This window comes from Amblyomma mixtum, chromosome 3, assembly GCF_055824585.1.
Source record: "Amblyomma mixtum isolate Tamu chromosome 3, ASM5582458v1, whole genome shotgun sequence".
Taxonomy (NCBI): domain Eukaryota; kingdom Metazoa; phylum Arthropoda; class Arachnida; order Ixodida; family Ixodidae; genus Amblyomma; species Amblyomma mixtum.
In genome coordinates this window covers 208,105,740-208,227,635 of record NC_143014.1, presented here as the reverse complement: position 1 = coordinate 208,227,635, position 121,896 = coordinate 208,105,740, and the positions used below count along the sequence as shown (strand labels likewise).

General features: G+C 47.3%; 2 protein-coding genes and 1 pseudogene across 9 annotated transcripts; 2 read left to right on the top strand and 1 right to left on the bottom strand.

Annotated features, from left to right (window-relative positions):
* Nucleotides 1-5,605: 5,605 nt before the first annotated feature.
* LOC149353471 (uncharacterized) lies at nt 5,606-111,824 on the top strand. Of its 8 annotated transcripts, none has more exons than XM_089582581.1 (14): nt 5,606-5,873; nt 6,848-6,906; nt 8,493-8,549; nt 8,618-8,650; nt 10,963-11,097; nt 13,041-13,113; nt 87,446-87,570; nt 87,936-88,000; nt 88,536-88,594; nt 90,030-90,062; nt 96,169-96,303; nt 98,737-98,809; nt 107,765-107,899; nt 108,606-111,824. In XM_089582581.1, exons 11-13 carry the CDS (start codon nt 96,229-96,231, stop codon nt 107,896-107,898), a joined length of 282 nt encoding a protein of 93 aa, XP_089438707.1. In that variant the 5' UTR covers nt 5,606-5,873; nt 6,848-6,906; nt 8,493-8,549; nt 8,618-8,650; nt 10,963-11,097; nt 13,041-13,113; nt 87,446-87,570; nt 87,936-88,000; nt 88,536-88,594; nt 90,030-90,062; nt 96,169-96,228; the 3' UTR covers nt 107,899; nt 108,606-111,824. The 8 variants fall into 8 exon arrangements, with proteins under 8 accessions (XP_089438707.1, XP_089438710.1, XP_089438711.1 ...); XM_089582584.1 differs by lacking the exon at nt 108,606-111,824 and adding an exon at nt 89,905-89,921 and having other exon boundaries at nt 107,765-107,828; XM_089582585.1 differs by lacking the exons at nt 87,936-88,000; nt 108,606-111,824 and adding an exon at nt 89,905-89,921 and having other exon boundaries at nt 107,765-107,828.
* On the bottom strand, nt 19,935-68,771 carry LOC149353473 (uncharacterized). Its single transcript, XM_089585134.1, has 6 exons — nt 68,712-68,771; nt 67,968-68,348; nt 62,267-62,482; nt 59,619-59,768; nt 45,043-45,278; nt 19,935-21,113 (listed from the first exon to the last, which is right to left on the bottom strand). Exons 1-6 carry the CDS (start codon nt 68,769-68,771, stop codon nt 20,738-20,740), a joined length of 1,419 nt encoding a protein of 472 aa, XP_089441260.1. The 3' UTR covers nt 19,935-20,737.
* Nucleotides 73,929-74,625, top strand: LOC149353472 (uncharacterized; annotated as a pseudogene).
* Nucleotides 111,825-121,896: the final 10,072 nt, after the last annotated feature.

Genomic DNA, 121,896 nt, shown 5'->3' with positions numbered 1-121,896 from the left:
AGCGAATTCGGAAAAATGGGAAGCAAAAGAAAAAGTCAGCGCGAAAAGATAGGAAGCAAAAAAAATCGAGCACGAAATTGTGTGCTGCTCAACGGGAAAAGGTCGAAAAGAAAACAAAAAGTAGAAATAGAAAAGTTAATGTGCTGTGAAGGAGCCTTGCCGCATTGTCCTCTCAATTGTAGGCTCGCTCCTCATAGCCCATTGGCCGCTTGAGTACTGGAGTCGATCTAATCAATGAGTAAAGTTTCTCGCTCTCTTGCCATGTGTGTCTCTGCACATCCCTGATCGCGGTTCCACACCATCCCGTAATCCTGGCACTCATTATTGTCCAAGGTCTTAGAAAAAAAAAAGGAAATATCTCTCTCTCTCGTTGCCAGGCGCACTAGGCGCAGTTCCTGCTCCATGCTTGCTCTCGAAAAATGTTCCACTCCGCCAGAATGAAAACCCGCCGCCACATTTCATCGATGATGATGAGAGATCCGCTCTGGTTCTGGCAGCTTCGCTGAAGCCGCTCTGCGCTGCATTCCGTCGATGATGAGAAATAGACCTTGTTTTCGGCAGTCTCGCTGAAACCGCTCTGCGTGGCATTAGACCTCTCCGTGGAGTGCACAGTCGCAGCTTCTTAACCGGCAGCTGCGGCCTCTTCAGTTCCCCACTCGCCACCACCATGAACCACCTCGGGGCTCCCGGCTCGCGGCTGGTTGCTTGACTTCTGGTAACTCCTGCACTGCATGCCGCCGCAGAGAACGCCTCGCTGGCAGCCATGCCTACGGAGAAGTCGCTCCTGCCTTGTCCTCCTGCCCACCCGTCTACTCAAGCCCGAGGACGCTAGCACCAGGGCCGTCGTGGTCGCGACGAGCGGGCGTCGGCAGGCGCTTGGGGGGAGAGCGCTGCCGCCGCTGTGCTGGTCCGCCAACCTGGTCCTCTGGATGCGTGGTGGCTGCGTTCTTCCTCGTCGTCACGCTTAAGCCTCCTGGTGTTGGCGCCCAGAGGAGGCGAAGACCGGCATGCGCCGTCCAGGACGAGCGCGATGGTCACCTGCAGGCTCTTGATGGGGTTGACCTGCGCCTCGGTCTTCAGCGTGCCCTTCTCGCCGATGCCGGGGACCCGAGGCGCGCCGCGGCGCCATGGCGCCGGGCCGAACGGCAGCTGCAGCAGGAGGTGCGACCATCACCACCACCACCCAGGCTTGGAATGCCGCGTCAGCGTTCCGGGCCTGCAGGGGTTAGGCGGTGCGCGGGCCCTCCATCTGCTCCAGCTTCGTAGTCGTCGCCTCAGAATACGTACCCAAAGTTAAATCATTAGTTTGGCAACAAAAGGTAATCCATTAGCTTGGCACCAATTTACCTTCTCTGGGCTCTCCTCACTGAACCCTGGCCAATCCCCCGTCGTGGGTATGTGCCATGCCATCAAGGCAACAACAAGAAAAACAACAACGATGAAGGCCCAAGAACGGCATTTTCGCGTCTCGAAGGTCGCTGTGCCACGCTGAGGGGCTTGAATTGTTACTTACGAATCACCAAAGCTGTGGAGATCTCAATGCTATTTGCGCTCACGGGTCGGGCAGGCTCCACTTTTCAGCTCGTAGATTTTTTTGTTTCACAGATGCCAGCGCCGCGTACTGGCAGAAGTTGTTGTTGTTGTTCACCTCATAGAATGGCGCATACCCACAGAGGGGGATCGGCCAAGAAGAGGGGTGCATAGAGAGTTTTTGAGATTTTTTTTGTTTGTTTGTTTGGTTTTGTTTTCTGGGGAAAAATAAATAGATCAATTAAGTAATAACTAGAAATAGCAGAATGCTGGGGAAGAGAATCTTTAAGAGAAAGCAGAAAGAATAAAAAGAAACAGGACAAGTATAACGCACGCAGGAGCTGGACTCAGCCAGATCTCTAGCAGAGGGAGTTGATTAATAAATGAATGAATGAAAATAATAATAAAAGTAACGGGGGATAGAAAAAAATGTAATGATGTGTAAAAATTAAATAAATAAATAAAGAATAAAATATTAACAAGGTAACCGTTTAGATTCCAGTAAAAAATTTTGAATGGCGATAAAAACAGACCTGTGGCTGTAACCGAGAATGGTGTCCCCAAATGGCAATATGATCGGGCTGCTCAAACTATAAGGCCAAGCTTTTGCAGTGGTTGCTCTAAATATCGTCGTCTACTCATGGTGAAGCGTCGACAAAACAACAAAAAATGGTCTATTGATTCTTGTTCGCCACAGAATGCGCAGACTGGAGAAAGCGCCAAACTAGACCTGTGCAAATAAAAATTTAAGGGGGGAATCCGGCAGCGCAGCCTAGTTAGAGAGACTTCAAGCTGTCGCGAATGGCATGATTTCCTGCTCCACGGATACTGAAGATGCAGGAAATATCAGATCTTAAAATTGATCCAGATGTCATGCCTAACAAAATGCTTCTCCGAAACCTCGCTGCTGTGATGTACGCTGTAGCCGGGAGAATAGGTAACACGGGGCCATTGAGGGACGCTTTTGCCAGGCTATCAGCCACTTCATTGACTGTCACACTGCTATGACCTGGTACCCATATCATATGTAAAAGGCTCAAATAAGGAGGAAGTAATGATAAGAAGGTGTTGAGGATTGGAGAATCCGTAGCTGAGGCAAGGATCAAGCACAAAGAAAAGGAGTCTGTAATGACAGCCACTGCGGAGAAAGAAGGGTCTAGTTTGCGAAGAGCAAGCACCACCGCCAGAAACTCCGCTTGGAAAATTGGGGTGAAATCCGGAAGACGCACAGAAAAAGACCAATCCAGAAGCGGGCAATATATTCCCACTCCTGCCTTTTCATCACACTGGGAGGCGTCAGTAGCAATCATGCTGGAAACAGGTAGGCTTTGTAAATGGTCTTCTAGTAATCCATTTAAAATGCTTGATGGTACATGCTTTGCATTCTTCGGGAAAATGTAATCATAGACAATTTTCACGGAGGGCCCACTGTTTTGTGTCGGAAGTATGTCAGACAGGAGTACATTTAACGGGTGAAGTAAAGTTTGTACCAGTACTACCTGCGGTGTATGAAATCGAGGCCAGTGGATTCCAAAAAAGAAGGTCGGCTGGCAACAAAACACAGACGAGGAACGGTAGAAACTTGAGTCATATATCGTGAGATTCGTCTGAACAGTGAGAAACTTTAGATACTAAAGGTGGAATTCGAGCTTCAAGGTAAAGCACGTCGTTAGCTGCAAATTTAGGGAGGCCAAGGCACAACCGTAGAGCTTCCCCCTCTAAAAGAACAAGCGGGCGAATTTTTATAAGTTATCGCAGCGCGAACTAATGCTCACTTCATTTTTCTCGTCTATGTTCCACGAAGGATCGAGAACAGTGACACGCGTCCGTACACGATTCGTCCCAAACTAATCACTGTACGTCATTTGCCGGTTGTGCGCTTGGATATGCGAGAACGGCAGTCTCGCAGCAATCGGCTCATCCTACTCCCACGTATGCCTGTACCCTTATCTGCAGTCCTGGCTGCTCCTCGGAAAACGGGTAGCCACCGACCGTGGGTCGGCTGCTTGCCGCGATTCTGTTCGCGCAGCAACTGTGGCGTCACCATGATTACGCTGGGGCCCCTTCGGAGCACAACTGTCACCGTGCTGTCGGCGCTAAAAGCCACACAGGAACACTAGTGTGTTGTGTAGGAGCGCAGAGAAAGGAGCCCCGTCCGCTATAAATAAAGTTTCTGTTTCTGGTATATGTGGACATGTGTTCCTTCTCTGCTCTTATCGTCTCTATGGACATTCAGTTGTTCGTCTTCTCTCTCATCGTTGTTACCAACCCTGCTGTTTCCCTGACAGTTATTTTCCACTTTCAACACATCAACGCCACGCGCACACCGACAAAGGATTTTCACTTCAGACCTGTGCTTCAGGTCGTTAACAGCGAGTGATCGCCTCGTCATTCATCGGCATATTTTGCGTCGATGCAGGCCATCTCACTCCTTTCTCGACTGCAGGGGGCGCCTGTGCGCTCGCTCTTGAGCCCCTTCACACGCGCTGCCACGTACTAGCTCCGCCGAAGAAGAAGCCTTGCCTCCGAAGAGGAAGGACGTGTTTCCCATGGCAGCGTCCTCCGAGGCCAAATTTGCGCTGGCCTCGTTTTTCTTCACTTGGCAACGGACCAGCTGGAGCCGCCTGGTTAAATCCATCGACGCTGTCTTCCACCGTCCCGACGCCAGGATGTCCAGGCGGCACTCTAGCAGGCTGGCCTGTGCGGTGCCTCCTCCGTGCTGCGGTGCCTTCGCCACAGTGATGGCGGCCATCCGGGCATCCGACACAGCCAATGGACCCTGTGGCGGTATGTACGACGGCAGCGGGCTGCCCGCCACGATGTTTACCGACCGCACTCTGCCCACGGTGGCCCCCGCACCGTCGACCACACCTGTCCACTGTAACAGCAGGGCACCTTCCAACGAAACTCCACAAGACGGCAAGGCGCAGAACCAGGAGGTCAAGGGGAGTCCCGCTTCGGCGTTGCAAGCTGGATAGCCTCAACATAACAAATGCAAACTGTTTGCGATCAAAAGAAAAATAGAAGCACAATGCTAGCTCTTTAAAGGAAGCAGAATGGTGTCGGCCTATATTATCACTCCACGCGACATGCTTCGACTATAAGAGTTCGGCTCCCATTGATGTCGTGTTTCGTTTTGTATTCGCTACACAGTGGCTCTATTTCTTAGGCTTGCTGAATCAGATTATATCCGCGGCTTCGCATATTAGTCTGCGTACTGTGCATACGCGCAGCCTCGGCTCGCCCTCGTGCTGGTGACCACACCGCGGACGTCGCCCGTGCCTCGGGCTAACTTCGTCGTCATCGGGTGGAGCGCGCAGCACAACAAAATGCCGCCAGGCGCCCCGAAACCGCACTCGGGAAAGCATTCTCAACTTCGTCGTCGTCTCTCGCCAGTTTCCATCACACTTCGCCAGTCGCCCTCTGCGACGTCATGAGCCGCAAGCAACTTGTGGTCGATAAAGCACGAAGAAGGCGGAGAAGACTTTTTGTGCTGTTGTGCTGACACTTTAAACTCGATCACCAGATAATTTGCCCTGATATTGTGGTTTTGCAACTGTTGGGTTTGTGAAAGTTAGCACCAGGCAACCACGGATATTCGAAGTAGGTACAAATAATTAAGATCCGAATCTCCAGTGCCAGGTGGGGATGCCCGTAGGCCATCCCTATGGTCTGAGGGACATTCGTTATCGAATGGCTGGCGGATATCCGCGGTGGATGTCGGACGGGTATCCGTGAATATGCCTCTAGGAATATGAACTTACGACATCATATACATATTTTGTTTTTCCACACAAAAAAATTCTATTTTCGAAGGGGCAAAATTCAGCCGACCAAATTTCTATCTCAGTAATTAGTTTAATATTAGGATTAATCACTTAAAATAATTCGAATATGGTGCTGATATGTAGGGAACTGAATTAATTGAGTGATTTCCTGGCACCAGTGCCCGTTTCTCCTCCAGCAATCCGCCAAGCAAACCGAGGCATGCTGCCTTCCATGAAAACAAAACTCCTACCAGGGGCCGCGGCAGAGCGACAGGCCTAAAAATCGATCCAATCCAATCCGTGAGCCACCAGTTCCGGCGCGGTGTTTGCGTAGTTTTTCGTCGCGTCGTGCTTCTTTCGACCTTTATTTTTGCTACAGTATGCGGTTTGTTTGTTCTATGGTTGCCGGGCTCTGCTATAAATGGGATGTATCAACTATGCGCTCGACAAAGCCTTCTTCTGCACCTGACGCTTTCGTGAAAAAGCTCCGGTGTCGTGTTGCGCCTGACTCCTTGCTGAGATGCCGACGCTTTGTTGCTTCGGATCAAAGGAGCGACCTGGTGCTATAACTTTCATGTAAGTTACTGTGCTTGAAGATTACTTTGAGGGTGTTACTGTGGGATGAGGAAAGCGCTGTAGCATATTATACTCTTCCACAACTTGTTTGCACTGGAGTAGAAGTTATAAGTACGATGCGGTAGGTGCCGCAAACGCTCTTGCCTGCGTTCGCGAACCTATCACGAAGCTCCATAAGCCAGTGCAGCGCGCCTGTCTCTTGCTCTACACTACGAAAAAGTTGAGACGAGGTGTACATGTATGGCGTGAATTTAAGGCAGTTAGTTGTACGTAGGTTCATAACTGCGATAAAACAGAACGCACGGAAAGGATAATGTCAGGGCTGTATGTGTTTGGAGCAATTTGCGACTGATTTTTTATTATTTTGTTGCGGCCTTTTCAGTGTGGATTTAGCCCGCCTGCAGAGTGTGTTGATGCCTAAATTATGCCATGTCATGGAAAGCGCAGATAGGTTGTAATTTATGAAAAATTTGTCTACCTTCACAGCTTATCTATTTGTTTCAATGTTAGGCCTGCCAAATGGATGTTTCCAACCATCTACTGCACAGTAATTTGCCCTGTGCAGTAGCATTGTTTGGAAAGCTGAAGTGTTCTGTTGAATTTGTGAACTTTAGTCACACATTATTGACCTATTTCCCTATCGCTGCGTACTGACTGCAATGAGACCATGCAGTGCATTGGTGCAGCTTTGTCAAACATGGTTATGCCCACAGTGCTGAGCAAGGTAGCAGGCTCATATGTGGCACCCTTAGAGATACATGTCCCTGGATTGTGAGCAGACCTCTATCCCTTACTCTGTGGAGCTGTAGATCATAAAATATGTTGTTAGTGCCGGCTGTGGGCTTCATCAGGGAACCTTGTGAGCTGAGTTGTTTCGAGAAAGGCCATGTTTTGCTGCATCATGATGTCCAATGATATGTTGACAAAGTGCTGTACAGGTTGCTCTCTCATATTTTATTTCCTTGGCCATGCAGTGTGGTTATGACTGACGCATGACGTATATAGTACCTGAGAGTACAGCAGCAGCCTACAGGTAAGTTTGTACTACAGTGAAAGTTTCTTCCTCTCATATAATCTGTACTTTCTTTCTCTTTGCTGTGTGCAATGGAGGGTATCTGGCTGTAGTGCAGTGTACTTGCACAGTGATGGATAGAAGTTTGTGGGATGTGAGTTCTTGGGAAAAATTTCTTTCTGTACTGTGCTGCTAACCAAAGCAGTTTAATCAATACTAGAATCATGAGAGGAAATGGATGCTCGAACCTATTCAACAAGTTTCAGCTGACTGCCTAGCGACGCAGTGCAAAAACAAATATTTTTCTTGAAATCCACATCCCGCAAACTTTTCTCTATGACTCAGCCTTGTGCCCAACCATTGAGTATACAGGTAGCTTGCAGCTGTGTGTTAAGGATTCCTACTCTCACAGTTTAATTTTTTAGACCTTCAGTATGCATGTGATTGCCTGTGGGAGTAGTTGTAGCATCTTACACTGTAAACACATTTTTCATGCACTGGCACAAAACTGTTTCCAGTGGATATCTTGCCTTTTCTTTTTGTACTGTTTTTAAGCAAAATATATTGCATTTCAAGAAATATTTTCACCTCCATTGGCTACTGCTTAAGAGTTATTCAATGTGTATACTTGCTCTCATAGCCACAGATGCGTAACCTTGAACTATTCGTTGCAGAAACCATTGTAGTGAAATATATGTACAGTCTAAGAAGCATTGCACACCTTACGCTCCTGCCCATCACCTCTGAATACATGAACGGCTTTATAGTTTGATACAACTCTAGAATGCAGTGGTGAATTCCCCTCAAATGAGGCCTTCCAGCGAGTGGCATTGACCAGTTCTCAGATGTCGTGGTTATTTCGGTGACGCGAAATCGCAGGCGTCTGGCATGTACCTCCATGAAATGTGATTAACCGCCATGTCATGAAAACCAGTCAACGCCATTGGCTGGAGGGCCTCCGTTAATGGGCATTTGCTGCATTCTAGAGTTGCATCCTACTACAGAGCCAACAGTTCATATTAGATGTAGAGAACATACTAACCTGTTATGTTCCACTAATTCTTAACAAGCTTCTATTGAAATGTTCTTTCTTAATACGTGCAAAGCTGTTAAGCTGGCTATTTTCAAATTCTTCCAGCCCTAATGCCCCTGTTTGCAAATTGTCCCGGGCCAATTTTCTTCATCCCTTTACAAGAGTCTTTTTTTTTATCTTTCATTGGGTGTCATTTGAAAATATATCTTCATTATTACTATTTCAGTAATATATGGTTTGGTTTTGGTTTTATGGGGTTTAACGTCCCAAAGCGACTAAGGCTATGAGAGACGCCGTAGTGGAGGGCTCCGGAAATTTCGACCACCTGGGGTTCTTTAACGTGCACTGACATCGCACAGTACATGGGCCTCGAATTTCTCCTCCAAAGAAATTCAGCCGCCGCGGCCGGGATCGAACCCGCGTCTTTCGGGCCAGCAGCCGAGCACCATAGCCACTGAGCCACCGCGGCGGCGTTTTCAGTAATATATAGGGAAACATAAGTGTGGTGTTATCTTTTCTCATGGAACCGATCAAAAAAATTGCCTGCTCACAATTTTGTGTCTTTTTTTTTCAGACCTTTGCAGCCCAAAGGTAACATACCTCTGCAAGCTGTGGTTGGCACTGTGACATTGTAGGTTACTAGCTTAATTTTGATTTGTGTGCTATATGCATCGTAAACACTTCTGTACCTCTTTTCAGACCATCTCTTTTTGGAATACCAAGTTCAAGCATGTGAGTACTGCATGTTCACAGTAACCCTTCCTATTGCATGAAACTTCTGCCACTATGACCAGCTTGAAGAATTTCTCTATTGTCTTCAGTCTTATACATACATGTCTGCCTTGTGTTGATCACTGCCTATTGTGAACCATTGTAGGCTTGTGTGACATAGTGTGCATGTAGAACCTTTGTTGTGTTCTATTCAGGGCAGTATGCCCTAAGTGGCAGTACCTGGAACGCTGCCTGCAACACATAACACGCTTCACCATTGTGCTACTGCCTGAGTAGAAATGATGCTGCAGACTCCAACTTATGCACCATAGTCACATTTATCATGTAGGCCTGTTCACAGCCACCTGATTTTTGGATTGTGGGGAGTGCCTGCAGAAGCTTCTTACCTAAGCTCTCTCTAGCTCTATGAGCAGGTGGTGGTCGGTGCCTCGCAGTCAGATATTGAATATATAGCAGTATTCTGCCTCATTTGGGAAAAGGTCTATAGCTAAAGGTGAAACGAGCTGTTTAGACAACTGGATAATATCTGCGTCTTTAGTGTTTGATCAGGCAGATGTGTGACAGAAGACGTTGGCAAAAAGTAAGTTTGAAATGATCAAGCACAGCATTTTTGGATGCGTGATCATATGCACCAGATTGACGGAACATTGGGCCTTTTTGTGTAGCATGTGGAAATGTAGCTTTGCAGAATGGTGCAGTGACATTTAGCACTATCTACTGCATTCAATTCACGATGCTTGTCGGCAAACATATTTTCTTAGATGTCTAGTCCTTCCAGTTTTGCCACTTATGGGTGTCAGTGTGTGTGCAGCACATTTATTGTGCTGCACTTGATGATTACATTTCACTTCAATTGTTCAATTGCACCGTCTTCTCTTGCATTGTATATTGGTTCATTACATTCTCAGTGTGGGATGCATGAAGGCAAAAATCTCTGGGCATCTGATAAGTGCCTCACTTCTTACTGCTGGTAAACATGACACAGCCATTGCATGTTTCCTTAGAGTTTAGTGTAGTAAGTGCAGTAAAGTGCAGTGTAGTAAATTATGAAAGAAGCCAACAGCCACAGAAACCAAGGGGCACAGGGGATGTTTAATTTTATTTTTTTATTTTGTGGTGTTGATCAATTTAGATATTACTGAACACGTTATCGCTTAAAGCTAATTGATTAGAAAAGCAGAAGAAAAAACAACCACTGCCGCCGGTGGGATACGAACCCACGAGCTCCGAATTCGGATTCGGAGGTCGTGGGTTCGTATCCCACCGGCGGCAGTGGTTGTTTTTTCTTCCGCTTTTCTAATCAATTAGCTTTAAGCGATAACATGTTCAGTAATATCTAAATTGATCAACACCACAAAATAAAAAAATAAAATTAAACATCCCCTGTGCCCCTTGGTTTCTGTGGCTGTTGGCTTCTTTCATATTTATAACGAGCCCCTCAATCCCCTTCCCTTGTTTGCTTATTTGTAGTAAATTATGTTTCACACGGTTAATATATTGTGTAAGTGCCCTGCAAGATCATCTAATTAGCAAGCTTTTTGTTCTATTTGACAGCACTTGCTTAAAGGGCAACTGAAGAGGTTTTAGAATTCGATGAACTTAAGGTGTTTGAATGTGTGAATATTGCAGTTAAAGCGTGGGAAGTCTTTCTTTGCTAGCATTTGAAATGGTGACTTAATTTCTGTACAAAGTCGTGTTGGCGTTCAAGCTTCTCTGCAGTTCAGTGTACCTGGCTTAGGTGGCAATGATGACATTATGTTCGGCGGTGCTACGTTTTCAGCGAAGAAAAGATTGCACAAACAAAGAAGACCACTGTTACCGAAAGAAGCTTGTAACACGTTGTTTGGTGGCATCGGGCGACGCACACCAGCATTTGGGCAAGGGTGACAGAAATCTCAAATTTCAGCAACAAAGATGTCATCACCAAGCTTCTTCACACTTCTTCGACTCTGTGAGGAAATGTCCGAGATTTAATCGATGGTTACATCACAGTTTTAAATGCTAGCACAAAACTACTTGCCACACTTTACCTAGAACCTTCCTACTTTAGAAGCACTGCATCTTGTCGATCAAAAACTACTTCACCTTCCCTTTAAAGTAAGCAGTTGACCTCAGAGTTGAGTCTAAGTACAGTCAGGTTTCACCAGCTTGTTTCAAAGGATCGCACTGCTGTCTGTCAGGAGCGTCTGCTCCCATTAGTTGTATGTGTGCAAGGAACTCGTTACTTATTTTTCTGTTAGAGCAACCCATTTTCTGTTGTCTCCGCACTTGTAGAAAAAGAACCTTTCGTTTATTTTACCATTTGTCCACAGGAGGCAACAGCTACATCAGTGACTACCCAACTGACCGGCTGCTGCGAGGTGCTAAGCTCTATGAGATCGGTGCTGGAACTAGTGAAATTCGTCGACTCATTATTGGGCGTACCATCAACCACGAGCACAAGTGAGGTCTGTTTCCCCTTGACTTGTTCACCTTGATGTCTCAAATACGTCTAGTGTGTCATGTTGAGGTAACTGAGAGCACTGTTATAGTCTTTCACAGTCGTTACTGATACAAATGAACAGATAGTGGAAGTATGTGTATATATCTGAGGTTCTCTTTTTTTCACGTCTTGAATTGCTTTTGTAATGCAGATTTTAAAGCAATTTAAGCTTTTGATGGGCCACTTTTTTAAAATGCATTGCTTGCCTGTCGATGTGACTTGTTTGGCATGCAGTTTTAGAGAATTATTTGTGAACACTAGTGTGTGCATGGTGCAAACAAGACTTCTCATTCTGCAGTCTTGTGTTTGGCCAATACTACCAGTGTTCATGGTGCTTTGCATACTGACTTTCCAAGGCCATGATTACATGCAAAAAGCAAACACTGCTTTTTGTTTGGGCACATTTTATGTGAATGCTGTCTCTGTTTATTTTTTTTGTTTTGGTATCTGTCATAAAGTGCGTGCATGCCATGTCTTTCTTTTTCTTTTGTGGGCGAGGTGGCCACGGCGCCTGTCGTTTGCAGGCATGTCGCAATGCGGCGGCGACGATTTTGCACCGCTCGCGGGGGGCAGTTGACCGCTTGCGACGCTGGAGGGTCAAGGCTAATCTGCCCCGTCCCCAGGATTATCGCCGGGAAGCGAGCGATTGCACGAGGTGGGGACGGGAAGTGGCCGGTTGAATGCTCTAGCACCCTTCCTGACCTTGGCAAGTTAGCATCGCTCCTCGTGAGGACCGTGGCTTGCACATCTACACATTGCATTTAACTCTTCAGACCTGATATGAGCATTTTTTCCTTGGTGCACTTTAATACAGTGTTCACTTTTTCTGTGTCTTTGAGTTCACCTGCACTTGTATTTAAAGTTCACAACTATGTAATGGTTTTCCACAATACATTCAGTGGAGGTTTTATCCATAATGCGCTGGTAATTGTAATCTGTGAGCTCTGTAAGTGTGATATTGTGATTTCCTTGCGGTGAAGTGAACTAGATGCTGTGAGGGGCAAAAGTTTGCAAACTAAATGAGCACCTGCCAAATTTTATTGCTGCATCACCTGGTGGCCTGGCATTCTGCTGTTAAGACTGTGCATGGCACCCATTTCCTCAACATTCAGTGTTTTCCATCGTGCACTGGCATTCCCAGAGTTTGCAAACTACAGTGGCGTTTTACTAGCGAAAGAAAAAGAAATGTTTTTATCCGAAAGCAAGAGCCGTTCTGAAAATTTTAGAAGAGCTGTGAATGTTTTGTTGCATGCGAGCTTGTTGATGATTGCTCTAATAGTTTATGCTTCGCCTCTTGCTAGAAACCTATAGAGGGGAGAATGTTAAGCAGATGCTATCAGATGAATATTCCGGGAAGCACGAAATAGATGCACCAGCTGATGATGCAGGAGTTCAAATTTGGTGATGCTTGCGTGGCCCACAAACGTTTGTTGATAACTTGTTGATAAGAAGGCACGGCATGCGAATGACCGCATTAGATTCGGGGGGATATCCTCAGATATCTGGATCAGACATCCATGGGAGATAGTTGTGGTTACACATGCACCTCCGTCGGACGTCTGTGGGAGATCTGTTGGAGATGGCGGATCTTCCACGGATATCCGTATATCTGAACAGTGGTTGATTGGGATAGCATTCAGTCGCTTCCAAATATTCAGAAATTCCCGAATATCAATTTCTTGAATCAAATATCAACCGAATAACAAATATATTCGATTTGTATTTGGCATTTCGAATATTTTCACACCTATAGTAAGGTGTGAACTTGCAGTATCATGAAATGCCATCTTTTCCTTCATGCACAACCTGTTCTCTCCTTATTGCCACTTTTGCACACCCTGGAAACTATGCTAAGTGTTGTTGCTTCAGTCGCCTTTATTTTTTTCTGTTTCTTTTTTGCACATACAGGACTGTGCTGGTGTCATCCTGTTCTGCGCAGAGAAGGGAACACAACTGGCCCTAGATGCTGTTCAATGCTTGGGTGAGTACTGTGGCAGATCAGAATGCTGGGGCTTGTACTGAGGGGCTAGCCAGACTGTTTTGGATGCAAGTAATAGAATCAGCATGTTGCAGGTGCAAAAAGAACGAATTTTTTTCACAAAGGCTGCATTCTATAACCTTTTGAGAGTGGATGCAGAGTTAACCAAATCTTTAGCTATTGCGCCTGACGGCCACCTTTTCGCAGACACAGCGAAAGAATTATAAAAGAAAAAGCTTCTACAAAGTTACAGCGTAAACCACTATTACAAATACAAATGTTTGAATCAAGAATTCCAAGCTTAGGGATGCATCTACACAGAGAAGCCTACACCCTTTTTATAAGTTGAGCGTGTGGCTCATGCGCCGAGCGACCACAACCCCCTGAAAGCAGGGGTTGCCGCATCTGCAACCTTGAACTGACACACCCAGTGGAGAAGTGGTAACACAAGCGTCTAGAAATATACTACACATGATGGCACCACCCCAGCACGTTAGCTTTGTGTTCTGACGCACATTTTTGAATGCAGAGTAGTGAAAATTACACTGGTACGTCAGTGACAGGGAAAGGGTTAATGACTGGGCACACTGAAGGCAGTGCTTGAGAAGTTTTACCACTGGGTAGCAGTGTGAAATTATCAGTTGCGAAGAACATGCTAGGTGACAGGGGTGCTTGTTCCTTCATTCATGTGACCACGTACGATCCACATGTCAGTGTTTGTGGAGTAATTGTAGCTCTGCATGTGTTATTGTTCCTGTTTCACAAAGCAGTGACCGCATAGCAGCATATCCTCGAGTATTCACCACAGCACAGTGCATTTAATGCAATGATGGAGAAAACATGGACCTTTATTTTCAGCAGTGCTTAAACGATGGCAGTGAATGGTGACACTAACAAACTGCATATTTCAACAGCCCCAGAGCACAGTTCGTAAAATGAAACTGGTGCACCTGGCAGACTCATTTTTGTTGTGGAGAAAAGAAGCCCGTTTTTTTAACAGCTGAGGACTGTACACTTTGATTATCGTCATAGTTATTGACCTGTAAGACTTAACATTATGCCATTTGGCTTCTGGGGATCGAACTGCACTGAGCCGTGCTGCATGCCAAGAATGTCAATTAATGGTTCCCTCTCAGTTAAGCATATGGCATGGTGGCACAATGGCTTTTTTGTCGGCTCCTGAGCGCAATACCATGGGATTGAATCCCAACCGCAGTAGCCGCATTTCGATGGAGGCAGAAATACAAAAACACCCGTGTGCTGTGCTTTGTCAGTGCGTGGTGAATGTCGGGTGGTTGAAATTAATCCGGAGCCCTCCACTGCACCATTCCTCACAGGCTGTGTGCAGCTTTGGAGCATTAAAACCACATCGAAACAGGAAACCACCACCACCACCACCTGACAAGCGATGATGTGATGCTTAGCTCTCAGAATGAAGTGAGATATATGTAAAAGCAGGCTCTGTTATGTGATGCACTTGCCGAGTATTTGAAAAAGAATCTGTATGTGCTATATGAGTATTTTGATTTTTGTAATAAAGCAGTGGAATGGTGAAGGTAGTGATTTTGATTAATTGGGTCTGCTGTGAGCAAACCGATTCGCAGTTCCTGTGAACACAGGCTATATTATCAGACTCCGCCTGATGTACGACTTGTGCCTTACTTGTGTGCTGCACATAAGGATTCAAGTATGACAAGCAAAGGCCTCCTGTTGTTATTGTAGGTGTTTCAAGCCTCACAGGCAGTTGTCTTCCTTTTGTGAGTTGCGTGTGAACACTCTTTGTACTTGTAAAATGCCCAAAGACAAACATAACTATTGGCACTTAAGCTTATGTGCTCTGCTATAGAGTCATCATATTTTCATAGTGCATCGTGACAAAAGCACAAGTGGAAAGGAGGAAGGAAGAAAACAGACACGGTGCTGCTACAGTTAAACCTCGATATAATGAAGTCAGTAAAATCCGCGCCTTACTTTTTTACATTAAAATGTCGCTACTGTGAAATTCATCTTCCATTATGTAAAGAACTCTTAAAAATGTATTGCAGCTCACTTGCAGGAAACACTTTAATTTGCATTTAAATCGGTCTTCTACTATACTTGTGTGCGTTCTTCGCTGTCGATATTGGCGTTACGTGTCGTTTGTGTGCCCATAGAGATTTCACAGCATTTTACTTGTGTTGCAAGCTCGCGAATCACCTCACCATATCTATTAAGTCGAGTGCCTGGTGTGCGATGCACCTGTAATAAGTTATGGTTTAGCGGTCATCATCGTCCTTCTCAACATTGCCGACATGACAGCATGTTGCATGGTCGCCTTGTGGGCAGGGAAACAAAGGAGGGAAGGCTGCCAGCGGCTAACGAGGCTGGCTCCTCTCCACTCTTTCTCCACGTCAGTGAGAGTGAGAGGTGTCTGTCAGTTAGCACCTCGTGAAATAAAATTTGGGCCGACCTGCACCTCATCGCTTGTTGCACTGGAAGCGCAAGCGCACGCAGCCTGAGTAGGAAGCGAGGTGTCAGTCGTGAAGCATACGACTGCCTTGCAGCTGACTTGTGTAGCGATGGCCCTGGCTCTTCCGGTCTTTTTACAGAGCTGATAAACGTTATAAACACTGCGCGCTGCCTCTGAGCGCAGGTAGCACTCTGCATTTGACACTGATTTTAGGCAAGATTAAAGGTAGCGAGAGTTGCAGCTGGCCTGGCTTGCTGCGCTGACACTTGTGCCTTCTAGTGGATTTGCTTGACATTATGTTCACCAAGCTCACCCATGCTACCCGAATTGGCACTGCAGTCGGTGCGCTTGCCACTATATCATCATTTATTGCACTTCCATGTGCCTATGTGGTCTTCTACATCTGTCAGCTGGGCGGCGTCTTCTTTCATGCAAATGCCACTTTGCACGCTTTCGTGTGCGCTCTGCTCAGCCACTTGAGCTCGAGGTAAAAGTTTTTCTCGTGTTAATTTTGAGCAAGCAGTGAAATTTCGTTGCGTTAAAACTGTGGAAAATTTAGTTTGTATTGAGGATAGAAATTTATGGTATTCTATGAACACAAAGTTGTAAATACTGTGTTACATTGAGGATTTTGTTACCCTAACGGTCGTTACATCGAGGTTTAACTGTATTATTAGTATGTTACTAGTGTGCTGTTAATGTGCCATTAGTATTGCTGTGTCTGTCTCGTGCCTTCCCCTATTGCTTTTGCCTTGGTGCACGATATAAATATGACGACATCATTCCGACGGCCCCTAGTGTTCTGTGTTTCTTTGGAAATTTGCACAGTTAACCTTTTTTCATAGAACTGTGTGTTAGGAGCCATCAGTGGGAATGAGGGAATGATAGGAATGTGATTAATTTTGTCTGAATTCTCGTGTAACGAATCTACGTACAAGCACAAAGTTCTCCTGATGCCTTGACCCGTTTGCTGCCTCCATCCGTGCGAGCAAGTGAGCATGTCCAGCATGGTGGCTGTGGTGATGACACATTCGCACCAGCCTACAAGAAGAGCTACTGTACTGCATGGCCCCCTTTGTAGCAAATATTAAAAGTAGTGGCGAAAACAATCTTTAATTTCAAGTGACACCAAGCATCAGTTCTGGGAGGTTTTTCTTGTGGCAGCATCTGGTCCTCCTGGAAAGAAAGTGAGCAGCAGGCAGGTGTCAGAATTTTGTAGAGCTGGCTCCCGCTCGTCGACTCAGTCTCCACAGCAGGTGCAGAATGATGCATCAGTGCCTCATCAGAGAGATAATTCAGTTTCTGTGGGGCATTGTGTTAAACAAGCAGCATTCATCATGTGAAGAAAGTACCATGCACTGCCCGAGTCTGCATTGCAGTAGCCACCCTCGATTTTAGTGAAAGCATGTTTCAAAAATAAACTCGCATATTTATTTTATATACGTTATGTTCCTATGGAATTCCATGAATTCTGTTTTCTGACTTTTCGGAATTCAAAATTTTCCACTGCAAATGGTTGGGGGCCCTAACCATACTAGCCATCCCAAGTGTCTGTTCTGTTGCTTAACCGAGAAGTTTTATACTGCCAAAAGATTTGCTCTTCAAACGGAAATGCAGAACACTCTGCAGTTGTTATAAAAAGAAACTCAGTGTGTGAATGAAAATGGTGGTGATAGATTGGCGGAAAGGAAAATTTACTTGACTGCAGGCAGACTACAGTGGCATGTCTGCCTTGTGTTGATCGCTGCCTGTCGTGAACCATTGTAGGCTTCTGTGACATAGTGTGCATGTCAAACCTTTGTTGTGTTCTATCCAGGGCAGTATGCCCTAAAATTGCCCCATTATGGGCTTAATAGCAGGAACTGCAACGCTGCCGGCAACACACAACAAGCTTCACCATTGTGCTGCTGTCTGACAAGAAATGATGCTGCAGACTCCAGCTTATGCACCATAGTCACATTTATCATGTAGGCCTGTTCACATCGACCTGATTTTTGGACTGTGGGGAGTGTCTGCAGAAGCTTCTTACCTAAGCTCTCTCCAGCTCTATGAGCAGGTGTTGGTTGGTGCCTCACGCAGTCAGATATTGAATATATAGCAGTGTTCTGCCTCATTTGGGAAAAGGTCTATAGCTAAAGGTGAAACGAGCTATTTAGACAAGTAAACAATATCTCCGTCTTCAATTTTTGATCAGGCAGACGTGTATGACAGAAGACGTGGCCAAAAAAATGGCTGTGGCTCAACTTGGTTAAGCCGGGAAATCGCGTAAGCAATACCCATGGCTACGCCCTCGCTTACATGATAGTAGTGCTGCCACGGAGTGCAAAGAACGCCACCACCTGTTCGGCGCGGTGCGTTGCCCTTCAAACGCAACGCTTTTTGAGGAAAGGAAATGGTCTGTAATTCTCTGTCATCTCTGTGGACACCTGAGCCGCACCGTACAGGAAGGGAGGAAGTGTGAGTGAAAGAAGAGAGAGTAAAGAAAATGGCAATTTCATGTCCTGTATTTACTCTAATCTAGGCTGGCCTTGATTGTGAGCAGACACCGTAAGTTTAAGGCCAGAGAGCTAAAAAAAAAACCTTTTGTGAATGTAAGCTGGCTGAAAAAAAAAATTGAGAACGAGAAGGCCCTTCTCATTGAAGTGCATGCAAAAAGCTGGTCGCGCTGCCCCCTCCAATGAAAAACATTCTTTGCATTCTCACCAAAGTCTCACCCAGTTTGGACAAAGGCAGCACTGTTTGCTTGGTGCCATTACGTTGGTGCTTGGCTGGCAGAAAACTTGGACAATCGCTGGAAGTTCACATGTTCCTTAAGCTAGACATCTTATGGATGGTAAACGTGGTCAGAATGGCAGCCAGTCTCCTGTTTCTCCGTTGTCTTCAGCTACAGACAGTAATGGCTACAGTGCTGCCTTCTGGTGGAGGCTGGTGGTGGTGCTGCTTGCATGCAACATTTTAAGTTTGAAGGAGTTTTTGTCGTGTTTTGTGGTTTATTTATAAATCCTCGAACCTAAGCCTACCGAAGAATATCGTACCTCGTATTCTTTGAAACTGTCGGCCTAGACTCAAATAAATGCAGTAAACAGCTGAGAGAAATATATTTCCTCCACACCTTTCATAATAGGAAATGATAAACAAGACTGCATCACTGCATGAATGTGAATGGCTGGTATATTCAAAATGATAAGCACTCGAACACTGGAATTGTGATGCATGTAGATGATGAGTAACAGGGTTTGTCTTGTTATATAACAGTCAGACCAGATATAAATGAATAAGTATTACATTGTTGAGCAAGGTAATGGAAAAGCCTGGTTGCAAAGGTACTGTGTACCTTTTACAGCAGCACAACAACGAAATGTTGCGGGTTTATAGGAGATTTATTTCAATAAGTTACTGTACAGTGACAAATCAACCTCCGTACAGCAGAACATTCCATTGCTGTGTGTACTTAAAGTTCTACTGGACAGTTTCATGGCTAATAAATAGTTTTCTTTGTTTTCTTTCAGTTGAAGCAGCATGTCAAACCTGAGCAGCATTGCTATCACACTTGCTTTTTTCTCTCAACAATGCGTTATGTATACATGCTTTGCTATGCACTGAACGATTTGTTTGTCTGACATTTTTTACTGCTGAACAGATTGTGTCAATGAAACGTAGGTTACAGCAACTCCATTCTGAGAAAGTCTTTGTGTGGATTTGATCTGGCAACAGAGAAGTTGAATAGCATGTTTGCAGGAAAAAAAAATGACAAGTGCCATAAAAGACATAAATAAATTTTAAAAAATTACATCTCTACTGATGTGCCTTACTGCAGCTACATATTGCAATGCAGTGCATAAGGCTCACCAGAAGGGACAACATTTCACTCAAAAAAAAGGAATGAACAAAGTGAAAAAGGCATCTCCTTGTAATCTACCCAGCTATCAGACACCCAGAGCATGACAAAAGCACTGAACTCTTCATATGGCACTCCTTCCAAAGCAGGAAAACACTAATACATCCAAAGTCACCAATAAGCACAACTGTTTGGGAGCGAGGTACAAGTGATTGTAGCAATAGAGCAAATAGGTGGTCATTCACCTTTCAAGCTTCAAGCCTTCGTGTATTACATAAACCGTATCTTTTGGCTCTGCTGTTATGATTGTACAGCCTCTGTCAAAAGTTTAGAGCCCAAGGGGTCTGCTTCTGGGTCACATTGCTTTGCTCGTGATGCGTCCTCAGCGTCCCAAATCTCCTGAAGGTGAGAAGATTTTTGGTTCTGCTCCCTCTAATGCGTAGGACTTCCATTAGTGCTACAGGAGCGCCACAATAATGCTTACAAGCAAACCACCTGGGCTCTAAACTTTTGACAAAGGCTGTACATATTGCAGGTCACACGCTGAGGGCCACAAGATGTGCTATGTCTTCCAAAAGAACATGAGTGAAATTTTTTGCTAGCACAGAGCATCACACTGCCTGGATTAGGCGTTTCACAAATTTTTTTCTTGCCAGACAGGGTTCATGGATATATGTAATAAGAAAAGTTGCATTCTGGTGTGAGTCACAAGTTCTGGCCATTGCCATACCTTTTGTCTGCAATTTTTTTCGAATTCTCATGTTCACAAATCATTATTAGTTCAGCAACATGTTGAGGTAGTTGTCATGGCACTCATTTTGTTATGCTATGTTTTGTGGGGATCCAGGGTGTCCAGAATAACATAGTTTATTCATATTTATTCATTTGTGCACAGGAAAGAATAGTTTGCTTTTCATGGCACAATATGTCGCAAAGCTGCAAGTTGAGAACATTTTTGTGTCAGGACCACAGGTCACAAACATCTCCTTTTGGTACCATTGAATATGGGTCGGAAGTGAATGACCTGTGCTTCCTCTATTGGTTGAGTAGACCTGTGCATCATTCATGTAGACAGCCTTCCTCTGGCAGGAAGTGATGTTAGCACCAGTGTGGGCTGCCAAGGGATGGCGCATCACAAACTTGTATTCTTGAGGAGCCGCTGTTTTTTGTACGGGTACAGAGGTTTAGAGACAGCGTCATCAGCAACGAGGAAATTCTATAGGCAAAATCACGTTTATCAGCAGTCACCTTACTCACGCGATGCATTCTGGGATGAAACGCATTTAAGCGGCTGCATTCTGCAACTTGCTATTCGTTCAGCCTCACAAACACAAGTTTGCCTACAAGTGCTTATTTCTGCATTCGTGAGCAGGGTCTTTAGAGCAGCTTTGGGTCATGACAGTGGACATGATATTCTCGAAGCTGTTCGACTGCTGGATGCGTCCTTTCGGTGCACCAAACACGTTGATGGCATTGCCGTAGTCTGGCTGCACGGCCAAAAGCTGGTTTTGGACAGGCCGGTGCTCCTGGAGGTCGCTCTTGCGAATGTCGCGCCACTCCTTGCCGTGGATCATCTGGTAGGTGGGCAGCAAACTGATATCGGCAGCGCTGGCCAGTTTGGTGCCGGGTCGAGCCATTCCCACACCACTACCCACACTGCCTATGCTGTGCGGTGAGTGCGGCTGCTGCTGCTGCTGAAGGCTGGCACTCCCCAACCTAGTGGTGTTTGCGGCCGAGGAAGGACAGGTCAATAAAAGCAGTTCGCGATTGGTTAGTTGCTCGGGACATCCAGTGGCACAGCTGGCATGGCATGGCATGGCAGGCAGGCAAGCAGGACCTGTGCCTTGCTTAAGACAGGTTGTATGTACTTTGTGAACTCTGCTCCGATGTCAGCAGAGAATGCTAACAGCCGTAGACAAACTGATGATCATGACATCCTTGACGCTTTGGCCATGGTGCCTTAGCTAAACAAGTCCGAAACGTGGGCCACACTGTTGTCTTTATTGCAGCGGAGCATTGCAAACACTGAGCACAGTTTGGTTTCGCGTGTGCTTGGTGCCCACAGGAAGCATGGATGGTTGTAAGCATGAAATGGACCTGCATCACACAGCAAGTACTGCTTCTACTCATTCTGAATACATCGCCTTTTGGGATGGCGCTAATTATTTGATGGTCACCAAGAGTACGGAAATGAGAACTGATTTTCCTATGGAGTGTGCATGTGATTCCTTTCCGTTTTTCTTTTATATAGTGATTCACACCAAAGCTTTGCCTAGTGGTGCCAGCAGCATAAATTGCCAGCAGAGTTGATTAACATGGCGAAGTTTAGTAACAGACCATTTGCATGTGTTGGCTTCTCTGCAAAGCTTTTTTTTCGGCCAAGAGACCTCATTCACTGATGGCACTGTCGCTTTCATTCTTCGAGATGGAAAAGAGGAGACACCCCCTTGATCTGCGTAAACTACGGACGGTCACCAGCTGCTGTCCTTACCCGTTTTTGTCTGTACATGGCCCTCAGTGTTGGAATGGAAAAAAATTGCAGTTTCCATGAATGCTGGAAGAGGCTACTGCATGAATGCTGGAATGTATGTGTTTTTGCTCTCTTTGCAGTGGTAAGTACGACCGAGCTTGAGTCATACTTTTTCTATGCTTGAGTACCCAAAAGTGCACTGTTTTTGCGCTCCGCGCAACATTTCCCGTGCCTTTCCTCTGCTCATGACCACAACCTCTTCGTAAGGCTAACCGAGGCTGAGCTCAGTTTTGCTAGTGCGTTTTGCTAGCTCATGGAAACAAAAGGTTTTGTTCGGAAAAATCTTGCGAAGAAGCCAACTTGAAAGGTCCTATAAATTGTCAATTATCATATATTAGCGGAAAATGCTGCTTGCGACTGATGTTCAGAGCTACCTTTGATGTGAATTAAAGGGGTTCATATGGCGCTGCTTTTTTTTTCTTCTTAAAGAGCTGCTTAATTCTCTTCTGACAGTTTCAAACTGATATAGTATATATTTGCCAAACGCTCTTGATGACCATCAACTTTAGCTGCATACTCAGGGCTCAATGTCTTCCTCGAGTGAGAGGACCTCTCATGCGTGCAGTATCTCTCTCTGTCTCAGTATATATACATATGAACACTGGCCGTTTTGAATTACGGCTCGCAATAACGAGCTGGCGACCATCCTGCAAGTAAGACTGCTGCAAGTGGAATTTGTTCTGTCAGTTGTTCACCCGTGGTGGTCTTGTCTCAACGCAAGAACTATTGGAACAAACCTCGTCACACTGTTGAGTTCTGCATTTGACTTTCAAGAGGCCCTGCTCAGACTTCGAGCCCTGCGTGTATATCGATGTGTAGGCAGGTGAGCGTGCGTCTGCACTGTGTGACAACGTGGTGAAACACCCAGTTCTTTCAGCACGTTCTGGACTTTCCTCTCCGCTCTACGCTCAAGCATTTGCATACTGGAAATAATAATTGTCACCAAGAAGTCGCTCCTAGCAGTTGTTTATTCAAGGCAGCCTTCCTAGGACTCTCTCTCTCTCTATGTGTGTGTGTGTACACACACGCACACACATACATACATTCACACTGCATACTACACACACACACACACTATAATTGAACAGGCTAGTTGGTTACAAATTTTTAGGGGCAATAATGCTGAAGACGGGGATGAAAAAGTATTTTTTTTACCATTCATGAAGAGCTTGGAATGAGCGAAAGCAAGCCAGGCACTTTCTTTGCACCAAGTGCAGCGTGCAAGGCTGTCACCAAGTGCAGCGTATACATGAGATACGCAACACAGGAAGCGCGTAGCATGGCGCGTACACATTTTCCGCTACGGTAGCAGCTACTAGCGGCGACACCATCAAGCTGCAGAACCATGCAAAGATTTATTTATTTATTTTATTTGGAATACTGCCAACCCCAGAGGGGTCATTACAGGAGTGGGATGAAAAAAAGAGAAAAAAGGAGAAAAAAATAGAATACAAATATGATGAAACATGATGAAACAGGGTCAACAATGCGTATAAGAAAGAGCTGCCTGTTCAGCGAGCGCAATAAATTTTTCCAATGCTGGCTGCGCGGTAATGCATGGTTGCAAAGCGTTCCATTCGCGTACGGACATCGGAAAATAAGAATACCAGAACGAGTTATTGCAAGAAAATTCCTGTATCATATTTGAGTGTATGTGTCTGGTTTGGCGCGTATGTCTTAGATCTAAAAAGTCTGAAAAATTTAGTTGGAATGAGTTGTGAAGAAGAAGATAGAGAAATTTCAAATGCTGCAGTTTTGCTCTACTTCCCAGAGTATGAAGACCAGCGCGCTGTAAAAGCTCTGTGGCTGAATCGAAACGACCGTAGCGGTTAAATAAGAAACGTGCAGCTTTTCTTTGGACCATTTCCAGTGAGTAGATATTGTCTTTTGTGTGTGGGAACCATATAATATTTGCATATTCTAAGGTAGGTCTGATAAGTGTGACGTAAGTAAGGCGTTTGGTTTCAGTAGTCGCTTGTCTCAGAACTCTCTTGATAAAGAACAATTTCTGCATCGCCTTGTTAGTTACCTTTCGCACATGCGCTGTCCAGGTAAGGTCAGAGTAGATTAGAACACCAAGATATTGATGTGAAGTGACACGGGATAGTGTGGTCCTGTTTAGGGAGTATGGAAAATCTAGTTTCTTTTTTTTTCTTCGTAACACACAATGACACTGTTTTATCTGCATTAATACACATATTGCATGTGTCGCACCATTGTATAACTTTCTTCAGAGCACTATGTTGAGTTAAGTGGGACGGCGAGCTATATGCATTGGCTCATGCGGCAAATCTTAGATTGAGCGTTGGCTGGACGTATGCAGTCAGCGGTGAATGTCTATGTCCGTCTTATCGTATCGGGAGGAGAGCACAGTATCATTCGGCAGCTTGCAGCTGTGCTTGGATTGTTGTCTCGTCATTCGTATCCGAAATGTCGGTGAAAAAAACGGAGCTTGCGCACGAGCGCTATTTCCTTGCAGTACAACTCTGACTATCTACTGTGGCACTCTAGCTAGTTCAAGTCTGTGCGCTTCTTGCACAGACAAGTATTTTCTTTGCGCTAACGTCGGCGGCGAAGCTAACGTTTAGCCACGTCTTCATGCACACGTCCACACGCGTTACCACGCCCCTCCGCGTCTGTACAATCATACGTTCTTGGCGGAACAACTCGACACTTACGTTGCGCAGCGTAGCCAGACAGTCGTGGTCGAAAGAGTCAGCCAGTATCGCCTCGCTTTAGTCGTTATCGATAGCTGCTCACATGTTTTCTTTCTTTTTTATTTATTTGAGTGCACTAACTCATCGCTCCCAAAGACTGAGGTAGGCCTTCCAGACTGCCTTCATATAGCAGTACAATAGCAGTACACACCTCGAATGTGCTGAGAGTGAAAATATTGGGGAGCAACGCATCATCGTCGGTCTATGCACCTTTTCGTCAGCAGGATGCGGCGTGCGCTGGTGGCGCATGTAGACGCGAGCCCTGCACTGGCACTTTGGAGTCCGCATCTACTGGTGGGGACAAAGCGGCCTGTAAAGCTGTCTTCTCCTGAAGCTAGTGTGTATGGCAGGAGAGCAGCGCGGTGTGCGCGAGCTGTGCCGGTTAGTCCCTGCCCCATTAGTGGGTGCACCCTGTGCCTGCCCGTCTTAGCATCTGCTGGCGGTGACGGGCGCGAAACGCCGATGTCCGACATATATCGTTACCGCAACCGCGTCATGTTTAAATGTTATAGATGAACGCGGGCTGTCTAGCTAGCAGGAATAAAGAACAACTCCGGCAGATATTAGGACATTTTTAGTTAGTAATCATCTCTCTCTCTCTCTTTATATATATATATACAGGGTGTCCCAGCTAAATGTAACCAAACTTTTAAAAAATGCGAAGTGTCCTAGTCCAGTAAAACCAACTCAGAGTTGTTCATAGTCGCGTGGCCTAGTCTTGAGTATTTTTTTCGCTCTTCAAAGTTCATTAATTAGTTAAGTTTAATTAGCTAGCTTTTTAATTATTCACTTCAGGAAGAAAGTGTCAATGCAAAAGTTTTAGATCAGCTCAAAAAACCGCTAGTAGTGCTATTTCCGTAAAGTTACGATTTACGTAGCTTCATTTATTGGCCTTAGAAGAAAGTTGTCACGTGACCAGCTGCTCGCTCACTTCTCTGCCCCGATGTGCACCCAAAGTCTCATCGAGGAGAGGACTTCAGAAAAAATGGATTTTATTCTTTAAGGCGCGTCTTGGGACGTTGAAGTGGCACAGTTGTCATGTGGAAGCTTTTTCTTATTGTGCGGGTTATGGTTAAAGGTCGGTAACAAAACTACTATACGTAAGTACTACTTTGCTGGAAATGTCTCAGTAAGCTGTTTCTCAAAGCGATCTACAACTTTTCGATTGACACTTTGTTCCTCAAGTCAATAATTAAAAAGTTAGTTAATTAAGCTTCACTAATTATTCAACCTTGAAGAACGAAAAAAGTACTACAGACTAGGTCACGCGACTCTAAACAACCCTCATTTGGTTTCACACGGCTAGGACACCCCGTGTTTTTTAAAAGCGTGGTTACATTTAGCTGGGACACCCTGTATATATACGTATATATATATATATATATATATATATTGAGAGGCATGTAGCCCACCGTAAGTGATGTCCATATCCGTTTTTAGAATTTCGAGAATGCGATTATCCTCGGCGCTGTGGCCGAACAAATTTTGGCTATTTCGACGAGTTACGTGCACTGGAGAGGTTGCTTTGCCTGCAAGCTTCTCAAACCGCATGTATTTTGGCGCGATTTAGGCGAAATTTGTTGAGCCACAGCGCCGACGATAATCGCGTTCTCGAAATTCTAAAAACGGATATGGACATTACTTACGGTGGGCTGCATGCCTCTCAATAATTAAGGGGCCCAACGGCAATAGTTTAAAAGTTAACTATTAAATATTGGTTAACAAGCCTGCTAGTTAGCACGGCTTAGCTGCATTATGATGTACTACACCGCTGACAATGCTATGCCAGAAAAAGCGCGCATCTAATTCAAATAGCTTATTTTTAAAAATTGCAGAAAGTCTTAGGTGAAACACCCTGTATACCTAAACAGGCGAGTTGCTTATACATTTTTAGGGGCAACAACGCTAAAGACGGAGATGAAAAATTAGTTTTTTACCATTCATGAAATGCCTGGAATGGTTGAAAGGAAGCCCGGTACTTTCTCGTTCAGCGAGGTCAAAGCGAGCATATGCGTGCGGGTATTTTCGGGCGCCACTATTTCTGAGTCGCTCATATAAATCGCCTTAACCGAGATCCCGAAATGAAAAGCTGTAAACTTTACCTGCGCCGAAATAGAACGCTGCATGGTTGCGACATTTGGCACAAAAGAAGAGGTTCAAGAAATCGTACAGTAAATGTTTCGGCAAATGTGTGAATAGAGAACAAAACAAAAACGCAGCCCGTCACTTTTGTGCACCACGCTTCGCATAAAGCATCTTCAAGGGCGGTGCGCGCAATAAAGTCTAGAGCTGCATGTCCTGATGAGCTTCTCGCGCTTATTCATGAGCTCGCCTGCCTTCGGTTCGAGCTTTTCGTTTACATGATTTCTCGCTAAGGTAAAAACAAAGGGACAACACAGCGGACAAGACGTCCGGCGCCGCTGCTGTTTTTCCTCGGTGGACAGTTATCAACGATCCGTCTACCTACACATATATACTTGCAGCTCGTACGGCGCCAGTAACACTTGCCGGGGGTAAGCAGGGCCGTTTGAAGGGGTGCGCTCGCCATTTGAAAGATGTGGGAGTTGGAGACTGGTGCTTTGATTAGTAGCCGAAAGTGCTCTAACCTTGGCGAGAGCATCGGGATGTTGAGGCTGTCGACGAGCATCTTCGTGGTGGTGAAGTAAAGCTCCTTCACGTGCCGCAGGTACGACCCGATGGTGATATCACGCCTTGACTTCGCGGAGGGTGTGATCAGGGGCGTAGTCCTGTAGGTCTGCGAGACCACGCGGTGCGAAAAGGAAAATAAAAAAAAAACGACAGCATAGAAATTATGTAGCGTATTAGATGGGGCCTTAAGAAAAATTTTAAAGCTCACGAGATAAAACTGGACTATATGATCTGCACCAGTTTCGCAAACTGCGCGGAAGTATCTTTTGCTGTGCACGTCGCGAGACAAGGGTGACATTGTGGTCTGCGAAGGCGGTCTTGAAGACCGACGAAAAAGAAATTTTGACTACCATCGTTGTCGACGAGCTTTCTACCCCTTCACGTCTCGAAATACCAGCCGCTTCGAACCAGATGGTTGGCGACCAAAGCAGCTTTGTTTGCCGATGCCTTATAGCGTATTCCAATCGGCTATCCGGAGCAAGTCTCTTTGCTCCACGAAACCGAAGAACGTGTTTCAATGGGCGATTTAAATTGAGCTACAATGTTTTGATGGGCCTCGACGGTAAGGTCTTTAAACTCCCTAGACCCCTTACTCCAATCGGGTCGCCGACTCGAGTACGCCAATACGCCACTCGGCAATCGCGGCAGCATCTCATGCTGCAAGCTATGACTGGTACTTTATTGGTTGGTTGGCCTCAAGTAGAATGGCACATACCCACTACGGGGGAGTGGCCAAGACACAGGCGGTGAACTGTTTGAATGATTAAGAGTTTTAGAGGTAAAGGAGAATTAATAGGGTATAGGCTGACAGATTGGACAACGCAACGAAAGGGGACCTGTTATCAGGGAGATCGAAGATGGGAGGACGGCATTATGTGCAAATTTGAATGCAACATATGGAATGATTCAATTTTGTATTGACTGAAAGAGAGGCATAAAAAATAATAATAATAATAAATTAAAAGTTTGAGAATCAGAAAAATGAAAACAAATAGAAAAAATAAAAAATAAATAAATAATATTAGCATGGGAGTCGCTGTGTTTCTAAAAGAAATTTTTGAACTGCACAGCGCGCACTCCTGTTGCTTCGTCCAAGCGAAGTAGCGCCAAAGGAAAGAACAACCTCAGATGACACAGGCAGACCCAGCTGGTGAAACGGATTTTCTAATAGGCGCCTCCTCAAAGAAGAGAATCGGCGGCAGAACAGCAGGAAGTGATCCACTGTCTCAGGCTCGGCACAAAATGGACACAGTGGAGAAACCGCCAGACCAGATCTGTGAAGGTAGAAATTAAGCAGAGGAACTCGGCATCGCAAACGCGTGAAAGAGACCTCCAGTCTGCGCGAACTCCAGTCTTTGCTGTTCCAAGGGTGCAGAAGATGCTTGTATTCGGGGGATGAAGTAAGCGCCGAGGCTGAAAATTCCTAAAATATTGTGTAACTGCGAAACCTCACCGCAGCTGTATATGCGCAGGTTGGCAGAACAGCAATTATTGGGCCACAGAGAGAGGCCCTTGCTAATGAATCAGCAACCTCATTTAACTGAATGCCCACGTGACCCGGGACCCAAAGCAACCTCACCGAATTTAGATGAAGCGGGATCAGCTGCTTAAAGAGGCGTAATGCCCGAGACTCAGAGGGTGATGATAATGAAAAGCAAATAGATAGAGAGTCCGTCATAACCATGACTTTGGAAACGGCAGGATCTAATTTACGTAAGGCTAGAATGACAGCTAATAATTCGGCCAGATAAATTGGAGTGAAGTCAGGGAGACGGAGAGAAAAGGACCATCCCAATGCAGGTGAAAAAATGCCCACACCTGCCTTTTCACGATCCTGCGAGGCATCGGTAGCAATGAGAATATGAAAAGGAAAGGATCTTAGGTGGTCCTGTAACAAACCGAGAAGGAGAGGAAAGGGCTGGAGCTTGGCATTCGATGGGAAAATGTTATCAAATGCAATCTCGACTGAAGGCGAGATGTTATGCAGTGGATGGATATCTGTGAGCTTAATGTTTAAGGGATCGAGGAGAGACTGCACGAAACATATCTGCGGAGTATGCAAACGAGACCAGGTGGCATTTAAAAAGACTGCGGGCTGACTAAGAAATATTACATTGGATGTGTGGAGAGGAGAGTCGTACAAATTTAAAAAGGTTTGGACTGTTAAAAGGCGAAACTTAGGTAATAAAGATGAAATTCGCGCCTCAAGGTGCAGGACAACATTAGCTACATACTTTGGAAGTCCCAAGCAGAGGCGCAACGCCTCACGCTCCAAGAGCACAAGCGGTCGAAGTTTATAGGCAGGAGCTCCTGAGAATAAAACACATCCGAACTCCAAAATTGGGCGGACATACATTTTATAGATCAGCAGAAGTGTGTGCCTTCTCATCCCTGACCTAGTGCTGCAAAGCCGACGCAGGATGCCAATGGCCCGAGCTCCTTTTAAAGAAACTTGCTCAATGTGAGGCCGCCAGGAAAGAGTAGAGTCATAGATCACTCCAAGATACTTCACTGTTTGAACCTGAGGAATTATATGATTTCTATAAGAAACGCAGATATGTACAGGATGAGAAACCGGGAAGACCAACAAGGCGCATTTGTTCACATTGAGGGACAGATGAATACTTCCTAACCAGTTGTCAAGAATATTGAGGTAATCCTGCAAGATCTGATACAGAGAGTGAATATCTTTTGCAGAAGCAAAAAATGCGATGTCGTCAGCGTACACGTAAGTTGACACATTATGGATGCATGGAATGGAGCTTAGAAAGATGTTAAAAAGAACAGGGGAAAGAACTGAGCCTTGCGGAACACCTCTTGTTTGTCGAAATTTCTTTGAAGAAACACCATTTCGGCAGCAATAAGATTCTCTGTTTTCCAGGAAAGCAAAGATCCAGGTTACGAAATAGCTTGGGAAATTAAGGACCTGTAATCTGTGTAACAGCATCGAGTACTCGACGCTGTCGTAGGCTTTACTGATATCCAGAGTGACAAGCGCGGCAAACTGTTTAGTGCTGCGAGCTAATTTAATACGGCTCTCAAGGTCAGTATGAGCACACCAAATCGAACAGCCCGGCCTGAAACCAATTTGACAAGGATTCAAGATATCATTTGCAGAAATGAAATACATGATACGACGAAGCAGGACCCGTTCCACCAATTTCACTAAATTCGATGTTAATGAAATCGGGCGTATGTTGTCAGAAGTGAAACCCTCCCCTTGTTTTTTAAGTATTGGAACTATTTCCGCAAGACGCCACTCATGGGGAATCCATGGACCTTTAAGGGAATGGTTAACCAGAGCCAACAGATCTTCAGGAGATTCGGTAAACAAAATTTTAATCATAGATGTAGTGACCTTATCGGGGCCAGGAGCCGCTGGAGATAGGCGCAAAACAATTTGCGAAAGCTCAGGCATAGTGACCGCAATGAAATCACTTGAGATGCATGAGAATGTAGGTGGATAATGAAGTGCAGATGTGAATCGACGTTCTAGGCCACCCGCAATTCCCTCTAAGGCCTTAGCGATGTCAGCAGGGGATTGAACGAGGGATTCAATATTGACAGCCGGAGGAATCACTTTCCTTCTCCTCATAAAATTAAACAAGGCCCGTTTATTTCCTGACTGAGAAAGAAAATCATAATGACTTGTAATATACTCCTCCTTCGCGCGGGAGATAGTGCGCTTAAATGTTGCTGCGACATACTTATAATCCAACCAATTTTTGGGGCATTGATTTAGGAGGAGTTTCTTCCAGACTGCTTTCCGCCGTCTATAGGCACGCGTGCACTCTGCATTCCACCAATTATTGGTGATAGCATCCTTAGATCCTGTGACAATGAATTCAGACTTTTGCCTTGCGCGTTCCAACACTGTGCATATATGTGTAGCTTTACATTCGGAACTCGTAGTGGTGTTTCGGTCCGAATCGATTGTGAGAGCTGATTTGAGAGTGTCTTTAAAGCGAACGTAATTTATGAAGGTGCGCTGTTGTCGTTCGGGAAGAGTTAAGTTACACGCAACCCTGAAACTAATCGGTAGATGGTCACTGTTTGTCGCGCAGTCAACAGGCGCCCAAGACGAGACAGAGACTCCTGGGGAGGAAAAAGTTAAGTCTAAAACAGAGCGGCATAGACCACGTACAAATTTAGGCATTCCTGAATTGTTGCAGACTATGTTGTTGTCGCAAATCCAATCAAGTAGTCTAGAGCCGAAACAATCTGTTTTAAACCCCCACGTCACGTGGTGCGAATTAAAATCCCCAACTAATAAAACCTGAGATCTGCTGCTAGACATCAATGAGTCAAGGGGCCGAGTGTCATGCACACCTGAAGGGAAATATGCGTTAGCTACAGTAAAGAGCTGTTGACCTGGGATACTGAGATCAACCGCAAGTATTTCGCACTGACTGTCCGCATACTGAAAAGAAATGAAGGCCCTGTGACAAAACTTTAAGGAAATCAGCAGCAACAACCCTCCCCCTCGTGAAGACCTGTCTAGCCGGAACGAACGGTAATGTTTGAGATGATAATTAATATCTGAAGAAAGCCATGTTTCCTGTAATGCAATTACATCCGGTTGAAGTTGATTACATAGGCAAATTAAATCTGTTGAAGCTGAGGATATAGATCGGCAATTCCATTGAAGAACACTTAACGACCCTATCTTGGCGGGAGAGCTGCAGCGGCAACTGCCGCTTCGAGAATCCTGGTCTTAGGATTTTGATTTGCATGACTTTTCTGGGACTTGGACTGGTGACAAGATGGATCCGGGATACTCAAAGGAGACCCACTTCGTTTTTGGGCGCGGGTATCGAATTCCATCTCAACACATTCATCAGAGGATGCGTCCTTAACGCTGTTCGGGAGAGATTTTTCAGGAGTCGTTTGTCGCTCATGCTGACTTTGGCCCTGTGGAGCGCTATTGATGTCCACAGATGGTGGAGGAGCAGCCGAAACCATAGAGGACAAGAGCGGAGCGGCGTGCGCTTGCAGCAGATTAGTCATCTGGGTAGCTACTACCTGTGAGATGCACGTGGATACCGTTTCCATAATACGTTCCATTGCATTCGCCACTGCTTTTTCAACCGCAGCGGTAATTGCTTGTGTCCACGAGGCGTCCATTGCAGGTGGGCATTTTGCAGCCACACTAGAATAGCATGAGGCTCTTTCTTTGACTGCGGCAAAGGCCTCTCGTCGCGTGCATCGACGTTTATCTATTATCTCTAGAACTTGCACTTCTTGAGCTCGTGCAGAACAATCAGGACAGTTGGCAGAGTGGGCACCACCACACAGGCAACATTTTTCTTGCTGTTCAGGGCCATGGGCGTCCGGAGGGGGGGGGGGGGGGGGGGCAAGGGGGGGCGGCTGCACCCCCCTGGAAAATCACTCCCTCGAACCGTGAGTGATGGCCGCACGCCAGGGGCCGTGGTGGGCTCAGCCAAAAGGGTAAAAGCAGCCCCGCTTCCACGCTTTCGGTCACATCTGCGAAATGCCGCGTCCGGGCACGCGTCTTTATGCCGTTTTCAAACCACGCCATCGTTAGCTCTGTTGAAGGCCGACCTGTTGCAGACATACAGCGGCACCGGCGAGCATGTGTTTCAAGCCGTCTTGAAATGGGTGCCTGTTTCTTTGATCTCTAGACAGATAGCGACACGGAGGCAGACAGTGCACAGTGCATCTTGTTTTCGCCTTCGTTATGCCGGCCACCGATGAATTCTTCAGGAGGGAAAGACAAATCAGCCGTGTCCACCCCCGCTTTGTCGGGCTGCTCATGGGCAAGCGGGCGATCAGTTGGCGCCGCCGCCGCTTGCTGTGCCTCCGATCCACGGTAGAGCGCAGTGCGGTAGAAGCGCCGCTATCAGAATCTTCGGCAAAGGAGATTAGCATCTTTTGTTCACGGCGACGCAGTCTCCAGAGGCGCCCCCACACCAGCGTCCCTTGCGTCTTCTCCGAAAACCAGCGCCTTTGGTCAACGCAGCCCCATGGCGCCTGCCTGGCTCGCCTGTCACCTCTGGCTGGGCCTCAAATGACAACAGCGCCCGTGTACTGTGCGAGGTCAGTGCCCGGTAAAGAGACCCAGGTGGTCGACATTATCCGGAGCTCTGTACTACTCCGTTCCTCATAACCTGAGTCGTTTTGGGGCTCTGAACCCCATAAAAACACACAAAACAAATTTTCCTACCGGAGTGGCGAGTGTCCCTTCCCCTTGGAAGTCGCACGGAAGTAAGCCCTTGCACGTGTGCGCGCCTCTGACTCTGTATTTGTGCTTCGGTGTTTTTAGTGGCCGTTTGTCAACGAAGCTGAGAACAACCAAGACAGTGGACGAGAAAACTACGAGCGGCGAGCAGTGTGCGTGCGGTTGCTCGACTGTGCGGATGCGCGAGCAAGATGGAGCGAGGTGTATGAAGCTGCGAGCGTGCATTTATCTCGTAAATAAGTTTTCGTTGTATGTATAGACATCTTTTGTTTTCAACGTGCGCGTTCAACCGTTTTTCCAATCAATGTGTGTGACGAGTGTGCACCGAGAGCGTGTAATGAAGCACAGAAATGAATTTATCACCCGTGTAATCACGCAATTCGCCCAGAAAAATCCGTGGAGTCTACAGTTGCTGTTCAAGGAAGACTGACTGAGTGACTGTAGTTGCGTGTTTGTGACCATATTGTGCTGTGTGCTGGTCATCAATCCGGGTGAGTCGAGAACCCGTATGCAGCAATACTGAGCACTCTTCTCCACGAAGTGACAGTATATTTTTGGATTTTTTATTAATTTTAATTGTTTCTTCGTTGATAAACTGCAATGTATCTCTCCTAGCCACACTTTAATTTTCTGTTTGTAATTTTTATTTCATGTGTGTATTTCACTTATTTTTTATTTATATATAAATAAATAAATTCATACCGCAAATAGTGCCTTTTTGCTACGAACATGCCCCCCCCCCTTCCGGCGCCAACAACCAATGGGGCCCCCCCTCCAAAAAATTCTGCGGACGCCCTTGTTCAGGGCATTCTTCTCTAGCATGGCTTTCGCCGCATGCACAGCACCGTGAGCCCGATTTGCACGCTTTGGCGCTGTGGCCAAATCTCCAACAGTTCTGACAATGAAGGGGACGAGAGTTAAATGCGTCAACTCGAAACACTAGTGGCCACACTTTGATCTCTGAAGGGCACACTACTCCTGCGAATGTGGCTATGACGGACTCTGTAGGTATTTTCACCCCCTCTACCATTCTGCTGCAACGATGGACCGCAATGACGCCCGCAGACGAGAGGTTCTCCAGCGTTTCTGAAGGGCTCAATCGAGAGTCAACACCTCGGACTAAGCCCTTGGAACATGCTAGATGAGGCGGAATAAATGCGCTCACCGGGTGGTTGGCGAAGGAGGTACACCTCAAAAGGTCGGCGACACAATCCTTGTCCGGTGACCTGCACAATATCCCACCCTTGCCGAACTGCCGCACATCTGTGATTCGCATGAAATGAGGCGATGTAGACTGAAGGGCCACCTGCACCGCTTCCGGGTTGTTCAAACGAATGGCGCCTCCATCAGCTGGAACTAAAGCCACAGGAATGCTGGTGACTCCACTGCGAAAAAAGACATCGATTGGGAGCTGGTCCTGTGGAAGAGAGGCCGACCAAGGGGAAAACCCTTGGCCGGGAGAAGAGGTAGACATTAAGCCGTCGTCCCGCGCCCTATCACCCTATAACAGGAGCAGGCACAGAAAACAAGAAGGACAAATTGGGCAAGCTAGCAAAACACCGCCAGGTACTCAGCCGCTTAACCCTGGCTGTTCCGACTGCCGCGAATGTTTGCCAAGGCCGCTGAAGAACGGCCGAATGCTATGGCTCTTCAAACAGTGAAAGGGACGTTGCGAATGCAGTGAGAGCCGTTGAACTACCTGACCAGTACAAAAAGAGCAGAAATGAACGCGTCTGTAGCGACCCTCGCGACAGTGCCGGCCACGTGCAGTAGAAGAGGAAGTGGTGCCAGGATGTGCTATGGGTGAAGTCGACGGAAGGAAGCGGCGGCGCCCGCGAATGTTAATGGCGCATTCCAACGATCTGTGTAGCGCGTGATGGTGCCACCTCTTCTTCCTCGGCACGTTATCGGTGCTGGTCACGCGGGTCCCTGCATACCGAAAGTGGCGAACCAAGTCGAGTGCATTGTGCAGCCAAAAATACTGGCTGATCACGGAAGCTCCTCAAAACTCGAGTGGCAGCTACCCCAATCTTTGAGCCATCTTAGGATGCGCTATGCATTTCTCTCATTCGAATCCAAAATGGCGGCGATGTTGACGTCAGCCGCCGCGGTGGCTCAGCGGTTATGGTGCTCGGCTGCTGACCGAAAAGACGCGGGTTCGATCCCGGCCGCGGCGGCTAGAATTTCTTTGGAGGAGAAATTCTAGAGGCCCGTGTACTGTGCGATGTCAGTGCACGTTAAAGAACCTCAGGTGGTCGAAATTTCCGGAGCCCTCCACTACGGCGTCTCTCATAGCCTTAGTCGCTTTGGGACGTTAAACCCCATAAACCAAACTAAACCAAACCGATGTTGACGTCGAAACCAGCGCGGCTTTACACGGCTACGGGCGAAAGCGAGATAGTGGGCCACGCGTCGCTGAGACCAAAGAAAAGCAGGCGGTTTGCCTTCTAAAAAATTTACATATCGTGACAGACAGATACGTAGTGTACGGCTAGTAGCACCTGTGACTCGACCCGGAAATGTGCCACGCCTTGTTAATCATTCCATACTCTCACCTGCTATAGTACGAGATACACTTAATTTTTTTGTACCTTTATTGACACAGCACACAGAAGTTACAAAAAAAGCACACACAAAAGCGTTACTGTTCACTCGAGAAATGAAGGTGTGCTGGTAAACGCGAAAAGATACAAACCAAAGAAAAAGTGAGAGCGAAAAGATAGAAAGCGAAAGAAAAGGTGAGCGCAAAAAGATAGAAAGCAAAAGAAAAAAGGAGCGCGAAAAGACAAAAAGCAAAAGAAAAAGTGAGCGCAAAAAGATAGAAAGCAAAAGAAAAAGCAAAAAGGTCGAAAACAAAAGAACCAGCAGAAATAGAAAAGTTAATGCGCTGTGAAGGAGCCTTGCCGCATTGTCCTCTCAATTGTAGGCTCGCTCCTCACAACCGCTATTCATGTCGACACCAGCCCATTGGCCGCCTGGGTACTGGAGTCGCTCTCATCAATCAGTAAAGTTCCTCGCTCTCTCGCCATGTGTGTCCCTGCACATCCCTCATCGCGGTTCCACGCGATCCCTTACTCCTGGCACTCAGTAGTGTCCGAGGCCATAGAAAAAAAAAGAAAGCTCTCTCTCTCTCGCGGTGTCAGGCGCACTAGGCGCAGTCCTCGCTCCATGCCTCCTCTCGAAAAATGTTCCACTCCGGCAGAATGAAAACCCGCCGCCGCGTTCCATCGATGATGATGATGAGATCCGCGCTGGTTCTGGCAGCTTCGTTGAAGCCGCTCTGCGCTGCATTCCGTCGATGAGGAGAAATCAATATTGGCTTCGGTAGTCTCGCTGAAACCGCTCTGCGTGGCATTAGATCTCTCCGTGGAGTGTTGCGCAGTCGAAGCACCTTTAGTGGCAGTTGCGGCGTCTGCAGCTCTTGAGTCGCTACCTTCATGAACCACCTCGGGGCATACGGCTCGCGGCTGCTTGCTTGGCTTCTGGTAACTCCTGCATTGCCGCCGTAGAGAACACCTCGATGGTAGCCAGACTTACGAAGAAGTCGCTTCTGCCTTGAACTCCTGCACACCCGTCTACTCACGCCCGAGGACGCTAGCACCAGGGCCGTCGTGGTCGCAACGAGCGGGCGTCGGCAGGCGCTTGGGGGGAGAGCGCTGCCGCCGCTCTGCTGGTCCGCCAACCTGGTCCTCTGGATGCGGGGTTGCTGCGTTCTTCCTCGTCGTCACGCTTAAGCCTCCTGGTGTTGGCGCCCGGAGGAGGCGAAGACCGGCATGCGCCGTCCAGGACGAGCACGGTGGTCGCCTGCAGGCTCTCGATGGGGTTGACCTGCGCCTCGGTCTTCAGCGTGCCCTTCTCGCCGATGCCGGGAACCCGAGGCGCGCCGCGGCGCCATGGCGCCGGGCCGAACGGCAGCTGCAGCAGGAGGTGCGGCCGTCACCACCACCACCCAGGCTTAGAATGCCGCGTCAGCGTTCCGGGCCTGCAGGGGTTAGGCGGTGCGCTGGCCCTTCCTCTGCTTCAGCTTCGTCGTCGTCGTCGCCTCCTCTACTGCTGGCGATCAAGGCCCAAGAACGGAATTTTCACGTCTCGAAGCATGCAGTCCCACGCTGAGTGGCTTCACTTGTTCCTTACGAGTCATCAAAGCCGTGGAGAGCATAATGCGATTTCCGCGTACGGGCCGGGGAGGCACTACTTTTCAGCTCGTAGATTTTTTATTTTTTGTTTGAGAGATGCCAGCGCCCCGTACTGGCAGAAGTTATCGCAGCGCGGACTAATACTCACTTCGTTTTCTCGTCTATGTTCCAGGAAAGATCGAGAACAGTAACACGTGTCCGTACACGATTCGTCCCAACCTCTTCGTTGTTTCTTCTTTGATTAAAATAAGCATTATTATTGCTTGCGCGAGACTTTTGGGAGAAAACACCTACGCGGAAGGTTTGCATGGAAGATTTGAAAATCTCCCAAGAAAAGGAATTTCTTTGTGTTCGAGGCGGCCCCTCCCAAAACACTCGCAGAGCTGCGAAGCATTTCATGCTCAGAGCTTTACACGACCTCTCTCACTTCGTCCTGATAGGTTCGCAGATATATTGCACATAAAACGCGAAGCTTAGGAACAGGGGAACAGCTATAGTGTATCCTCCATTCTTATGTGTTACCTTGAGCTATCTGTGCTAAAGGTATGCCACAACATACATCACAGAGCGATGTGATTTTGCAATCAGTTAGTCAATGCACCCGCCACGAAGGTGAGTTTGATCCTTCCCTTCAGATGCAACAAATTTTGTAGAAATCATTTCAGTGGTTGCCGAAGAAAATGCATTTCGCGGTTTTCATTTGTTTAGGCATGGCTGCCCGGGCTAGACTGATTCGTCTCGAAGACGGTTCGTGAACATGTTCCAGGTATCGCATCCTGAAAACAACGACTTGGATGCTGTGCAAGTGAAAGAGAAAGTGAGCCCTTGAAACAGCAGTCGGAATGCGGACATACGGAACAGCGGCATGATCGCCCTCGAAGACGAAGAAAGAGAGGGTAGAACAGGACAACGTGTAGTGCTCAGGCTGCGCTGTGGCTGTTCCAGTATACAAGAAAAACTGTCGTCAAACAATATTGATTAGTGCAGGTATGTAAGAAGCTTTAGACAAACACCGTCGTGCAAAACTGCGGGTTGGGGGCCGTTTTGACGCCTAGCACACCCCTCGACACCTGCCAGTGAAATTCGAAGTGAAATGAGATTACCCCGGTGCTTTTTGAATAACGTTCACCAGTGCCCTTTTGCGGGGATGTTCCCTGTAAAAAACATGAGCGATGCGTCAATAAAACAATTTTTGTTCAACTAATCGCTAATGCTCTTTTCGGAGCACGAGCCAAGGAGCGAGACGACGACAACGAGGTAAAAGTTGCAGCCACCCGTTGACGTAACGTGTCATTTTTCTCAATGTTTCTCCGCTCCGCTGAGCTGACATCCTCTCAGTTAATGAAAAAGAAACATCAATAAAGTCCCAAACGTATACCCATCTAGAGAATTTACTGATCAATGTGCTGTATTGGAATCACGACCCAAGCACCTAGACGACGAAACCTCTTTCTTCTCCTCTTCCCCATTGCGGAGTAGCTGGCCAGATATTCGTCTTTTCAGCCAACCTCTCTGCCCTTGCAATCAATAAACTGTTCTATATATACCACTTGGAGAATCTCACGCGAGTTCCAAGCCTAGCAGCATTCGAAAATACATTGGGAAGGGAAATCAGTCATCGTGATAAACCACTAAGAAAGCGGAGAATACATTTTGTGCTATTTTGCTGACACTGTAAACTCGATCACCAGATAATTTGCCCTGAAAATAGCGTCTCTCGAGACACGTGTCCAGACTTCTCGCTAGTCCGAAAAAAGATTATGAATGGCACAGTACAGAAGAAACTCTCGGCAGTGACCACTGCGTCCTACAAATCGCATTAGATTCCAATTAATTACGGAAAGCGAGGGGAGAGGCTTTCCTGATCGAGGGGACCAAGTTCATGGAAGTGGAATCCCCGGCACTGGGTGTCGACGTGGCAAGCTATGAGAATTGGGCCAAAACGCTAATTCAATCCGAAAATCGCTTCACGCGCAAACTTCAGACCACTGACGGCACCCCCGCAGTAGACAACCACCTCTTACACTTGTAGGAAGCCAGCAGATGTCTAACTAAGAGATGGAAAAAACATTTAACCGTAGGCTTAAAATTAGAATTTCCCAGCTCACCAGAGAATCGGAAGACTACCTGTGGTCTCTAGCCAAAACCAACTGGATATCTAAATGCGATTCCCTACAAGGTGCCCTCAGCACGAAAGGTACATGGAGCTTCCTCAGGTGCCTCATTGAGCCTAATGAAACTAAAGGCGAACAGAACAGAAATTTAAGGAGGGCATTTCACGACTTTCAAGACACAGACGAACAACTCGCCGACAAAGGCAGAGCAAGGTACTTATGTAATACTGTAGACGATGATGCGGAGATGAGGACATACACCGGAGAGGAAAATTCAAAGTTGCACGCAAAATTTACCGTCGAGGAAATCAAAGCCGCACTGATGAAGATGAGGCGAGGGACGGCACCGAGAGATGACAAGAGAACGGTCGGCCTTGTGGCCAATCTCGACGATCCAGCTCTAGAAGATTTTACGCACTACATCAACGACTGCTGGGACTTGGCGGAGTTACCGAACGACTGTAAAATATCTGTAGTGACGTTCATCCCCAATCCCGGTAAAAAGATAAACATACAACATTTGAGAACAATATCTCTCACGTCCTGCGCCGGTAAGCTGGTGGAGGCAGCAGTGAGGCAAAGGCTTTCCAATTATTTGGAATAGCATGAGCTGCTGCCGCCCTCCATGTTCGGCTTGCGGCCACATTTATCAGCGTAGGACGTGCTGCTCCAGATCAATAGCAAAGTCATCGACCCCCCCCCCCCCCCCCCCCCCCCTGGGAATCCGGCGGACAGGGCTATTTTGGCCCTGGACATGAAGGGGGCTTTTGACAACGTTAAACATAGCAAAATTCTTGAGAATTTGAGCGTCACCGATTGCGGCGACAAAACATTCAGATATGTACAAAACTCTTTAGAAAATAGGAAACCTTATATCAGACTTGACAATGAAAAATTCGGGCCAATTGCCATGACTCAGCTTGCGATCCGCTTTTGACCAGACCCCAAAGAAGGATGCCGCGCTGAGAAAGTGTCTGCGGTATTTTCTCACGCTCCGCTGGTTGGGGATAGCCTGTCGGCGAAGGACGCCCGGGGCAGCGACCGACGACGGACGGAACCAAGGGCGCCCGTTCGGGGAAATAAAGGGACGGAGCCGAAGCGATTACCCGCTTCCGTCCGGAGCCGACGACACCGTAGACACCTCGTCGCCGCGGTTGACGCCCGCGGGCGGCGCAAGATCCACATGTGTTTTCGGTGAGACGGAGCCGCTTGCACCCCTGTTGCTGCACTGCAGGAATTCGCAGCGGACTCGCGATTTCTCCTCTCCCGTTCCCACGGGTTTACTCTGCAACGAGTGACTCCGCGTGCTACAGTGCTGTGCAAACTTGATTGGTGCCCATCTCGGGGAAATGTGCCTCGTGTTGGATTGGCCTCCGCCTGATGGAGGGGCGGAACCCTAGAGGATTTAAGGACGGTGCTAAGTGCGAAAGGGCGCTCTGGGCCTCGTCGAAAAGGCTCATCCAGACGCTCGACGTTATGAACTCTTAATTTTCGATTCTTTGCTCTTCTAATCTTCAGTATGTAAATGAGTTTTTTAAAAGTGTCATTAAACCTCTTGTTTTTCGTTTTCCCAATCTTCGAAGCTTCAGTCTTTCCTCAGCCCAAAGACTCAACACGCTACCAAACGGAAGCCCTGGTTCGAGTTAGCCTGTGCGCCACGACACCATCGAGATGGGAACCCGAGGGACGCCTCAGTTCGCAGTTATCTCTCCGCTGCGTTATAACGGTGCCCTCATGGGCCTCCCCGAGAGGCTCAATGCTGTGGATGGCGTACGCCACGCCATCTACGCAGACGACATTACTATCTGGTCGTCCCGGGGCAGCGCGGGGCAGATGGAGGGGCCCTCCAAGAGGCCGCCTCGGTAGCGAAAAATTACGCTCGGGAGTGTGGTCTGGAATGCGCGGCGAACAAATCAGAACTACACATTAAAAGGCACAAAAATTTAGGTGAGAACATGCAAATTTACGTTAACATCACCCAGATGCCAGTGGTGGAGACGCTTTGGGTATTGCGATTACAAATTAATAACCGGGGTAACAAGGCGGTGGCCTTGCAAAAAATGAAGTCCACATGCGAACAAATTAGTAGGATGATTGTCAGGATATCCGGCAAGCATGGCGGACTTCTCAGAAAAGAAACCATTCGCCTGGCTCAGGCGTTCATCGTCAGTCGCGTGGTGTAAGCGGCACCCTACCTCAAGCTGAGGAAGAGTGACCGCGAAAACCTCAACACGATGATTCGGGTGCCGGTTAAAAAGCCACTAGGGCTGCCTGGCAAAGCGTCCACTGAGCGCCTGCTCGAACTTGGTGTCCACATCTCGGTAGAGGAGCTGATTGACGCCCACACAACAAGCCAAATTGCCAGGCTGTCGGTGTCCAGCGCCGGCAGCCAAGTCCTTCAAGACCTCGATGTCGCGCAGCTCCTCACCACCTAACGCAGAGTCGACATCCCGGAGGCATGGAAAAACACTTCGTCTGTTAAGCCGCTCCCCCCAAAACTGATTTGGGAGTATAATCAGGGGAGGCGTGAAGCAAGGGCAAAATTTATTCAAAATTATTACGGAAATAAGACAGGCGTATACTGCGTGGATGCAGCGGGTCCAACCGAGGAGGGCATCTGCACCATTGCGGCGGTGCACGAGGGAAAGGAGGTGAACGGGCTCCCGGTGAAAAGTAGCGACGCGCTAATGTTAATGGAAGTGGCGAATGCACTGGACGCCGCAACTCCGACGCGCCGTACATGATGTCGGACTCGCATCAGGCCTGCCGAAATGACGTGATGGGTAGGATAGCGCCATTCGCCGGCATTGGTATCGGAAGTGTCGGTGATAAAACCGGAGTATGCACACGAGCGCTATTTCCTTGCAGTGCAACGGTGACTTTCTACTGTGGCACTATAGCTAGTTCCACTGCGTTCGAGTTTGCGCGCTTCTTGCACAGACAAGTATGTTCTTTGCGCCAGCGTCGGCGGCGAAGATTACGTTTAGCGATGTCTTCAGGCACACGTACACACGCGTTACCACGCCCCTCCGTGTCTCTACAATCATACGTTCGTGGCGGAACAACTAGACGCTTACGTTGCGCAGCGTTGCCAGAAAATCGAGGTCAAAAGGGTCCAGCAGTATCGTTTCGAATTAGTCGCTATCGATAGCTGCTGACAGGTTTTCTTTCTTTTTTTTTATGGGTGGAAAAACACATCGCTCCCGAAGACTGAGGTAGGTCTTCCATATTGCCTTCATATAGCAACAGACACCTCGAAAGCACTGAGAGTGAAAATACGGGGGAGCAACGCGTCAGCGTCTGTCTACGCACCTTTTCATCCGTAGGAAGCGGCGTGCGGCTAATATGGTGGCGCGTGTAGAAGCGAGCGGTGCACTGGCATTTGGAGACCGCATCTACTGGTGGGGGAAAAGCGGCCTGCAAAGCAGTCTTTTTTCGCAAACGTGTATGGCAGGAGAGTGCCACTGTGTGAGCGAGCTGTGCCGGGTAGTCCCTGCCCAATTCGCGGGTGCACCCTGTGCCTGCCCGTCTTAGCATCTGCGGGCGGTGACGTGCGCGAAACGCCGATGTCCGACATATATCGGTGCCGCAACCGCCTCAGGCTTGCACGGGGCGCATCTGATCGTGTAGTCGAGGTTTAAATGTTATAAATGAATGCGGACTGTCGAGCTAGCAGGAATAAAGAACAAGTTCGGTGGACATTAGGACATTTTTGTTAGTAACCATATGTTTCCGAGGACTCTTTCTCTCTCTGTCTCTCTATATATATATAAATGTGTGTGCGTGCGTGCGTGCGTGCGTGTGTTTGTGTGTGTGTGTGTGTGCGGGCGTGTGCGGGCGGGCGACGTGCGTGCGTGTGTGTGTGCGTGCGTGTGTGCGTGCGTGCGTGCGTTTGTGTGTGTGTGTGTGTGTGTGTGTGTGTGTGTGTGTGTGTGTGTGTGTGTGTGTGTGTGTGTGTGTGTGTGTGTGTGTGTGTGTGTGTGTGTGTGTGTGTGTGTGTGTGTGTGTTTTATGGGGTTTAACGTCCCAAAGCGACTGAGGCTATGAGAGACGCCGTAGTGGAGGGCTCCGGAAATTTCGACCACCTGGGGTTCTTTAACGTGCACTGACATTGCACAGTACACGGGCCTCGAATTTCTCCTCCAAAGAAATTCAACCGCCGCGGCCGGGATCGAACCCGCGTCTTTCGGGCCAGCAGCCGAGAACCATAGTCACTGAGCCACCCGCGGCGGCGGGTGTGTGTGTGTGTGTGTGTGTGTGTGTGTGTGTGTGTGTGTGTGTGTGTGTGTGTGTGTGTGTGTGTGTGTGAGAGAGAGAGAGAGAGAGAGAGAGGGCGGGGGGGAAGGAGAGAGAGCGCGGGCGCGCACTGAAGCTGAACTGGCAAGTTGGTTATACATAGTTAGGGGCAACCACGCTAAAGACTGGGATGGAAAAGTAGTTTTTACCATTGAGGAAGTGCTAGGAACTCCGGCACTTTCTCGTTTAGCGAGCGCAAAGCGAGCGTCTACGAGCGGGTATTTTGTGGCGCCAGTAACGCTGGGTCGTTCATATAAATCGCCTTAACCGAGATCCCGAAATGAAAAGCTCTAAACTTTATCTGCGCCGAAACAAAACGCTGCAAGTTTGCGAGATTTGCAATATAATAAGAGGAGGTTCAAGAAAACGTGCAGTATATGTCGGCAAATGTGTGAATAGAGAACAAAACGAAAACGCTGCCAGTTTTCGCCGGTGCCGCCCTCGCACCTCTGGTCGCGTTAACTGCCGCGCGGCGGTTCCGGCAGACGGATAGGCGCGGGGTAGACTCTGGGGAGTAGATTAGAGACGGCTTAAGTGAGCAGGGAGCGGTGGGGGTACGAAAAGGACGCTTTGCATTGCCTGTCAGGCAGAAAGTGGTCCTTATCAGCTCTCGTTAGTGTTTTCCCAGGAGCCTTCCTCATATTACCAGCACTGCTCTAACTGCCTAACATACAAGAGCACACCTAAACGCAGGCAGATGTCGGTACGTCACTGCGTGACGCCCAAGAAGACACCGTCTAGTCATTGTAGGACATGGCGGACAAGCGGCCTCGAGTAGGATGAAAAAGCCAATCTTGACATGACCCTTTTTGCGCCTCTTATACATTATTGTAAATTGCTAGCATGAACTAAAGCTTCTCGTAGCTGATTGGGTGAGCGAAACACGCCGTTTACTTCGACCTCAGTACATTCTTCAGCAGTCGGGACGAAGAGAAGCGTCTTTGGCCCAGTATGTGTTTATCAAGGTGACGATTGCGTTTCCCACCACTGGGCCGCGTATTTACGGCTGGAGGCTGCCCTGGCCGAGCTTGACGCCTGCCTGCGCGGCCAGAATGTCGGCGCTGTTTTGGGTCGAGTAGAGGCGGATGGGCAAGTTGTACACGTTGTGCACAATCTTTGGGCCATCAGCGCCCGGTGTGCTGCGACCACCGCTGCCTCCGCTGTCAGCCATCGACGCCGGCAGGCCGAAGCACGGCGAGTTGCTGCCGGACCCCACCTGGTTCACCGTGTCTTGCACCTTCTGCAGGCGCGCGGTAAGACATGGGTGAATCGGGTGCACACCGCGAGTATCATCTTAAACTGTCAACGTCGACTGCGGATAATCTGAGCCTAGTGCTGCTCTACCGGCCGCGATTCCGCAGTCCAACGGCCTAAGGGTGCTTCTTTTTCAAAACAACACACATCATTCGCGTGTTTCCTAACGCAGGCCGTCACTTTTTGTGCACCGTGCTTCGCATAAAGCGTCTTCAAGAGCGGTGCGTGAAATAAGTCAAGAGCTGCATGTCCTGACGAGCTATTTTCTCGCGCTTATTCATGAGCTCCCCTGTCTTCGGTTCGAGCTTTCCGTTTACATGATTTCTTGCTAAGGTAAAAACAAAGGGACATCACAGCGGACAAGACGTCAGGCGCCACTGCTGCTTTTCCTCGGCGGACAGTTATCAACGATCTGTATACCTACAGATATATACTTGCAGCTGGTACTGCGCCAGTAACACTTGCCGTGGGTAAGCAGCGCCGTTTGAAAGGGAGCGCTCGCCATTTGAAAGATGTGGGAGTTGGAGACTGGTGTTTAGATTAGTAGTAGCCGAAAGTGCTCTAACCTTGGCGAGAGCATCGGATTGTTGAGGCTGTCGACGGGCATCTTCATGGTGGTGAATTAGGGCTCCTTCATGTGCCGCAGGTACGACCCGATGGTGACGTCACGCGTTGGCTTCGCGGTCGGTGTGATCAGGGGCGTAGCCCTGTTGGTCTTCGAGCGCACGCATTGCGAAAACAAAACAAAAAACAGGAACAAAGAAATGTGTATAGCGTAGTATTATTATTATTTTAGATAAGATAAGAATTTATCGGGTACATATTGATTGCATAAATTCAGTGTACAGGCGAGGGTCCCAAAGTCAAGCGACTGTAACGGGACCCCCGGTAGATTAATACTAACTTGAATAAAAAACAAGCAGCATCACAGACAGGTACAATTAGCAGTATTAACAATGGTCATTTAAATAAGGTTTGGTTTATTGGGGTTTAACGTCCCGAAGCAACTCAGGCTACGAGGGACGCCGTAGTGAAGGGCTCCGGAAATTTCGACCATCTGGGGTTCTTTAACGTGCACTGACATCGCACAGCACACGAGGCTCTAGAATTTCGCCTTCATCGAAATTCAGCCGCCGCGGCCGGGAACGAACCCGCGTCTTTCGCGTCAGCAGCCGAACGCCATAACCACAGACCCACCACGGCGGGGCGGTCATTTAAATAAGGAATATTTATATAATGGAAATGAAATATAAGATTAGCAGGGCGAAAAACAAACAGACAAGCAAAACAAAAAATAACAAACCGCTATAAATAATATTGTACAAAATACAGCGTTGTTCTTTATATATATAAAATACAAAATACAGCGTTGTTCTTTATATATATAAAGAAACAATTTAGAATACAACGATACAGCCGTCAAACCACAAAAAAGAAAGTCAAAATTTCTAGCACATAATTAAGGACAAGAATTTTCTAAAGTGAACGGGGCTAAACGTGCCATGTTTAGGAAGCTGTTGTTGTTGTAGCCTACGACAGAATGGCACACACCCACTCTGGGGGATATGTGCCATTCTGTCGTAGGCTACAACAACTTCTCGCGTCATACGTAGAATGTCGTCGTCTTCATCATCTTTCATCCGTTCTTTCTGCGCCGCGAAGCGTCTGTAGCGACGCTCGCGACCATTGCCGGCCACGTGCAGTAGAAGAGGAAGTGTTGCCAGGATGTGCAATAGGTGTGGTCGACGGAAGGAAACGGCGGCGCCCGCGAATGTTAATGGCGCATTCCAGCGATCTGTGTAGCGCGTGCTGGTGCCACCTCTTCTTCCTCGGCACGTTATCGGTGCTGGTCACGCGGGTCCCTACATACCGAAAGTGGCGAACCAAGTCGAGCGCATCGTGCAGCCAAAAATAGTGGCTGATCACGGAAGCTCCTCAAGACTCGAGTGGCAGCTACCGCAATCTTTGAGCGATCTTAGGATGCGCTATGCATTTCTCTCATTCGAATCCAAAATGGCGGCAAAGTTGACGTCAAAACGAACGTGGCTTTACACGGCTACGTTCCAAAGCGAGAAAGAGGGAGTTGATATCCTGTCATCATCTACGCCAGTTGAGAGCCTGTCTCGACTGCGCCGGTTGTGTTTCCCCTTCAGGTGGTGACGAGAGGAAACGCTTGATGGTGCTGAATTGATGGTTCGGAGTCGCAAACAGTCACGTTATTCGATGGCGGGACAAGAAGGTTAACTATTTATTTACACAAAATAAACGAGAAGAAGCAAGCAAGGAGAAAACTACAACATGACTGACACGTTATTACACGAAATCAGCCCCACTTCACCGGGAGCGTTCCGTTTTAAACCTTCTATCTCCGCCTTTGGCGGGAACAACCACCAATAAAATACTGGGGAAAGGATGCGAGCCAATCAAATACCTAGGAAAGGAGAGGTTCCGAGCATGCACACAAAATGCGCTCAACTCTCCGCGTCCCGAACCTCCGCCTTCCTCTTCGTTTCCCCTCTCGCACAGTGCATACGAGACGCACGTATGCCACAGGAACAATCACTGGCTATTCCTTATTATAAAAAGAAAAGGAAAGGCTGTCGCCGAGGGGTCCAGCGTCCAGTGGCAACAGACACGAGAGCCAGCGTTCTAGCGACGGCGCCGCCAGCAACAACAGAGCAGCCACCAACGCGCGTCGCGCCGTGCGTCCGCGGTTCCATGCACTATGCTTGAGGCTGGAAGGCACCGCAGAAAGTTCACCGAACTTAACAGAGGGCCACGTGTCGCTGAGTCCAAAGAAAAGCGGGCGCTCGCCTTCTAAAAAACTAACATATCCTGGGAGACACAGATTCATAGTGTACGCCTAGTAGCATCTGTGACCAGACCCGGAAATGTGCCACGCCTTGTTAATCATTTCATACTCTCACGTCCTGTAGTACGAGATACACTTAATTTTTCTTTTTTGCCTTTATTGACACCGCACACAGAAGTTACAAAAAAAGCACACAGAAAAGCGTTACTGTTCACTCAACAAAATGAAGGTGTGCTGGTAAACGCGAGAAGATAGAAAGCAAAAGAAAAAGTGTGCGCGAAAAGATGGAAAGCAAACGAAAAAATGAGCGCGAAAAAATAGAAAGAAGAAAAAGTGAGCGCAAAAAGATAGAAAGCAAAACAAAAAGCGAGCGCGAAAAAATGGAAAGCAAGAGAAAAACTGAGCGAGAAAAGATAAAAAGCAAAAAAAAAACAAGCACGAAATTGTGTGCTGCTAAACGCCAAAAGGTCGAAAAGAAAAGAAAAAGTAGAAATACAAAAGTTAATGCGCTGTGAAGGAGCTTTGCCGCATTGTCCGTCTCAATTTCAGGCTCGCTCCTCACAACCGCTATTCATGTCGACACCAGCCCATTGGCCGCCTGGGTACTGGAGTCGCTCTCATCAGTCAGTAAAGTTCCTCTCTCTCTCGCCATGTGTGTCTCTGCACATCCCTGATCGCGGGTGCACACGATCACGTAATCCTGGCACTCAGTAGTCTCCAAGGTCATAGAAAAAAAAAGGAAAGCTCTCTCTCTCTCGGTGTCAGGCGCACTAGGCGCAGTCCTCGCTCCATGCCTGCTCTCGAAAAATGTTCCCCTCCGGCAGAATGAAAACCCGCCGCCGCGTTCCATCGATGATGATAATGAGATCCTCTCTGGTTCTGGCAGCTGCGTTGAAGCCGCTCTTAGCTGCATTCCGTCGATGAGGAGATATGCACCTTGGCTTCGGTAGACTCGCTGAAACTGCTATGCGTGGCATTACTTCTCTCCGTGGAGTGAACAGTCGCAGCACCTTTACCGGCAGCTGCGGCCTCCTCAGCTCCCCACTCGCGACCACCACGAACCACCTCGGGGCACCCGGCTCGCGGATGGTAACTCCTCCATTGCCGCCGTAGAGAACGCCTGGCCGGCAGCCAGGCTTACGACGAAGTCGCTTCTGCCTTGTCCTCCTGCACACCCGTCTACTCACGCCCGAGGACGCTAGCACCAGGGCCGTCGTGGTCGCGACGAGCGGGCGTCGGCAGGCGCTTGGGGGGAGAGCGCTGCCGCCGCTCTGCTCGTCCGCCAACCTGGTCCTCTGGATGCGGGGTGGCTGCGTTCTTCCTCGTCGTCACGCTTAAGCCTCCTGGTGTTGGCGCCCGGAGGAGGCGAAGACCGGCATGCGCCATCCAGGACGAGCGCGATGGTCGCCTGCAGGCTCTCGATGGGGTTGACCTGCGCCTTGGTCTTCAGCGTGCCCTTCTCGCCGATGTCGGGGACCCGAGGCGCGCCGCGGCGCCATGGCGCCGGGCCGAACGGCAGCTGCAGCAGGAGGTGCGACCGTCACCACCACCACCCAGGCCTGGAATGCCGCGTCAGCGTTCTGGGCCTGCAGGGGTTAGGCGGTGCGCGGGCCCTTCCTCTGCTTCAGCTTCGTCGTCGTCGTCGCCTCCTGTGCTGCTGGCGATCAAGGCCCAAGAACGGAATTTTCACGTCTCGAAGGATGCTGTCCCACGCTGAGTGGCTTGAATTGTTCCCTACGAATCACCAAAGCTGTGGAGAGCATAATGCGGTTTCCGCGTACGGGCCGGGGAGGCACTACTTTTCAGCTCGTAATTTTTTTTTTGTTTTCATAGATGCCAGCGCCGCCTACTGGCAGAAGTTATCGCAGCGCGGAGTAATACTCACCTCGTTTTTCTCGTCTGCGTTCCGGCAAGAATCGAGAACAATGACACGTGTCCGTGCACGATTCGTCCGAACTTCGTTGCTTCTTCCTTGATTCAAATAAGCTTTATAATTGCGTGTACGAGACTTTTAGCAGAAAACACCTACGCGGAAGGTTTGCATGGAAGATTTGAAAATCTCCCAAGAAAAGGAATTTCTTTGTGTTCGAGATGGCCCCTCCCAAATCACTCGAAGAGTTGCGAAGCATTTCACTCTCAGAACGTTAAGAGACTTCCCTGACTTCGTCCTGATAGGTTCGCGCATATATTGCATATAAAACGCGACGCTTGGGAACAGGGGAACAGCTATAGTCTTTCCTCCATTTTTAAGTGTTACGTTGAGCTATCTGTGCTAAGGGTATGCCACCACATACATCACAGAGCGATGTGATTTCGCAATGCACCCACCACGAAGGTGACTTTGATCCTTCCTTTCGTATGCAACAAATTTTGTAGAAATCGCTTCAGCGGTTGCCGAAGAAAATATATTTCGCTGTTTTCATTTGTTTAGGCATGGCTGCCCGGGCTAGACTCATTCGTCTCGAAGACGGTTCGTGCACATGTACCAGGTATCGCATCCTCAAAACCTCGACATGGATGCTGAACAAGTGGAAGAGTAAGTGAGCCCTTGAAACAGCAGTCGGAATGCGGACATACGCAACAGCGGCATGATCGTCCTCGAAGACAAAAAAAAGAGAGGGTAGAACAGGACAACATGAAGTGCTCAGGCTGGGCTGTGGCTGTTCCACTATGCCAGAAAAACTGTCGTCAAAACAAAATATATTTCTGCAGGTATCCAAAAGGCTCTAGTCAGGCCCCATCGTGCAAGACTGCGGGTTCGGGGGCGCTTTGACGCGTTCCACACCCCTCGACACCTGCCATTTAAATTCGATATGAAATGAGATTACTCCGGTTCTTTTTGAATAACGTTCACCAGTGGCATTTGCGCGGACGTCCCCTTCAAATAACATGAGCTATGCGTCAATAAAAGAATTTTTATTAAATTAATCACTAATGCTCTTTTCGGAGCACGAGCCAAGGAGCGAGACGATGAGAAAGAGGAAAGAGTTGCAGCCACCCGTTGACGTACACCTGTCATTTTTCTCAATGTTTCTCCGCTACGCTGAGGTGACATCCTCTCATTTAATGAAGAAGAAACATTAATTAAGTCCCAAAGCTGTACCCATTTAGAGACTTTACTAATCAATGTGCTGTATTGGAATCACGACCGAAGTACCTAGACGACGAAACCTCTTTCTTCTCCTCTTCCTCTTCCCCATTGCAGAGTAGCTGGCCAGATATTCATCTTTTCAGCCAACCTATCTGCCTTTGCAATAAATAGACTCGTCTACATATCCCACTTCTAGAATTTCACGCGGGGTCCAAGCCTAGCAGCATTCGAAAATACACTCGGAACGAAAATCGGTCAATGGTATAAACCACGAAGAAAGCGGAGAAGACATTTTGTGCTATTTTGCTGACACTGTAAACTCGATCACCACATATTTGCCCTCGAAATACCCTCTCTCGAGAAACGTGTCTAGACCTGTCGCTAGCGGAACGCTAAAGATAACGAATGGCACAATACAGAATAAACTCGCGGCAGTGACCACTGCATCCTACAAACCGCATTAGAATTAAATAAATTACGGAAAAAGAGGGGAGAGGCTTTCCTGACCGATTGTACCAAGTTCAGGGAAGTGGAATCCCCGGCACTGGGTGTCGACACGGCAAGCCATGAGGATTGAGCCAAAACGCTAATTGAAACCAAAATTCGCTTCACGCGCAAGTTTCATACCACCGACGGCACCCCGGTAGTAGACAACCACTTCTTGCACTTGTGGGAGGCCACGAGATCTCTAACTAAGAGGTCGAAAGAACGTAACCGTAAGCTTAAAATTATAATTGCCCAGCTAACTAAACAAGCGGAAGAGTACGCGTGGTCTCTAGCCAAAACCAACTGGATATCTAAATGCGATTCCCTACAAGGTACCCTCAGCACGAAAGGTACATGGAGCTTCCTCACGTTCCTCATTGAGCCTAATAATACCAAAGGTGAACAGAGCAGAAATTTAAGGAGGGGACTCCACGACTTTCAAGGCACAGATGAACAACTCACTGACAAACTGAGAGCGAGGTACTTATGTACGACTGTAGACGATGATGCGGAGATAAGGACATACACTGGAGAGGAAAATTCAAAGTTGGACGCGAAATTTACCGTCGAGGAAATCAAAGCCGCACTATTGAAGATGAGGCGAGGGACGGCACCGGGAGATGACAAGAGAACGGTCGACCTTGTGGCCAATCTGAACGATCCAGCTCTAGAAGATTTCACGCACTACATCAACGAATGCTGGGACTTGGCGGAGTTACCGAACGACTGGAAAACATCCGTAGTGACCTTCGTCCCCTGTCCCGGTAAAAAGATATACACTGAAAATTTGAGAGCGGTATCTCTCACGTCCTGCGCCGGTAACCTCATGGAGGCGGCAGTGAGGCAAAGGCTTTCCAATTATTTGGAACAGCATGAGCTGCTGCCGCCCTCCATGTTCTGCTTCCGGCCACATTTATCAGCGTAGGACGTGCTGCTCCAGATCAACAAGCAAGTCATCAACCCCTCTGCTAAGCTAGAAGCCTACGGCGCCAGTAGCTCATTTCCCCCCTACCGTATCCGTCTGAGGCCGGGAGGGGTTGACAATGATGACAGCGCGTCGCGCGCTTCGGACGCTGTCCAAGGCCGCGGGAAACGGGGACCAAGGGGCTGACGACCGTTTCCTATTGAAAATAGCTCTCAAGGGGGGGGGGGGGGCGGTCAGTGGGGTCGGCGACTTCTGAAACGAACAGGCGGTGGACTTTACTGGCGCCTCGTGAGAGTGCATATTGCAGGAAAAGTGCGCGGTCGGCCGAGTCGGGCTCTCGCGAGCACTGGGCTCCGCCCACTTGTATGTACAGTGCCATTGCAGCAGTATTAGTTGAAATTGGGCGAGAGTAGATTTAATAAAGCTCCGCCCATTTATCGAAGGTATTAAAACCCGCTGCAAATAAAGAGCGGGAGGAGCACGCCGACCCAGTCTCGGCCGCTTTTAGACAGCCTTTCTTTAAACCGCCTTTTTTTCCTGTTGCCTTTATTTTTCGTCTCGTCTTGAATAAACTAGTTTTGCTTCTAGAGAAGTTTGGAGTTGCTGCCCCAAACGTCAACATGTCGCCGGACGAGTGGACGAAGGCGCGAAGTGCCCTTCGAACTGCTAACCACGAACGATCATACACGAGCCAGCCATTCGACCCTTTACGAAGAAGAAACTTAACCCCTCCCCCCCCTTCGGCAATCCGGCGGACAGGGCTATTTTGGCCCTGGACATGAAGGAGCTTTTGATAACGTTAAACAAAGCAAAATTCTTGAGAATTTGAACGGCACCAATTACGGCGAGAAAACATTCAGATACATACAAAATTTCTTAGAAAATAGGAAAGCTTATATCAGACATGGTAATGAAAAATTCGGGCCCATCAATATGGGAACCCGACGGACGCCTCAAGGAGCAGTTATCTCTCCACTGCTTTATAACGTTGCCCTCGTGCCCTCATGGCGTACGCCACGCCATCTAAGCAGACGACATTATTATCTGGTCGTCCCGGGGCAGCGTGGGGCAGATGGAAGGGGCCCTCCGAGAGGCCGCCTCGGTAGTGCAAGATTACATTCGGGAGTGGGGTCTGGAATGCGCTCCGAAGAAGTCACAACTCCACATTAATAGGTATAAAAACCAAGGTGAGAACATGCAAATTTACTTTAACGACACCCAGATGCCAGTGGTGGAGATACTTCGGGTATTGGGATTGCAAATTAATAACCGAGGTAACAATGCGACGGCCTTGCAAAAAATAAAGCCCACCTGCGAACATATATTAGTAGGATGATTGGCAGGATATCCGGCAAGCATTACAGACTTCTCGAAACCATTCGCCTGGTTCAAGGGCTCATCGTCACTCGCGTGGTGTATGCGGCGCCCTACCGCAAGCTGAGGAAGAGCGACGGCGGGAACCGCAACGCGATGATTTGGGCGGCGGTTAAAAAGGAGCTAATGCTCCCTACCAAAGCGTCCACTTAGCGCCTGCTCCAACTTGGTGTCCACAAATCGGTAGAGGAGCTGATTGACGCCCACAGAACAAGCCAAACTGCCAGGCTTTCGGTGTCCAGCGCCGGCAGACAAGTCCTTTGGGACCTCAATCTCGCGCTCCTCCCCACCACCGAACGCAGAGTCGACATCCCGGAGGCGTGGAGAAATACTTTGTCTGTTAAGCCGCTCCCCAAGAATATCAATTGGGAGTATAATCAGGGACGGCGTGAAGCAAGGGCAAAATTTATTCAAAATTATTACGGAAGTAAGACAGGCGTATACTACGTGGATGCAGCGGGTCCAACAGAGGAGGGCATTTGCACCATCGCGGTGGTGCACGAGGGAAAGCTGATGAACGGGCTCTCGGTAGAGAGTAGCGACGCGCTAATCTTGGAGGAAGTGGCGAATGCACTGGGCGCCACCCACTCCGACGCAGCGTACATAATGTCGGACTCGCAGCAGGCCTGCCGAAATTACATGCGGGGTAGGATAGCGCCACTCGCCGGCGTTCGTATCGGTGATAAAACCGGAGGATGCACAAGAACGCTATTTCTTTGCAGTGCAACGGTGACTTTCTACTGTGGCACTATAGCTAGTTCCACTGCGTTCGAGTTTGCGCGCTTCTTGCACAGACAAGTATGTTCTTTGCGCCAATGTCGGCGGCGAAGCTTACGTTTAGCGATGTCTTCAGGCACACGTACACACGCGTTACCACAGCCCTCCGCGTCTCTACAATCATACGTTCGTGGCGGAACAACTAGACGCTTACGTTGCGCAGCGTTGCCAGAAAATCGTGGTCAAGAGAGTCCGGCAGTATCGTTTCGAATTAGTCGCTATCGATAGCTGCTGACAGGTTTTCTTTCTTTTTTTTATTTGGGTGCAAAAATACATCGGTCCTGAAGACTGAGGTAGGTCTTCCAGGTTGCCTTCATATAGCAACAGACACCTCGAAAGCGCTCAGAGTGACAATACGGGGGAGCAACGCGTCAGCGACTGTCTACGCGTCTTTTTGTCCGCAGGACGCGGCGTGCGGCTGGTGGCGCGTGTAGACGCGAGCGCAGCGCTGGCATTTCGAGTCCGCATCTACTGGTGGGGGCAAAGCGGCCTGTAAAGCAGTCTTCTTCTTTCGCAGACATGTATAACAGGAGAGTGCCACTGTGTGAGCGAGCCGTGCCGGGTAGTCCCTCCCCAATTAGCGGGCGCACCCTGTGCCTATATATATATATATATATATATATATATATATATATATATATATATATATATATATATATATATATATATGACAGAAGCCAACAGCCACAGAAACCAAGGGGCACAGGGGATTTTTTTTCTTTTTTTTAAATTAGTTTATTTATTTTGTGGTGTTGATCAATTTAGAATATTACTGAATATGTTATCGCTTAAAGTAATTGATTAGAAACGCAGAAGAAAAAACAACCACGTGCCGCCGGTGGGATCCGAACCCACGACCTCCGAATTACGCGTCCGGTGCTCTACCTCTGAGCTACGGCGACGGCTGTCAAACCTTCTACTTTCGGGGGTATTTATGTTTGCAAGTAACCTAACCTTGAGAGTGTTCATCAGCGCCACCCACCTTCATAAGCGCCGGAAGTAGAACGTCCTGAGTTACCGCAGGTGTGACGTAGAACGTCATCGAACGGAGAGGGTGGGAGCTGCGTGAGAACCCTCTTATGCTTCCTATGGCATCAAGGCTGCCAGAACCGAGACCCTCGCTAAGCAATTAAGCAAACAAGGGAAGGGGAATGAGGGGCTCGTTATAAATATGACAGAAGCCAACAGCCACATAAACCAAGGGGCACAGGGGATTTTTTTTTCTTTTTTTTAAATTAATTTATTTATTTTGTGGTGTTGATCAATTTAGAATATTACTGAATATGTTATCGCTTAAAGTAATTGATTAGAAACGCAGAAGAAAAAACAACCACGTGCCGCCGGTGGGATCCGAACCCACGACCTCCGAATTACGCGTCCGGTGCTCTACCTCTGAGCTACGGCGACGGCTGTCAAACCTTCTACTTTCGGGGGTATTTATGTTTGCAAGTAACCTAACCTTGAGAGTGTTCATCAGCGCCACCCACCTTCATAAGCGCCGGAAGTAGAACGTCCTGAGTTACCGCAGGTGTGACGTAGAACGTCATCGAACGGAGAGGGTGGGAGCTGCGTGAGAACCCTCTTATGCTTCCTATGGCATCAAGGCTGCCAGAACCGAGACCCTCGCTAAGCAATTAAGCAAACAAGGGAAGGGGAATGAGGGGCTCGTTATAAATATGACAGAAGCCAACAGCCACATAAACCAAGGGGCACAGGGGATTTTTTTTTCTTTTTTTTAAATTAATTTATTTATTTTGTGGTGTTGATCAATTTAGAATATTACTGAATATGTTATCGCTTAAAGTAATTGATTAGAAACGCAGAAGAAAAAACAACCACGTGCCGCCGGTGGGATCCGAACCCACGACCTCCGAATTACGCGTCCGGTGCTCTACCTCTGAGCTACGGCGACGGCTGTCAAACCTTCTGCTTTCGGGGGTATTTATGTTTGCAAGTAACCTAACCTTGAGAGTGTTCATCAGCGCCACCCACCTTCATAAGCGGCGGACGTAGAACGTCCTGAGTTACCTCAGGTGTGACGTAGAACGTCATCGAACGGAGAGGGTGGAAGCTGCGTGAGAACCCTCTTATGCTTCCTATGGCATCAGGGCTGCCAGAACCGAGGCCCTCGCTAAGCAATTAAGCAAACAAGGGAAGGGGAATGAGGGGCTCGTTATAAATATGACAGAAGCCAACAGCCACAGAAACCAAGGGGCACAGGGGATTTTTTTTCTTTTTTTTTAAATTAATTTATTTATTTTGTGGTGTTGATCAATTTAGAATATTACTGAATATGTTATCGCTTAAAGTAATTGATTAGAAAAGCAGAAGAAAAAACAACCACGTGCCGCCGGTGGGATCCGAACCCACGACCTGCGAATTACGCGTCCGGTGCTCTACCTCTGAGCTACGGCGACGACTGTCAAACCTTCTGCTTTCGGGGGTATTTATGTTTACAAGTAACCTAACCTTGAGAGTGTTCATCAGCGCCACCTACCTTCATAAGCGGCGGACGTAGAACGTCCTGAGTTACCTCAGGTGTGACGTAGAACGTCATCGAACGGAGAGGGTGGAAGCTGCGTGAGAACCCTCTTATGCTTCCTATGGCATCAAGGCTGCCAGAACCGAGGCCCTCGCTAAGCAATTAAGCATTAAGCATATATATATATATATATATATATATATATATATATATATATATATATATACATACTAAAGCTATACAGGCTAGGTGGATATACATGTAAAGGGGCAACAACGCTAAAGACTGCGATGGAAAAGTAGTTTTTACCATTCATGAAGTCCGGCACTTTCTCGTTTAGCGAGCGTCTACGTGTATGTAATTTGTGGTGCCAGTAATACTGGGTCGCTCATATAAATCGCGTTAACCGAGATCACGAAATGAAGAGCTCTAAACTTTATCAGCGAAGATATAAAACGCTCCTAGGTTGCGAGATTTTGCATAAAATAATAAAACGTTCAAAGAACATGCAGTATATGTTTCGGCAAATGTGTGAATAGAGAAAAAAACGAAAACGCTTCAAAGAGTTCGCCGGTGCCGCCCTCGCACCTCTGGTCGCGTTAACTGCCGCACGGCGGTTCCGGCAGACGGACAGGCGCGGTGTAGATCTTGGGAGTAACTTCGAGACGGCTTAATTGAACAGGGAGCGGACGAGAGCATGAAAAGGACGCTTTGCATTGCCTATCAAGCAGAAAGTGGTCCTTATCAGCTCTCCATAGAGCTTTCCCTGGAGCCTTCCTTATATTACCAGCACTGCTCTAACTCCCTAACATACAAGAGCACACCTAAACGCACCCAGATGCCCATACGTCACTGCATGATGACTAAGTGCCGTTTCACATGCTGCGAGTAGCACGAAAATAGTCGGCCTAGTCGGTGACGCCGCAGTGCGATTTTCGCTCAGTGATTTCACATGCAACGCGTACCCAGCTAATTCGGTCGGAGGGACACGCAAGGTTGCTCGATGTTCGCATAGGAAACCCACGATTAAACGCTAGATAAACGCCGCACGGAGTGTGTTGATGATGTTATGACCAGCGTGTTTTTAGATACAAGGATATATTTCGTATGTTTTCATTAGAATAAGCAGTTTTTTTACGCCGCGGCAACAGCTCCCACGTGACGCTACGTCACACGCTGTCTTGGCGCTCCCCATTGGTCAGTCGCAGAGCGGACACACCGACGCTGCGACTGAATTCCAACAGGACGGAATTCGATCGCAGGCAGTCTGCGGCTAGACCGACGGCCCTGCCCAGTCGCAGGCTGACAGAATTCGCAGCGTCGCAGGCGAAAATCGCATGCATGTGAAACGGCCCTAAAAAGACATCGTCTAGTCATTGTACTACCTGGCGGACGAGCGGCCTCGAGTTGGCTGAAAAAGCCTATCTTGGCATGACCCTTTTTGTGGCTTTTATAAGTTAATGTAAATGGCCAGCACGAACTAAAGCTTTTCATACCTGATAGGGTGAGCGAAACACGCCGTTTCCTTCGACCTCAGTACATTCCTTAGAATTCGGGACGAGGAGAAGCGTCTTTGGCCCAATATATGTTTATCAAGGTGACGGTCGCGTTTCTCACCACTGGGCTGGAGGTTGTCCTGGCCGAGCTGGACGCCTGCCTGCGCGGCCAGAGTGTAGGCGACGTTTTGGGTCGAGAAGAGGTGGATGGGCGGGCTGTACCCGTTGTGCGCAATCTTCGGGCCATCAGCGCCCGGTGTGCTACGACCGCCGCTGCCTCCGCTGACAGCCACCGACACCGGCAGGCCGAAGCACGGCGAGTTGCTGCCGGACACCACATGGTTCACAGTCTCTCTCACCTTTTTCTTGTGTGCATTAAGACACGGATAATCTGAGCTTACTGCTGCTCTAGCAGCCCGCGGTTCCGCCGTCCTACGGCCGAAGGGTGCTTCTTTTTCAAAGCAACACACCACCCACATGTTTCCTAACACAGCCCGCCACTTATATGCACCGTGCTTCGCATAAAGCGTCTTCAAGAGCGGTGCGCGAAATAAGTCTAGAGGTGCAAGTCCTGACGAGCTATTTTCTCGCGCTTATTCTTGAGCTCGCCTGTCTTCGGTTCGAGCTTTCCATTTACATGATTCTTTGCTAAGGTAAAAACACAGGGCCGTCACAGCGGACAAGACGTCAGGCGCCCCTGCTGCTGCTCCTCGGTAGACAGTTATCAACGATCCGTATACCTACACATATATACTTGCAGCTGGTACTGCGCCAGTAACACTTGCCCTAAGTACGCAGGGCCACTTGAAGGGGAGTGCTCGCCATTTGAAAGATCCGGGAGTTGGAGACTGGTGTTTTGATTAGTAGCCGAAAGTGCTCAAACATAGGCGATTGCACCGCGATTCTTGAGGCTGTCGACGGGCATCTTCATGGTGGTGAAGTAGGGCTCCTTAACGTGCCGCAGGTACGACGCGATGCTGACGCCACGCCTTGGCTTCGCGGAGGGTGTGATCAGGGGCGTAGTCCTGTAGGTCTGCGAAAGCTTGCAGTGCGAAAAGGAAAATAAAAAAACAACAACAAAGAAATCTATGTAGCGTACTAGATTGTGCTTTAAGAAAAAACATAAAACACTCCAGATAAAACTGGACTATTTGACCTGCACCAGTTTCGCCAACTGCTCGGAAGTATCAGTTGCCGGTTCCGGCAGGCCGTGCGGTGCACGTCGTGAGACAAGGGCGACATTGTGGTCTGCAAAGGCGGTCTCGAAGACCGACGGCAAGGAAATTTTGACTCTCATCGTTGTCGACTATCGTTCGTCCCTTCACGTTTCGAAATACCAGCTGCTTCGAACCAGATGGGGGGCGACCAAAGCAGCTTTGTTTGCGGATTCCTTATAGCATTTTCCAGTCGGCTGTCCTGAGCAAGTCTTCTTGCTCCACGAAAGCGAAGAAGATGTTTTAATGGGCGATTTAAATTGAGGTAAAAAGTTTTGCATGGACCTCGACGGTAAGGTCTTTACAGTCCGTGGACTCCTGGCTCCATCGGATCGCCGATTGGAGTACGCCACTCGGCCATCGCGGCAACCTCTCGTGCTGCGTGCTCGGACTGGTATATAGTGAACTAGAATCTATTCTAGTTCACTATAGACTGCTAGCTTCTTGCGCTATGCGTCATATGTTGTCGTCTTCATCATCGTTCATCCGTTCGTTCTGCGCCGCGAATGTTTGCCAAGGCCGCTGAAGAACGGCCGAAAGATATGGCTCTTCAAACAGCGAAAGGGACGTTGCGAATGGAGTGAGAGGCGTTGAACTAGCTGACCAGTATGAAAATAGCAGAAATGAAAGCGGCGGAATTTAAATCGTATGCAGCGACCCCCTCCAGCAGTGTCGGCCACGTGCAGTAGAAGAAGTGGTGCCTGGATGTGCAATAGATGAGGGCGACGGAACGGAGCGGCGTCACCCGCGAATGTTAATGGCGCATTCCAGCGATCTGTGTAGCGCGTTCTGGTGCCACCTCTTCTTCCCCGGCACGTTATCGGAGCTGGACACGCGGGTCCCTACATACCGAAAGTGGCGAACCAAGTCGAGCGCATTGTGCAGCCAAAAATAGTGGCTGATCACGGTAGCTCCTCAAGACTCGAGTGGAAGCTTTTTGAGCCATCTTAGGATACGCTATGCATTTCTCTCATTCGAATCCAAAATGGTAGTGATGTTGACGTCAAAACCAACGTGGCTCTACACGGCTACGGGCGAAAGCGAGAAAGTGGGCCACGTGTCGCTGAGTCCAAACAAAAGCGGGCGTTCGCCTTCTAAAAAAACTAACATATCCTGAGAGACACAGATTCATAGTGTACGGCTAGTAGCACCTGTGACTCGACCCGGCAATGTGTCACGACTTGTAAATCATTTCATACTCTCACCTGCTATGGTACGAGATACACTTAATTTTTCTTTTTTTTACCTTTATTGACACAGCACACGCAAGTTACAAAAAAAGCACACACAAAAGCGTTACTATTCACTCAAGAAATGAAGGTTTGCTGGTATACACGAAACGATAGAAACCACAGAAAAAACGAGCGCAAAAAGATAGAAAGCAAAAGAAAAAGCGAATTCGGACAAATGGAAAGCAAAAGAAAAAGTGAGCGCGAAAAGATAGAAAGCAAAAAAAAATCGAGCACGGAATTGTGCGCTGCTAAACGCGAGAAGATCGAAAAGAAAAGAAAAGTTAGAAATAGAAAAGTTAATGTGCTGTGAAGGAGCCTTGCCGCATTGTCCTCTCAATTGTAGGCTCGCTCCTCATAGCCCATTGGCCGCTTGAGTACTGGAGTCGCTCTAATCAATGAGTAAAGTTTCTCGCTCTCTTGCCATGTGTGTGTCTGCACATCCCTGATCGCGGTTCCACACCATCCCGTAATCCTGGCACTCAGTAGTGTCAGAAAAAAAATGTAAATCTCTCTCTCTCTCTCTCTCGTTGCCTGGCGCACTAGGCGCAGTCCTCGCTCCATGCCTGCTCTCGAAAAATGTTCCACTCCGCCAGAATGAAAACCCGCCGCCGCATTCCGTCGATGATGATGAGAGATCCGCTCTGGTTCTGGCAGCTGCGCTGAAGCCACTCTGTGCTGCAATCCGTCGCTGATGAGAAATAGACCTTGTTTTCGGCAGTCTCGCTGAAACCGCTCTGCGTGGCATTAGATCTCTCCGTGGAGTGCGCAGTCGCAGCTTCTTAACGGGCAGCTGCGGCCTCTTCAGCTCCCCACTCGCCACCACCATGAACCATCTCGGGGCATCCGGCTCGCGGCTGCTTCCTTGGTTTCTGGAACTCCTGCATTGCCGCCGTAGAGAACGCCTCGCTGTCAGCCAGGCTTACGCAGTAGTCGCTTCTGGCTTGTCCTCCTGCACACCCGTCTACTCACGCCCGAGGACGCTAGCACCAGGTCCGACGTGGTCGCGACGAGCGGGCGTCGGCAGGCCCTTGGGGGGAGAGCGCTGCCGCCGCTCTGCTGGTCCGCCAACAACGTCCTCTGGATGCGGGGTGGCTGCGTTCTTCCTCGTCGTCACGCTTAAGCCTCCTGGTGTTGGCGCCCGGAGGAGGTGAAGACCGGCATGCGACGTCCAGGACGAGCGCGATGGTCGCCTGCAGGCTCTCGATGGGGTTGACCTGCGCCTCGGTTTTCAGCGTGCCCTTCTCGCTGATGCCGGGGACCCGAGGCGCGCCACAGCGCCATGGCGCCGGGCCGAACGGCAGCTGCAGCAGGAGGTGCGACCGTCACCACCACCACCCAGGCCTGGAATGTCGCGTCAGCGTTCCGGGCCTGCAGGGGTTAGGCGGTGCGCGGGCCCTCCATCTGCTCCAGCTTCGTAGTCGTCGCCTCGGAATACGTACCCAAAGTTAAATCATTAGCTTGGCAACAAAAGGTAATCCATTAGCTTGGCACCAATTTACCTACTCTGGGCTCTCCTCACTGAACCCTGGCCAATCCCCCGTCGTGGGTATGTGCATGCCACCAAGGCAACAAGAACAAAAACAACAACGATGAAGGCCCAAGAACGGCATTTTCGCGTCTCGATGGTCGCTGTGCCACGCTGAGGGGCTTGAATTGTTGCTTATGAATCACGAAAGCTGTGGACACCATAATGCTATTTCCGCTCACGGGTCGGGCAGGCTCCACTTTTCAGCTCGTAGATTTTTTTTTTGTTTCACAGATGCCAGCGCCGCGGACTGGCAGAAGTTGTTGTTGTTGTTGTTGTCCTCTAGATAATGGCGCGTACCCACTGCGGGGGATTGGCCAAGACACAGGCGGCAACTGATAGGTGTACAAAATGTTAAACAAGAAAATAATGGTTATGAAAAATAAAATAATTATGATAATAACAGCAATTAGGAAATAAATGAAAGGATCTCAGATGTGTAATTGAAACAGGGTAAACAAATGCTGTGAGATCGGTGACTGAAATAGAGAACGGGGCTAAATATTCCACGTTTCAGAAAGCTTTCGTTCCAGAGGAATATTGATCATGAGAAAGAACAGAGTTTAAGACGGCAGCCGTTTAGTGTCTGTAAGGAAGTTTTTCATGGCGGGGAGCACATTCCAGTTGCTGTGCCCAAGGGAGGAAGCCCCAAGAGACAGAGCAACCCCGGCAGACAGACTTAGACCAAGCTGTCGTAACGGAAGCTCCAGCAGGCGGCTCCGTAAAGAGGAGAAACGGCGGCAGGTCAACAAGAAATGATCTATCGTTTCGGGTTCTCCGCAGAACGGGCACAATGGGGAGACCGCCAGACCAGATCTATAAAGGTAGAAGTTTAAGTGAGGCACGCGACAACGTAGACGCGTGAAGGAAACCTCAAGCTTGCGTGATCGCCATCCTTTACTGCACCACGGGTAAAGGAGATGCCGGAATTCGGGAGAGGAGGTCAGAGCTGATGCTGCGAATTCTTTCAAGAGCAGATACCTGCGAAACCTGGCCGCCGTAATATATGCGCTGGGTGGAAGCACAGATACGACTGGGCTTTGAAGAGATGCCTTCGCCAGGGTATCGGCAACCTCATTCAAATGGATTCCTCTGTGCCCAGGCACCCAGACCAACCGCAATGAACACACGTGGGGTGGAACCAAGCATTTGAGTAACCGAAGAGCCTGAGATGTTGTAGATGCGGTGAGAGAGGAACACAACGATAATGAATCTGTCATAATTATGACAGATGACAAGGAGCTGTTTAATTTGCGCAACGCTAAGACCACTGCTAGAAATTCGGCCAAATAAATAGGGGTGTAATCGGGAAGGCGGAGTGAGAATGACCAGTCAAGGGAGATGGAGAAAATGCCAACACCGGCCTTTTCTTCACACTGTGCGGCGTCTGTCGCTATGAGCACATGAGATTTAAAGCACAGCAGGTAATCCTGCAATAAACCGCTGAGCAAATGGAAAGGCATTAACTTTGCATGTTTTTGAAAGATGTCATCGAAGACAATCTGAATAGATGAAGAACTGGCGCATACCGGACGGATGTCCGAAATGCGGACGTTTAAGGGGACAAGGAGGGACTGCACAAGACATATCTGAGGGGTACGGAAACGAGACCAGGATTCGTTGAAAAATGACCGAGGCTGACGAAAGAACATCAAATTGGAGGCATGAAGCGAAGAATCGCACATTCTTACGAACGTTTTCACCGTTAAGAGCCGAAATCTAGAAGTCAATGATGGAATACGCTTCCAGGTACAAAACGGAATTCGCCACAAATTTTGGAAGGCCCAAACAAAGGCGCAACGCCTCCCGCTCCAAGAGAATCAAGGGGCGAAGTTTATACGCTGGCGCACCAGAGAATAAAACACAGCCGAACTCTAAGACTGGACGGACGTACATTCTATAAATCATAAGAAGTGAGTGTCTTCTCATGCCAGAACGAATACTGCTCAGCCTACGCAGCATACCGACTGATCGGACTCCTTTCGCAGTGATCTGCTCGATATGGGCCCCCCAGGAAAGAGAAGGATCATAAGTTACTCCGAGGTATTTGACACTTTGCACTTGAGGAATTACATGGTTCCGGTAAACAATAGAGATATTAACTGGACGAGAGAGCGGAAAAACCAATAAAGCACATTTATTGACATTAAGGGACAGATTAATGTCTCCTAACCATTGGTCTAGGACATTCAGGTAGGACTGTAAGGACTGGTACAAAGAGGAAATGTCGTTCTGTGAAGCAAAAAAGGCGATGTCATCAGCATACACATAGGTGGACACCTGAGGACTACAGGGAATACTGCTGAGTAAGATGCTGAAAAGTACAGGGGAGAGGACCGCCCCTTGGGGCACACCTCTCGCTTGTCGAAATTTGCTTGATGAAACACCGTTCTGGAAGCAGTAAAATTCCCTGTCAGCAAGGAATTCAGCAACCCAAGCCACAAAGTATCTCGGAAGTCCTACTGCCTGTAGTCTTTGCAAGAGCATCCTGTGTTCAACGCTGTCATAAGCTTTAGATACATCTAAAGTAACAAGAGCTGCGTATTGGTTTCGGCGACGAGCTAACTGTATGCGGCTCTCCAGATCGGTATGGGCACACCATATAGAGCATCCTGGTCTGAAACCAATCTGGCAAGGGTTCAACAACCCAGTCTCTGAAATTATAGGCATTATTCTACCATGCAACACCCTCTCAATTAACTTAACGAGATTCGAAGTTAAAGAAATTGGCCTTATATTGTCTAACACATAACCATCTCCCTGCTTTTTAAGCACCGGGATAATCTTTGCTAGACGCCACTCATTTGGAATCCATGGCCCCTTGAGAGAGTAATTTATAAGTGCCAGTAAGTCGGTGGGAGATTCCTCGAACAAAATTTTAATGATAGAAGAAGTCACACCATCAGGGCCAGGGGCCGCGGGTGGCAGGCGAGATACAGTGTTCGAGAGCTCTGTCTATGTTCCAGGAAGGATCGAGAACAGTGACACGTGTCCGTACACGATTCGTCCCAACCCCTTCGTTCTTTGATTAAAATAAGTATTGTTATTGCTTGTACGAGACTTTTGGCAGAAAACACCTACGCGGAAGGTTTTCATGGAAGATTTGAAAATCTCCCAAGAAAAGGAATTTCTTTGTGTTCGAGGCGGCCCCTCCCAAAACACTCGCAGAGGTGCGAAGCATGTCGTGCTCAGAACTTCACACGGCCATCTGACTTCTTAATTCCTGACAGGTTCTCATATATATGGCACATAAAACGCGACGATTAGAAACAGGCACTAAGGACTCCCCGGGCACCGTCATACTGTTTACTGGACTGTCGTGAGCACCTCGTTTTAGAACGGGGGAAGCACCGGCGTGAACAGGTCAGTTGAGAATAGCTATGTTCTACAGCGCTGCACCACGCATGTTTGTATGCGACGCACCGCGTCACGCCACGACAAATCTGCACCGCGTTCAATCGCACTGACTCGACTCGGCGAAACGTCACAAATATGCTTTAAGCACGAAGTAACTATACACGTCAGTGAGTAGGCTAGGCCTCGTAACCACGCCTGCCAATCAAGACATCAGACGATGAATAACACTGTGCTACCACAGGTACCCTGTTTGCTTGGTTTTGCAGTTCTTAGTTCGCGATCCATCTATGCTCTCTCTCTTTCCGTACTGACTTATTCATCACGCTAAGCCACTTCAGACAGCTGAGTAACCTGACGCGCTGTGCACATGCGCAGCCTTCGGTTCTTTCTTCCCCTCTATCCGCAGTCAATTGCATCGTCTTCAACTCACTCTCTTGACGCGTATGCACTGTCTCCCCACAGATCACTTTGTTCGCGCATGCATCGCCATCGCTTGTGCAAAGAAAAAACTCACTACTTTTTTACTGCTTTTGCGGCTCTAAATGGTAGCGGGGCGTCGGTTCTCGGACCATTCAGACCCTGCACCGGGCGACCCTGTATCTGCTGCTTGCCGCGGTTCTGTTCGCGCGGGAACTGCGTCATCACCATGATCTACTGGTTTCCCTTCAGGGCATAAGTGTCGCCGTGCTGTCGCCGCCATTGTAACGTCTGACAGCGGTGCCGGCACTCGGCTGGACGGCTCTTCCAGCGTATTCGTTTCAGGCGTTTCCTGATTCACCTCTACTCGATTGCAAGGCCGAGCTGACCGCGTCGATCGTCTCTTGACGATGCTAATCTCCTACCCTTGGAACGTGAGCTCCCTGTGCTTGGGAGTTGTCGGTAAACGCACCTGATCTGCTGCCGATGCCACTTGTGCTTCCGCCCTGCGGTCGCCTTGCCGGTAATCCTCTTCGCCGGCCTCAAGCGCCTTCTGAGCTGTCTCACATGTCCCTTCGCTTCCGTTTGAAGTGGAATCACAGCCTCCGCTTCTGCTAGCTTTTGCTCGTGCTCGGAGAGCCTAAATTTCACTCTGCATCTCCAGCACCCTGCACGACGAGCGCGCTTTGTCAAGCTCGTCCTCCTGACCACGGCGCCCATCCTGCTCGCGACGACGTTTGCGTTGCGCTATCCGCTCGTGCGCACACAAATTGGCGAACGGCTGCCCCCTCGAGACCCAACTGCTTTCCGCGGTAACTGGTCCCCATGGTGGGCACCTAATCACTGTACGTCATTTGCCGGTTGTGCGCTTGGATATGCGAGAACGGCAGTCTCGCAGCAATCGGCTCCCACGTATGACTGTATCCCTATCTGCAGTCCTGGCTGCTCCTCGGAAAACGGGTCATCCCTTAAAGCCACCGACCGTGGGTCGGCAGCTTGCCGCGGTTCTGTCCGCGCAGCAACAGCGGCGTCACCATGATCCGCTGGGGCCCCTTCTGAGCACAACTGTCACCGTGCTGTCGACGCTAAAAGCCACAGAGTAACACTAGGGTGTTGTGTAGGAGCACAGAGAAAGGAGCCCCGTCCGCTATAAATAAAGTTTTTGTTTCTGGTATATGTGGACATGTGTTTCTTTTCTTCTCTTATCGTCTCTATGGACATTCAGTTGTTCGTCTTCTCTCTCATCTCTGTTACCAACCCTGCTGTTCCCCTGACAGTTATTTTTCCACTTTCAACACATCAACGCCACGCGCACACTGCCAAAAGATTTTCACTTCAGACCTGTGCTTCAGGTCGTTAACAGCGAGTGATCGCCTCGCCATTAATCGGCATATTTTTCGTCGATGCAGGCCATTTCACTCCTTTCTCGACTCCAGGGGGCGCCTGTGCACTCGCTCTTGAGCCCCTTCACACGCGCCGCCACGTACTGGCTCCGCCGAAGAAGAAGCCTTGCCTCCGAAGTGGAAGGACGTGTTTCCCATGGTGGCGTCCTCCGGGGCCAACCTTGCGTTGGCCTCGTTTTTCTTCACTTGGCAACGGACCAGCTGGAGCCGCCTGGTTAAATCCATCGACGCTGTCCTCCACCATCTCGGCGCCAGGATGTCCAGGCGGCACTCTAGCAGGCTGGCCTGTGCGGTGCCTCCTCCGTGCTGCGGTGCCTTCGCCACAGTGACGGTGGCCATCCGGGCATCCGACACAGCCAACGGACCCTGTGGCGGTATGTACGACGGCAGCGGGCTGCCCGCAACGATGTCCACCGACCGCACTCTACCGACGGCCGCCCCCGCACCGACGACCACACCTGTGCACTGTAACACCAGGGCACCTTCCAAGGACACTCCACAAGACAGCAAGGCGCAGAACCAGGAGGTCAAGGGGAGTCCTGCTTCGGCATTGCAAGCTGGATAGCCTCAACGTAACAAATGCAAACTGTTTGCGATCAAAAGAAAAATAAATAGAAGCACAATGCTAGCTCTTTAAAGGACGCTAATGGTGTCGGCTTTTATTATCACTCCACGCGACATGCTTCGACTGTTCGGCTCCCATTGATGTCGTGTTTCGTTTTGTATTCGCTACACACTGGCTCTATTTCTTAGGCTTGCTGAGTCAGATTAGATCCGCGGCTTCGCGTATTAGTCGGCGTAGTGTGCATACGCGCAGCCTCGGCTCGCCCTCGTGCTGGTGACCACACCGCGCACGTAGCCCGTGCCACGGGCTACCTTCGTCGTCATCGGGTGGAACGCGCAGCACAACAAAATGCCGCCAGGCACCCCGAAACCCTACTCGGGAAAGCATTCTCTACTTCGTCGTCGCCTCTGGCCAGTTTCAGTCACACTTCGCCCGTCGATCTCTGCGACGTCATGAGCCGCAAGCAATCTGTAGTCGACGCTGAATCGGGGTACTTCGCTCTCTAAATGAACCCAGCGTAGTCGAGAACGTCACGAAACACGAGTTGAGGAGGCCAGCGAAAAGAGATTACGCCCATGTGCACGATCGCTGTCCGTGAAGGGGCAGTTGGGATGTAGGACACGGATATGGCGCAGAGCTTAAAAGTTCTGGGGCCAAAAGCATACTCGTCAATACCTAACCTTGACCAATCATCGTCATCACAAAATTCAACCTCAAACTCGTTATGCATTGCGTCATAGTTTCGATAATCATTTCGCAAACCAGCTAGCGCTGATCACTCACCATACCAATCCGTCAATTTCCCGTCAATTTCCAGAATACTTTTTTCTGTTTCACACTTTCATAACTTTTGCTGCCTCTTGTTCCTGCACGCAAAAGATCATTGCGTCGGCAATAGTCTGTTATACTGCACTGTGAAACGCGAAAATTATACTGCACTGTGAAACGCGAGTTCAAGGCACACATAGATTCACGTTTAAAGTGTTTACAAATTTACCTTATCGCAGATTGCTAAGGTATTCTCCTTTAACACGTATATCCGACAATTCCCATTCCAGGTCTCTCAATGTACCTCGTAAATAGGGGGTGAATACCATCTATCCTCCATATTTATTTCTTACGTTGAGCTATGTATGCTAAAGATATGCCACTACATACAGCACGGAGCGATGTGAATTCGCAACCATCCATTCAATGCACCCCCCACGAAGGTGAGTTGGATCCTTCCTTTCAGATGCAACAAAATTTGTGGAAATCGCTTCAGTGGTTGTCGAAGAAAATGTATTTCGCTGTTTTCATTTTTTTAAGCATGGCTGCCGGAGCTAGACATTCGTCTCGAAGACGGTTCATGAACGTGTACCATGTATCGCATCCTGAAAACCTCGACATGGATGCTGAACAAGTAGAAGAGAAAGTGCGCCCTTGAAACAGCAGTCCCCCATTAGCCCCGCTTCAGGTCGATCAGACATCCTTGCAACAAGTTACTGACACGCAGGCTGATCCCGTCTTCTATTACGACCATATCTTTCCGTCCCATGCAAAACACATGCCCGCAAAAATCCTAAATGGTCTCCTTGCTGGATACTAACAGCATTTTCCTTATCATGCTGTTCTCTCCACTGATGTTTCCGGGAGCTGTGAGAAGGCGGCGATTGGGATATATTCACAGGATCTGGCTTTCAGCTATTCCGTTCGTATCCCTGATCATACTCCGGTATTCTTTGCAGAGTTTTTGGCTTTTGGTTTGGCTCTTTTCAAAATTCCGAGGCATGTAGCACGGGTACTTACTTATCTTTGCAGATTGCCTTTCAGTTTTAGTCTCTCTCCAAACTTCCGGCACCTCTCTATTGATCCGTGCACAGTAAGGGAGGTCCGCTTTGGCTGGGTACCTAGTCATTCGGGTATGTATTTCAACGAGGTGGCTGATTTATTGGCAAGGTCAGCTCTCACTGCCTCTGTAATCTATCCCGTAACTCACTTCATTCTGTTGGAGACCTCCGGTTTCCAGTGGTTCCAACATATATCAGCCAGCTCGGGTGCTCCATTGCTGAATACTGTGTATTTTCAACATTTAATGTTCCCCTGGAATGTCCGATCGTGTAACTCAAGACTGTGTGAAGTGACCATGACGCTTTTGCGATGCAGAATCCCAGACCTAAACTTGTACTTATGCAGATGCGAGTTCGCTACGACAAACCTTTGTACCTCATGCAGCGAAGTTTAAACAACAGACCATTTACTCCTCTCTTGCCAGCGGTTCGCATTTCAGAGAAAACCGTATTTGGAGGTCTTTCTTTCGAGGTTAGGACTCCCTTTATCTCTACCAGTTCTGCTCTTGTTTGATGCGAGCACAACGGGATTCTCGTTAAGCACTGTTTGCGGCTACCTTCATGATCACATTATTGCAACTGGTCGCTTACCCTGTTAACTCCATTCCATTGCATGTCGAAAAAGCGTATTTTATTTTATTCCTGGAATATCTAATCTGATTAATTTATTTAAGAATTTCATCAATTAGTATATTTTCTAATTTTAATCATTTTGCTATTCTATTTTTTGTTTTTTCCTCAGATATACCTCGTTTTCACTCACAACCGTACCTTGTGCAATCCTTCCGCGTATGTATATGCCATGTTTGCTGTGGAGACGAAGAAGAACAGCAGTCAGAAATCGGACATACGCAACAGCGGCATGATCTTCCTCGAAGACGGAAAAAGCGAGTGTAGAATAAGACAACGTGTAGCGCTCACGCAGCGCTGTGGCTGTTGCACTATGCCAGAAAAACTGTCGTCGAGACAATATTTATTTCTGCAGGTACCTAAGAGGCTTTAGACAGACTCCGGCGTGCAAGACTGCGGGTTGGGAGGTGCTTCGAGGCGTAGCACACCCCTCGAGTCCTGCCAGGGAAATTCTAAATGAAATGAGATTACTCCGGTTCTTTTTAAATAACGTTCACCAGTGCCCTTTGCGCGGACGTTCCCTGCAAAGAACATGAGCTATCCGTCAATAAAACAATTTTTGTTCAACTAATCGCTAATGCTCTTTTTGGAGCACGAGCCAAGGAGCGAGACCACGACAACGAGGAAAGAGTTGCAGCCAACCGTTGACGTTACGTGTCATTTTCCTCAATGTTTCACCGCTACGCTGAGCAGACATTCTCTCAGTGAATGAAAAAGGAACATCAATAAAGTCGCATACGTATACCCATCTAGAGACTTTACTAATCAGTGTGCTGTACTGGGAGCAGGACCTAAGCACCTAGACGACGACAAGGAAAGAGTTGCAGCCTACCGTTCACATAACGTGTCAATGTTTCTCCGCTGCGCTGAGCTGACATTCTCTCAGTTAACGAATAAGAAACATCAATAAAGTCCCAGACGTATACCCATCTAGAAACATTACTAACCAATGTGCTGTATTGGAATCACGACCCAAGAACCTAGACGACGAAACCTCTTTCTTCTCCTCTTCCCCATTGCGGAGTAGCCGGCCAGATATTCATCTTTTCAGCCAATCTCTCTGCCCTTGCAATCAATAAACTCTTCTATATATCCCACTTGCAGAACTTCATGCGAGGTTCAAGGCTGGCAGCATTCGAAAATACGTTCGGAACGAAAATCAGTGAATCTGATAAAGCACGAAGAAGGCGGAGAAGACTTTTTGTGCTGTTGTGCTGACACTTTAAACTCGATCACCAGATAATTTGCCCTGATATTGTGGTTTTGCAACTGTTGGGTTTGTGAAAGTTAGCACCAGGCAACCACGGATATTCGAAGTAGGTACAAATAATTAAGATCCGAATCTCCAGTGCCAGGTGGGGATGTCCGTAGGCCATCCCTACGGACGTCCATATCCAGATATACGTTTCGGAGATTATCAGTATGTCCGAGGGACATCGTTATCGAATGGCTGGCGGATATCCGCGGTGGATGTCGGACGGGTATCCGTGAATATCCCTCTAGGAATATGAACTTACGACATCATATACATATTTTGTTTTTCCATACAAAAAAATTCTATTTTCGAAGCGGTAAAATTCAGCCGATCAAATTTCTATCTCAGTAATTAGTTTAATATTAGGATTAATCAGTTAAAATAACTCGAATGTGGTGCTGATATGTAGGGAACTGAATTAATTGCTTGACTTCCTGGCTGGTTTCGCGTTAAAATTAGGCCCTGTTGATGCCCTTCCGAAAGGGGTTCGTTAAAGTTGGAAAAATGGTGTCAGCTGCGCCCTGTCATACATATGCTTCGGAGAAAGGCTGGTGTGTTGTGCTCAAGGACAGCAGTCTACGAGAGGGGGCGACTCTGGAGTGCGAACACTGCACGCTCAGAATAACATTTCATAACCCGCGCCACTTTTCTGCGTCACTTCCGCCAAAATTAGTTACGTCACAATTAACCAGGGGCCGCTGACGCACCGCATGTTCCACCGTGTTTTGACATACGGGCCATGGACCTTGATCGGCTTTTTTAGAGAAGCTACGCTGCCGTTTTACATCTATATTGCGTTGCATTCAGACGAATTATATAGGTGATTCAACATTCAGAATTTGGTAATTTGTGGAACTTTATATAACGTCTAATTAAGAGACATCCAGTACCGCAGCGGTGGCCTAGTGGTTAGAGCGCCCGCTTCGCATGCGGTAGGTACGGGGTTCAATCCCCAGTGCCGCCGGGTACCCACCGGTAATACAATGGGTACAAGCATTCCCCCGGCCTGGCGCTCGGCCATCTTTGGGGTGAATTCTTGGATAACAGGCAAGGCACAACTGTAGAGCTCGACGCGGCCGCGTGCCATGCTCCGTCCTCGACGCTCACTGGAGTGGTTGGGTGAAAAGTTCCTTTTTTGTTCTACTCTTATGCTTTCAACTACTTATAAAAATTGTGATAAAAAACAAGAGACGATCAGGCGTCTCATGCGACAACTGTGCGAAAGCAGTTGTATGAGCAGTTAGTAATTACTTTCATGATCTTGGTCGAACGAATGCTTTTATGCGAAGCATATTAGCGTAGGTTTCGGGCCTTTGCGCGACGCCCGGCGGTGGCCACCATTGACCCTGAAGTAGGGTCACGTGACATTACGTCACGTGATGACGTCACACCGGCTGCAGATGGGGCCTCATATCGCGCCGTCGGTCACCTCCCGGCGGTGGCCACCATTGACCTTCAAGTGGCCTTCAAGTAGGTCACGTGACATGACGTCACGTGATGACGTCACACCGGCTGCAGATGGGGTCTCATATCGCGCCGTCGGTCGCCTCCCGGCGGTGGCCACCATTGACCTTGAAGTGAGATCACATGATGTGACGTCACGTGATGACGTCACACCGGCTGCAGATGGGGCCTCATATCGCGCCGTGCGACGTCGCCCGGCGGAGGCCTCCACGCTTCGGTTCACGCCGTCGCGCGCGACGCGGCTGCGGCGCCACCATCGCTGCATCACGTGATATGTGACGTCACGCCAGGGATGAAGCGGCGCGCGCCCGCCGTTGCGTCAGTCTCTGTGCCCGCAACCGCGCCAGCGTCTTTGCGCCGGGCGTGTATGCGGTCAAGATGCCTCCAAACGCTAAGGACGTTAATAATAGGAATGCAAAACGAAGGCTGCAGCGTGCTACGGAAACCGATGAAGAACGCGAAGAACGCCTAGCCAAGCGGCGCGCTCAATATGCGGCTCGACGACAACGCTCCGAGGGTGTAAGTGAAGCCTCAATCAATGATTCAACTAGCGGAATCGGCTACTCCGTCAGCATTTCTACCAGTTCGGAGCGCTGGAATGCCACTAAACGACAGAGACGTGCCATGGAAACCATCGAAGAGCGACAACAGCGACTCGAAAAGGAACGACTGAGACAGGAAGGGAGAAATGTTGCCAACCGACAGAAGCGTGCTTTAGAAACTCCCGAAGAACGAGAGCAGCGCCTCGAAAAGGAGCGGCCCAGACGAGAAACGGAGAAGGAAAATCGGAAGAGGTGACGCATCGAAGAGGCGGCCATGCGTCAGCTACAGCAACGACAAACCAGCGAGGAGATTGCCGAAGAGCGCCGCAGGGAGCACGCCACAAGAGTGGCCGAGTTTGATGCCGCAACATGCTTCGCATCCACTGGGCTTAACCTTGATAAGCCTCCAATTTTTACTCAGAGCCGAGGCTTCACGCACACGGCAGAATTTTTATAACGGGTGGCGGTTGGCGCTTCTGGAGAGCGGAAGTGGAGTGGGTCGAGGGTGGCTGTAGGAGGTGCGTTGTGTTTCTGGAGAAGTGCAAGATGCCGGGCTAGTTGGTAATCCATGATGAAAAACAGCGCAAGGAACGGGACGAACGGGACAGCGCCCGTGTCTGTGTCTTCTTCCTTCGTGTTTTCGTCCCGTTCCTTGCGCTGTTTTTCATCATTTCTGGAGAACACCTGTCTTTCCCACTGCGCCTTTTAAATCGATTTCGCCGTCGCGTTTTCATTCCGCTGCTGCGTAGTTTTCCACTCCGTGGAGGTTGGAGGTAGGTTTTACGTATAGGTGGGTCGTGCTTCTGGAATGTAGAGTTGGGTGGCTGCATTCTTTCCTCCATGGGTGGCTGGAGGGTGCCGTTGGTAGAAGCGTTTGCGGGTAGGTACGCTGGAAACGCTGATTGGCCGATGGGATGCGCTTCTCCGTGACGTTTTTTGACTTCGCCCTCGTTCTCAACCGGACGTGGCGTCAGCGTGCCTTTCTCGACCTCTCCCTAGAGCGCCTGTGGAATCGCTAGGTGCACCAGCCGCGCCGCGCGTGCATGGTGAGCGGGCATTCGTTTCGCGATCCTCGGCGCGCTCGTTTCGAGGCGTGTGCAGCTATGGCATTCGTGCGTGGTGCGCTCGTCGGCGACAGCCAGCTGAAATTTCTGTGCAGTTTTTGCTTGCGGCTTTCGCCGTTTCGCCAGGAGCACGTGGCTAGTGTCCTGCTCGTATTTAAAGTTTTTGCCGCGGCACTACAAGGATCCGCATCAGGCGCGCTTTGAGGACCGCCGTTTGACAGCTACGCTGACGCGCTTGTCCGGCGTGCGCATTCTCAACCCCGAGGTAAGGACTGAACTACATTGTCGCAAGTTTTCTCGTGCATTGAGGGATCACCAAAGTTCGGTGCTTGTAACGAAACTTTTTTTTTGCTGCATCGTTCCCTGGATATGCTTCTCGGAAGCCGATGTCATTGTTCGCCGCGGACGCTGGGCCTACTGCTCGCCGCCACGCCGCTGTAGGTTGACGTTGAAGAGCTGCTACAAACGGCCCTTTTCAGGGCCGCTTCATTGCTTCCTGGAAGATTGCGGGCATCCAATCTCGCGGCCGTGTTCCCTCTCTTTGTCGAAATCGGCGCCAGACGTCAGAACCCGCGCTAGGCCTCGTTGCAGGGTTAAACGAGTGCAGTGTGGCTTTAGAGAAGTTATGACTTGCGCTTAGTCTAGCTATATCATTCACCCAGTGCAGTGTGCCTTTGCCTCTTTAGCGACTTCTCACGCCTTGTCGAAATCGGATTTAAAGCTCACGCCACGCCTCGTTGAATAGGTTAACCGAGTGCAGCGCCTAGTTTTTTTTTTGTGTTCTAACCTGTAAGCAGTGCACCTTTCTTCGCTCCTTACTTTTGTTCTTTTCAGTCGTTTCCTGACTCCGTCGAAAAAGCCGGGCTTGCCGGATGATTGTTCGCCGTGAATGGAACCACGAGGCGATCGCATCTGCATACACAGCACGACTTTGTTCCCTCGTGTTTTTTTTAACAAGGATTGCTTCGACAGCTCGGGCAAAACGAGGACTGCGCACGCAGTGTCGTCGCTGCTTAGTGAAGAGGCACAAAACGGATGTCGTCCTTACTAAAGGCCCTTCTCGGGGCCACCTCAGTGTTTCCTGGGAGACCACGCGCTTTCCGCCCTGTGCACATGTTCCCCTCATTTCCAATCATTTGTAAGTTGCATATCAATGAATTAATAAATCAGTCAATGCACTTTATTTACCAGAAAAATCTGGCTGATCACCCTGGGCTAAAAGCTGTGCACACAGCTTGACAAGGCCCAGGGGACCATTAGATGACAGTTTTGAACGTAGGAAAAACAAGTTGGTACTTTAAAAGAACATGGAAAGTACACCAAACAATATAAGAGATAAACATTACAATCGCGCATTACAGTAAAGAAAAAGAAAACACTTTGACAGCAGACACAGTATCAATTTACACTATAATACATACAAAAATTACGACATTCAGCACTATGGCACGAAATATAAAAACATCACATAAAGCAAAAAAGAGAATGCAAGTTACAATAGTACAGATAGATTAGCTGTTTACATTTACATATGCATAAAATTAGTCCTCGGCTCCTTGGGCCTCTTTCAAATCCTGCAGAAGGCTTGAATTTTCAACTGCTAATATCAAAGATTTAGAAGAACTTCAGTTTGGGGTACATGGTGCATAGTACTTGAGAAAATAAACAATAGCGCCTACAATGACACACACAGAAGAAGAACGATGCAGCACAAGCGCTATCCTGCGCTCTACAGTATGGAACTGTGACTGTGATAAATTAACCTTCACGTCAGTGAAATATGAGTCTTTAGGCTGTCTACAAATCGTTATTACAGAAAGAAAGAAATCTTAGTGAATGTTGTGTAAGAGGCTTGCATATTACTCTGTTTATTTATTTATGTTACCCCTCAAGGCCAGTGGCATTACACAGGGGGAATGGTAAATATACGAAAACTGAGAGAAAAATACAGTTGATTACATGAATATTAAACAGCGCCTGAATATACAATGTTAGCTAGTGCTACGCGGAACTGCTCATAATTTTCAGTGCCGGCAACTTCTGCGGGAAGGTGGTTCCAGTCGCATGAGGTTCGCGGCAGGAATGACTGCGAGCAGCATTTTCTGTTGCATGACATACTTCCGACTTTGTGATCATGATCAATGCGGCGGGATACAGAAATTGTATGGGGGATGAGGTGATCACGAAGAGCGGGATGATGGTACAGCTTGTGGAACAGGGTGATACGAAACAATTTTCTACGCGATGTCAGTTATGGGAGGCAGATATTAGATTTCGTAGTAGTTATACTCGCTGTGCGGTTGTAGTTAACAAGGATTAAACGCACAGAGTTATTTTGCACCAGCTCAAGATCATTAATGAAGTTGTCATGAGCAGGGTGCCATACACGTGTTGCATGCTCGAGTTTTTATCGTATTAGTGTTTGATAAAGCAATAGTTTCAAATTGGAAGGAACGTTAAAGAAGTTGCGACGTAAGTAGCAAAGCATGCGATTAGCATTTTCTATTATGTTCTCGGTACGAAGAGACCAGTTAAGATAATAAGTAATGTGGACGCCGATGCACTTATATGATGAGGCTGATTTCAACGAAATGTTATCGATGTAGTAGTGAGGTGAGACGGAAGTTTTTCTAGATACACGCATGACTTTGCATTTGTTCATATATAGCTGCATTCACCATTCTTCGCACTGAAGTCAGTGGCGGTCTCGTCAAGTAGTCCCCTGCTTTGTACGTTCACCTTGTTAGCGGCTGTCTTATTTCACACAATTCCACGTTCTACACGTTGATAGTTATACGAGCACAATTCGTTGTGATTGTCGAGGAATCGTGTTCCTGCCTTGCCGCCACCGTTGTCTTGCCATGCCGCCGGCGCGGCGGCGGTGCCATTCACCTGCGGTTGCCGTGGCCAGCAACCTCGTCGGCGGGGGAGGGGGAGAAGGGAGCCACCCATTCATGTCTTTATCCCACCATGGGACACAGCGACGCCAGCGAGGGGACCATCCCTTTCTGGCTTGACAAGGAGCGCCGACCAGCCGCCTTGAAGGAGGGGACTGAGGGCGGAACAAAGCCACTTCCATGCTGCCGATCACCGCCAGACCGCCTCTAGCTTACCGCTGCCTATGTTAGCTCGCATCGTGTTGGTTCTCGTCCATCCGTAGATTCAGTATGGTTTTGTGTGCCACCCTTGGCTGCTACGACCGTAGCGACAGGTACAGGTGAAACAAGAAGCCGATTAACACGAACTTTATCTGCATTCGTCAGATAATCGCGGCATGCAAGTGCGAGCGCTCCAATATGACTCAGTACGAATCTGCGCGAGCTGTGGCTGGCTCGCATTAAGCGTGACAATTTGGACCCCGATAACTTAAATTTACTTGTGTGCGGAGCGCACTTTGTGACAGGTAAGAGGCTTGTGTCGTCAACTAAATGTTAGCGAAAACGTGGGAAGCAATGGTTACACCCTGAAGTGAATGTTGCTGTTTTGACTGACCCCGTCCGATTTGTGTGACAACACAAACCCAGACTGGGTCCCGCGTCGCTGCATTCTAGCTGCAGCACTAGGCAAGCCGGTTCGGATCGCCACGACCGCAGCGAGCAATGACGGCAGAGAAAGCGGCGTGCCGAGGCCGAGCTTTTCGTCTCAAAGGCGCATCGCAGACAGGCTTCTCATCACCTACCTACTGTAGAAATTGTTGTGTGCCTCCATTGATTACAAGGCTTTCATTTTTCCCAATTTCACAAAGCTGTAAAGAGTAGACGATATCCCCCTGGGTCCCTTCAGGGAACACATCAACGCCCATCGCCGCGTCGACTCCCGGTCGCAGCGTGTACGGACCTATATCGTCGCAAATTTTCACTTTGTGTGCGTAGCGTACGCGCGCCGATCGAATAAGTTCAGAGCAGTAGCCTGCACTGAATGGTTCATTTATATGTGGAGTAGGCATCGCGCCCGAAAGATGAGAAAATAATCTCAAAGTGTCCGAGGAGTGGTCAGGCGCCGCAGGGCGTACGGGCGGAGACGGCCGTATGGTTCGGCAGCATGGCCGCAAGCGCTTGATGGAGGCGGAAGTGACGTCACGTGCAACCTATGTATACAGCAGTCTGTCCGCTCCCCCTAAATCCACTCTCTGTGACCGCCACTGACTGAAGTAATGTAAGGTTGTTAGTGTTGGTTATTTCTCTAAAAATGACGCAAACATCAGCGAATAGGTGAATATGAGAATCCATAAGAGAGCGGGGATCATTAATGTTAAATCAGGAACAGTAGCTAGGGTCCAATAACTGAACCTTGTGGAACTCCGGAAGACACCTCTGTAAAACAGGTGTTATAACCTTTAGCAAAAACTAATTGTGAGCGATTAAGTAGACCTTCAATCCATTTCAATAAGTTACAGTCAATATTCAGATGTTTTAGTTTGTGAGCCAAAAGGTTGTGACATACATCGTCGAAAGCCTTCGAAAAATCCAGAAATATACAGTCAGTTAGTGATGGTAGGTCTAGAATACAGTGCAATGCATGTGTAAACTATATTAACTGTGTTTCGCCAGAGTAAGGTTTTCGAAAACCATGTTGCGCTGACATAAAAAAGTTGTTCAATGAAAGGAAGTTAACAAGGTTGGTGAATATTATATTTTTGAACATTTTGGGTCAAGTATTGGTAAGGGATATTGGACGATAATTAATAGGGGATGCTTTGCTGCCGGATTTGTAGACTGTAACCACCTTTCTGATCTTCCACTCAGTAGCAGCGTTGACTGGTCAATGCTGGAAAAGATTGGTTAGTATAATGGGCGAATAAGCTGCAGTGCTTTTTAAGTAACGCAGTCATAACCCGGAGCGGAATGAACACTGAGTCCGTCAATAAGCTTATTCACACCAGTAGGAGCAACAGTTATAGGTGGCATGAAAACATAGTTGAAGTGGTGAGTTGTAGGCATATGTATACATCAGATATGGAAAGTTGTCAGTGATTGCGCGGTTAAGAATCGTGACGCAAACGTCGGAAGGGATGGGGTCGCCTAACGGGTCAGATAACGCTAAACTATCGTCGGTGGAAGGATTAATGACCCGCCAGAATTTTTGACATTGGTGGTTACATGTGAGTGGAAGTGCTTTTAGCGCTTTTGAGCGCCTGAACATACATGTTGGAAGCCGCTGAATACGACGTCCGATCACTCACTAGTTGGCGAGAACTTTACGACGCGGTAGAGGCTTTCTTTATGTTAGATAAACGTTTAATGTGATTATTACACCAGGGAGCTATTGAGTGGGTAGTGGCAGTGCGTTCAGGAGTGTATTGTTCTGTGAGTTGGGTGACTATAGCTGTGAACATGCTCCAGTTGGTCTGAATGCTGCGGACACCAAAGCTATGGGAAAGCATCGATAAAAAAAATAGTTCATTATTTATCGCCTGAAAATTTGCTCCGTTGTAGTCTCGTATTATTTTTTTTTTCTCTTTGTTAGTGTTCGGAGTGGCTAGAGTGGCTAGTCAGAGTGCATTAGCAAGTGGTCGCTGATGCCTGGCAGGTATGTAATAGGTGAGACTATGTCAGATCGATTTGTCAGAATTAAATCTAGCGTATTAGCCGCGTTGGCTGTTATAGTCCCTTGTGAGCACAAATGCACTAACGAGAATACTGAACGCACATCTAAAAATTCGTGACTTCGAGACGAGACCGGGGACATTAAAGGGGAGTTGGTATTCCATGTTATCTTCGAAAAATTAGATCGGCAAATAAAACAATGCTGAAATAGATCATGGTGCTTTCTTTTTAAGTGTTTCCATAAAAAAAGTATAGCAACAGATAAGGAAAGGCTTAGGTGATCGTGATCGAGGAGGTTAGACTGAATTATAGAGCAACAGCTTGAAACAGGTCTTCACATCATCCATATATACTAGAACATTGAGGGGCCCGGACAAAGCAAAATTACACAAATTACGTTTGAATAGAGATCATGGCAGGAAAGTGGATGAAATATAGCTAAAAGAATTGTGAACCGAAGCAAAGTATGTAATGAGCCAGAAATATGCATATCAAAGAAGACACTGCACTGAGAAAATGGACAGCATGAAATAAATGAGCAGCACAAGTGCAGCGTACAGGCCTTTATCAAAGAATTTATGTTTTGTTTATTTACCACGTCCTGGTAGTGTTACCTCCATAAAGCATTATAAAAATTATCACAATTTTCAGTTTTATTTGCTTAGAAGAACGTTAGAGCAATAAAAACTTGGTTCATAAATGCACTTCAAATATTGCCATAAATCATCGTACTCTTCGTCCTGGGCCACAAGAGCTGGGGCTTCATGAGATAATTATTACGGTGCATTAACGAAAATTTCAACATGCCGTCAGCATGCAAAGATTTTATACTGGCGCTGAAAAAACCGCATTTTTTTTAATTTTCGCTGGCAGGAGGGAGTAACTTTCTTGACTGCGCTGCTTTCTTCCTAAGCAAATGAAAGACGTGTATGCCGAGCAAAAACAATTCGAAAATATGTAGCGTAAGATATAACACTAATGCACTGTGAAGCTTGATGCCTTATTGGTCCAGTAGAGTGGAGAGCTGGGCGAGTTAATTGGTTCACGATTGTTGAAAGAAAACCAGCGCAAAAGACGGGGACACAGAACTGGGAACACAGACTACTGGAACACAGAACACAGCGTCGTCCTGTGTTCCTGTTGTGCGTCTCCGTCCTTTGCCCTTGTTTTTTTTCCTTAATTGGCCATGCACTTGTGCCAATTTAAGTGCACTTCCTGTGAATTTTGCACAGAAGTAGTGTATTTTTGCATTCACCTTTTTTACACGCTGAGTTGTTTTATCTTTTGGTCACTTCAGAAGGGATGAGTTAGTATAAAAGTAATTTACTTGGAGAATACAAGGAAATATATCTTGCGATGAATTTTCTCATATTTTAATTCTGCCTGATGGGAATGCATTACGCGCCATACGGTGTTGTTACTCACAACCAAACGCCCAGGGCTCTAAGTTGGGCAAAGCATGTATCATATATGTGGAAGTGCGAATATGCCTGTGGTGCGCTGGGCGTCTTGCATGCACAGCAGGAAGTGATTTGTGTCTAGACCATCCAGGAGGGAATGTACAAGGACGGGAGGATAGTAGAAACGCTAAAAAAAAAAGCTAGCTGGGGCTGGAAACGCATTTTTCGTTCTAGCAAGTACCAACGTTGGGGCAAAGCAACCAGTTTTGGGCGCCTTGTAAGAAGAAAGGATGGTTCTGGGAAGCGGAGGCAGGGCTGCGTACTGCGCACGCGAGGTCGCGGGGTCACGGAGTCGCGCTGCAGCAGCACATCGGGAAAAGGTTAAATTCTTCCACTCGCCACTCGCAGCGCACCGCAGAGCCGGCAGCCTTCTCTCTTGTCCGCCTACCTGGCAGGAGCTACTCTCTCTGGTTCCGGCCGGGGAGACGGACAATAGTCGCGGGCGAGAGCGAAGGGGGGGGGGGGGGGCCCACCACATGAATGGCATTAGAAGAATGTCACTGGCGCCTCCACTACGGCTCAGCTCGTACTATTCTGACGCAGTGCTGCGTTTCGCCGTAATCGCTTGTCAGCAAAGTGAACACAGCACCGTGCCTTCCCGTGAATAGTAGAAGCAGGGACGTCGCGGCCACATCGGCATTCGCAGGATAGCGCCGCCCTGTCGCTTATTTGCTCGCTTATCCTCTAACAAGTCAAAAAGTCTTCCTGTCGTGGCACGCCATCCATGGCTTACGACACCACGTCTGTCATTCCCCTTCGTACTTCAAGCGTTTCTCTTCTTGCTATGAAAGTATTAGCCGTTGCGGCCACCAATTCAAGCAGCGAGAAAAATTTCAGCGCCGCAGGATTCGTAATGAAAGAGCGCCGCTCTTGTTTCGGTCAAGCCATCATCAATGAACAACTTGCATATTTAGAGTGATAAATCTCTACCTTTATGCGTTGTGTCTTGTGTATAATCCCAAACTGTGATCTGGAATGCGAGGTCAAAATTTGAATGTCATTGAAATAAACTAATTTTCCTGAAATTCTCTTTTTGTGTCGTCGCCGCTTTGCAGGTCGGGCCGAGCACGAGCGTGCTCAGGGTCCTTCAGTGTCGGGCCGGGCTTCCTGTCGGTAGGTTAAGTCCCGGGCCGGGCGCGGGTTCGAAATTGCGGCCCGTGCACAGCTCTATTCAGAAACCTAATCACATTTCCTTTTGTGAAAAAAGAGCTATGTGCAGAGTTTAAATGGTGCAAGTATGAAGCTACAATGAAGTCAATTACAGACTTCTGTGCAACAGCTAGAGGAATTTCAAGAGCATGCTATACGTGATGCTAGTTGCCTCAGTCACAATTGATGCAGTCAAGTATTATTTCGTATAATTTTTTTACCCAACAGACATGAAATGTCTGAAGATGAATATGTACCAACCACATCGAAACATCAGTTGTGATGCCTGAAAAAAGTTGTACTGCAACATATAAATGCTCAAGTGTCGATAAGCAGGAATACTGAAGGGGAATAAAAACAGTTTTCTTTTGTTCGGGCTCACGCACCTGCTACAAACATATTCTTTATACATAGCAATAAAACTTGAAATAACTGTTTAAGAAGCCTTTTGGTCAATAGTATAGCTAAGTATGACTGAAAGGAGTCCGCAAGAAATGCACAGAAGCAAACATGCAGTGCGACAGCGCAGCGCGACAGGTGCACTTTTTAATCTCGCGCGCGCACTGAAGAACATGGGTTTATGGTTTATTGGGGTTTTAACGTCGCAAAACGACTCAGGCTATGAGGGACGCCGTAGTGAAAGGGGTTCGGAAATTTCGACCACCTGGGGTTCTTTAACGTGCACTGACATCGCACAGTACACGGGCCTCTAGAATTTAGCCTCCATCGAAATTCGACCACCCCGACCGGGATCGAACCCGCGTCTTTCGGATCAGCGGCCGAGCGCCATAGCCAGTGAGCCACCGCGGCGGGTCGAAAGACATGACGGGTACACGCCGAGGAGGCAACGCTGCAGTGCACGCTGCCTCCTCGCCTCTCGGCTCCTCGCGAGCGGCCCCGTCCGCTGACGAGCGGTGGCGGGAAAAAATCTAGGGAAAACATGCCTGTCCCCAACCGGACTTGACGTCATTAAATATCACGTGACCTATAACGTCACACGTATGACGTCATATTTTTTTGACCAATCAGCGTTTCCAGCCTACCTACCCGCAAACGCTTGTGCCGTTGGTAGGGGGTGGGCGGGCAGCTTTAAACATATTTCAGCGCTTGTTTATGTGTCGTCTATTTTGTATCCCTTTGGATGATCGAGCATTATTACCGTATACCAGGATGGTGCCCTAGAAGGGTAGCACAACCTTCCCTTACTTATCCCGCCTGGCTTGGTGTGCTTCTCGTGCTCCGGAAACACATGAAAGCTTGTTTCAGATACGGCGTGCGCCACTGCGCGCACGATGGCTGAACAATGATTCGGCAAAGTACATGCACATGAAATGCAGAACTAGGCCGCGTACATATCGAAAGCGAGGATTGCCGAGATGCGCTTTAAGTTTCAGCCTTACGCACCTTCCACACCGTGCCGTCAGTAACGCACATGCTCCCACTTGGTGCGATGTCAACACATGTATCGGATTCTAAAAAAGTATTGTCATATACAACAAGTCGCCTAAATTGACTGCACTCCGTTATTTGTTCGCGTCGTATGCTACAAGACTTACGGAGCTTTCCAAATGCTTGCAGCTACAAAATTAGTAGTATAACAAGCATGGGACAAATCCGCGGACACGGCTGCTAACGACAGTATGAGGCATTAGAGGCTTTCGCCTTAATACTGCGGCGCGTTCGTTCAACGCGATAGTTTATAACGCATTGTGTAAAAAAGCGGCAGGACTTCGCATTGTACTCTTGCGGGTACTTTATGCGCCGTCCAAGTTTTAGGCCTCAAAATACCAAAATCAAGCTGCGCTGATATTTCAGATGAGTAGGTACCATAATCGTCGAGAAATTTTTTTTGTTCTGAGAATAATCCTGAAGTACACGACAAATAGCAAACCCCGAAGAGGCGAATTTCAATTTATTAGATCCAAGACTCGACCATAAGTTGCGCTAAAAATGTGAAAGCAGCTGTACAGGCGATAATAAAAATTAAGCGGCGTCTAAGCAATTCTTATTATGTGTAAATGCGAGAGCAAGTGTAGCTGACTCCCTGGCTTCGTGCACACCTCCGTCACGTAAATCGACGCAGTTATGCGCCTTTACTATACCCAAAACTGGTGCCAGGCTTAGGCTCCGCTGAATGAAAGGCACATAACTGGCTTCCTGGGTCAGTGGACACCTCAATCAGGCTCTCACGTACGTGGCGTCGGGGACGCCATGGCATAGCGCTCCAAGATGGTTGATAACGTCATTTGCGTTCCACTTTTCAGCCACGGGTCTCTGATGACGGCGGGGTTTTCACACAAGCCAAGTAAAGCTGTCCCATTACAGTCTTCGCCTGAACAAGCGTGTCGTCTTGGTCATCGCCGCCGTAGAGAAAACATTTAATGGGCACCATCTACTTGTCGGTTACGGGGGACTAACAATTTTGAAACCGGGCTAGGAGCGCGCGCACTGCAGGGAGAGATTGCAGAATTTCACGCGGGGTCCAAGCCTAGCAGCATTCGAAAATACACTCGGAACGAAAATCAGTCAACGTGATAAACGCGAAAGAAAGCGAAGAAGACTTTCTGTACTACTTTGCTGACTCTTTAAACTTGATCACCAGATAATTTGCCCTGATATTGTGGTTTTGCAGCTGTTGGGTTTGTGAAAGTTAGCACCAGGCAACTACGGATATCCGTAGTAGGTACAAATAATTAAGATCCGAATCTCCAGTGCCAGGTGACCCAGTAAAAAAAAAACAATTGGAACCAATTGGATTTCCAATGGGTTCCAATTGGACGATTCAGTTTCCAATTGGTTCCAATTGGATGGTCCAAATGGACTATCCAATTGGACCATTTGGGTTTCCAATTGGTGAGCCCAAAGGACCTTACCCATTGCATCCAATTGGTCCGCCGAACTGCACCCAATTTATCCAATGAATATTTGCATGTTTGACGAAAAAGGTAGAACTAATATGGTACTTACAATAAGAGCTATCAGCAGCTTAGCCTAATAAATTGTACTCATCACCTACACCACCACTGTAGCTGAAATTGAATTAAATAACTGCGCTCAGTGGGCAAGCACCACCGGCCCCAGCATGAGAGCCTAATAAATTGGGTATATAAGTTGGAGCAGAAGTGTGTTCTCTGGATGTACATATTGAGTTAATGTATGCTACTAGTGCCTGAATGTGCAGTGTTGCTTGTGTGTGATGTATGTTTGTCTGTTGGCTTTGATTTCCATAAAAGCATGTTAATTTCAATTCCGTAGAAAAATGTTGATTGACACTACCCACTCAAAAAAAAAAACCATTGGGACCAATTGGCTCAAAAGCCAACTGGAACCAATTGTTCTTTCCAATTGGTTTCTAGCCAATTGGTTCCAATGGTGCCCAAAAATCAACTGGTTCCAATTGGAAATCTCAATGGTTTTTTTTTTGACTGGGGGGGGATGTCCGTAGGCCATCCCTACGGACGTCCATATCCAGATATACGTATCGGAGATTATTAGTATGTCCGAGGAACATTCGTTATCGAATGGCTGGCGGATATCCGCAGTGGATGTCGGACGGTTATCCGTGAATATCCCTCTAGGAATATGAACTTACGACATCATATACATATTTTGTTTTTCCATACAAAAAAATTCTATTTTCGAAGCGGCAAAATTCAGCCGATCAAATTTCTATCTCAGTAATTAGTTTAATATTAGGATTAATCAGTTAAAATAACTCGAATATGGTGCTGATATGCGGGGAACTAAATTAATTGCGTGAATTCCTGGCACCAGTGCCCGTTTCTCCTCCAGCAATCCGCCGAGCAAACTACAGAGAAAACCGAGGCATGCTGCCTTCCATGAAAACAAAACTCCTACCAGGGGCCGCGGCAGAGCGACAGGCCTAAAAATCGATCCAATCCAATCCGTGAGCCACCAGCTCCGGCGCGGTGTTTGCGTTGTTTTTCGTCGCGTCGTGCTTCTTTCGACCTTTATTTTTGCTACAGTATGCGGTTCGTTTGTTCTATGGTTGCTGGGCTCTGCTATAAATGGGATGTATCAACTGTGCGCTCGACAAGGCCTTCTTCTGCACCTGAAGCTTTCGTGAAAAAGCTCCGGTGTCGTGTTGCGCCTGACTCCTTGCTGAGATGCCGACGCTTTGTTGCTTCGGATCAAAGGAGCGACCTGGTGTTATAACTTTCAAGTAAGTTACTGTGCTTGAAGATTACTTTGAGGGTGTTACTGTGGGTTGAGCAAAGCGCTGTAGCATATTATACTCTTCCACAACTTGTTTGCACTGGAAGTACGATGCGGTTGGTGCCGCAAACGCTCTTGCCCGCGTTCGTTAACCTATCACGAAGCTCTATAAGCCAGTGCAACGCGCCTGTCTTGCTCTACACTACGAAAATGTTGAGACAAGGTGTACATGTATGGCGTGAATTTAAGGCAGTTAGTTGCACGTAGGTTCATAATTGCGATAAAACAGAACGCACGAAAAGGATAATGTCAGGACTGTCTGTGTTTGGAGCGATTTGCGACTGATTTTTTATTTTGTTGCGGCCTTTTCAGTGTGGATGTAGCCCGCCTGCAGAGTGTGTTGATGCCTAAATTATGCCATGTCATGGAAAGCGCAGGTAGGTTGTAATTAATGTAAAATTTGTCTACCTTCACAGCTTATCTATTTGTTTCAATGTTAGGCCTGCCAAATGGATGTTTCCAACCATCTACTGCACAGTAATTTGCCCTGTGCAGTAGCATTGTTTCGAAAGCTGAATTGTTCTGTTGAATTTGTGAACTTTAGTCACACATTATTGACCTATTTCCCTATCGCTGCGTACTGACTGCAATGAGACCATGCAGTGCATTGGTGCAGCTTTGTCAAACATGGTTATGCCCACAAGGCTCAGTGCTGAGCAAGGTAGCAGGCTTATATGTGGCACCCTTAGAGATACATGTCCCTGGATTGTGAGCAGACCTCTATCCCTTACTCTTGTGGAGCTGTAGATCATAAAATATGTTGTTAATGCCGGCTGTGGGCTTCATCAGGGAACCTTGTGAGCTGAGTTGTTTCGAGAAAGGCCATGTTTTGCTGCATCATGACGTCCAATGTTATGTTGACAAAGTGCTGTACAGGTTGCTCTCTCATATTTTATTTCCTTGGCCATGCAGTGTGGTTATGACTGACGCATGACATATATAGTACCTGAGAGTACAGCAGCAGCCTACAGGTAAGTTTGTACTACAGTGAAAGTTTCTTCCTCTCATATAATCTGTACTTTCTTTTGCTTTGCTGTGTGCAATGGAGGGTATCTGGCTGTAGTGCAGTGTACTTGCACAGTGATGGATAGAAGTTTGTGGGATGTGAGTTCTTGGGAAAAATTTCTTTCTGTACTGTGCTGTTAACCAAAGCAGTTTAATCAATACTAGAATCATGAAAGAAAATGGATGCTCGAACCTATTCAACAAGTTTCAGCTGACTGCCTAGCGACGCAGTGCAAAAAAATATTTTTCTTGAAATCCACATCCCGCAAACTTTTCTCTATGAGCCTTGCGCCCAACCACTGAGTATACAAGTAGCTTGCAGCTCTGTGTTAAGGATTGCTACTCTCACAGTTTAATTTTTCAGACCTGATTGCCTGTGGGAGTTGTAGCGTCTTACACTGTAAACACATTTTTCATGCACTGGCACAAAATTGTTTCCCGTGGATATCTTGCCTTTTCTTTTTCTAATGTTTTTAAGCAAATATATTGCATTTCAAGAAATATTTCCACCTCCATTGGTTACTGCTTAAGAGTTGTTCAATATGTATACTTGCTCTCGTAGCTACAGATGTGTAACCTTGAACTATTCGTTGCAGAAACCATTGTAGTGAAATATATGTACAGTCTAAGAAGCACTGCACACCTTACGCTCCTGCCCATCACCTCTGAATGCATGAACGGCTTTATAGTTTGATACAACTCGAGAATGCAGTGGTGAATTCCCCTCAAATGAGGCCTTCCAACCGGTGGCATTGACCAGTTCTCAGATGTCGTGGTTATTTCGGTAACGTGAAATCGCAGGCGTCTGGCATGTACCTTCATGAAATGTGATTAACCGCCATGTCATGAAAACCAGTCAATGCCTTTGGCTGGAGGGCCTCCGTTAATGGGCATTTGCTGCATTCTAGAGTTGCATCCTACTACAGAGCCAACAGTTCATATTAGATGTAGAGAACACACCAACCTGTTATGTTCCACTAATTCTTAACAAGCTTCCTAATGAACTGTTCTTGCTTAATACGTGCAAAGCTGTTAAGCTGGCTATTTTCAAATTCTTCCAGCCCTAATGCCCCTGTTTGCAAATTGTCCCGGGCCAATTTTCTTCATCTCTTTGCAAGAGTCTTTCTTTTTATTTTTCATTGGGTGTCATTTGAAAATATATCTTCATTATTACTATTTCAGTAATATATAGGGAAACATAAGTGTGGTGTTATCTTTTCTCAGGGAACCGATCAAAAAAATTGCCTGCTCGCAATTTTGTGTCTTTTTTTTTCAGACCTTTCCAGCCCGAAGGTAACATACCTCTGCAAGCTGTGGTTGGCACTGTGACATTGTAGGTTACTAGCTTAATTTTGATTTGTGTGCTATATGCATCGTAAACACTTCTGTACCTCTTTTCAGAGCATCTCTTTTTGGAATACCAAGTTCAAGCATGTGAGTACTGCCTGTTCACAGTAACCCTTCCTATTGCATGAAACTTCTGCCACTATGACCAGCTTGAAGAATTTCTCTTGAAGACTGAAAGCAGCTTTAATGTCATTAATAAAATTGTCTTCAGTCTGATACATACATGTCTGCCTTGTGTTGATCACTGCCTATTGTGAACCATTGTAGGCTTGTGTTACATAGTGTGCATGTAGAACCTTTATTATGTTCTATTCAGGGCAGTATGCCCTAAGTGGCAGTACCTGGAACGCTGCCTGCAACACATAACACGCTTCACCATTGTGCTACTGCCTGAGTAGAAATGATGCTGCAGACTCCAGCTTATGCACCATAGTCGCATTTATCATGTAGGCCTGTTCACAGCCACCTGATTTTTGGACTGTGGGGAGAGCATGCAGAAGCTTCTTACCTAAGCTCTCTCCAGCTCTATGAGCAGGTGTTGGTCGGTGCCTCCCGCAGTCAGATATTGAATATATATAGCAGTGTTCTGCCTCATTTGGGAAAAGGTCTATAGCTAAAGGTGAAACGAGCTGTTCAGGCAAGGGAATAATATCTGCGTCTTTAGTGTTTGATCAGGCAGATGTGTATGACAGAAGACGTGGCCAAAAAGTAAGTTTGAAATGGTCAAATGCAGCATTTTTGGATGCGTGATCATATGCACCAGATTGACGGAAATTTGGACCTTTTTGTGTAACATGTGGAAATATAGCTTTGCAGACTGATTCAGTGACATTTTGCAGTAACTGCTGCATTCAGTTCGCGATGCTTATCAGCAAACATATTTTCTTAGATGTCTAGTCCTTCCAGTTTTGCCACTTATGGATGTCAGTGCCTGTGCAGCACATTTATTGTGCTGCACTTGATGATTACATTTCACTTCAATTGTTCAACTGCACTGTGTTCTTTTGCATTGTATATTGGTTCATTACATTGTCAGTGTGGGATGCATGAAGGCAAAAATCTCTGGGCATCTGATAAGTGCCTCAGTTCTTACTGCTGGTAAACATGACACAGCCGTTGCATGTTTCTCGAGTTTAGTGTAGTAAGTGCAGTAAAGTGCAGTGTAGTAAGTTATGTTTCACACGGTTAATATATTGTGTAAGTGCCCTGCAAGATCATCTAATTAGCAAGCCTTTTGTTCTATTTGACAGCACTTGCTTAAAGGGCAACTGAAGAGGTTTTAGAATTCGATGAACTTAAGAGGGTTCACCAGTGGCAGTGTCCATAGGAAATACATGGGAACTTTCAGAAGCTATACCGTGTCTAAACATGGCTCGATTTTCATGAGGTTTGTGGCAGCGTTTTCGTCTTTAGTGAATAGAGGAAATGTTGCGGACAGATTTTATTGTTTAAGTTTAATTTTTTTACCAATTAGACGCAAAGTTCCAGAAAAATGGTGCTTTTAGATATGTCGAACTTTCATGTCATCTTGGGAAAAAACTAAGCCAAATATCAAAATTTTGTCCGCAACATTTCCTCCCTTTTTCTTTCTTGATTGTTAAGCCGCAATTTTTATCCATATCTAACCTAGTGTTTGTATTTTACAGGCTTTGAAAGTTGTGTATGTATTTTCTGTGGTGATTTGAATTTCGCGCTAAAATTTTACTAGTGCGACGTGGCTCCACCTGGCGACAAATTATTTTGCCGCTACTACATTCTACCACCAACTTCTTGCTTGTCTGTGTTCGGGCGCACACTTTTTTTTTAGAACCTGGACGAACTTGATTTCTTTCTTTCCTTTTTTTCTTGCTTGGGCTGTATTTCGGAAGGATTCTGCTTTTTTTTTGAGTTTGTGGTGCGAAAAGGAAGCGGAATGCAAGGCCACACCCAAAAGCACCCCTCCCACCCCTCCCGCAGCACACACAGTAAGGCATTGTTCGCACCAAAGCACACGTGAGTCGAGTTATTGGGTCAAAAACCGGTTACTTTGTCCAGGTAAACGCGCCGAGTCGCGCCGAGGGATCGGGGGTTGACCCTGCCCGATGTGCTTGTAAACACTGCCGGGCCGAAAAAACGGAGGGGAGAGGATAAATGCAAACTTGTTTTGCACTTGCGCTGTCGCACCTTCGAAGCAGCGGTGGTGTGCCTCAATCTTGGCAGTGTTGTAGGCGTTACCGAAAAAAAGTAACTAAATACGTTACTCGTTACACTAAAAAAAAAGAACGCGTTATCGCCCTACGTTACCCACAAAAAAAGGTAACGCGTTACCGTTACCGAAAAGAAGTATCGCACGTTACTTTGCCGTTACTCCATGGCAATAAATTTTATTGAGTGTCATCGCTGTAAGAACAATTTTATAAAGCTCACACTTCATTTAATTCCAACTTCACAAAGAAAACAGCTGAACTCAACAAATTTACAGTAATTTTGGTGTGCTTCTGCTTACGAAATTACGCGGAAATTGTGTAGCAATAAAGAAATGCTTACATATCATAGTTCCGGAAAAAATATATTAGCGCACATAAACCATTTATTTTTTACTTGAACCTGCATAATTATCGCAAAAATGCGAGTGTTTACGTCAAGGTGTTCAAGGTCAGCTTCGCTCGTTTAGGAACTCAATAACCTGAAACGTAGCCGCAGTTGCAGAAACAGCAGGTTGACTGCAATCCCCTTTTCTGTGCTGTACCATTGTACTCTTTCGACGGCTCTCTTGGGGCCATCTTGAAGTAAACTGGCGACATTCATGAGTTTGCTCAGATGAGGGAATGCGAATGTGTCGCGTGGAACGAGACCTTTTGGCTGGAAAACAAGCTTACGCAGAAACTGACTTACAGATTTTTGAACAAATGGTCCATTGGTGGCTCGGCATGCGTCCACTCTTTAGAGAGTTGTGGATGTGAGTGGTTTGGGGGTGAAGACAAGTGTGTGACTGCGTGTTCGTGCTTTTTTTTTTTAGTTGAGTGCGTCGTCAAGGGCAGGTGTTTTTTGCCGTGCATGCGAGCCGCAACAATGGTCGTCGAGAACACCGGTACAATTTGTTTATTTGCAACATCATTTTCGGTGTTTTTTTTTTGAAAAAGGGGCGGAGGGGGACAATTGAAATAAAAAAGTAACTAGTAACGCGGCACCTCACGTTACCGAAAAATGTTAACGTAAGTACGTGACCCGTTACAGTTCCGAAATGGTAACTAGTACGCTACTAAGTTACCGAAAAAAGTAACGCGTTACCGACAACACTGAATCTTGGATGCTACCACTGCTTGCTCGCAATGCGGTGCTCGACGCTTGGTGTCACTGCTTATGAACCGGTCTCGACTAGCCAAAATCGAGTTCATGTAAATACGCGTCGGTCGAGTTGGGTTGACTTCTCTCAGCCCGACCCCCGACTCAACCTGGCGTTACTGGTTCATGTAAACAGAGCTAAGCAAGCACTCGCTTATGCAATGCTAAAGTTTGCGTTCAGTCACCATGCATAGCTACAGGACGCTCTCGGTGCTTTTGCAAACCACACTTCTCGTCCTTTTAAGTTTCATCCAACTTTGATTTGCTTGGTGCCTTAATTGTTGGTGCTTAGAATAAGCGGAAGATGGGTGTTCGGCGCTGGGAAACCTCCTACGAGACTAGGCAAAGTAAGCTACAGGCTGTCACTACAACCCAGGACATGCTTCTGTAGCTATGTAAGGAAGGCTACGCGGGAATGGGAAGAAAACCAGTCATAAGGCCTTGTGCTAGGAGCTCCTTTCTTTCCTTTTATTTAGAGACTGACTACATAGGTGTTCAACACAATGGTACCTTTTCCGGGTAATGTCCTGCGGATGCACCAAGCCTCTCTTCCGCCATTTTAACTGACCGCACCTGTCTGCTCAGGCGAAACCAGTAACCCCACCCTACCATTGTAAAAGAATTTTCGCAGAAAAGAATCAAGGAAGCTTAGGCAACCCAAACCGGAAACACTAAATTGGTGGGTTACTGGGAAATGGTCCATTGTATGACCCCCACATCCTTCTGTGCTCAATGGCTTGAGATGGGCTAACTTTTTTGTGCTTCCGTCCCCACAACCTTGGCCGCATAACTACAGAAAGTTCTGGGTCTACTTTTTGTACGCGGAAGAACGAATACTTTCGTGTCGCGGTCAAGGGTCGCGGTGTAGTTTACACACCTGGAGGGGCAATAGAACTTCCCTTCTTTTTGGTGTACTCAGGTGCTGCCATCTATCGACAGAAAAAGTTCAAATTTGAGTTGCCTTGTAGCTGGTGAGCCCTCTTAAGGTGTTTGAATGTGTGAATATTGCAGTTAAAGCGTGGGAAGTCTTTCTTTGCTAGCATTTGAAATGGTGACTTAATCTCTGTACAATGTCGTGTTGGCGTTCAGGCTTCTCTGCAGTTCAGAGTCCGTGGCATAGGTGGCAACGATGACATCATATTCGGCGGTGCTACGTTTTCAGCGAAGAAAAGATTGCACAAACAAAGAAGACCACTGTTACCGAAAGTGAAACTTGTAACACGTTGTTTGGTGGCATCGGGCGACGCACACCAGCATTTGGGCGAGGGTGACAGAAATCTCAAATTTCAGCAACAAAGATGCCATCACCAATCTTCTTCACACTTCTTCGACGTTGTGAGGAAACGTCTGAGATTTAATCGATGATTACATCACAGTTTTAAATGCTAGCGCAAAACTACTTGCCACACTTTACCTAGAACCTTCCTACTTTAGAAGCACTGCATCTTGTCGATCAAAAACTACTTCACCTTCCCTTTAAAGTAAGCAGTTATTTATTATTTATTTATTTACAAACTACTGCAGCCCGAGGGCCAAGCAGAGTGGGCAATTTAACAACAGCCAAAGATCACACCAAACTTCAAAAAAGAAAGAAAGAAAACAGACAAACACTACAAAACACCTGAATGATCAACATAAAGGCAGTCAAAAGTAAAAGGTTGCTGTATGAACAACATTCTCAAAGAGAAAAAAAAAACAGGAAGAAATATTATAAAACACCAGACGTAGGATTACAAACAGAACTCAGATGATAGGGGACAAGCGTTCTTCAAAATCATGAACATTATGTGCGGAAAAAACGAGAGCTGGCAAGCTGTTCCACTGAGCGATAGTGCGAACAAAAAAAGAGTTTTTAAAGAGGTTTGTACGGGCAAAGAACGGCGTAAGGCTGTGGTCATGAACGTTCCTAGTATGCCGGGTTAAGCGTGGGCGCAGGTAGTCCTTGGAAGAGAAATTGAACTGTTGGTGATAAAGTGAAAAAAGAAATTTTAACCTAGCGAGTGCTCTTCTTTTTTCCAAGGATGGAATATTATTTACAGACATGATGGCGGACGGTGAAGCATTCCAATGATAACTGTTGAAAATGAACCGGATTGCTTTTCTTTGTATCATCTCTAGTGAATGTATATCTTTTTTGAGAAATGGATCCCATGACACACTAGCATATTCAAGTTTAGGTCGAATGTACGTGTTGTATGCTAATAGCTTCACGGACTGTGGGGAAGACTTTAATTTGTGGCGGAGAAAGCCAAGTTTCCTTGCAGCAGCAGCGCAAATTTTGTCGACGTGACTAGTCCAACTAAGGTGCTTATTTAATGTTACGCCGAGGTACTTGTAGTTGTCAACTTGCAGTAGGTTTTCGTGGTTTAGTGTGTATGTAAACTGGAAGGGATTCTTCTTTTTCGTGACCCGTAGGAGAACAGTTTTATCAGTATTTACTTCCATTAACCATTCCGCACACCAATCTGCAACTGCATTAAGGTTTCTCTGTAAGCGTGCTTGATCCTGGTTACTATTAATAGACTTAAAGAGAATGCAGTCATCTGCGAATAACCTAATACTTATAGCTTCAGTGTCAATGGCCGAAACGATGTCATTGATGTAGATGAGAAAGAGAACCGGGCCAAGGACGCTACCCTGGGGCACTCCAGAGGACACCGGAGGAGACTCAGAGTTGAGTCTAAGTAGAGTCAGGTTTCACCAGCTTGTTTCAAAGGATTGCACTACTGTCTGTCAGGAGCGTCTGCTCCCATTAGTTGTATGTGTGCAAGGAACTCGTTACTTATTTTTCTGTTAGAGCAACCCATTTTCTGTTGTCTCCGCACTTGTAGAAAAAGAACCTTTCGTTTATTTTACCATTTGTCCACAGGGGGCAACAGCTACATCAGTGACTACCCAACTGACCGGCTGCTGCGAGGTGCTAAGCTCTATGAGATCGGTGCTGGAACTAGTGAAATTCGTCGACTCATTATTGGGCGTACCATCAACCACGAGCACAAGTGAGGTCTGTTTCCCCTTGACTTGTTCACCTTGATGTCTCAAATACGTCTAGTGTGTCATGTTTAGGTAACTGAGAGCACTGTTATAGTCTTTCACAGTCGTTACTGATACAGATGAACAGATAGTGGAAGTATGTGTATATATCTGAGGTTCTCTTTTTTTCACGTATTGAATTGCTTTTGTAATGCAGATTTTAAAGCAATTTAAGCTTTTGATGGGCCACTTTTTTAAAATGCATTGCTTGCCTGTCGATCTGACTTGTTTGGCATGCAGTTTTAGAGAAATATTTGTGAACACTAGTGTGTGCATGGTGCAAACAAGACTTCTCATTCTGCAATCTTTTGTTTGGCCAATACTACCAGTGTTCATGGTGCTTTGCATATTGAGTTTCCAAGGCCATGAATACATGCAAAAAGCAAACACTGCTTTTTGTTTGGGCACATTTTATGAGTTCTGTCTCAGTATATTTTATTTGTTTTGGTATCTGTCACAAAGTGCGTGCATGCCATGTCTTTCTTTTTCTTTTGCGGGCGAGGTGGCCACGGCACCTGTCGTTTGCAGGCATGTCGCAATGCGGCGGCGACGATTTTGCACCCCTCGCGGGGGGCAGTTGACCGCTTGCAACGCTGGAGGGTCAAGGCTACTCTGCCCCCTCCCCAGGATTATCGCCGGGAAGCGAGCGATTGCACGAGGTGGGGACGGGAAGTGGCCGGTTGAATGCTCTAGCACCCTTCCCGACCTTGGCAAATTAGCATCGCTCCTCGTGAGGACCGTGGCTTTCCCTCACGTCCCTTCTCAATCGCTTCGTGTTTCTTTCCCCCCGTTCTCAACATCTGCAAATTGTTGACGCACTGTGTCTGGAGGATTCGTTTGCTGGTTTTTGTTTCTTTGTTGGTATGCCATGGGATCGCGGCGGCGGGAAAACCGCGAGCGAGTTAGTTGGCTTGGAGATTTCGGTGCGTGCAGACGTGTGTGAGGTCAGCCAGGGAAGTGGTCGACAAGCGAGCTAAGTCTGACGCATAGAGCGCGGCGACGGCGGCCCCGAAGACGCGTGGCCCAAGCTTGCCGGTATCCGCAACCCCCCATCAACCCCGCACGCCTCCATAATAAGCATGAACATAAATCATTAGGCAAGATGTTATGATCCATGTTTATATTTCTTCATGTATTTGAGCATCCCAGTTATGCTTGCTCGTTAAGTTTTCAGAGGAGTTTGGTGTCTTGTAAAGCTGTAGTCGATCATACTTCTAGCATTCAGTATGCGGTTCTCTAATCTGCACATTGCATTTAACTCTTCAGACCTGATATGAGCATTTTTTCCTTGGTGCACTTTAGTACAGTGTTCACTTTTTCTGTGTCTTTGAGTTCACCTGCACTTGTATTTAAAGTTCACAACTATGTAATGGTTTTCCACAATACATTCAGTGGAGGTTTTATCCATAATATGCTGGTAATTGTAATCTGTGAGCTCTGTAAGTGTGATATTGTGATTTCCTTGCGGTGAAGTGAACTAGATGGTGTCAGGGGCAAAAGTTTGCAAACCAAATGAGCACCTGCCAAATTTTATTGCTGCATCACCTGGTGGCCTGGCATTCTGCTGTTAAGACTGTGCATGGCACCCATTTCCTCAACATTCAGTGTTTTCCATCGTGCACTGGCATTCCCAGAGTTTGCAAACTACAGTGGCTTTTTACTAGCGAAAGAAAAAGAAATGTTTTTATCCGAAAGCAAGAGCCGTTCTGAAAATTTTAGAAGAGCTGTGAATGTTTTGTTGCATGCGAGCTTGTTGATGATTGCTCTAATAGTTTATGCTTCGCCTCTTGCTAGAAACCTATAGAGGGGGAGAATGTTAAGCAGATGCTATCAGATGAATATTCCGGGAAGCACGAAATAGATGCACTAGCTGATGATGCAGGAGTTCAAATTTGTTGATGTTTGTGTGGCCCACAAACGTTTGTTGATAACTTGTTGATAAGAAGGCATGACATGCGAATGACCGCATTAGATTCGGGGGGATATCCTCAGATATCTGGATCAGACATCCATGGGACATAGTTGTGGTTACACGTGCACCTCCGTCGGACGTCTGTGGGAGATCTGTTGGAGATGGCGGATCTTCCACGGATATCCGTATATCTGAACAGTGGTTGATTGGGATAGTATTCAGTCGCTTCCAAATACTATTCAGAAATTCCCGAATATCAATTTCTTGAATCAAATATGAACCGAATAACAAATATGTTCGATTTGTATTTGGCATTTCGAATATTCACACACCTATAGTAAGGTGTGAACTTGCAGTATCATGAAATGCCATCTTTTCCTTCATCCACAACCCATTCTCTCCTTATTGCCACTTTTGCAGACCCTGGAAACTATGCTAAGTGTTGTTGCTTCAGTCGCCTTTATTTTTTCTCTTTCTTTTTTGCACATACAGGACTGTGCTGGTGTCATCCTGTTCTGCGCAGAGAAGGGAACACAACATGGCCTAGATGCTGTTCAATGCTTGGGTGAGTACTGTGGCAGATCAGAATGCTGGGGCTTGTACTGAGGGGCTAGCCAGACTGTTTTGGATGCAAATAATAGAATCAGTATGTTGCAGGTGCAAAAAGAACGAAATTTTTTCACAAAGGCTGCATTCTATAATCTTTTGAGAGTGGATGCGTAGCGAGCCAAATCTTTAGCTATCGCGCACGACTGCCACCTTCTGGCAGACACAGCGAAAGAATGATAAAAGAAAAAGCTTCTACAAAGTTACAGCATATGGCAGAACCATTATTACAAATACAAATGTCTGAATCAAGAATTGCAAGCGTAGGGATGCTTGCACACAGAGAAGCCTACACCCTTTTTTGTAAGTTGAGCGTGTGGCTCTAGCGCCGAGCGACCACAACCCCCTGAAAGCAGGGGTTGGCGCATCTGCAAACTTGAACTGACACACCCAGTGGAGAAATGGTAACACAAGCGTCTAGAAATATACTACACATGATGGCACCACCCCAGCACGTTAGCTTTTTGTTCTGACCATGGGCGTCCGGAGGGGGGGGCAAGGGGGGGCGGTTGCACCCCCCTGGAAAATCACTCACTCGAACCGTGAGTGATGGCCGCACACCAGGGGCGGTGGTGCGCTCAGTCAAAAGGGTAAAAGCAGCCCCGCATGGTCACATCTGCGAAATGCCGCGTCCGGGCGTGCGTCGTTCCGCCATTTTCAAATCACGCCATCGTTAGCTCTACTGAAGGGCGACCTGTTCCAGACATACAGCGGCACCGGCGAGCATGTGTTTCGAGCCGCCTTGAGATGGGTGTCTGTTTCTTTGATCTCTAGAGAGATAGCGACACGGAGGCAGACAGTGCACGGGGCATCTTGTTTTCGCCTATGTCGTTACGCCGGTCACCGATGAATTCTTAAGGAGGGAAGGACAAATCAGCCGTGTCCACCCCCGCTTTGTCGGGCTGCTCAGGGGCAAGCGGGCGATGAGTTGGCGCCGCCGCCGCTCGCTGTCTCCTCCGATCCACGTGTAGCGCAGTTCGGTAGAAGCGCCGCTTTCAGAATCTCCGGCAAAGGGGATTAGCTGCTTTTGTTCACGGCGACGCAGTCTCCCGAGGCGCCCCCACACCAGCGTTCTTTGCGTCTTCTGTGAAAACCAGCGCCTTTGGTCAACGCAGCCCGATGGCGCCTGCCTGGCTCGCCTGTCACCTCTGGCTGGGCCTCAAATCACAACAGCGCCCATGTACTGTGCGTGTCAGTGCATGGTAAAGAGACCCAGGTGGTCGACATTACCCGGAACTCTGTACTACTCCATCCCTCATAGCCTGAGTCGTTTTGGGGCTCTGAACCCCATAAAAACACAAAAACAAATTTTCCGACCGGAGTGGCGAGTGTCCCTTCCCCTCGGAAGTTGCGCGGCGTTCCTTTCACCCCCAAAGTGCGCATTCGGGGATACTGCGGCAAGTAAGCCCTCGCACGTGTGCGCGCCTCTGTGTTTGTGCTTGGGTGTTTTTAGTGGCCGGTTGTCAGCGAAGCTGAGAACAACCAAGACAGCGGACGAGAAAACGACGAGCGGCGAGCAGTGTGTGTGGGGTTGCTCGACTGTGCGGATGCGCAAGCAAGATGGAGCGAGGTGTATGAAGCTGCGAGCGTGCATTTATCTTGTAAATAAGTTTTCGTTGTATATATAGTCATCTTTTGTTTTCAACGTACGCGTTCAACAGTTTTTCCAATCAATGTGTATGATGAGTGTGCACCGAGAGCGTGTAATGAAGCACAGAAGTGAATTTATCACACGTGTAATTACGCAATTCGCCCAGAAAAATCCAAGGCGCCTACAGTTGCTGTTCAAGGAAGACTGACTGAGTGACTGTAGTTGCGTGTTTGCGAACATATTGTGCTGTGTGCTGGTCATCAATCCGGGTGAGTCGAGAACCCGTATGCAGGAAGACTGAGCGCTCTTCTCCACGAAGTGATATAGCATCTTTTTGCATTTTTTATTAATTTTAGTTGTTTCTTTGTTGATAAACTCCAATGTACCTCTCCTAGCCGCGCTTTAATTTGCTGTTTGTAATTTTTCTTTCATGTGTGCATTTTGTTTAATTTTTATTTATATATAAATAAATAAATTTACTCCGCAAATAGCGCCTTTTTGCTACGAACATCCCCCCCCCCCCCCCCCGGGGCACCAACGGGGCCCCCCCCTGCAAAAGATTCTGCGGACGCCCTTGGTTCTGACGCACATTTTTGAATGCAGAGTAGTGAAAATTACACTGGTACGTCAGTGAAAGGGTTAATGACTGGGCACACTGATGGCAGTGCTTGAGAAGTTTTACCACTGGGTAGCAGTATGAAATTATCAGTTGCGAAGAACATGCTAGGTGACAGGGGTGCTTGTTCCTTCATTCATGTGACCACGTATGATCCACATGTCAGTGTTCGTGGAGTAATTGTAGCTCTGCATGTGTTATTGTTCCTGTTTCACACAGCAGTGACCACATAGCAGCATATCCTCGAGTATTCACCACAGCACAGTGCATTTAATGCATTGATGGAGAAAACATGGACCTTTATTTTCAGCAGTGCTTAAACGATGGCAGTGAATGGTGACACTAACAAACTGCATATTTCAACAGCCCCAGAGCACAGTTCGTAAAATGAAACTGGTGCACCTAGCAGACTCATTTTTGTTGTGGAGAAAAGAAGCCCGTTTTCTTAACAGCTGAAGACTGTACACTTTGATTACCGTCATAGTTATTGACCTGTAAGACTTAACATTATGCCATTTGGCTTCTGGGGATCGAACTGCACTGAGCCGTGCTGCATGCCAAGAATGTCAATTAATGGTTCCCTTTCAGTTAAGCATATGGCATGGTGGCACAATGGCTTTTTTGTCGGCTGCTCCTGAACGCAGTACCATGGAATTGAACCCCGACCGCAGTAGCCGCATTTCGATGGAGGCAGAAATACAAAAACACCCGTGTGCTGTGCTTTGTCAGTGCGTGGTGAATGTCGGGTGGTTGAAATTAATCCGGAGCCCTCCACTGCACCATTCCTCACAGGCTGTGTGCAGCTTTGGAGCATTAAAACCACATCGAAACAGGAAACCACCACCACCACCTGACAAGCGATGATGCGATGCTTAGCTCTCAGAGTGCAGTGAGATATATGTAAAAGCAGGCTCTGTTATGTGATGCACTTGCCGAGTATTTGAAAAAAAATCTGTATGTGCTATATGAGTATTTTGATTTTTGTAATAAAGCAGTGGAATGGTGAAGGTAGTGATTTTGATTAATTGGGTCTACTTTGAGCAAACTGATTCGCACTTCCTGTGAACAAAGGCTATATTATCAGACTCCGCCTGATGTACGACTTCTGCATTACTTGTGTGCTGCACATAAGGATTGAAGTATGACAAGGAAAGGCCTCCTGTTGTTATTGTAGGTGCTTCAAGCCTCACACGTAGTTGTCTTCCTTTTGTGAGTTGCGTGTGAACACTCTTTGTACAGTAAAATGCCCAAAGACAAACATAACTATTGGCACTTAAGTTTATGTGCTCTGCTATAGAGTCATCATATTTTCATAGTGCATCGTGACAAAAGCACAAGTGGAAAAGAGGAAGGAAGGAAACAGACACGGTGCTGCTACAGTTAAACCTCGATATAATGAAGTCAGTAAAATCCGCGCCTTACTTTTTTACATTAAAATGTCGCTACTGCGAAATTCATCTTCCATCATGTAAAGAACTCTTAAAAATGTATTGCAGCTCACTCGCAGGAAACACTTTAATTTGCATTTAAATCGGTCTTCTACTATACTTGTGTGCGTTCTTCGCTGTCGATATTGGCGTTACATGTCGTTTGTGTGCCCATAGAGATTTCACAGCATTTTACTTGTGTTGCAAGCTCGCGAATCACCTCACCATATCTATTAAGTTGAGTGCCTGGTGTGCGATGCACCTGTAATAAGTTATGGTTTAGCGGTCATCATCGTCCTTCTCAACATTGCCGACATGACAGCATGTTGCATGGTCGCCTCGTGGGCAGAGAAACAGAGGAGGGAAGGCTGCCAGCGGCTAACGAGGCTGGCTCCTCTCCACTCTTTCTCCACGTCAGTGAGAGTGAGAGGTGTCTGTCAGTTAGCACCTCATGAAATAAAATTTGGGCCAATCCGCACCTCATGGCTTGCTGCATTATAACCGCAAGCACACACAGTCTGAGTAGGAAGCGGGGTGTCGGGCGTGAAGCATATGACTGGCTTTACTGCTGACTTGTGTACCGATGGCCCTGGCTCTTCCGGTCTTTTTACAGAGCTGATAAACGTGATAAGCACTGCGCGCTGCCTCTGAGCGCAGGTAGCACTCTGCATTTGACACTGATTTTAGGCAAGATTAAAGATAGCGATAGTTGCAGCTGGCCTGGCTGGCTGCGCTGACACTTGTGCCTTCTAGTGGATTCGCTTGGCATTATGTTCACCAAGCTCACCCATGCTACCCGGATTGGCACTGCAGTCGGTGCGCTTGCCACTATATCATCATTATTGCACTTCCATGTGCCTATGTGGTCTTCTACATCTGTCAGCTGGGCGGCGTCTTCTTTCATGCAAGTGCCACTGTGCACGCTTTGGTGTGCGCTCAGCTCAGCCACTCGAGCTCGAGGTAAAATTTTTGGGGCGTTAAATTTGAGGAAGCGGTGAAATTTCGTTGCGTTAAAAATGTGGAAAATTTAGTTTGTATTGAAGATAGAAATTTATGGTGTTCTATGGACACAAAGTTGTAAACACTGTGTTACATAGAGGATTTTTTTACACTAAAGGTCATTACAGCGAGGTTTAACTGTAGTATGTTATTAGTATGTTACTAGTGTACCGTTAGTATGCTATTAGTATTGCTATCTCTCTCTTGTGCCTTCCCCTTATGCTTTTCCCTTGGTGCACGATATAAATATGACGACATCATTCCTATGGCTCCTAGTGTTCTGTGTTTCTTTGAAAATTTGCACAGTTAACCTTTTTTCATAGAACTGTGTGTTAGGAGCCATCAGTGGGAATGAGGGAATGATAGGAACGTGATTAATTTTGTCTGAATTCTCGTGTAACGAGTCTACGTACAAGCACAAAGTTCTCCGGATGCCTTGGCCCGTTTGCTGCCTCCATCCGTGCGAGCAAGTGAGCATGTCCAGCATGGTGGCTGTGGTGATGACACATTCGCACCAGCCTACAAGAGCCACTGTACTGCATGGCCCCCTTTGTAGCAAATATTAAAAGTAGTGGCGAAAACCATCTTTAATTTCAAGTCACACCAAGCATCAGCTCTGGGAGGTTCTTCTTGTGGCAGCATCTGGTCCTCCTGGAAAGAAAGTGAGCAGCAGGCAGGTGTCAGAATTTTGTAGAGCTGGCTCCCGCTCGTCGGCTCGGTCTCCACAGCAGGTGCTGAATGATGCATCAGTGCCTCATCAGAGAGATAATTAAGTTTCTGTGGGGCCTGAGTCTCCATTGCAGTAGCCACACTTGGTTTTAGTGAAAGCATGTTTCAAAAACTCACATATTTATTTTATGTACGTTATGTTCCTATGGAATTCCATGAATTCTGTATTCTGACTTTTCGGAATTCAAAATTTTCCACTGCAAATGGTTGGGGGCCCTAACCGTACCAGCTATCCCAGGTGTCTGTTCTGTTGCTTAACCGAGAAGTTTTATACTGCCAGAAGATTTGCTTTACAAACGTAAATGAAAAATACTGTGCAGATGTTAGAAAAACAACTGAGTATGTTAATAAAAATGGTGTGATAGCTTGGCGGAAGGGAAAATTTACTTGACTGCAGGTAGACCGCAGTGGCATGTCTGCCTTGTGTTGATAACTGCCTATCGTGAACCATTGTAGGCTTTTGTGACATAGTGTGCATGTCAAACCTTTGTTGTGTTCTATTCAGGGCAGTATGCCCTAAATTTGTCCCATCATATGCTGAATTCCAATGGCAGATCGAGACCGCTCCGTCGGATCGCGTACGGAGCGCGTCGGAGCGCGTAGATTTGCCACCTCCCAGTTTGCGATTGGAATGCCAGTGATCCCTCGGGAGCGCGACGCCAGCGCCGCAGCGGCGACCGCGGAAACTAGGCGCGCCGCCGGAGCGGACGCCCTGCTAGCTTTGTGTTCGAGTGCGACAGGAGTTGCGCGAGGCGCGATCTCCGCGTTGACAGACGCCGTCTCGGCGAAACAAAAAGGAGGTAGTACGAAGGCCGTAATGTAAAACCAAAACCAAAGCGTATGTACAGGATGGTCCACTCTCCGTGAACACGCGAGTATGCGGCCGCGGTCTTCGGAGAGCCGGTGAGCCTGTCCCTACCGTTCACGAAAGAAGTGGCGGACGACGCGCAGGCAATTTGCTCGCTGCTCGATTTTCCAGCCTTGCGACTGCGAGACGCAAGCCGCTGAACCAATCAGCGAGACAGTCGAGCTTTCGGCAACGACGCCGCCCGCGGACACGCCGAGCGACGAACTGCGCTGCCCCCCGGCCAACGTTTCTCCCTGGCTGCCGTAGTCGTCGCTAAGCCTAACTGTTTTTCATCGATGCCGCAGCTGAGGGCGCTTCAGAATTGGCCAGCGCTGTAATAAAGGTGCTACTCGCGTCACCGTTTTACTGTGCTCCTCGTCTCATAATAAAATAAAGACATGATCGATTTCTGCGACGCCTCCAACAGCGGAGCTAGCAGACAGCAGGCCAGCCGCACTGGGCATCAGGAAGAAATTTGCTTGTATCGCAGTTATCACTTCTACCAGCAACTCGGTATTGGCCAACGATCCTCAAAAATGATTCATTTGTTACATTCCTCTACTCCAGGGCTTGTTATGAACGCGAACAAAGGATATTAGCGCATTTTTCTGACGCCGGCGGCAGGCATATACAGGCCGGCAGCTTCACACTCGCTGTCCGTTTCAGACGAATCTTCACTGCTGGACTCTGAGCTTTCGGTGCCCGAGTCGGAACTGTCACTTCCATGAAGCAAAATTAGTGCCGCACGGCTCGAAGCAATATCATTGCCGTCCACTGTTGACTGGAAAGTGCCCGTCTGTCCCGGCTCGCCCGGCTCACCACGTAGCGACGACAGGAACGAAGCGGCTGCTGCCGGTCGCGACCGGAAGCAGACGCGGCGGAAAAGAAAACGTCACGCGAGGTTCCAGTCAAATCCGCCGATTTCGGCAGATCAAGAATCGCTGCTCCACGGAGCGATCCGGGATTTACGCCTGATCCCGATCTGCCATTGGAACATACAACTCGCGTTCCCATTTCACCATTGGAATACGACTGATCCAAACCGAGCAGAAAAACTTGATCCCGATCTGCCATTGGAATTCACCAATAGGTTTAGTGGCAGGACCTGGAATGCTACCTGCAACGCATGACACGCTTCACCGTTGTGCTACTGCCTGCGTAGAAATGATGCTGCAGACTCCAGCTTATGCACCATAGTCACATTTATCATGTAGGCCTGTTCACAGCCACCTGATGTTTGGATTGTGGAGAGTGCCTGCAGAAGCTTCTTACCTAAGCTCTCTCCAGCTCTATGAGCAGGTGTTGGTCGGTGCCTCCCGCAGTCAGATATTGAATATATATAGCAGTGTTCTGCCTCATTTGGGAAAAGGTCTATAGCTAAAGGTGAAACGAGCTGTTCAGCAAGGGAATAATATCTGCGTCTTCAATGTTTGATCAGGCAGATGTGTATGACAGAAGACGTGGCCAAAAAGTAAGTTTGAAATGGTCAAGGACAGCATTTTTGGATGCGTGATCATATGCACCAGATTGACGGAACATTGGGCCTTCTCTTGTAGCACGTGGAAATGTAGTATTGCAGAACGATTGAGTGACATTTAGCACTAACTACTGCATTCAATTCACGATGCTTGTCAGCAAACATATTTTCTTAGATGTCTAGTCCTTCCAGTTTTGCCACTTATGGGTGTCAGTGCCTGTGCAGCACATTTATTGAGCTGCTCTTGATGACTACAGTTCGCATCAATTGTGCAATTCCACCGTATTCTCTTGAATTGTATATTGGTTCATTACATTGGCAGTGTGGGATGCATGAAGGCAAAAATCACTGGGCATCTGATAAGTGCCTCAGTTCTTACGGCTGGTAAACATGACACAGCCATTGCATGTTTCCTTCGAGTTTAGTGTAATAAGTGCAGTAAAGTGCAGTGTAGTAAGTTAGGTTTCACACGGTTAATATATTGTGTAAGTGCCCTGCAAGATCATCTAATTGGCAAGCCTTTTCATTCTATTTGACAGCACTTGCTTAAAGGGCAACTGAAGAGGTTTTGGAATTCGATGAGCTTAAGGGGTTTGAATGTATGAAACTTGCAGGTAAAGTGTGGGAAGTCTTTCTGTGTTAGCATTTGAAATGGTGACTTAATCTCTGTACAAAGTCGTTTCGGCATTCAATCTTCTCTGCAGTGCAGTATGCCTGGCAGAGGTGGCAACCATGACGTCATGTTCGGCGGTGCTATGTTTCCAGCGAAGGAAAGGTTGCTCAAACAAAGAAGACCATAGTTACCGAAAATGAAGCTTGTAACACGTTGTTTAGTGGTATCGGACGACGCACAGCAGCATTTGGGCGAGAGCGACAGAAATCTCAAATTTCGGCAACATTGATGTCATCACCGAGCTTCTCCACACTTCAACGCTGTGAGGAAACGTCAGAGATTTGATCGACGATTACATAACAATTTTAAATGCTAGTGCTAAACTACTTGGCATAGTTTATCTAGAAGCTTCCTACTTTTGAAGCACTTAGTACTGTCAGGTTTCACCAGCTCGTTTCAGAGGATCCCACTGCTGTCTGTCAGGAGCGTCTGCCCCCATTCATTGTATGTGTGCAAAGAATTCGTTACTTGTTTTTCTGTTATAGCAACCCATTTTCTGTTTTTTCCATACTTGTAGAAAAAGAGCCTTTAGTTTATTTTATGATTTGTCCACAGGGGGCAACGGCTACATCCATTACTACCCAACTGGCCGGCTGCTTCGAGATGCTAAGCTCTATGAGATCGGTGCTGGAACTAGTGAAATGTGTCGACTCATTATTGGGCGTACCATCAACCAGGAGTACAAGTGAGGTCTGTTTCCCCCTGTCTTGTTCACCTTGATGTCGCAAATATGTCTAGTGTGTTACGTTGAGGTAACTGAGAGCACTCTTGTAGTCTTCCACAGTCGTTACTGATGCAATTGAACAGATAGTGGAAGTATGTGTATATAGGTATCTGAGAATTTTTTTTTTTTTCACATGTTGAATTGCTTCTGTAATGCAGATTTTTAAAGCAATTTAAGCTTGTGATGGGCCACTTTTTTACAATTCATTGCTTGCCTATCGATGTGACCTGTTTGGCATGCAGTTTTAGAGAATTATTTGTGAACATACTGTAGTGTGCGCATGGTGCAAACAAGACTTCTCATTGCAGACAGAGTATGTAAGTAATGAACTTGTGCAGTCTTGTGTTTGGCCAATAATTCCAGCGTTCATTTGACATTGTGCTTTGCATATTGAGTTTCCAAGGCCATGATTACATGCAAAAAGCAAACACTGCTTTTTGTTTGGGCGCATTTTCTGTGAATGCTGTCTCAGTTTATTTTCTTTGTTTCGGTATCAGCAGTTGAGATTATATTGGGTAGGCCAGTGAAGTGCTGCATAGCATCTGTGTTGCCCTGTAGTAATGCCCTGGATTTGTTTTTCTTTTGGAAGCTGTTCGTTCAAAATTTAACAGAATTTACATTAAAGATCACTGCATTTCAAACGAAAGTACTATGCTGCCTTTTTTGTACCAGGCTGTCGCTGGCACATGTACTCTTGTCCTGTCTGCATGAATCACCCTGGTCTCATCATTGCAAACCTTACCCTGGAGCGCATCCATCATTGGGTTACACAAAAACTGGTGCCATTTTCTTGTATTCGTGGTGTCTAATGGTGGTGCAATTCCTCGTGAGTATCCAGAATATGTATGTGTTTTGCTGCCACATTTATTTTGGGATGAGCATGAACAGAAAACATTGGGCATTATGTTATGATCCATGTTTATATTTGTTCATGTATTTGAGCATCCCAGTTATGCTTGATCGTTAAGTTTTCAGTGGAGTTTGGTGTCTTGTAAAGCTGTAGTCGATCATACTTCTAGCATTCTAGTATGTGGTTCTTTAATCTACACTTTGCATTTAACTCTTCAGACGTGATATGAGCATTTTTTCCTTGGTGCATTTTAGTACAGTGTTCACTTTTTCTGTGTGTGTGATATCACCTGCACTTGCATTTAAAGTTCACAACTATGTAATGGTTTTCCACAATACATTCAGTGGAGGTTTTATCCATAATGTGCTGGTAATTGTAATCTGTGAGCTTTGTAAATGTGATATTGTGATTTCCTTGCGGTGAAGTGAACTAGATGCTGTCAGGGGCAAAAGTTTGCACACCACGTGAGCACCTGCCAAAGTTTTATTGCTGCATCACCTGATGGCCCGGCATTCTACTGTCAAGACTGCACATGGCACCCATTTCCTCAGCATTCAACGTTTTGCATTGTGCACTGGCATTCTCAGAGTTTGACATAGAAAGCCACAGTGTTTCAAACTACAATAGCTTTCTACTAGCGAAAGAAAAAGACATGTTTTTATCCGAACGCAAAAGTGGTTGTGAAAATTTTAGAAGAGCTGTGAATGTTTTGATGCATGCAAGCCTCTTGATCATTGCTATAGTAGTTTTACGCTTTGCCTCTTCCTAGAAACCTATAGAGGGGGAGAATGTTAAGCAGATGCTCTCAGATGAAAATTCCTGGAAGCGCGAAATGGATGCACCAGCTGGTGATGCAGGAGTTGAGATTTGTTGATGCTTGCGTGGCCCGCAAACTTTTGTTGATAAGAGTACAGTCTTTTAGTTGCAGTATGCAAAAATTTTCCCACCCCTTTAGCCATTGTAGCTTTTTGGTGAATGGCATGCAGTGGCGGTGAGGCTGGGATTTAGCATTGACTTTGTCAAGGCATGTATATGCAGTAGGTCGAGGGTTGTGCAACGAGTCAAAAATTCACATTCATTATCTACTTCATAAACATCCATAAGGGTTGGTTAGCATGTTAGTTTATCTTCTGCTGCTAGATGTGTAAGAAGATTGTTGCTGCTGGACAAATTCGCTCCACCCGTCATGCCTACTGGTTCTGGTACTGTTGTGTATGCCTATAACGGAAACTATGCTGAACATCAGTGTCATTTTCTGCGTGCAAATCCTAGTATGTATCATTTTTCTGAAGAATATTAAGAATATTTTATGATATAGATATTTTCCTGAGGTAATGTTCTGCTCTAGAATTTGACTGATCTGTTTTACATGCAGAGAATATTGCTACTTTGGTGTAGAGTTTTTGTTTATTCTTACTGCTCCGGGTGATCTTTGCCATGAAGTTAAGCATGCCAATTTATTATCCATGTTGAAAAGTCAAGGACACCATTTTACTGCTTACCATTTTACCACGTTAGCACTACCTGAGTTTGTGTCCGAATGCCCTAGCAGTGCTATGCTATAAGGCTAAAATGTCCTTTAGTGCACCTTCATTTTAAACTCTGTAGTTCAACTGTTTGTTGATTGAATTTTTCAATCTCCTATTGTGACCCTGTTTGCCATTTAGGTTTCGATGCTTGTTAGCACACAGCTTTCCTTTTTGTCAGTGTTCTTGTTTAGGGCAGAAGGGATACTCATTGGGCAGCCTGTGCTTGAGCTTCCTTGCAACACTTGCGACTGTTTATTTGTTTAAAAGGTTGTATTAAGTTGCTGCTGCATGTGGCAATAATGACATGTTTGAGTTTGGCTGTATTTTGTGTTGATGCATTTATTTGTTGTGAAATATATGGTTTGGTAACTGTTCAATGTGTTGTCGGCATTTATGTCAATATGTTAGCAGAAGTTGAAGAAAGCCTGTCTTTTCTATTAAAAAACAGAATGTAAGAAGTTTACAAGTTTGCCTGTTACATATGAAGAGTATGTTTCTACCTCTAAGGCGAAGCAGAGAGAATTGAACATGAACCCTGAAGTGATGAGCTTAAATGTGCTTGAGGCTTCGTGGCAAATATCAGCACTCTTGGCCAGTGAGTTGACTGGCAACCTTTATGTGAAGGTGTTGGACTGTCTCTTGTGTGCCACACAGATGCTGAGTTTGAAAGTTCAACAGTATGTCTTATTTGTAGCTTTTAGTGAAATTGAATAAAGCACCTGCAGAACCTTTTCAAATTTGTATTGCGGCTTATAGTTTGGAAGACTGCCTGTATCATGCATATGTGTTCGAGTGGCATGACAGATTGAGGGCAGAGCTTGAAAGAGTGAACACAGTCACTGCCCTAGACTATCTTTCATTTCAAAAGCTAAAGAAAATTTGGAATGCAACACATTCTGTGAAGGAGTTTTTTGCTAACAAGTGCATTTCCTATACTGGAACAACTTTGATAATTACTCGATTTTGTTCTCTTTTCTCTAAACGGAAATTTTCCTTGGAGAAACATATTTTGAATTGTGTCATGTAGTAAAGAAAATGGCAGTTGCATGTACCGTGTTTACTCTAATCTAGGCTGGCCTTGATTGTGAGCCGACACTGTAAGTTAAAGGTAAAGCTAAAAAAATTTTCGTGAACGTAAGCCAGCTGAAAAAAAAAAAAATTGAGAACGAGAAGGCCCTTCTCATTGGAGTGCATGCAAAAAGCTGGTCACGCTGCCCCCTCCAATGAAAAACATTCTTTTCATTCTCGCCAAAGTCTCACCCGGTTTGGACAAAGGCAGCACTGTCTGCTTGGTGCCATTATGTTGGTGCTTGGCCGGCAGAAAACTTCGACAATCGCTGAATGTTCACTTGCTCCTTAAGCTGGACATCATACAAATGGTAAACTTGGTCAGAATGGCAGCCAATCTCCTGTACTTCCGCTGTCTTCGGCTACAGACAGTAATGGCTACAGTGCTGCCTTCTGATGGAGGCTTGTGGTGGTGGTGCTTGCATGCAACATTTTAAGTTTGAATGAGTTTTTGTTGTGTTTTGTGGTTTATTCATAAATGCTCAAACCTAAGCCTACCGAAGAATATCGTACCTCGTATTCTTTGAAACTGTCAGCCTAGACTCAAATAAATACAGTAAACAGCTGAGAGAAATGTATTTCCTCCACACCTTTCATAATGGAGAATGATAAACAAGACTGCATCACTGCATGAATGTGAATGGCTGGTATGTTCAAAATGATAAGCACTCGAACACTGGAATTGTGATGCATGTAGATAATGAGTTACAGGGTTAGTCTTGTTATATAACAGTCAGACCAGATATAAATCAAGAAGTATTACATTGTTGAGCAAGGTAACGGAAAAGCCTGTTTGCGAAGGTACTGTGTACCTTTTGTAGCAGCACAACAGTGAGATGTTGCAGGTTTATAAAATATTTATTTCAATAAGTTACATTACAGTGACAAATAAACCTCCATACAGCTGAACGTTCCGTTGCTGTGTGTACTTAAGCTACTACTGGATAGTTTCATGGCTAATAAATAGTTTTCTTTGTTTTCTTTCAGTAGAAGCAGCATGTCGAACCTGAGGAGCATTGCTATCACACTTGCTTTTTTCTCTCAACAATGCGTTATGTATCCATGCCTTGCTATGCACTGAACGATTTGTTTGTCTCACATTTTTTACTGCTGAACAGATTGTGTCAATGAAATGTAGGTTACAGCAACTCCATTCTGAGAAAGTCTTTGTGCGGATTTGATCTGGCAACAGAGAAGTTGAATGGCATGTTTGCAGGAAAAAAAAAATGACAAGTGGCATAAAAGACATAAATACATTTTAAAAAATTACATCTCTACTGATGTGCCTTACTGCAGCTACATATTGCAATGCAGTGCATAAGGCTCACCAGAAGAGGTAGCATTTCACTCAAAAAAAAAAAGGAGAAAGATGTGAAAAAGGCATCTCCTTGTAATCTACCCAGCTATCAGACACCCAGAGCAAGACAGAAGCATTGAACTCTTCATATGGCACTCCTTCCAAAGCAGGAAAACGCTAATACATCCACAGTCACTAACAAGCACAACTGTTTGGGAGTGAGGTACAAGTGATGGTAGCAATACAGCAAATAGGTGGCAATTCACCTTTGAAGCTTCAAGCCTTCGTGTATTACATAAACTATCTTTGGGCTCTGCTGTTATGATTGTACGTATTGCGGGTCGCATGCTGTGGGGGCCACAAGATGTGCTATGTCTTCCAAAAGCACATGAGTCCCATTTTTTGGCAGCACAGAGCATCACAGTGCCTGGATTTGGCATTTCACAAATTTTTTTCCTGCCAGACAGGGTTCATGGATATACGTAATAAGAAAAGTTGCATTCTGGTGTGAGTCACAAGTTCTGGCCATTGCCATACCTTTTGTCTGCAATTTTTTTCGAATTCTCATGTTCACAAATCATTATCAGTTCAGCAACATGTTGAGGTAGTTGTCATGGCACTCCTTTTCTTATGTTATGTTTTATGGGGATTCAGGGTGTCCAGAATAACGTAGTTTATTCATATTTATTCATTTGTGTGCAGGAAAGAATAGTTTGCTTTTCATGGCACAATATATCGGAAAGCTGCAAGTTGAGAACATTTTGGTGTCAGGACCACAGGTCACAAGCATCTCCTTTTGGTACCTTTGAATATGGGTCGGAAATGAGTACGTGTGCTACCTCTATGGGTTGAGTAGACCTGCACATCATTCATGTAGACAGCCTTCCTCTGGCAGGAAGTGATGTTAGCACCAGTGTGGGCTGCCAAGGCATGGCACATCACAAACTTGTATTCTTGAGGCCCCGCTATTTTTTGTACGGTTAGAGAGGTTTAGAGACAGCGTGATCAGCAACGAGGAAATTCTATACGCAAACTCACGTTTATCAGCAGTCACCTTACTCACGCAATGCATTCTGGGATGAAGCGCATTTAAGTGGCTGCATTCTGCAACTCGCATTTCGTTCAGCCTCACAAACAAAAGCTTGCCTACAAGTGTTTATTTCTGCATCCCTGAGCAGGCTCTCTAGAGCAGCTTTGGTGTCATGACAATGGACATGATAGTCTTGAAGCTGTTCGACTGCTGGATGCGTCCTTTTGGGGCGCCAAACGCGTTGATGGCATTGCCGTAGTCTGGCTGCACGGCCAAAAGCTGGCTTTGGGTGGGCTGGTGCTCCTGGAGGTCGCTCTTGCGAATGTCGCGCCACTCCTCGCCGTGGAAGGTGGGCGACAAGCTGATATCGGCAGCGCTGGCCAGTTTGGTGCCGGGCCGAGCCATTCCCACACCGCTACCCGCGCTGCCCATGCTGTGCGGTGAGTGCTGCTGCTGCTGCTGCTGAGGATCTAGTGGTGTTTGCGGCCCAGGAAGGACAGGTCGATAAAAACACTTCACGATTGGTTAGTTGCTCGGGACATCTAGCGGCATAGCTGGCATGGCATGGCAGGCAAGCAGGAACTGTGCCTTGCTTAAGACAGGTTGTACGTACTTTGTGAACTGTGCTCCGATGTCAGCAGAGTATGCTAACAGCCGTAGACAAACTGATGATCATGACATCCTTGACGCTTTTGCCATGGTGCCTTAGCTAAACAAGTTCAGAACGTGGGCCACACTCTTGTCTTTATTGCAGCGGAGCATTGCGAACACTGAGCACGGTTTGGTTTCGCGTGCGCTCGGTGCCCACACGAAGCATGGATGGTTGTAAGCATGAAACAGACCAGTACCATACAGCAAGCCCTGCTTCTACTCATTCCAAATACATCGCCTTTACGGACGGGGCTAATTATTTGATGGTCACGAAGAGTACGGAAATGAGAACTGATTTTCCTATGGAGTGTGCATGTGATTCCTTTCTCGTTTTTCTTTTATATAGTGATTCACGCCAAAGCTTTGGCTAGTGGTGCCAGCAGCATAAATTGCCAGTTGATTTACACGGCGAAGTATAGGAAGAGACCATTTGCAGACGTTGGCTTCTCCACGAAGCTTTTTTTTTTGTTTTGGCCAAGAAACCTTTCACTGGTGGCACTGTCGCATTCATTCTTCGAGACGGAAAAGAGGAGACGCCCCCTTTATCTGTGTAAACTGCGGACGGTCACCAGCTGCTGTTCTTACCCCCTTTTGTCTGCACATGGCCCTCAATGTTGGAATGGAAAAAAAATCTCAGTTTCCATGAATGCTGGAAGAGGCTACTGGAAGTATGCTAGAATGTATGTGTTTTTGCTCTCTTCGCAGTGGTAAGTATGACCGAGCTCTTGTCATTCTTTCTCTATGCTCGAGTGCCCAAAAGTGCGCTGTTTTTGCACGTTCCCGCGCCTTTCCTCTGCTCATGACCACAACCTCTTCGTAAGGCTAACCGAGGCCGAGCTCAATTTTGCTAGTGCGTTTTGCTAGCTCATAGAAACAAAAGGTTTTGTTTGGAAAAATCTTGCGAAGAAGCCAACTTGAAAGATCCTGTAAATTGTCAATTATCATATATTAGCGGAAGATGCTGCTTGCGACTGATCTTGGGAGCTACCTTTGATATGAATTGGTTCTGTTTTAAAGGGGTTCGTATGGCACTGCTTTTTTTTTCTTTTTAAAGAGCTGCTTAATTCTCTTTTGACAGTTTCAAGCTGATATAGTATATATTTGCCAAAAGCTCTTGATGACCATCAACTTTAGCTGCATACTCAGGGCTCAATGTTTTCTTCGAGTGAGGAGAGGACCTCTCATGCGTGTAGTATCTCTCTCTGTCTCAGTATATATACATATGAACACTGGTCGTTCTATGAGCCGGCAACCATCCTGCAAGTAAGACTGCTGCAAGTGGAGTTTGTTCTGTCGGTTGTTCAACCCTGGTGGTCTTGTCTCAACGCAAGAACTATTGGAACAAACCTCGTCACACTGTTGAGCTCTGCATTTGGCGTTCAAGAGGTCCTGCTCTGACCTTGAGCCCTGCGTGTATATCGATGTGCAGGCAGGTAAGCGTGCGTCTGCACTATGTGACAACGTGGTGAAACACGCAGTTCTTTCAGCACGTTCTGGACTTTACGCTCAAGCATTTTCATAATGGAAATAATAATTGTCACAAAGAAGTCACTCCTACCAATTTTTATCCAAGGTAGCCTTCCTAGGACTCTCTCTCTCTCTCTCTATACACACACGCACACACACTATAATTAAACAGGCGAGTTGATTATACATATTTAAGGGCAACAATGCTAAAGACGTTGACGAAAAAGTACTTTTTTTACCATTCATGAAGTGCCTGGAATGGGTGATTGCAAGCCAGGCACTTTCTTTTCACCAAGTGCAGCGTGCAAGGTTGTCACCAAGTGCAGCGTATACATGAGATATGCAACAAACGAAGCGCGTAACACGGCGCGTGTACATTTTGCACTACAGTAGCAGCTACTCGCGGTGACACCATCAAGCTGCACAACCATGCAAAGATGTTCAGTTAACCGGGACTGCGAACTATATGCATTGGCACATGGGGCAAATCTTAGATTGCGCGTTGCCTGGACGTATGCAGTCAGCGGTGAATGTCTGTGTCCGTCTTGTCGTATCGGGAGGAGAGCGCAGTTACATTCGGCAGCTTGCAGCTGTGCTTGCATTGTTGTCTTGTCATTCGTATCGGAAGTGTGGATGATAAAATCTGAGCATGCGCACGAGCGCTATTTCCTTGCAGTGCAACTGTGACTTTCTGCTGTGGCACTCTAGCTAGTCTATTGCGTTCAAGTCTGTGCGCTTCTTGCAGAGACAAGTATGTTCCTTGCGCCAACTTCGGCGGCGAAGATTACGTTTAGCGACGTCTTCATGCACGCGCCCACACGCGTTACCACGTCCCTCCGCGGAACAACTCGACGCTTACGTTGCGCAGCGTCGCCAGACAATCGTGGTCGAAAGAGTCGGGCACTGTCGTGTCGATTTAGTCGTTATCGATAGCTGCTCGCATGTTTTCTTTTTTATTATTTATTTAGGTGCACTAACTCATCGCTGCCGAAGACTTAGGTAGGCCTTCCAGACTGCCTTCATATAGCAATACACACCTCGAATGTGCTGAGAGTGAAAATACATGGGAGCGATGCGTCATCGTCTGTCTACGCACCCTTTCGTCCGCAGAACGCGGCGTGCGGCTGGTGGCGCGAGCCCGGCGCTGGCATTTGGAGTCCGCATCTATTGGTGGGGGAAGGCGGCCTGTAAAGCAGTCTTCGTCTTTCGCTAGCGTGTATGGCAGGAGAGCGCCACCGTGTGAGCGAGCTGTGCCGGTTAGTCCCTGCCCAATTAGCGGGTGCACCGGGCGGTGACGGGCGCGAAACGCCGATGTCCGACATATATCGGTATCGCAACCGCCTCAAGCTTGCACGGGGCGCATCTTGGGATTTAACTGTTATAGATGAACGCGGGCTGTCGAGCTAGCAGGAATAAAGAACAACTCCGGCGGATATTAGAACATTTTTAGTTAGTAATCATCCCTCTCTCTCTCTCTCTCTCTCTCTCTATATATATATATATATATATATATATATATATATCTATATATATATATATATACCAGGTGTCCCAGCTAAATGTAACCAAGCTTTTAAAAAACACGGTGTGTCCTAGCCGTCTGAAACCAAATGAGGGTTGTTTAGAGTCGCGTGACCTAGTCTGCAGTATTTTTCGTTCTTCAAGGTTGACTAATTAGTCACGCTTAATTAATGAACTTTTTAATTATTGACTTGAGGAACAAAGTGTCAATGGAAAAGTTGTAGATCGCTTTGAGAAACAGCTTACTGAGACATTCGCAGCAAAGTAATATTTACGTAAAGTAGTTTTTTTACCGGCCTTTAACCATAGCCCGCACAATAAGAAAAAGCTTCCACATGACAACTGTGCCACTTCAACGTCCCAAGACGCGCCTTAAAGAATAAAGTCCGTTTTTTCTGAAGTCCTCTCCTCGATGAGACTTTCGGTGCACATTGGGGCAGAGAAGTGACCGAGCAGCTGCATGGTCACGTGACAACTTTCTTTTAAGGCCAATAAATGAAGCTACGTAAATCTTAACTTGACGGAAACAACACTACTACCGGTTTTTCGAGGTGATCTAAAACTTTTGCGTTGACACTTTCTTCCTGAAATCAATAATTAAAAAGTTAGCTAATTAAAATGAACTAATTAATTAACCTTGAAGAGCGAAAAATACTCAAGACTAGGCCACGCGACTATGAACAACCTTGAGTTGGTTTCACTGGACTAGGACACTTCGCCTTTTTTAAAAGTCTGGTTACATTTAGCTGGGACACCCGATATATATATATATATATATATATATATATATATATATATATATATATATATATATATATATATACTATAGCTAAACAGGCGAGTTGCTTCTACATTTTTAGGGGGCAACAACGCTAAGGACGGAGATGAAAAAGTAGTTTTTTACCATTCATGAAATGCCTGGAATGGTTGAAAGGAAGCCCGGCACTTTCTCGTTCAGCGAGCGCAAAGCGAGCACATTCGTGCGGGCATTTTCTGGCGCCACTATTTCTGAGTCGCTCGTATAAATCGCCTTAACCGAGATCCCGAAATGAAAAGCTCTTAACTTTGTCTGCGCCGAAATAAAACACTCCATGGTTGCGACATTTGGCACAAAAGAAGAGGAGGTTCAAGAAAACGTACAGAAAATGTTTCAACAAATCTGTGAATAGAGAACAAAACTAAAGCGCAACCCGTCACTTTTGTGCACCGTGCTTCGCATAAAGCATCTTCTGGAGCGATGCGCGCAATAAAGTTTAGAGCTGCATGTCCTGACGAGCTGTTTTCCCGCGCTTATTCATGAGCTCGCCTGTCTTCGGTTCGAGCTTTCCGTTTACATGATTTCTTGCTAAGGTAAGAACAAAGGGACATCACAGCGGACAAGACGTCCGGCGCCACTGCTGCTTTTCCTCGAGGGGGGGGGGGGGGGGGCAGTTATCAACGATCCGTATACCTACAGATATATACTTGCAGCTGGTACTGCGCCAGTAACACTTGCCGTGGGTAAGCAGGGCCGTTTGAAAGGGAGCGCCCGCCGTTTGAAAGATGTGGGAGTTGGAGACTGGTGCTTTGATTAGTAGCCGAAAGTGCTCTAACCTTGGCGATTGCATCGGGATTGTTGAGCATCTTCGTGGTGGTGAAGTAGGGCTCCTTCACGTGCCGCAGGTACGACCCGATGGTGACGTCACGCCTTGGCTTCGCGGACGGTGTGATCAGGGGCGTAGTGCTGTAGGCCTGCGAGAGCACGCAGTGCGAAAAGGAAAATAAAAAAACAACATCAAAGAAATTATGTAGCGTACTAGATTTTGCTTTAAGAAAAATTTTAAAGCACTCCAGATAAAACTGGACTATTTGACCTGCACCAGTTTCGCCAACTGCTCGGAAGTATCAGTTGCTGGTTCCGGCAGACCATGAGGTGCACGTCGCGAGACAAGGGCGACATTGCGGTCTGCGAAGGCGGTCTCGAAGACCGACGAAAAGGAAATTTTGACTCTAATCGTTGTCGATGACCGTTCGTCCCTTCACGTCTCGGAATACCATCCGCTTCGAACAATATGGGGGAAGAACAAAACAGCTTTGTTTGCTGATGCCTTATAGCGTATTCCAATCGGCTATCCGGAGGAAGTCTTCTTGCTCCACGAAACCGAAAAATGTGTTTCAATGGGCGATTTAAATTGAGATAAAAAGTTTTGATGGATCTCGACGGTAAGGTCTTTAAACTCCCTAGACCCCTTGCTCCATCGGGTCGCCGATTGGAGTACGCCAATACGCCACTCGGCCATCGCGGCAGCCTTTCGTGCTGCGTGCTCGGACTGGTATAGCTTCTTGCGCGATGCGTCAGATGTTGTCGTCTTCAACTTTGATCCGTTCGTTCTACGCCGCGAATGTTTGCCAAGGCCGCTGAAGAACGGCCGAAAGTTATATGGCTCTTCAAACAGCGAAAGGGACGTCGCGAATGCAGCGAGAGCCGTTGAACTAGCTGGCCAGTACGAAAAAGAGCAGACATGAAAGCGCCGGCATTTAAAGCGTCCGTAGCGAATCTCGCGACCAGTGCCGGCCACGTGGAGTAGAAGAGGAATTGGTGCCAGGATTATGAAGAGGATAAGAAGAATGTGCAATGGTTTATTTTATTCCTGCTATATCTAATTTGTTTATTTATTGAAAAATTTTAACAATTCGTATATATTTTCTCATTTCAATCATTCTGCTATTCTACTTAGTTTTTTTTTCCCCGCGCATATACCTCCTTGGCATTCACCACCGTACCTTGGCCAATCCCCCGCATGGGTATGTGCCATTTTCATGTGGAGAAGAAGAAGAAGGTGATGTCGACGGAACGGAGCGGCGGCACCCGCGAATGTTAATGGCGCATTCCAGCGTTCTGTGCAGCGCGTGGTGCCACCTCTTCTTCCTCGGCCCGTTATCGGTGCTGGTCACCGAAGTCCCTACATACTAAAAGTAGCGAACCAAGGCGAGCGCATTGTGCAACCAAAAATAGTGGCTGATCACGGAAGCTCCTCAAGACTCGAGTGGCAGCTACCGCAATCTTTGAGCCATCTTAGGATGCGCTATGCATTTCTCTAATTCGTATCCAAAATGGCGGCGATGTTGACGTCAAAACCAACGCGGCTTTACACGGCTACGGGCTTCTTGCCTAGCTTAGCAGCCCGCTGTGCGACCCTGCTTTCTGCCTCACAGCTGGCTGCTAAGCTGGGCAAGATGCCCGTAGCCGTGAAAAGCCGCGTTGGTTTTGACGTGGCCTACACTGATGCCGCGGTAGGCACGCTAGGAGACACCGTCTCCGTAGCCGTCGGAGACGCAGGCAGAACGTTAGGCGTTGAAAGACCTTCACTTAAAACCCGTTGTGGCGGAGGAGGTTGCAATAGCGATCGCTCTAACTCAGCCAAGTACCAAATACGTGGTAAGCGACTGCAAAGCCGCAATTAGGAATTACAGCAAGGGATGCATCCACGAAATGGCGGCTAAATATCTAAAAGACTTCATCCCAGCCCACAATATTCTAATCATCTGGAGCCCAGCCCACTCGGGTCTGATTGGAAACGAGGCCGCCCACAGGCTCGCCCGCTCCTCTTTACCCCGTGGAGCCGTGGACACCTCATACGAATTCAGCACTAAAGAGGAAACCAACACCTTTAATAGCATCACAGACAATCAGAAAAAGAGCCAAAGGATCTATACTCCTCCGGATAGATCGCTTAGCTCGGAGTAGGCCGATGACTGGAGAAGACTCTAAGCTAGGAAGTTCGCTTCCCCGCTCTGGAGGAGCTGGACAGGAGGTGACACGAGGGAGGATGCGGAGGTGTGCGAGTTCTGCGGGCATACCGCTACCGCTACACTCGAACACATTATGGAGATGCCCCAGCGCCCCAGGACATGGCAGAACTAATAATGCAGAGGAATGGGAGACCACACTCAAAAGTGCCGACCTTAGCATCCAACGATACGCTACCCGCCTGGCAGCAGAAGCTGCGCGATTATATCGTTGCTACTCTTCCAGTTGCGACGCTGCCCTTCCCTGGACGCCTGCGTGCGGACCCGGAGGGGCACGGGTCTTCTTCTGGCGGAAATAGTTTCTTCACCTCACCTCACACGGCTACGGGCGAAAGCCAGAAAGTGGGCCACGTGTCGCTGAGTCCGCAGAAAAGCGGGCGGTCGCCTTCTAATTTACGTATCCTGACAGATTCATAGTGTACGGCTAGTAGCACCTGTGACTCGACCCGGAAATGTGCCACAACTTGTAAATCATTTCATACTCCCACCTGCTGTAGTACGAGATGCACTTAATTTTTCTTTTACCTTTATTGACACAGCACACGGAAGTTACAAAAAAGCACACACAAAAGCGTTACTGTTCACTCAAGAAATGAAGGTGTGCTGGTAAACGCGAAAAGATAGAAACCAAAGAAAAAACGAGAGCAAAAAGATTGAAAGTGAAAGAAAAAGTGAGCGCAAAAAGATAGAAAGCAAAAGAAAAAAGAGCACCAAAAGACAAAAAGAAAAAGTGAGCGCAAAAAGATTGAAAGCAAAAGAAA

Bases quoted from the DNA above. Each gene is read 5' to 3' on its own strand.
- LOC149353473 (XM_089585134.1), bottom strand. From the start codon at position 68,771: ATGACGACGAAGGTAGCCCGTGGCACGGGCTACGTGCGCGGTGTGGTC. The intron at 62,483-67,967 runs GTACGTGGCGGC...CTCCTGCTGCAG, and splicing joins CTTCTTCTTCGGCGGAGCCA to CTGCCGTTCGGCCCGGCGCC. The intron at 21,114-45,042 runs GTAAATACGCGG...AAACACCACTAG, and splicing joins GGCCAGGGCAGCCTCCAGCC to GTTGGGGAGTGCCAGCCTTC.
- LOC149353471 (XM_089582581.1), top strand. From the start codon at position 96,229: ATGAGATCGGTGCTGGAACTAGTGAAATTCGTCGACTCATTATTGGGC. The intron at 96,304-98,736 runs GTCTGTTTCCCC...TTGCACATACAG, and splicing joins CAACCACGAGCACAAGTGAG to GACTGTGCTGGTGTCATCCT. The intron at 98,810-107,764 runs GTGAGTACTGTG...ATTTGTCCACAG, and splicing joins AGATGCTGTTCAATGCTTGG to GGGGCAACGGCTACATCCAT.